General features: G+C 41.2%; 4 protein-coding genes across 7 annotated transcripts; 2 read left to right on the top strand and 2 right to left on the bottom strand.

Moving 5' to 3' along the window:
• Positions 1-13983: 13983 nt before the first annotated feature.
• Positions 13984-28949, bottom strand: CNDP2 (carnosine dipeptidase 2). Of its 3 annotated transcripts, none has more exons than XM_071554923.1 (12): positions 28876-28949; positions 26344-26432; positions 25231-25374; positions 22601-22763; positions 20980-21068; positions 19858-20058; positions 19267-19351; positions 18546-18706; positions 16489-16653; positions 15851-15992; positions 15114-15261; positions 13984-14680 (listed from the first exon to the last, which is right to left on the bottom strand). In XM_071554923.1, the coding sequence occupies exons 2-12, from the start codon at positions 26401-26403 to the stop codon at positions 14611-14613; spliced, it is 1428 nt and encodes a 475-aa protein (XP_071411024.1). In that variant the 5' UTR covers positions 26404-26432; positions 28876-28949; the 3' UTR covers positions 13984-14610. The 3 variants fall into 3 exon arrangements, with proteins under 3 accessions (XP_071411024.1, XP_071411025.1, XP_071411026.1); XM_071554924.1 differs by having other exon boundaries at positions 26344-26456; positions 28876-28903; XM_071554925.1 differs by lacking the exon at positions 28876-28949 and adding an exon at positions 28726-28744.
• A 20138-nt stretch (positions 28950-49087) lies between these two features.
• Positions 49088-61891, top strand: DIPK1C (divergent protein kinase domain 1C). Its single transcript, XM_071554921.1, has 4 exons — positions 49088-49482; positions 54340-55017; positions 58792-58956; positions 60762-61891. Exons 1-4 carry the CDS (start codon positions 49300-49302, stop codon positions 60975-60977), a joined length of 1242 nt encoding a protein of 413 aa, XP_071411022.1. The 5' UTR covers positions 49088-49299; the 3' UTR covers positions 60978-61891.
• A 25172-nt stretch (positions 61892-87063) lies between these two features.
• Positions 87064-110615, bottom strand: C4H18orf63 (chromosome 4 C18orf63 homolog). Of its 2 annotated transcripts, XM_071554920.1 has the most exons (15): positions 110412-110615; positions 105526-105695; positions 104798-104876; positions 103351-103407; positions 100843-100954; positions 99559-99600; positions 98536-98612; positions 97036-97145; positions 96302-96398; positions 96124-96209; positions 94699-94732; positions 92987-94063; positions 91882-91998; positions 90226-90293; positions 87561-87661 (listed from the first exon to the last, which is right to left on the bottom strand). In XM_071554920.1, exons 1-15 carry the CDS (start codon positions 110538-110540, stop codon positions 87643-87645), a joined length of 2274 nt encoding a protein of 757 aa, XP_071411021.1. In that variant the 5' UTR covers positions 110541-110615; the 3' UTR covers positions 87561-87642. The 2 variants fall into 2 exon arrangements, with proteins under 2 accessions (XP_071411020.1, XP_071411021.1); XM_071554919.1 differs by lacking the exon at positions 90226-90293 and having other exon boundaries at positions 87064-87661.
• CYB5A (cytochrome b5 type A) lies at positions 109546-125564 on the top strand. Its single transcript, XM_071554922.1, has 5 exons — positions 109546-109808; positions 119084-119212; positions 120844-120873; positions 123589-123623; positions 124480-125564. Exons 1-5 carry the CDS (start codon positions 109665-109667, stop codon positions 124556-124558), a joined length of 417 nt encoding a protein of 138 aa, XP_071411023.1. The 5' UTR covers positions 109546-109664; the 3' UTR covers positions 124559-125564.
• Positions 125565-144179: the final 18615 nt, after the last annotated feature.

The following is a 144179-nucleotide window of genomic DNA, read 5'->3' as shown; positions in this document are numbered from 1 at the left end:
CTTAATTGAACACCTGCACATGGGCACTGAGCCTGCTAACAGCTAAGGTGGATCCACAACTAATGGATCAGTCTCTTTAATTGAGTTGCTAGAAACTTAATTGAAACTTCTTTGGAAAACAGTTCTCCGCTCATTCCACAAGGGTTTAGAATAAAATACTGTCCCCACAGACAAGTATTTTTGCTCTCTTTTCTACAGTCTTTTCAAACAGAGCAGTTTCTCTTGTATTCAAAGGTCTTTCAATGAAACTGTAGCATGTGCCTTGACATGGCTCAAACGGCAATCGTGGCTTTTCATTTTTATTATTATAGAAAACCAAACATTTAGAACTAATTTTTTTTCATAGCTTTTAACTTCTAAGAAAATGACAGTTCTGCAAATCACTGGTTTGGATATAAGCCATTAATCCCACACTCCAAGTGTCTAAATCCTTATTTAAATTAGGAAATTTTCGATTAAATATTTGAGATAATTCATGAAGTTTGTATCCCTTCACTCACTGCACTTCAGAAGGAATTAAGAATTAAGAAACAGGGGAAGTCCTATGATAGCATTTAAAAATGCATTAAGGTTACCAGCTATGAAAAATCAAAAGCACCAACAGCTCTTAGTCAAACGGTTCCACCACATGCCCCTGTCCTCATGCCTAAAAGCCAATCTTTAAGGGGAGCTTGCAATAATGTAGGCACCTTCTCCTACAAGATGGGAAATCAAAAGGCTGGGGAAGGAACTGCAGCTTGGATACACCTTGCCAGGATGCATGCTTGAGCCACAAAACTCTTTGTGCTCCACATGAGCAATACTATCACTGGCTTTAATTTCATCTATTGTTATTAAGGGTTTCCTGATCAGGCCGCTCAATACATGGTTATCATCACCCACCTTTGAGAGAAAGTGTTGGGCTTTGCATACCATGCAAGCTGAGCATTAGGGCAGCCCTCAGCTTGCTGCCTTGGCTTGCAGAGCCAGCTGATAACATAGATTCGTATCTGATGCATTGCTACAGGCACTGATCCCCACTGCAGGGCTTCAAGCTCCCCTCCAAGGCTCATTCCAAACTGATCATCATCCAAAGCCCTCCCTAGTAGCAGAGTGCTACCAAGCAGCCTAACCAAACCACTCCAGGTTTTCAAAATCTGACTCTTAGCTGCAATCCACACCAGTCTGACAAAATGGTTGCTTTTGTTTCTCCTTTATCTCGCACCACATTGTATTCTTTGTCTGTTTTCTAAATACTGGAAAGACATAGTCAATGGTAAAGCTGCATATCCTTTAATCACAGAATCATTTAAGTCAAAGAAGATCTTTAAGATCCAATTCAACTGTAAATCTCAATTTATGCCATGCAATTACATAGAAACTGCCCATAAAGAAACAATGAAAATTTAGACAGTTTTTTTTTCACTTCTTCTCTATCCATATGGAAAACCCACAATGCCTATGTCTTTTGCTGTGCCTCCTTATTAGAATACAAACTTTTTATTTAGCTTTTAAAATTTATTTATTATGCCAGAAGCCAATATCTTTGATTATGGAACAGCACATAGGAACCAAAAACCAAATTCTGATGCCCCCTCCCCTTGCTTTCCTATGATTCCTTCCCTCATTAAGGCTATAGAATTTAGGACAGTTTTTTTCATGTTGATAGCTGCAGGGAAACTGGCTGGGCAAGTAGATGGCCACAACAAAAAGCTACCTGAGGAGCATAAACAACCACACAGGGAGGTAATTTAGCACAAGGAAACGGGGACCAAAGATAATAAATGGACCCAGTTTTTGTGTCATATTTAGAGAAGTACAAATATGTTTATAATGTCAGCCTTAGTTTCTCCACTTGCAGCAAGTCTGCTTCCACCTATCTGATCAGTCACTACTGGAGTAAAGGAAAAGTTATGATTGAAAATACTGCCAGAGGCAGCGCATACATCCATTTCTAGAGCAGTAATTACATGAAGAACTCCTATAGAAAACTTTAACTCTGGAACATGATAGATTTAAGGAGTCCAAACCATCCATTTAGTATCTTGTGAGTGATCTCAGCTGAACACAAAGGTGTCAGAGATGTCAGATCCTTCATCTGTGTGCAGCTTTCCCAGCCTCAAGTAAACGGGTCTTTTATCTACCTACACTTGCTCTGTTTTGCCTAGGAGGGCAGAAAATGTTCTGTGGAGCTATTAGAAATATAATGCAACTCACACAGTTGGGGTTTTAAGTGAACTCTGCAAGAAAAAGGGGGGGGGAAAGGGTGTTTGTCTCATAAATAGTCAGTTTTCAAAGAGCAAGATTTCACGGGAAAGAAAAAAAAAAGCATCAGCCTGAAGTAGTGTGACTGATTCCTTTTGAATTATCTCAGCATGGTGTCATCTTATCTGGAGTTTTCATTTGTTCCAGAGACTAGTAATTGCCCCCTAAACCGACTAAGAGATTTAGCAGGATCAAGCTCTCAAATTCAGAGCACTGTGAAAATTTAAAGAGAATTTTTGATCTTTAAACTGAAAGACAAATGAATGTTATCCAGGTGACACATGCCATTTCAAGTACTGAAATAAGGAGTTTAGGGAGCAGGCTTTTTGGTATTTGGTGTCTTCCTTTGCTAATAGGAAGATGTAAGGCACTCTTTGCTCCTGCCATCTTGAAACTCTCTGTATATTAATACACCTGCGAAAAATGAGTAACAGACCAAGCTTATACATGTGTACATCATTTGCCAATATACCTGTCTTTCCTGGAGTAACCAATTCCCCCTAATCACAGACTACAAAAGAGGCCTGTATACCATTTTGCTGTTTGTTACTTTCGAGTTGTAGATTAACTTGATAGATTTAAAGGACTCAGGATGGCATATTAATTTCTATCAACACAAGTAAAATTATATTTGGAACAGACTAATTGCAATCCATATTTTTGCATTACAATCTTACGCAAAGTCTGTGATGTTAAAATGTACCATCTTGCTCTCTGATAAAGCAAACAAATTTCTGCATATTTCACAATTGGAATTCACCATATCCTCTACTTTTGATTTTGATCCAAACTTAAAGCAGCCTCTCAGATTTATAGACCATTTTGTTATTTTATCAGCCCAAATGCTTACATTCAGCAATGGAAAAAAGACTAATAAATAGTGTGCCAGAATGATAATTACTTTTGGTGGGCATAGACCCTAGTCATTCAAATTCAAAGGCAAACAGGTGCATCTATCTAAGTTTATGAACAGATTACCAAGCACTTCTGGATACATTAGCCTTGCTTCTGTATTGATGCCTATGTATATAAGTGGGTGAAAAGAATGATGTATTATGGACTGTGTGCTATTGAAAAAAAGTATTTTCCTGTTCAAGCCCCCTTTTTAATTTTAGTGCTAAGTCTAATTATTTTCAGAATCTTCTACATCCTTCAGGACTGCTGGCCTATTAGTGGCAGGGATTGTCATTAAAACTTTCTTCCATATAAATCAAATTATTGGAAGAAGCTAGAGGAACATTTATAACTGAGGCACTCTCAGTTCCATCTAATGAGGTCAAAGAAGCTGAACTTATTTTACATTTGGAACAGATAATGCTAATCAGCTGTTACTGAGCACAGCTTCAAGGTGATTGCTGTGTCCCAGTAAATCTGTGTCATAGTTCCAAGTAGATAGACGTGAAGCTACAACATATTAAGAAATGGAATGCATCATCTTAATTATTAATATTTTATGTTGATGACTCAATTACCTGTCATATCCTATAGGAACACTTTCACAGAGTGGGAAATGTAATGCAGTGCAGTTTTCTATTAATTTAATACTCAGTAAATTTCCATGGGGGAAAAAATCACCTCAGATGTGTTTGCTACTTTTTAGTGCATTTCTATTTTAAACCAGGCAATGCATGCACTTATCTCCAGTTAAAAACAACATTTTATTATCCAGTTCTCAAATACCACCCTCGAAACTCTTATGAACTTAAAAAATTATTTCCAACTGGTCTTAAGGTATTTAAATTTCACCAGTGAGTGTCAGACAACTCCAAGTTAAACTTCCAAAAATTATATGCAGCTCTACAAACTTTAAATTCATACCCAGCCCAATTCCACTAAATATCATTTCCAGATCAGTGCAAAGGAACATTAGCAGACTGAAGCCTAGAAGCTAATGAATTCTGGTGCTCCATACTCTAGGAACATCTCTTTATACCTTCATCTCTACCTCTCTTGTAAAACCCTTTACTTAATTTCTGAGACCTGCTCTCTACCTGTGTTTTTCCCAAGTCTCTCCACATTCAAGTTATCTTTATTCCCATCTTTATACTGAAATTTTATTGCCAGACAGCAGAATTGGTAACCCCTGTATGACTGAGCTCCTAATGCATCTGATCCTGAATCCATCTGGTCAGAATTAAAACTGCCTTAAAGTAATCACAAGCAACACTGTATCTCCCCGTACCAAAGTTGGCAACGCATTACAGGGTATTAGGGAAAATACTAACAAGATTCAAAGCTGTGCAGAAATAAATATTTTCCTTTCCTTTTATTAATTCTCTGTTTGACAACCAATCCCTGAAAATGACATGCAGACTATACTGTGTTCTGAATTTATATTGTATTCTTGCAGCTTTTAACTAGATCCTCCAGCTAAGTGTTCAACACAATAAGAAAACCTACAGAGCTATGCCTGGAATCATTTCCAAATGCCTTTTGTCTGATGCCTGTAACTTCTGGCATTTCCACACATTAAAAAGTAGTATGTTCCAGTGGATTTGTAGATACAGCTGCTCTTTGCCCAAATCTTCCTTGGTTGCTGTTCACTTAAATAGTAAAGAGGTCAATGGAGAGGAATTTGAAAACGAAAAGTTGCCTTCTCCTACTCCATTTAATGTTATTATGCTGTCATGCCAAATTCCAAAAACTGAAAACAATTAACAATCACACTATAAAGTGAAATCCTGGTAATATTCCTAGGCAACTCCATGGGTCCCCCTTGCAGGATTACTTCTCTCCATGTGAATCATTGGGAAAAATAAGTGTGGGGGCGCAGAGACAGCAATAATAGTAGAGAACATGTCAGGCAGCAAAAAGCAGGTATTCTGTACTTTGCATGCACTGTTGGAAGTCCAGCAAAAGAAACATAATTTCTGCATTTAAAAAGTTTCTAATGATGTACCAATAAACAGTTGATAATAGAAGAGACAAAGATATCAATCCATTACTAATACAGCAAGATAGTTTAAACCAACACCTTATCAAAGGCATATTTATAAACACTTTACAGCTTTTAAGTTTTCAAAAGCCTTTTGCAGCCATTGTATGACTTTAACACTTTAGTTAGTTTAGTCATAATGTTGGTTTCTGCAAGTCTAAGGAAGAGTTTAATAAATACTCTTGAAATTTAGTGCCAGCATCTCAGAATTCTCCCTATTAGCATTTAAAACAGTTCAAGGCAATACAGCATTTATTCTCAAGTCTAACCTTGACTCCACTATTCACTACATCCACATTAGATCCATTAAGTACTTCAGAAATGTCATATTTAATTTCATCATGTATCTTAGCAGCTGTCTTGGAATTCAAGAATTGGCTACAGTTTTGCATATATTAACTGCTTATATTTGCAATTCCTTTTACTTACTCTGTCCAAAATAGCAAGGAAACAGTTCTCTAAAGACTCACCTTTACATGAATGCATTTGGCATTCTTATGCATATTTTTATTTATATGCATATCGGCAGTAACAGCAGCCTTCAAAGGATCCTTCCTTAAATACTATTCATACATATTGCTTATGAATACTTACATTTCATTAAGGCTCTTTCTGTACAGACCACTGGACTGTGATTGACAACTGTAGGGCACACAGATTCATAAGCAACAGCTAACACAGAAGAAATGTCTCTATTAGAAGATTTTCTTGAGCATCCAATAACTGAACATATTTCAGTGTCAAATGTTTCGGCATTTTGTGCTGTGGGTCACATTTGTTGCAATAGTGTGGAGGGTTGACCCTGGCTGGACTACAGATGCTCAGCAAAGCTGCTCTATCACTCTGATCCTCACCTGGACAGGGGAGAGAAAATATGAAAGCTCATAGTTTGAGATAAGGATCAGTGACCAGGTACCATCATGGGGAAAACAGACTTGACTTGGAGAAATTACTTTAATTTGTTACCAATCAAATCAGAGTAGGATAATAAGAAAAGCCCCAAATCTATAAAACAGCTTCCCCCCCCCCACAACACTCCTTCCCAGGCTTAAGTTTATTTCCAGTTCTCTACATCTTTTACCCCAGAGGCACAGGGAGACAGGGAATGGGGGTTACAGTCAGTTCATCACATGTTGTTTCTGCCCTTGCTTCCTCCTGAGGGAGAGGAGTCCTTTGCCTGCTCCAGCATGAGGTCCCTCCCACAGGAGACAGTCCTCCATGAACTTCTCCCATGTGATTCCAACCTCCACAGGCTGCAGTTCTGCATGAATGTGCATGAGCTCAGCTCCCTCTCACAGAATGCAGTCTCTGAGGAATGGACTGCTCCAGCATGGTCCCCTGTCTGGTCATGAGTCCTGCCAGCAAACTGCACCAGCATGGGCTCCCCCTCCATGGGTCCAGGAGTCCTTCCAGGAGTCTGCTCCAGCATTGCCTTCTTATGGGGTCACTGTCTTAATTTAGAAGAAACGAAGATATTTATATGGACCAGGAAAAGAAGAGCTTCCCTCAAAGAATCACCACCGCTTTGAAATTTAGGAGTTCTAATCAGAAAAATTTATAAAAATAGAGGATAACAGTTTTTACCTACAAATATATATATATATATATATAACCAAAACCTAGGATAGAACAAACACCTACACTGTACCCCCAAGCAGAAGAACAACCCCTTTAAATGAAACGGAATTTTTTTTTGCCCTTTGATGCAATTATATATACAGACAACAGGGGTCGCCGCCGCGCCTCGGCTGGCAGTGAAGTCCTCCAGTAAGACAAAGATGGAAGGGGTATTGACTCCTCTGAATGACTCAGGTGGTAACAGCAGTCACACAGGGCAGGATGGAACTGTTCTCAGGCAGAGTAGGCGCTCTCTCTCTCTCTCCTTGCCTCTTTGTCCGAAGAAGGAGGCGCTGGAAGATGAGGGCAAGTGGGGTGGTGGTTCTCAGCAACCCCTTGCAGCTGAAATCGGTCCTCAGGAACTCCACAGCAAATCCAAAAGGCTCCCTCTCCCTCTGAAGCCTAAGGGTGCACAGAGTAGTTCGAAGAGGAAAGCAGGAAGAACCAAGCTAGGAAAAGGAGTGCTCACCAGCTCGGCAAATGCTCCTTTGGACATCCAGCTGTTCCAGTGTGGGGTCCTTCAATGTGCTGCATGTGGATTTCTGCTCCACTGTGGTCCACCATGGGCTGCAGAGGAGTCTCAGTTCTGGCACCTGGAGCACCTCCTCGTTCTTCACTGACTTTGGCATCTGCAGGGCTTTCTCTCACATATTCTCACTTTGCTCTTCTCTGGCCACAGTTACTTCTGCTCAATAACTCTTTTGACCTCATAACTGTGTTGTCCCAGAGGCATCACTGATGAGCTTAGCCTTGGCTAGCAGCAAGTCTGTCTTGAAGCTGCCTGGCATTGACTCTGTCGGACATCAGGGAAGCTTCCAGCAGCTTCTCAGAGAAGCCATCTCTTTAGCCCCCCTCCACTACCACAGCGTTTCCACACAAACACTGTACATACAAACAACCACTCCTCGGGTTCACAGAATCACAGAGTATGCCAAATTGGAAGGGACCCTCAAGGATCCCCAAGTCCAACTTCTGGCCCTGCACAGGACCACTCCCAAGTGTTGCACCCTGTGCCTGAGAGCATTGTCCAAATGCTTCTTGCACTTTGTCAGGCTTGGTGCTGTGATCACTTCCCTGGGGAGCCTGTTCCAGTGCCCAACCACCCTCTGGGTGAAGAGCCTTTTTCTGATATCCAGGCTAAATCTCCACACAACTCCAGGTCGTTCCCTTGGGTTCTGTAACTGGTCATCACAGAGAAGAGATCAGTGCCTGCCCCTGCTCTTCCTCTCACAAGGAAGTTGTAACTGCAGTGAGATCTCCCCTCAGTCTCCTCCAGGCTGATCAGACCAAGTACCCTCAGCCGCTCCTCATACGGCTTCCCCTCCAGGCCCTTCCCCATCTTTGTTGCCCTCCTTTGGACACTATAAGAGCTTAATATCTTTCTCATATTGCAGTGCCCACAACTGCACACAATATTCCAGGTGAGGCCGCCCCAGTGCAGAACAGAGCAGGACAATCCCCTCCCTTCACCAACTGGTGATGCTTTGCCTGATCCCCCCCAGGACATGGCTGGCCCTCCTGGCTGCCAGGGCACTGCGGACTCACATTCAGCTTACCATCGACCAGGATCCCCCATGGCACTGCTTTCCAGCATCTCATTCCCTAGTGTGTACAAACATCTGGGATTGCCCTATCCAGATGCAGAATCCAGCACTTTCCCCTGTTGAACTTCATACAGTTAGTGATTCCCCAGCTCTCTGATTTGTTGAGGTCTCTCTGCAGAGCCTCCCTGCCTTTGAGGGAGTCAACAGCTCCTTCCAGTTTTGTGTCCTCTGTAAACTTGCTTAGTATCCCCTCCACTCCTGCATCCAAGTCATTTATGAAGATGTTGAAGAGCACAAGGCCCAGGATGGAGCCTTGTAGAACCCTTCTAGTCACCAGTCTGACGTCACCCCATTCACTATTACCCGCTGTGCTTGACCCATGAGCCCATTGCTCACCCACTGCATGATGTGCTTACCCAGCTGTGCTGGACATGTTGTCCAGAAGGATCCTGTGAGACAGTATTGAAAGCTTTACTGAAATCCAAAAAGATTCCATCAGCTGGCTTCCCTTGATCACCTACGTGGGTTATCTTGTCATAGAAGGAAATCAGGTTTGATAAGGAATACTTTCCTCTCATAAAGCTGTGCTGACTGTGACCAATGACAGCATTGTCTTTCAGGTGTTTTTCAATACCTCCCAGAATAATCTTCTCCATGACTTTACCAGACACTGAAGTGAGACTGATAGACCTGTAGTTTCCCAGGTCCTCCTTCTTCCCCTTCTTGAAAATCAAGACAACATTTGCCAGCTTCCAGTCAGCTGGGACCTCTCTGGATTCCTAAGACCTCTCAAAAATCAAGAGGTTTTGCAATGACATCAGCCAACTCTTTGAGGATTCTGGGAGGAATCCTCTCAGGCCTCATAGACTTGTAGCGATCCAACTGGAGCAGCAGATCCTGCACAATTCAGAGTCAACAGCTGGGAGTCGATCATTGTCACAGTCATGGTCCTCCAGTTGAAGATACTAAGCCCCCCTTTGTCCATCATCCAGGTTGAACACAGAGGCAAAGCAAGTGTTAAACACCTCTGCCTTGTCTCTGTCCCTGTTTGTGAGGTAAACATCCGCATTCTGTAACTGGTCAGTTATTTCTATACTGCCTATTGCTATTAATGTATTTGAGAAAACTCATTTTATTGTCTCCCAAATTTCTGGCCAGCTGCAACTTCAGCTGAGCCTTGGCCACATGAATTTTCTCCCTACAATGGCAAGCAGCATCTCTGTATTCTTCCCCTGTCACTTGACCTTGCTTCCATTGGACTTACACCTTCCTTTTTTGCCTTATTTCCAAGGGAATATCCCTGCTCAGCCAAGCTGGCCTTCTGCCTCACCTGCTTGACTTCCGAATTTGGGAATTGCCTGCTCCTGTGCCCTTAGGAGGTGATGTTTGAAAAGCAACCAGCACTGATATTAGCCTACAGGACAGGTGCTTTACCAAAGGAGAGCACACACAGTAACTATGACCAAAAAAGCTGCTCAGTTGTATTCTGTTATCGGATTTTTCAGTCTAATGGGCAGAAATAGAAGAGGTCCATGAGCTGTCCCCATGATTGACAAGAACATAAGCCTGCACAGACAGAACATTGCATACCCAAGTTTTAGCACCAGCAGGCCTATTTCATTGGCATGCATCTTAAGCAATCCTCAAGAAATCTCAAAATCACTAAGGATATGCAAAATTAATAGAAAGACAAATATTTCAAAATACTAGAAAAACATGTCTTAGCATTCAGTGCTTGTCATAATCTAACATCATGATATAAAATTATATGATCAAACTAACAAGAGATTAGAATCAAAATTATCTCCCACACTTCCCAATGTAGCCTAAATAGATTCTCTGAAGAGTGATTTAAATCCCCTGCATAACTTTGATTATCAAGAAGGCAATTTATTCAGATTGACTCCCCATAATGTAAATGCATATTTAACACATGAATCTATTATATTTTAATTGAATAAGTTCAGATAACACTGAAAAAAATTGTAATGTTTTTGAGCAAGCAGTTTGACAGAAAGAACTGACTGGAATGCTTTATCTAGATTAGCTCTATGTTATTCCACTCCTCACATTGCTTCAAGGTGAAGATCACAAAGCTGAAGCTCTTCAAGTTTTGATTTAGTTAGTACATCCAAACTCATTATGCTAAACAAGTGTCTGTTTCACAACTTAAAAAGTTTCAAATTAGGAAGCATTTTCATGAGAAGCCTAAAATGGATTGTATCATAGTAGAAAATCAGGGCTGTTTTTAATGTGCATGCCTCTGTTTCCAAGGACACACACACACAAAAAATTACATTTTAAATGGCTTATTCATTTTGAGGTAATAGCTTGTAGTAACTCCAGCTGCTCTTTTAAGTGCATACTCCATATCAAGATGCACCGCCATGGAATTTGCTAAGACACAAGAAATCCAGTGAGCAGTGAGGTACTACAAGCCAGAGGTCTGTTTCCTCAATTTTGCAGAACTTTAACTGTGAGAACAAGTGGTTGTAAAACTCATGTTGCAGATTTCTCTCCATTCTTTGAGTGGAAGAACTGGAAATACAAGCCATCTATACTTGCTGAAAGCCACATGCATCTGATCAAGAGGCATCCCATTTTCCTACCAGGAATTAAGCTATCATTCCATATCAGGAAAAAGGATGGAAGAAGGTGTTTTGCTTTTTTTTCGCAACTGCCTATTCATGAAGTCATCTTTATTTCTGCAAGTAATTCTCCCAGATCCCAGAATTGCTTTCCAGGAACTGCTGCTGCTGACTAAAGTTACTTGAGGAAGAGGAAATAAAAGATAGCATAGCAAGGATGTACAAACCTTCTCATTACTTTTAATAAAACTCAGCTTTCAAATAGTCTTATGCAGTTCCTTCAAGTTGGACTGGAAGGGAATCTGGACAAGAAAAGCAAAATTATCTTGGCATTCAGGGCAGAGACAGGGTACAAAGGTGATCAACTACTTAAGTATTTTTATGCAACTTAGCTAAACAGAAGCTTTCAGGAAAAACCTCTGATTTACAGCCACATGCTCTTTGGGTCAACCGGCAGTAAGTTGGGCCCCTACCTTGTTACCCTCTAAGAGGCAAGTGGCAGGCAAGTAAAACCTGACTGTGAAAAAAACCAAAACCATCTTGAAGCAATACTTGCTTATTGCTTAGACTAAGCTTAAGCAGGCATGTTGGTATGCCTTTTATAGGTCCAGCCACAATTCAGGTGCTTATCAGATTAACAAAGTTCATAACCACGTCCCTTTTGAGAGTTTTGCTTATGCTGGCTTTGTAAACCGAGCTGGTACATTTCTTCTCTACTCATGAAAATGGGAGACTGTAGCTGTTCACATTTCTAAAGTTGCTGCAGGGATAACTCCACCCGACAGACTATGGTGACTGTGACAAAGGCTGTAAGGAACAAACCAGCAGGAAGATTTTTCCAGTCCTTACCATTGTGCAGGAGTTCCCTAGGACAACAAAGATAGATTGCAGCTACCCAGGCTAACCCAAACCACCTGAAACAGCTGCAGTCCTGCCCTCCTCCTGGGGGTACTATCCTCTAGCTAGACTGGTCTGGCAGCTAAGTCAGCTCAACTTTGCAATTTAGAAGTCGTTTAATGAGCATCTATTGAGGGATATTAATTATACAAGCTTTCATGCTGTATTTTAACTGGAGCTGGCCAAGCATTTCAGCAAACTGTAACAGGCAATGCTGTGAAGTTCTGTGTTGGAAATGCCAAGTGGCCTTTGCACACCGAGCAGACAGGGCTGTGAGGATTTGTGCTTCACTGATGCATTTTGGTCTTCATTATCAGCTCACACATTCTCTTGTGTCAGATACTCCTGTGTTGGACAGCAGTGCTGTTATTCAAACAACTTGGGCTAAGCAAACTCTTCATACTATGCACAAGCATTCAGTGATGCAAGCCAGATCTCTGCAACTAGAAGTCTTCAAGGAGACAAGTCTGAAGCAGGCAGACTACAGAAAAAAGGAAGTTCTGTTGCAGTAAAGTAACAGATATTGTTGATCTCCAGCTTTAAAATTATACATCTAAACAAATCTGAAGTCCCATTAAATCTCATAAAGTACTCATTACATTAGCAACTTAATAATGTGTGTGCTTAAATAGACTCCTGCATTTGCTCTGGCCAAAGTCCCATTTTAATCTCTTTCACAAGGTTCTGGCACTCACCTGATGCCAAAATGTTTCTGCTTTATATTCAACAGTATCTGCTTCTCAGCCTTTTCTACAGACTCCTTAAGACACTTTCTTATGTTTTGGGCCTCCTTCACAACTCAGCCATGGTGTATTCATCCAGGAAATGTGGAATCCAATGCAGTGTCTTCAGTGCCAATTAACTAATTCTCAGGAAATTTGTTACAAATGCAATAGGACAACTATATATACTTTCTGAACAGAGTTCAGAACATAATTCATCAACATTTAACAGCTTTTCTCCTGGCCAAATAGTTTTATCTTTACATCATAAGAAACTAGCAATAGCTCAGTTCAGAATATAGATTTTTTAATGCCTTTCAAATTGGTAAATAGAAAGCAAGAAATATACACCCACCAATAGCCATGGAATTGTCTTTCCCTGTAACACTTATTCCATTTAGAGAATTCCAAGGGAAGATACATTGACTGCTAGGACTAGTTACCCTGTATAACTAATTGATCTCAGGATACAGATGGCCTTCAAATATTCTGGTACGGCAGTCTTGTCCTGTGTGCATCCTGCAAGTTGTAGCAGAGTAGTTCCACTGTCACTGAAAGGTATGAACCTACCAGCCAACTCCCCAGTGTTTGTGCAAGTGCTGGGTGCTTGCAGCTACTGATGCCCATGTATGATGTGGGTCTGACTGTAACCAAGCTCCAAGTGCAGAGTTTAATAGTACCAACCAGATTATCTGCAGCCATCAACTTCAATGACAAACTAAAAAGAACAAAACAAGGCAGAGAATCTACAGAAGCTTCAGTGAGACCAGAAGACTCCCTGCCCCAAGAGCTTTTCACTATTAAGTCTCCAGATCAAGAAACAGTGAAAAACAGAAAAAAAAGGCATTCCTCCCTTCTGGCCCTTAAGGGAGAAAGCATCATATGCTGCTCACTTCAGTCAGGATACAGGACTGCACCATGCTCTCAGAGCAAAGCATCATCACTTGAAATACCTACTTGCTTTAGGCTGCTGGTGCTGATCAGGTAATTTAGAATCAGGGATCTCAATCTAGTTCGCATTAACACACATGTAAGAGGCGAGGGGGGGATTGACATAATAACAGAAGTGTTGGAGTTTAAAAGTATGCAGAAGACAGCTTGAAGTTGAACATCAGTCAGTAGTTGCAATGAGTAGGCATAAGCAGGGAGAGATCACAAATTCCACCCACTCTTCATCACTTGTGCTACACTGTGATGACCTGGTTTACAGAACCAAAATGAAACATTTTCTCTCAGGACAATGGGATTTTGCAACAGCTACTACAAGCCAACAAACTGTAATGCAGCCAGAGCCTAGGAACAAGTATTTGGATCCCCAGATCTGCGTAGCCATGTTGCTCATCTGCCTCTATAGCAAGAGAAGTGTTCCTCCCATGTTCCCTAAGTTGCTTTCCCTCTCAAGTAATTGTTTAATCTTTAGAGAGCAAGAGCCAAACTATAGCATGATTGTTTATTATCCTTTTTTTGGTAGTACAAAGGCAGCTTTACAAAAATGACCAGTAGTCATTACCACAGTGAAATTTGTCATACCCTGATTCACTGTAAATTGAAACCTGCAGGCAGGCATAAACCACAAGAGACAAACTGCTCTTCCAAATCACTCAGTGAGCAAAGACAGATGTCTCACTATACCTGAACACATTCCAGTGTAGCCCCATAATCTGTCACTGATTACTTACTTCAAGGACATACCCAGGTATAAGAACCTTAGACTTGGCTGACAGTTCAGCAACTGCTGTGGCTGCTTAAACTGTTGAGAGCAAACCATTCCTCTTGCTTTACAGGAACAGTAGATGAGTACAGCAAACTGAAGTGATACAGAGGAGACTAAGATGCAGTTCAGGACTGCTGACCAGGTAAGGAATAGCCTTGTAATTTAAAGTATGCATTTAAAGTAGTATTTTTGGTATATCATCTTTGTCAAATGGAATTGCCTGCTTCCCTCTCCCCCACCAAAGCAGTAGTGGTGGAGTGTTGGGGGAAGAGGGGAGCCATGTAATTCATGACATTTTGTAAGAAAATTCAGACTTCTGATCCATAAACCAGAAGGTGAGGTGTCTAACTTAGTCCTTCAGCTGGGAAACTTCATAGAGATAAGCACCAAGCATCTTCACTCCCTGGATGTAGTTGTACCTGGAAAGAAGACAGCTTACATTAGCCTTAGTTGAGCTGTATTTCCAGGAGGTATGCTTTTTGCAAAGCCCACACATCAGTCCTGTGCGCATGACAACTACAGGCATTGCTGCTGCAGGCAACAGGCACTACTCCCAAGTTTCCCACGTGGGGGAAGCTTCCCAAGCTTCTCCCTGGCAAGACAAACACCACTCTTGGGTAGGGGGTACCCAAGCTTAGAGATCAAAGTATAAAACCTGCTTCTGGTTTCAAGTCTATAAAGCCCAAAGCAGTAAAGAATCCAGCTATCCAACCAATCATTCTCTACTAGAGAGAAATGGCAATGCCTTCCAGAGAATTTAAAAAAGCACGAGTTCATTTCTTAGTGTTTTTCACAATATATGCCAAGGCCCACAGTAAAATCACCCTGCCACAGGGATAAATACTCTCTTACCTATTTAGCTTCTCATTTTGAGAGTGGGCACCATCATCTGCAGCTCCAACAGGAAGCAGCATGACATTCTTGCCTGTTGCTTCTTGAAAAGTAAGGGTAACAGGAATGCTTCCTCCCTCCCTCGTGAGGTCTGGTTCAACTCCAAAAACTAGACAAGTGATACTCTAGTCAGTTTGGAGTTATATTTGTTTTTCCAACAAATCCTTACTTAAACCATCAAGTACTAATCATGTCTGTACCAGGTGCTGGCCAAATCAGCCAAACTGCACAGGCCATACAATGAGGAGCTTCCCCCCAGCAGATATAACACTTTGAGAGTTCAGTTCAAACAGTTACACACCAGCACTTCATCTGAAAGCCTGTTTATACACCAACACAAGTCAGATTTGCTCTAGCTGCCCATTAAAATCAATTAAGAAGGGTGATAGGATGACTAAGCTTCAAAGAATTTGGCTGAGCAGGTGATCTGAACTAACAGTCTCAACCTTGTGCAAAAGCAACACCACACCAACGGACTTGTTCCAGAACTGTGTGAATGAATTGGATATTCAGTTTCTTTTCTTCCTCTACCTCAGACTTCAATTTAAGGATTGCACACGACATGCTTCATTACTTAGTGAGCCAAAGTTATTTAGGTAAGCTCAGATGTTCAGCAAACATGGCCTCCTCAATGTTTCTTGATGTGCTGGAACAGAAGCTTTTTAATATCACTAATGCCAAATGAAAGAACCACTGACCTGTCTTCATCGCCCTCCTACCAGCCATGTAGTGGGGATGGTTGAAGTCTGACACCCAAGGTTTTCCACCGTGGCCTAAGTACACTCTGAATTTGTTGGGACTCTGCAGCTCTGCAAACTTTTTGTTCAAGTAGTCTTCAACCTGTAAAAAAGATTGGACAATCTTATGTACTGTTAGCACTCGTAGGAACACTGGTAAAGTCCATCTTAGGGACTTCCAGGTCACTATAACTGTGCAGCAATACTTTTCCTATTGCTATTTTTCATATTATTCCCATGATTCTCAGCTCTGAAGTCAGAATATCTCCTTCAGGCAAATTAACAGTATACCACAGAACAGTTAATCAATACATCAAATTATGGGTTTGAATATGCATTTCTGGTTATCCAAGTGCCTACAATTAAATTAGCATATAATACTAAACTCTTTCTTTGAGTTCAGAGAAATTGCATAGTCAGATCCCAACAGTCCAGTGTGGTACCAGCACTCATGTTGAGGTGCAGAACAGGGAAGACAGTAGCAAAGTAACTGGACAGAACTGCTTTAAAAAACAGAAAAACTCTTCCCCCAGGCACGGGGAACAGGAGAAGTTTAGAGACAGTAGTTGTTTTGATACCAGCAATCCATCTCAACATACGTGCTTTGTAACTTCTTCAGGAGTCATGTTTGGCACAAGCCTGATAGAGAACTTGCCAATCACTTTCCTAGGAATAACAGTCTTGGCTCCAGAGGCTGAGAAGGCTCCTTCAATTCCATGGAGAGACAAGGAAGGGTATCTCCACCTATGCATAAGGATATCTCTCTGCAGAAGCAAAGAGAAAGATGCAAGGTTACATGAAGTTTGAAGAAATCTGTACTGTAGGGAACTGTCAATCTAATAAAGAATTTGCCAGAAACAATGCTTTCTCCCATGGAGAAATGCAGCTCACTGAAGTCCACTCAGAAGCTGTTACTCCCACTAGGCACTCATTTTGATACAACAGCTGGGTTTTCAGCACCTTCATGGATTCAATAGCTCTAGTTTGGCTTTCTCCTAGTGTTATGGAGCTTACAGGATGTGACCAGTCTGCTTCTGCCAGGCCACAAGCACCATTTATAAGGTGTTCAAGCACAGTGTGCAGTGAGTGTACAGGAAACTAGTTGCCACTGCCTCTAGACAGGCAGATGGCTTCATCACCAAGACGCATGCTGAAGTTCACACACTTTCTAAAAGCCTCACCACTGCTCAGGCTGAGGCATACAAGCGTGGCTTTCTTTACATCATTAGCTATATTAAAATGCCTTATCTCCAGGTTGATTAAATCTCCATTTCCTCCGTGTTGCCTTGGACACAGCTGTTGAGTACACTGGACCCTGAACTCAATACAGCTGTTGAGTTGCCCTATACACACAGCTACAGTGTCTCAAGCCTGAACCTCACTGCAGAAATTCAGGAGGCTTAGAAATTTGGTGGCCTTTATGTGAACAGTTTGGTTTGTTCCAGGTACAACCTGCCTCTAATCTTCTTTCAAAGCAAATGTAACTGTCACAGTTCAAATCTCTCAAGCATATTGTTTCTCACCTGGAAGTTACACCTTTCTCACCTCTCTTCCATATCTCTCCTTAGCCCTAAAACTCTTCTGGCATGCATGCAGCCTACAACTCCCGTAGCTAGGATTTCAGTTTAGCCAAGACTGGAGAGGTTCGGTTCTGTATCACAAAGAGCATCTTGCCAGCTCCTCTTTATATACAAGCTATAATTCATCCATTACTTTACAGGACAAGGCTAAACAAGGAAGTCTGTGTGCTCCCAGTTGATATAAACCTGAGCACATGAAGACAAGGTTGAGGATCCAAATTGTTACTTATACCTATTTGAGCTCAGTTTGAAGTCGTCTTCTGACAGTACTAGGACAGAAGACAGACCTGCATATGTAAACTTGCCTTTTACAACATCTGTGTCTGCTTTTTATGACAGGAGATGTATTTACATCTACAGTTTTAAAATTAGTATGTAATACCTGTACCTTGTAAGATTTAATGCTGTTAAAAGTATTCATTTGGAGAGCTCCCAGGATGAACATTTTACTTCAGATATGAGTTTACTGAACTTGAGCCTGTTCAAAGATTTGGGCAGCTGCCTAGTTCATGACTACAAAACAGTCCTTGCTTGCCAGTCTGGGAGGATGTTCAGAATGTCAACCTTAAATTCATCATAACTAGATTTCAAGCTTTTTTTTTCACCTAATGAGCTATCCTCTCTAAGAAACTGCTTTATTTCTGATAACTCATTGAACTTTCTACAGATGTAGGAAATGAGACGTTTTGTATAAATGTGCTATGTGACCTCTGGAAATCTGTTAACATTCTTATCTAGGATTAAGAGAATAGCACTAGATGAAGAAAATTCTGTACAAGTTTAACATGCTACTATACAAAGACTAAGGAGGAAATTTCAAGTTGTCTAGACTGCTTGTCTTAAAAATGGAATAACCTAACACTAGCAGCTCTTCAGCAAGAGTAAAGTATGCAGTCAACCATACAGAAGGCAAAAATATCCTCAAGGCATTCTCACAATTTTAAAGATACCAGATAAATCCTCTGCCTACTAAATTACTTGGTAACTATACATGTATCCACAGAAGCTTGTTTCTGTCTTCTACTAAAATAGATAACTTAATCTAAGCAGGGTAGAGAGGGAGGAGTGCAGCACACCTTTACATCATGCAGGAGTCTTGTTGCTCCTACATCTTTTGCATATTCTGTCAGGTCAAAATCAATCTTCTCATATAATGCCAGCTCCTCATCAGTGACAGGTGCCACTGCTTCATTAACACCTGGGATGAGGATTTTCCCTTTCTTGTCTACAAGACAACCTGTAAACAAGAAACACCTAATATCAGTATTCAACCAAAATATACAACATATCATTGCAGGGAACACTTTCCTTGGGAAACAGAGGTCTTGGCTTTCTGAAAACTCTGTAAATGTTATGCAATTCAGACCTTTACCTCCCAGATCATGCACCACTGTGCATGGAAGGCACTTACAGAATTTGTAGCTATCCAAAATGTGCACTTGCGTGCTACTGTATTTCATTCTACTGTTGCATTTGGCTGGCTGAAGACAGGATTACAAAGGAGTTCAATATCGCATCCATAGCAGAGTTTAAGGAGGCAGCTGGTTTAATTAACATGCAAATCTGCAGCAAGATTTTAGGGGAAGCTCGAGTAGACAGACAACTTCTTGGGAAGACCTTCACAATATTTCTGTATCTAAGGCATTAGCCTTGCGTACCCGGCAAGCTCCATTTCATTGGTCATTGCTTTGCTAGTGTAAGTAGCCCTTACCAACCTCCCACACTGCAAATTTACTCATGCTTTAATGGTTCTTACTCCCATTTTAAATGCATTTAGTGAAACCCACATTTTCTTACCCATCAGAGCAATGAGATCTGTCATGGCCTCATGTACTGAGCCACCATAAACTCCAGAGTGAAGGTCTTTATCACAACATTCCACCTGATTTAAATGAATTAAGACTCAAGTTAATCATGAAGATACAGTCAAATGCACCAAAGACCTTTACCCTAGCTTTTTCCTGCATGTATTTTGAGAATGCATCTGGTTTTGAAACCAGACCCCTCAGCTGTAGTGCACTGAAGTAAATCTGCTTTTTATTGCTCTATAGAGTACATGCCCTTACTACTGACTGTCCCAGCCTTGGGGACTTCAGTGGTGACATCTCTTCCTGCACTCAAGGATCTATCTGGATGAAGATATCTATACTATGCAACAATCCTCCAGAGAAAGTGCTAGCTTATCTTGCTTCATCCACACAAGGATGAAGATAGGGTAATAAAATAAAGTTAATTTAGAAAATTAGGAGAAACCATTCTACTTAAGGAGTCAGTTTGACATTTTCTGAAGAAAAGCTATTGATATGAAAAAGTCTGAGCTACAACTCTCTTCTCCAGTAGAAAACGCAGTTTAGTAAAACCAGTTTTGCAGTGTATCTCAGTATTTACCTCTATGAAGTAGTAGCAGATGCCCCTCAAACCATAAGTTATACAAGGCTTCTTCTTGCCTAGCCAGTAGTTGTCAGAAATGCAAACGTAATCCACATCTTTGAAGAAAGTCTCTCGCTGAGCAAAAATCAGTTCATCAAGGCCTTCAGATCCTGATTCTTCCATACCCTCTAGGCAGAACTTAATATTTACTGGAAACTCCTTTGAAATGAAAAACAAGAACAGATGAAGAATGAACATACTGGACTACTTCAGCAAATTGTAATTTTCATTTGTTGTTCTCAAAGCACAAAAATGGACATGGGTAAATTAGTTCCATGACAGTGGAATTTGTTAAATATACACCAACTATTATAAAGTTTGGACTGCACTAATGTTGAGGTGTTGAGGGCACTTATACCACCCTTCATTTGATGGAATTCAAACTCTTCAAAGAAGTTTAACTGAGCTCTAGAACAGCTTGTTCCCCAGCCCCTTAACTGTGGGAACACAGCAGAAGTCTACTGCCAAAGCTAAGTCACCAGGCTACGAAAACTAATACTAACCACAGAAATTGCAGGCCACAGGAGGAGCATCAGAGCTACCCTGTCTATCCAGTGTATCACATTCTATATACCTTGACAGGAACTGAGAACTGGTCATTCTTCTCACAAGTAATAGAAACTTGTCTGCCAAGATCAAGCAGACACACTGAGCTATTTCTGACTGCACATTTTGTTGCACAGAAACAAAACTTGCAGGTCAGTGTTACTAAGTAGACCTCTTAGAGCTCTGTGGCAGTGAGACATTAAGTTTGATAAAGGTCAAGATAATTCAGCATGGCTACATGATATTGATCACATTTGATTACTAATCCTGCTCCACATCCTTGCATATGTATCTTCCTTCCTACACATTTCATTAAAGGAAAATTGTTTAAAGTGCAAACCAAGCATCTACAAGATTGACTTGTCAGCAAGTCAACTGAACCCTACTAGGACATAAGGGAATTTGCAGGACTATTGCATCATTCCTCTAATTGGCTGAATCAGCAGGCTTCCCTCACAAGGGCTGGTGGCTTGGATAACATTTATTGCTAGACTCAGTATATGTAAAAAAGCAGAATATGTTTTGGGCACATACCTGGTTAGTTTGTTGATAAGCCTCCAAGGCATTCAGCCAGGCAAGCACTGGACCTTTGTCATCTGTTGATCCTCTACCATATAACTTCCCTGTAGAAACAAGATACAAATTAAGCAGCGTGGAAAAAAATACCAGGATGAAGCTTCATCTCTTGCCTACAGAAGAAAACATCTTTTTGGATAATCTCTTAGCCCTGCTTATATAAAATTTCATTTCTGATTCTTCTAAAGCAGCAATTTTGCATGCTGCTTCATACACTCTTGCAAGTGGGATAGGTACAGGACTGCAACAGTTCTCCCACTTAGAGAGCTACCCCATCTTTTTCCCCAGCTGCTCCCTGGATAGGAGTTGAATCAAAGCCTGGAAAAGATGTAACAACCTTATCATTCACAATAATGTAATTTTCTACAAACACAGTATAAGTGTATAGAAACAAGCTCACTCCTTTTGACAGAAACCTATCCACTATTAGCTTCAATTCAATAAATTCTTTGTTTGAAGAGTAAGAATTCAGTAGTTAGTGACAAATCAGTTCAGTGGATTATACAGATAAGAGTGGATCTCCCTAGAAAGGACTTAGTCAAAGATGAGTTTTTACAGGCTACAGGGAATTCCCAGAAAACACAGCATGTAGGATCACAGAGGCAGATATCGTTGCAACTCAGAGCTGTGGCTACAACTTCTAAGCACCAGGTGTAATCACAGTGACAGAACACAACAGACAGCTTGCCATTTAAAAAGCCATTGGTGAATGTCTCTTGCACTGCCAGGCTGCACAGAGACAAGCCACAGCCCAAGACAAGTCTAGGTCTTGCTATCAAATGAGATAATCCAGTTTAGTAACTTGGACTCTGCCACCTGTGACCAAGGCCCCAGGTAGAAATACTAGTTACCACAGATACTCCTTTTCCTGGCAATCATTAACACTTATGCAACACAGGTGGTTAATGTCCTTCTATTCATTTGACCTTTGACGCAGACAATGAGAAAGTGGAACAAGGAAGAGGCTGTTGGTAGCACCAGCTTTAAATAAAAAAGTTTTAGTCTTATTGGCTACTGGCAATGTGTTGTTTCAACAAGAGTTACTGCACCATTTCTTCATCCCCATTTATGGGAGAGTGACACTTGTCTGAGCACCAGTTCTGCAAAATGCAGCTGCTACAGCGCTCATGGTAGCACAGTTTGCAAACACAAGGCAACCCAGGGACACTGCTGCACCACTTCTGTTTCCAGGCATAAAGAAGTTGTGGTGAGTTGTTTTTCTGAGTAATGGTTCAAAATCCCTGTAGCCTGACATTATCTTACAGGCAGCAAGTTGTGAACAGCACAAGAATCCAGTTCTAAAAAGCTTTCTGGTAACAAGCTGTTCCCATGGAAAGCAGCGGTTAAGACTGGGCTGTAGCTACAAGGAAACAAGCCCTGAGAGCAGCTGGGATTTTGCAGTTCTATTTCTTTACCATTTCCCCTCCTGCATATTTTTACCTCAACAGTATTAAATAAACACTCATACTTGTTCTTACTCTCCTTCCCCCTTTCAATCAACAGCATAACTTTAGAACAATTGAGGAATTCACACTTGTTAAAGAAGTGTTCATCAGTTTATGAAACCCACTGCTCTTACCATCTCTTTCTACCAGTGTGAAGGGCTCGCTATCCCAGCCATCCTCTAGTGCTGCTGGCTGAACATCCAGGTGACCATATACACACACTGTCTTTTTGCGTGGATCTGTGCCAAGTGTTCCCAGAACAATTGGTGGTAGAGGGATCTCTGATCCATCAGGCAGCTAAAAATAGGCAGGAAGAAGTTTTATTCAAAAGTGGAATGTCAGAGGGGCATGTCTTTATCAGATAAATAAATTATTTTAATACTGTGGAGGTTACGACATCAGGGAAACACAGAGCAGAGCTAAATAAAACTGAGCTACTCAAAGTGATTGCCAGAAGCAAGGTGCCAATGAAGGGATGATGGCATCATGCCAATTACCTTCCTGACACGTCCCAGTAACAGTCAAAATCTTCCAACCCACTCTGAACTGTAGCTTTAAACTACCAATCCTACATCAGATTTTAGAAGAGCAAGCTGACAGCACACCAAACTGCCACATCTAATGCTGACCTAAGCATAAGTGATAAACTCCAGTCAATACTGCATTTTGTGTTGCTTATCACTGCACTTTCATCCTGTTCACAGTACAGCTCCCTAAACAAAAATTTCCTGACAGTGGTATCTCTGAGTATAACACATGCCTACAACCAAATAAGATCAGCAAAACAGCTGTATTTGTCTACATCAGTCTACACTGTTAAGCTAAGGGCAGAGTAGTGCTGATGAACTCAGTTCAAGAGCTGAACTTGGCTTAGCCCTTTGGAATACCCCAGAAGCAACTATCACATGCTGTTCTCAGTCAGCATGTATTTCCCTCCCGGTGAACACAATTACACACTGTTCAGCAGATCAAGATCAGCTTTGACTTTTTGCTCATATGGGCTCCAAACTCCAGTTTCTTTATCACCAGGTTACATGGTCCTTAACCAGCTGCAGCTCTACATGATTAAAGCAATACTGCAAGAATTTACAGTAATCAGTACACAGAACAATCTGCTGTGCAGCAGTAAGGTAAGTTTGATCAGGGGAGCTGACCAGTTGCTTTACATTGTCCTTCATAGATATAACAACAATGTACATAATATGCTGACTAGTTCTGTCTATACCTAATATAAAACTAAATACTGAACTTAACTTTTGCAACTGGATTAAAGTTCCTAAATAAAAATGTTACATATAAAACTCTAAAAATCAGTTCTTGCTACCAAAGACTTAGTGATGAAAGGAACAACTTTGTCTCTGAAATAACTGAAACACTTTTGATGGGATTTTAGGCTGTATGTAGTAGCAGACCTAGAATTATCCCACAGATTCCCTCCCAAGAGGACACAGGTCAGCTGTTTTCCTGCTGGGACCTGTAGTGCTACAAACAAATGTAATCCAGTTGCCAAAGGCAAGAACTCATCAGAAGATCCCAACAGATGTAGATTTCACTCAGCAGCCTTTCCCACCAATCACAATAATCATCTTCTAAAACTAGCAAACACACTAGTACAAGACAATTTTTAATGCCACCATCCAAATGCTAGTCTAGCAGTTTTGGCATGGGTCTTATTCTGTGGCATCTAGTGAGTAGGCACTTCAAAGGATGAGCACATCAAGTGGATGGTTCCCAAGGATGAGATTATCATTATTTTTCTACTAAGAATATACATTTCTCAGGGGTAAAAAAGCAGTCTGGATAGCTAAAAATAAGGAGGGAACTCATTTATTTAATGATACTTTTGTATCACATAAGGGAACAATGGTATTCCTTGACTAACACTTCTGAAAGAGCCCAAAGGTCTTTTGGAAGATTTATCAAAAGGTCAGTCAGAATCCTTACACTCTGTGGGTCCAAGGACCAACACCAGCCTATTGTTAAAAAGGTCTAACACTTTTGTTTGCAGGTGTTCTGCTCACATGCCATTAGAAAAGTATTTAAAACACATTTAATACAGTCCAATATTTAACACAACATGCTTAACTGATCTGGATCCCAAAGTTCACTATAAAGAAAGGTTTTTAACAGAAAGTTCAGACTGTGTAGCAGGCAAGACTTATGCTACACCCCAACAGGTTGTGCCTTTCTAGACCACTACCCACAAGACCCTTGTGTGGTGACCCTGACCAGAGACTATCAGACATGAATGAATTAGTGATGCACAGTTAACCCCAGTACCCCAAAGCCTCTACTATCCTATGCTGCATGCACAGCTTCACCTTCCTGCCTGCATGTGCTCTGCCTGTCCCTGGACTGTAGGATAAACTGAGGCATTGACTGTAACCCAACGGCAGTTCCCATGTGACAGTGGTGATTGCACTGCCTGCATGTCCTTGATTTTAGGTAAAAGTGCAATAAGAAGTTCTCACGTGAATATCTGTTTTGTTTGGCAGTGGAGTCAAAGAGCATGAATAAATGGAATGGTATCACATTCTCATGAATGCTGGTTGGATTCCTGCTAGATGGTGCAGGGACAAGTATCTATACTATCCTCTTTCATTATAGTGGTAACTCTAATAAACAGCATTTTTAATTACACTTTCTGGAGTCTTAAGCGCCTTCCTTACTGGGAACATAAGAAACCAGCACCTTCTTGTGCAAAACACCTTGTCTTCTAGAGACATTTTCTGCTAAGCTGACATGGAGATAAAGGCTCACATACCTTTTGTTTCCCAATATCCATAAGTTGGGTTGTGCCTCCCAGTCGCTCAATATCCTTCGCAGCAACCTCCATCATGCGTCTGATCTCGCCCCTCTTCTCTGGCCATGCTGACACACTCTGGATTGCCACCCACTCAGCCAGGCGCTACAGAGAAATGGAAGAGCTGCAGCTTTTACTACACAACAGGCACTACACAAATACAATACCCTGTAATTCAACAAACACTGTTTTGAGTCAAGCTTAAATTGAGGTAAATCAGTTCTGTTCTCTGCTCACAGAAGTACTCTAATCACTACTATTACACTCAAAAGCACTCTAAAACCTCACTCTCCTACAGCCACCTTTGCAGTGCAGCACAAAGTCTACAGATACATAAGGTAAGCTTAAGAGTATGACAGCTTGTGCATAGTGTGCCTTTTTGGTTGCTGTTCTTCAACTATCCAGAACCAGCTAATGTCTTTCAGGCTTCTCAGAAAGGCTACTTGAGCTTTTTCTCCCTGTGAAATCAGCAAGAGCAACTGACAGAAATCAAGTTGAACACTTGGCATAGTTCATGCCCAAGTACACACTGGTGTACCACTGATTCCTTCACAGGTGAAAGGGACTGCAGTACAAGCTGCAAGGAAATAGCAGGTCAGACAGCGAAAACTCTCTCTTTGGAAAGGGTAACCTCTCCCTCTGTACCCCAACATAAATGGTTTCAAACAAGAAAGGTTCATTCCAGCCTCATTTAGATCTTTCATCTCCTCCCATCTCAAAAGAGAAGAGACTAGAAACCTAGTTCTGCATTCAGGAGCCAGTGTCAAAATTCTTATACCTTTAAAGAAGTTCACTGGTTGCACTATACGGTAATAGATCATTTCCTAATAAATCTAACAGAGAGATCTAGGCATTTAAACAGAACTATGCCTAAACTTAAGGAACACTTTTCTAGCTGGACTCAAATCACTTACATCTGTCTGCTGCTTCCTCTCCCCTCTCTCCAATTACTTGACATTACTCTCTCTTATTGGACATATTATACAGGTGCAACAACAAGTGTGAATCTGATGACTTAACTTTTAATATCCCAAAGCTGCCTGTGCTGCAGGACAAAACTCAAAGAAAACTTACCTGAACATAGAGGTCCTGGTGTTCATCAATGTATTTAAAGAGGGTTTCAAGAGCAGACATTTTCTGACTAGAATGGTGTTGCTGAAGATCTTGTGACAGAAAAATAATTTAGTCTTCACAGGTTTAAGAAGCAACAGTCAGTAATCAAGCAGCTACAGAAGACTTTCACCTTTCAATTGCTAATCCCACAAGCCAAGCTGTTCTAATATAAAACTTGAGGCCCCTCCCTTTCACTCAAGTGAAATGCAACTTCAAAGAGTAGATTTCATTATGAGTTCAACTAACAGCATGCCATAGGCTTGAATCCTCATAGCTAGGTCCAAGCACCACCCTTAATGCTCTGCAAGGGAGGTTAAAAGCAGGCAGCTTAAGAACTGTGCTTTCTTTCTCTTTAAAGTCCAACGTGCCACTCAGACTTTCCAAAAAGGGTCAGAGAAACCATGGGACCAGAAGCCAGCTCCACCAGGCCATGAGCAAGTGGTCAGTGACTACTTCAATGCTACCACTTCCTTCTTTTGGTTTAGTTTCAACCAAAGTTCACATGAGAAAACCTAAGACCTCTCCCCTTCTCAGTTTTCTGTCTTTCTTATCAGTTTGAAAACAATATTGAAAAGACATACTGTCCCCTCAAGCAAGAAAAAACAAGTCTAAACTTAGTTCTCAAGTTACAACTAAAGATACAGCACCTCCTCTAAGCTAGGAAAATAATGAGCTTTACAAATCAGAGACTGGGTAAAGTTGGAAGGGACTGCTGGAAGTCATCTGATCTAAGCTTCCTGCTCCAGCAGGATCCCCTGCAGCATATGATCCAGGATTGTGCCCAGGAGGCTTTCGAATACCTCCAGAGAAGGAGGGTCCCTGAAATATGCATGTGAAACCCAAGTGCCTGGACCAGGAGAAAAATTTCAGTGCTCGTGTAATACACTGAACAAGCATGTTCAGCAGCACCAGCCACTGTGATTCAGTATGTTGTTGAGTCAGCTTTATGCCAGATTCTTTAAGCCTTTCTTCTACTTCTGCACAGTGGTCACAAGACAAGCATGGTAGTTGTTAAAAGCATATGTTTGTCTTAGGATTTTCTGAACAGCTGACTACTCTACATAGCTGAAACAAATACTTTGAAGCTGCAGGTTGTCCCACACAATATACTGCAACACAAGCACCATCCCAAATTTAAGAGACTCATGTATTTTCTTTCAAGTAGGTTTGTACTTAAACAGATACTGGTGTTTAACACAGAGAAATCCTTTCCCTCATCAAAAATAGCTTCAATTTAATTTAAAGCATCCATTAAGTTTCAATTCGGATAACAAGCTTTAAACACCAATAGAACAACTTCAAGCCACCTGACAGCCAGGTCAAGCCTCCTCTTCAATTCTCTGAAGGTGAAAACACCTTCAGAAGGACTATATGAACATAGTCAAGTTTAAAGGAATGCTTCTCACTGAGGCTGGGCTTCCCTAATGAAACCACCCTCCTCATGTGCAGTGAGAGCTCAGGTAGAATTCACCTGGAGCTTTTCAGAGACATCAGCACACAGGCTGACTCAGTGCATCTGACCCTCCCCTTCAGTCAGCCAGTTCCTATGGTAACAGCAGGACTCTCGCTTCACAGCACAGACACAAAATACAACCTATTACACGGACGCTGATATTCTGTCCAACACAAACAAAATCTGAACTATTTTCTTAGGCAGGAACTGCTTTAAATATCACCTTAAACATAGTTCAGTAGTCTTAAAAATCAGAGGGGCCCTGAATCTCTCAAGTCACACTGCAGAAAGCCTGTCCCACAATGCTTCAAACTTGAAAAAGCAAACACTGCTCAGTGCACAACAGAAGGCTGGATGTTACTTTCCCCTCCCTCTTCAAAACCAGGGCCAGAACTTCCTGAAAGTCCTCCAGAGTGGAGTACTGAACCCTTCCTACCAATGCAGAAGAAACTCCACTGTTTCACCTTTTCACAGGACTGGAGAACAGTTGCACTTTGAAATAAGAAAATCCAAGGGACTATCAGTGCACCAAGACAACCTGGCGCTCCCTATCCACAAGCATCATTAGTGCCCCGAGGAGAACAGGGCACCAAGTTAGGAGCGCTCGCCGCCTTCCCAAGGCGCTGCCCGGAGCGGCACACGCTGCAGGCTTTGCTCTTCGGGACGAGGTTGACTTAGAAGCTAAATCTGTGACTTTACAGGGTTTTGCAGCACAAGGGCCCGGAGCGGGAGGGAGGGAAGCGCGCCGCGGGCTTCCCAGGGACAGCGCGGGGGAGGCTCACGGAGGGGGACAGCAAGCGTGGGGAAAGGGACCAAGGGGCAGCGGCACCATCCCCGCCAGGGGCAGCCCCGGCGCCGCCGCGCCCCGAGGCCGAGTAGACGTTTCCTACCGCGGGACACAAGGCAAGGCCCGGCACGCCGGGGACGTCGTGTACCGGCACTCCCCTCTCGGCGCCTCCCCGCCAGGCCAGGCCGCCCCGCCCGCCGGTGCCGCCGCGCCACCAGGGAAAGGGACAGCGGCCCCCCCGCCCGCCACTCACCGCGCCCGCAGCACCGCGGCCTCCCTCGCCACAGGACCGGCTGCTCCGCCCACCGCGCCTTAAATATCCTAGCGCTGGCCCCGCCCCACGCCGCGCGCCGCGGGGCCAATCCGCGGGCAGGGAGGTGCCGGGGGGCGGGGCCTTGGTACGGCCGTACTGCCTGCGGGCGGGGTGAGAGACATGAGAAACACAATAGCGGGGATAACCAGGGCGAGTTGTGATGGCTAAGGGCATGTAGTAGGTGAGAAATCGGGAGGGGGTCTTGGGCAGAGCCATTCTGGATTAGTGAATTACCCCAGTCGAGGAAGGGAGTATCCTTATGATCTTCCTACAGTTGTTGTTTAGATAGATTAAATAGATTTAGGTGGATTTAGATGAGGTTTAGAAAGGTTCATAGAATCATAGAATTAGTTATAGAATATCCTGGGTTGGAAGGGATGCACTGGAAACTCCGAGTCCAGTTCCTGGCCCTGTGCAGGACTATCCCAACAGTCACACTGGAGAGCATTGTCCAAACGCTGCTTGAGCTCTGTCAGGCTTCGTGCTGTGACCACTTCCCTGGAGAGCCTGTTCAATGCCCAACCACCCTCGGTGAAGAACCTTGTCCTGATATCCAGCCTAAACCTCCCCTGACTTGGCTTCATGCCATTCCCTTTGATCCTATCACTGATCACCAGGCAGAAGAGATCAATGCCTGCCCTTCCTCTCCCCTCATGAGGAGGTTGTGCAATGAGGTCTCCTCTCAGTCTCCTCCAGGCTGATCAGACCAAGAGCCCTCAGCTGCTTCTTACAGGCTTCAAGTGCACCCTATGGGTGGGGGAGATGCACCACCACACCTCTAGATCCTTGGCCATCTTCACTGCCCTCCTTTGGACGCTCTCTAATGGCTTAGTATCTTTCCTATATTGTGGTACCCAAAACTGCGCACAATATTCAAGGTGAGGCCACCCCAGTGCAGAGCAGAGCAGGACAATCCCCTACCTCGACCAACTGGTGATGCTTTGCCTGATGCCGCCCAGGATACGGTTGTTCCTCCTGGCTGCCAGGGCACTGCTGACTCATATTCAACTTGCTTTTGACCAGGACCACCATAGCCCTTTCCATGGCATTGGTTTCCAGCATTTCATTCTGTTGCCCCATCCAGGTGTGTTGGTGGTTGGTGCTTCTCCATCCCTCTTGTCAAGGTCTCTCTGCAGGGCCTTTCTGCCGTCAAGGAAGTCAACAGCTCCTCACAATTTAGTATCCTCAGATGGGTAAGGGAAGTGTAGTATGAACAGTAAGATGTGAAAGTGAAGGAAGGTCACCTAATGAAAAGTTCTCTGAGCTCCCAACTGTAGCAGACAGTAATAGTCATTCTACATGCAAGTTATAAAACAATCAGGTAAGGCTTGCTGTTAGCTTGTGCCTGCCCTAAATTAAGCCCTTTTAAGATGGGAACTGCTGAAGCTGCTGCTGTTCATGAGTAAAGGTATAGCTCTGATACATAGAGCTGTTAACCATCCATGGATGTAATAATTTGGTATCTCATACTGGTTTATAGACACTCTTAAAATAAATGTAAAAATAGTGGTTGGCCCTTGGCTGTAGTAAAAGTATTTGTTACCTGAATTACTGAGGGAGGTTCATTACTCAGTCAAACCTCTTGGGTGATGTCCTTCCTAGTGCCACAAATATTAGGAAATACACTGATGAAATTTGCTGAGGCCATAAAGCTGGGAGATGGAGTCAGGACAGGGAAGGAACTCTGAGTATCACAGAAATAAAACCAGGACAAAATTAGGTATCTGGGAGCTCATGAGCTGGACATGAGTAAGAAAGAGGAGGACATACCAGCTGGTCAACAACAGGTCTGTGAGCTGCCCTGGGAGAGAACTGTGTAATTTGGGAACTCAGCTGTTGGTGCCTTAGGGGGTGCACCTTGCATGAGTCTGTAGTGAGTGTTGTCCCATGTCCCTGGCCCAGTTCCGGTCACACAGGAATGATGAGCTGAAACTACCACAGCAGGACTCTAGGGGGCTGCTCAGATGGTCAGGGAAAATAAGGGTCTCTGAGCATATGAATTTGGTTTAAGTAACCTACTTAAAGGACTGAGAAAAGCCATGGTTGCAAGCACGCTTTATAGAATCACAGAATGGTTTGGGCTGGAAGAGACCTTTAAAGGTCATCTAGTCCAATGCCCCTGCAAAGAGCAGAGACATCTTCAGTTAGATCAGGTTGCTCAGAGCCCCATTCAACCTGATCTTGAATGTTTCCTGACTGGTGTTAAGGCTTGGGTTAATGCACAAAAAGGAGGAGAACAGTTATCCATAGTGGTTCTAAGGGCCTGAGGGCATCCCCTCCCCTGCATGTTTGGCTACCTGGGCTATGGGCCAGCCAGGGATGAAGCAGCAAGGGCTGTCCTGTCCTACTGGTGACAGTGGGGAGAGGCTCACAGGCAGCCAGTGGGGGGGCAGCAGTCAAGGGCTTCCCCAGCCGAGTGCTTTTGGCTGGACTGCCAGCACTCAGCCTCTCCTGAGCTACGGCTGCAGTCCTGCCACAGCCCTGCCTGGTCTGGCCCTGGGCCATGTTGAACTGGAGATGCACAGACTGAAACGAGCCTTGACCTGTACCCAGGGAGGTGCCAGGGGATGGAGCTGCCCCACTGCCCCCCAGATACCTGGCTCCTGGCTGGGAGTGGGATGGGCCCTGCTTGCCAGCCTCAGCCCTGACAGACCCCCATGGGGAGCTCTTGCCATTCCTGGCATCCCAGACTACAAGGAGACTCTGACACCAGGACTGCCCTGTGTTGGTGGAAGAGCAGATGGCAAAATGTACTGCAAATGGACCAGTGGAACTTAGAAACTGGAATAAAGTTTCTATCACATTTAATTAAGAAAAATATTGCCCAGTTACAATAGAAAAGAAAAAGTTAAAAAAAGGGGGCAGAGAGAAGAACCTGCCTCTAAAAAGCAGTTTGTTGCATTTAGGAAAGGTATTAAGTGACATGACAAAGGATGATTTCTGGTGTCCTATTTTCATTCTCATGTTCCTACATGGAAGCAGTTTTTAGTATATTTTTCCCACATCCTACAAAACACTCTCAAACAAAAATAAGAATCAAGGACATGAGCTGCCAAATAAAAGCATTGGGGAAGCATAGAGTGAAAATATTGTGTTTTCTGCAAGCCTGCATTAATCTAAATCCTCAACATGGAAACCATACAGTAACCTACCCCAGGGAAAACAACAACTTTTTTTGAAGGATAACAGGCCCAATTATCAGCTTTGAGGACCTTGTAATGGAAACACAGTTTTGTTTTACAAGACTGTTAATTTGGAGGTTAAAAGAATATACGAACACATATAGAGAAAGGAAGGGTAGGAAAAGACACGTTTATCAGAAGTGGTTTAGGGACAGGGGATGACAAAGCAAGGTACTTTATAAAGAAAATGTGAGGATGCCTAGCCTTCTCTGGTCCACACAGAAACATCTAAACTTCTGAGCTGCTCTATTACTTTTTAAATATATTGTCTTTGAAACAGAACTGTGTGAATCAGCTTTTTGGATGACTGCTGACTGAGAGCCACGGGGCTGTGGGAGGCCACCCTTTCTGAAAAATTCTATGCAAAATAATGAAACAGGAAGAAAGTTGCCATGGATGCTACAGTAAATGTGCTAAATCTCACCCTCAGTTCTTTTGAAATTAATGTCAAGTGGTGGTTGTGTTCCTATATGCAGGTGTATGGCATCTACAAGTTTCCCATTGCTCATTTTTTTGGCTTTTCTGCTAAGTGAGATAAATACACAACAGTTACTTTACTGTACTTGTGAGGGGAAAAAGAAAAAAAACATAAAAAGCTGAAATTAGTTGTCTTCTGCCTCCTTATTGTATCTTGCTACTTCCTGCTCCAACTTCCCTTTTCTTCTTTATTGTGCATGTTTTTGCTTAGATGAGTCACAAGCTGAACTTTCTATACACTGGGCATTCACACTGCATTGAGCAGACTGCTAGACTGAAAGGATCAGATATGCAGAACAGTGCAGCTTTGTTGGATTTATTTGTTTTCCTGTGAACAATACTTTTTGGACTGATGACAGTAAATTTAAAGCAATAGCATAGCCAGGTTGTAACTGATGTTTAAGGAATTCCTCACTGGTTGCTTTAATCCCTTTTAAACTTAAGTGTGTCCAATTAATACCACAGCCATGTACACATCTATGTGGTTATCTTAACTCCATTAACATTGTTAACCTTAAATACACCCACTTCTCCTGGGTTTGATTTTGTTGACTAAAGGTGAACAGACCTGCATGTACCTGGAAATTGCCTTGCCATTGACATTCCAGCAATGAAAGACTCACCTATTACCTGTGGCTTTTCAAAACCAAGTGGCCTCGAAGTCCAAACTCATTTAGAGTAAGAACATTATCTTCAGAAAGTACCAAAATATCCTGGGTTACTCTAAACTTTCAGCAGTCTCTAGTTGCTTAACTAAGCCAGTTCAGGACACCATAGGTTGTGAAGTCTCCCATCTCAGGCACTAGATTTATCTGCAAACCATGACAGGGAAAAGCAGAATACAAAGGTCTCGCTGTGCACTGCTGGAGAGTCTTTGCTCCTTTTTTCTCCTGGCTTTACGTAAGGTGGTTTTGCCCTTCCCCATAAGTGATATTTTGCTGAGTCTGTACACTGCATTGCAACCTGTGTTTTCCCTGTCCTCTTCTCAGGATGCAGCAGTGACATGTTGGCAATGTCACTGTCAGGAACCTCAAAATAAACCTGAAGACTGGCAAACCTGTCTAGAGGGCTGGAGAGACTGCCTCAAATTAGAGAGAGAGTCACAGTGCCAGCACAAAAAAGAAAAAGAAAAGAAATCTTTCTTCTAAATTCAATGTGAAAATTGCCCAAATGTCAATGTGCTTTTGGCAGCATTCTCCCAGTTCCACTAACATTGCCCAGGAACAGGCAGTCTTTCTGTTTTGGGGATCTTGTGCTCAGAGAGGGCAGGTACTGTTCCCATTTCTGATTCTGAGACACAGATGAAAGAATGATGTGACAGGCTGTTAGTAAATTGTTCTTTCCCAGTACCTTGGAGGAGACTGGCTTGCAAACTGCAGAGCCAACATATCTTAGAAAGTCATTGAATGAGCATGCCAAATGATTCCTTGTTTGCTGAAGTATTAGTCCAGTTGTGCCAGTGAAAAATGGGAGGAGTGAAAAATGTACCTACATCCCTTTGTTCATTGTCTGTTCCTCTGCCTGAGTCACTAAAGCACTCTGCTTCTGCCTGCTTGTCCTGGAACTCTGCATTAATATAACAAGTCTGTGCCTCAAATGTGAATGGTGGGATGTGTGTCATGTAATGGACAGGCCACGTGTAATGGACAGGCAAGAAAAGGGTCAATAGCTCAGCTAGATGTGGTCTGACTGCAAATGAGAACCACAACCCTTGGAGACTCCTTCAGTCCAGGACTTTTCTTTGGAATGACCACAGAGCCCAACTGCCAAAACATTTACCCTTTTTCTTAATCTCAGTTACACTGTATTTCATCCCAGTGTTTCATCGCAACACTATGCCCAGTTTATCCATGCTGAAAGCACCTGGAGCATGCCATATGTGTGAGTGGATGTCATTTTCAATTCTCCTTGAATATATTTTGGAGTGTTGGGAGACTTTATTTTGGTCTTTTATAGGTTGTTGATTTGCCAAAGTGAAAGAGAAATATTAAAGTGACTTGGCCAGCACTGTGTGCTCTCCTCAATGAAATGGAGTCTAAGTGCTTCCCCACCTGGAATTTTACTCCAGAGATGCAGCTCTGCAGGGCTGCTTTTTGATGTGTTTTTTGGTTTCACTGTGCTTCCATTCCCCCTCCCTTTGTGGATCTCCTCTCTTGCCAGACTGAGGACCACATCCAGAATAGTGCAATCGTTTTTAATTTTTGGAGACTTGCTATGAGTTCTTTTGCTAAGAACATATGTGTGTGCATCTGTACAGCATGGACTGAGAGCACAATTTAGTTACATGCAGGAAACAGGGAGTTGCAAAACCAGGGAATATTAAATGTTGTCTAATAATGGCATCTCTCTGTATTCATCCTTTTATGTACCTTAGTATAAATAAAAAGCAATTCCACTGACACTTGGTCAGAATTAAGAACCTTTTTTTTTTTTTCAGAAGAAGCCTTTTGGTAAGGGTGTGGGAGAGGGACTCCTTCTACAACACACAAAGTCTTCCAAGGAGGGAGGCTGCTTGTGGTAGATAACTAAGGACTATGAAGAATATAAAAGGTAAATCATTGAAGACTAAGGAGAGCTGAAAAAATGTAAGTAGAAAATAAAAATTACAGTGAACAGAAGACAGGAAAACGATGACAACATATCACTTCAGGAAAAAAAAAGAGAAGAGTAATGCCAAATTAATTATAAGAAGTTCTGAAGCAAAAGCTTCATTACAAAAAGATATTTTGAAGCTTGTATGAAGTTCTGCTTTTAAGAAAAAGGACAAAATTTTGATTATCCCTTGCACCAGTGTAGATAGGGACAACTGGCTAGTTAACTTCAGTGGGGATTTTTGTAATCACACATCCTTAGAGCTGAAAGCCAACTAAAAACTCTGGGATAGCTCCCCTGAACAGCAGTGAGCACTGGCTCCCACCCATAACAAATAAAGTTTGTTCAAAAGATACGTTTGTGTCTTATAAAGCATTCAAATTAGTTTCTCATCAAAAGACAACTCACAAAACCCAAAAAGGCGTGGCAGGAAGAGCTGCCTCAATGCCAGATTTAAAAATGGCATGGGAAGAGACAGAAAGGAATGTTGTATTTCCTGAAAGACCCATCTACACACGCATCACCTTGGCTTTGGTGACAAGGAAAGTCTCCTCTCTGCTCTTTTTCTATGAGGAAGTGTACAAGCAAGTAGTGTACAAAGACTGAGCTGGCAGAAGAAGCTATGGAAATCCATAGCCACCAACAACTCTGTTCAAAGCAGGAGGCAGCACCATGGCACTCCTTGATTATTATATTGGTTATTGATGCTTGTGTAGCAGTGGCTCCTCAGAAAGAGGCCTGGCCACCAGAACCACTCAGGTTCCTGGAGGATGCTTGCATGTAACAGGAGGAACATCACAGAGCAGTGGTACTGCTGCTGCTCAGGCAGCTGAGCAGGATCCCACACACAGATTTCTTGTTCAGGAGTAACGCAGGGAAGTCACTCACACTAATGGATGTTTAACCTTGGTATGATTATGAGCTGTTCACTGTAAGTGGCAAAGAAACTTGAGTAGTCTACTCTTTCCTGAACAAATGTCAGACAATATTGGATGCATGCAAACTCACAATACATTGCCTAAAGAAGAGCTAATTACATGCAAAGTCTGATAGAAAATTGAATTTCACTAATGGGTCATTTTGCAGCTTGTTCCATAACCAGCCATTCATCATTTGAAAAGAAACTGCAGAGAACAACTTCAAGAAAAAACTGAAAGTAATTTTTACAGAACAGATACTGAAAGTCATCCGTGATCTTCCTAAATTCCCATTTTTTTCTACTTTAAATTTGGATTTTCAGAAGAGAAATCAAGAAATGGACATACCCATGTGTAAATGCACTGTGATCTGTTGTAAGTGATGGCTGCATTTAATTTGATTTTAAACATAGATTACTCTAGTATGTAGCCCTTGAACTAAAAGAATAAAGAAAAACAATCAGAAAAATGCTATAAATTTAGATTTGCTTCTGTGAGTGGAGAAAAGCAGCACAGGTTCTCCCTGGAAAGTCAGTTTAGTTTACAAAACCTTTTATGTGCAATATCCTAAGAATCCACTTGGTGGTTACTTGTGCCTACAACAGAGATGCCTTTTTCTATCTCTGAGACTCAGTTACCTCCTTTCCATTTCTCTTCTAATAACAGAGAGTGCACAGACCTCTGGGAGCAGCTGGGCTGCCTTTTGAAATCTATGGCATTACAGGAACCGAGCAGGTGGACTTTGGATATCCTGGGTCATTCTTGCCAGTAGAAACAAATTTAAAATCAGACTGGTGCAAATTCCTTACATAAACTTATTTCAAAGAGTCTGCAGTCATAGAGCTGGTCTGATTTTAATTCATATGACAATATGGTAACTTTTGTGGCAATATCAGCTGTAGAAATAATTTCTTAATGCGCTGCAATATATGACAGAACTTCTCTTCTTTTGCGGTACCATATATCTAAATGATCACAGCCCTGTGAATGCCATCTGTATATTATGTAAAATATTCTGCCCATTTAAATTACTTTGAATCATTCATGTAAATAACAGCACAATGACATAGGGAATTAGCTTATTACATGCTTATTACATTGTGGGTTTTTTCTTTCTACATAACTTTAGTGCAACTTCTAAGTATTTCTGGAATTGCTTCAGACACTCATAAAGGGAGGCTACAAAGAGCCAGATTCAGCATTGGCACAATGAAATCACTTGGCCTGGACTTGGTGCAAAGACTAGAAACTGCATATAGAAAGTCCGGAAAAGAATGTCAGCATTTTTACTTCTTTGTTCTCCCTTTCACACTCCATGGACAGACATACAACATGGCACAGAGCAGCAAATTCCTTTGGAGAGTACCCTCTTAGTCTAGAAAAATTGTTCTCAAGTCACTGACTCCAGCTTCATCTCACAGAATTTTCCTTTCGGTGACTAGTAACAGAAATATGCAAAGAATGTAGCAGAGAAACAATAGGCAATACTGTGTCAGGCATCATTTGTGATATGTGTACAAAAATTCCACAATATATTTTGCTTCTTAATTGTTCCACCTCATTCAAAGAATCACAAGTAAACGACAATCTGCCACAGTCATTGCCAAGGTCTCTTACTGGGTTCTTCAGGCAATACTGCTTCCAAATGAGAGGGAAAAGTTGGCATGAGGTTAATAAAGAGATTAATTGAAAGAAGATATATGAGAAGAGCAGGATTATTAAAACCTGCCATGTGGAATCTAGAAAGTGGTAAAAGGGAAGGAGAAAATAAATACCTTTGACTCCAGACAACTCTGCCTAAGAAATACTAGACAAAAGTAAAAAGCAAACAATACAAAACATACTAAAAATTCTTTATCCTCTATATACTTGGGAAAGCCTTTTCTGTCCAAACACTTGCCCTTGTTTAAATCAGTGAATTACCCTAGGCTTTTCCCTTGTCCACAAAGCTATACTCTGCATTTTATGTTGTGCCATTTTTCTCCTGGTTCACAATATGACCCAATAAACTCACTGCTCTCTGATGCCATAAAACTTCTGTGAGTAGTTTGCAACATATTCTTTTTGATTAATGGCATAAATGAGAAAATACATTTGGATTCCTCCAGTAGACTCAGTACTCTGCAGGGGAATTCACTGCCTAAAGGACATAGACTCATGTTCAAACCCATGCCCACCCAACCTTGTGATATTTTTCAGTTACTCAGCTTGGCCAAAGGAAATCAGAAAGAAATATTTGTATCTCAAAACAGGAGGATCTGAACAGCCCTTGAAAGATTCTTAAGCTCCTTGCAGGAAAATCGTAGGTTCATATGTGCCATGTGAAGGATTAGCAGGCAGGTACCCTATTTCCATAGGCAACCTAGTACTAATGGCAGCAGGTGATAAAATCAGTCAAACAGAACAATAATTCCTAATGAACCAGTTTTACATTTCATTAACTTGAGTGCCAAGGTAGTTCTTAATGACTGATTTACTTTCTTTCTTTTAAACTCTCACGAATAATTAAGTAATTAGGAAAATAAGGTCTAGCAGCCTAATACAATTTGAGCCTGCAATGCAGTCTGTGCCTGAAGGTGTTGAGAAACCTGTGGGCTCAGCAGCTCCTTGGACTGAGGACTCATGGCTCTTGTCTGAGGATCTGCTGAGCCCACACACAGACAGTACAGGTAGAAACCATGCCAGGCCCTTCACCTGACTCCTCCAAGGCATCTCACTCCTGACCACTGAAGCATGTGGTTGTTCCTTCTCGGAACTGTCACCAGTGATGTGCAATTTTGTGATGTGCCCAACATAATAAAGAAGAAGAGATCAACTTGATGTTGACATCATGCTCTAATCAGTAATTCAAAGATTAATTGGCTAGGAACTAATACAGTTAGTCCTGATTATTTTTACTCTCCTTTATATTGCTTGCCTTATTTCAACTTCCACTAATTTATTTCCATCAACTTTAATTCTCAGTTAAAATAAGAATAGGAACACAGGAATGCAACATAAATCTGTCACATTTTAACATACACAGGAAGCAAAGGTCTCTGATGCAGAGGGCCTTTTTCAAAGGAAAATTTTTATACAAAGAGATACATGTTGCACAGACTATGGACTACAATCAACTCTGTTAGTCTTAAGAACCTTGAAGTTTAGGGAAATCTAAAACTAGACTTGAATTTTGCAGCTAGCAACAGATGGTTAATAAAGGCTAAACCACCTGATCCTAAGGCACCTAAGCTTTTACCTTTTACTAAATCCAAGCTTTCTGGGTCAATTCCTGATTTGTTCTGAAGAACTCTGCATGTATGTGAGCACATACATACATATTTACCAGACTTGTCCAACTCTTCACTCCCACTGAAGTCAGTAAGATATTTGAAAGTTCAGAGACTGAACAACTAGATACAGCCCTTTCTCCAGCCTGACTGCCGTATCGAAATCTTTCAGGAAGACAGGGCTTTATTGTCTGCAAATGCCTCCTGGGGGATTTACCATAAAATGAAGCTAGTATACTATCTAGTATGAGCATCATGCAACTTGCATTTGCTTCATTAAGTTCCCTTCATCTTATACTTTTAGCTTTTATTAAAAACATTATTAAAACTATATTAAAGCCTATGATTAGTTTCTTAGTCTTTTTTTAATATTCTGTGATTTCAAAGCAGCAGACACCTGTATGTCAAAGGCAGAATTGCTCTTGTTATGTGTAGCAGCCATTCCCAAACCAAAGAGTAGGATGTGGGCTCCTTACAGACTCCCAAACTGAGTCAGTTTTAGCTGGTATCTTGGGAGGAATTGACAAGTGAAGTCAAAAACATATTGATGCTGCCTGCTGATCCCTGATCCAACTGCTGAGGGAGCAGTGGCAGCATATGGCTGGGGTTAAAATAGGGACAGGACTGCTTCTTTCTGCAACCATGTCCATTTAGATAACCTTACCTGTAATATGTCATTGCATCCTTAAGGTGCAAACATTTGATACAGCTGAGGCAGTGGGACAGTTCTTCTTCCAGCATCCCAGAGTGCCTGGCCCTGCAATGTTCCTCTCTGTACCAGTTCTGCCAGCATGGCTGGGAGCATTCCCCAGGGCCTGCTGACTGGAGCTTCTCACTGGGCAGCAAGGAGTCTCTTTCTCTGAGGGAAGGGGCTGGACTAGGTAAGCAAGACAAGGAAGAAAATAAGGATGTGGTGGTGGAGAAGGAGGAAGGAACATGCTTGGTTTTTCAGCAGCCATTAGAGCAGCTAAGTTATGACACCTAACCAGGGGCCTGAATTCTCTGTATTTTCTTACTAGCTTAAAGTCAGAGCTATTGTTGAAACACAAATAACACACATACAGAATTTCACAGACATGAAATTAAAATATGTAATATCCTTTGGGGAATGCTGACACACAGAGAAGTCAAGATCCACACTTCCAAATAAATGTGGGTTTGGTAGTGCCTAAACTATTACCCAGACAGCTTAGGACAAAGCAATAGGGAGATACTCCGATGCTTGAGTTTCCCACACCATCCACAACCTGTGGGACACATCTCAGGGTTGTTCCAGATATCAGTGGCAGATGGCAGATCTGCAAATTCCCCAGCAGTCATAGTGAAGGTTGGCTGTATTCAAGCCTAGCTGGTATCCCTACAGAGGAATGGCTAAACAAATCTCCCTCTTGCCCTTCCCCACTTATTGTCCAAGGAGTTTCCAAATGAATACCACAAACTGGTCAGAGATAGCTCCTGAAAGCATTTTGTTTTAGACTGAGAAACAGGATTAAAAGTTTTCAGTTCCTAGCTGCCTAAATATTTCTTAGCTTGCCACATTCTCAAGAAACAGACTGTGTTGCCAGTGCCTCAAAAGAAAACCTCTCAGTAAAAGGATCTGGGGGGAAAGAAGAAAAGTTGAAAAGGATGGCCAAAGGCAGCCTCTGCAGGTGAAAAAAGAAGAGAGAGAGAAGAGATGGAGCAAAATGCACTAATGACAGAAGATGTGGCTTGTGATAATGATTCTCCTTCCAATTCTCTTTGGAGATGAAAATAGTTTTACTTTCCTTGCGTTTCCCTCCCCATTACCAGTCTCTAGAAAGCTGTGGTATTTTCAGAAATACTTTTATCTTTTCATTTTCTTTTCTGCCACAGTCTGCCATCTACTTAGAAGTTGTATTTCAAGCCCTGCTCTGCAAGGTAGAGGAGAACTGCACTGACCTTGTAAAAGGTGTGAGTAATAGCAAGTCTGATGCACCTGTGCTCTTCCCTTTGCTGTTCTGAGAAGTAAAATTAGACCATGTCAATAGATGTTTCTTTCTTTTCAATGACTTGCAGGGAGATATTCTCATGAAACTTGACATCATGGCACAGAACATACACCCCGAACCTAGCTCTCCAAAAGTGAACCTAGCTCTCCAAAACTTTCCCTTTTTAACAATAGCTTACTAACAAAATACGAACTAGAGCAACTTACTGACTAAATGTCTCGGTTTGAGGGGAAAAACCAAAATGTTTTACCCACAAGCAGGGGAGGGGCCTCCTCCACAATAATCACACCACTCTTTATCAAATTTAAGAAAAGGAATTTTAATACAAGAAGGATAACTGCTATATATATATATATATATATGTAAACAGACTAGTGCAACCCACTTCCCCAACACCATAAGAGAAAAAAAAACCAACAACAAAACCCAGCAGGTTTTCCTCCGGGAGAAAAGGTTATACTTAAGTGTCCTTGTCACAGCCCGCTGGCTGCAGAGTGAGTTTCAGTCCCTCTCCAGCGAAACAGACGAGCAGTGGGCTTTCAGATGGACTCAGTCTCTTCCCCCTGTGTTCCCCGTCCAAGAAGCAGAAAAGTACGAGCAACCAGCAGCAAATCCAAGGCAGGCAGCAGCACGGCAGGAAAAGGTGGTCCGAAGTAGGCAGCGGCAAGACAGCCAGGGAAAACCCCCAGCAGTAACCAGCAGGGCAGCCTGCCTCCTTGGAGTCCCCACTCCCCCCTTCCGCCGAGCCAAGACTGAGGAGAATATCCAAAAAAAAAACCAAAAGAGACAAACCTGCCCCCACCCCAGCGATCACAGTTAACTGCTTCTTTTGTTAACCGCTGGCCTGGGCAGTTAAGTGGCAGGGGAGAGAATTTACATAATAATCCCAAACTACAACATTATCCACCCCTAAATTCTCTTCCATGTCGATACTCTACATTAAACTTAAATTTTCTTTCAAATAATTAAGTGTTTACAAATACAGTAATATGAGTCGTTTACCCAGAGATAAGTTCCCCTTGAGGTATACATCGTGTCTCTCCATCTTCCTGCATCACCCACCAGGTGGAACCAGATCCTTGAGCAAAGACAACCCCACGAATGGGTTTGCCTTTGCCTGAGGCAGGGTTGATCCAGACTGTTTTCCCTAGCATACCTCTCAGGTGTATTACAGGGACTTTGTCTCCATCTACAGTGTGAAGGGGTTCTGATTGGGCAGGGCCGGCTCGATTGACAGAGCCTCTAGTGTTGACTAGCCATGTAGCCTTTGCTAAGTGTTGATCCCAGTGTTTGAAAGTCCCTCCACCCAACGCCTTCAAAGTGGTTTTCAACAGTCCATTACACCGCTCAACTTTCCCGGCAGCTGGTGCATGGTAGGGGATATGATACACCCACTCAATGCCATGTTCTCTCGCCCAGGTAGCAACTAAGCTGTTTTTGAAATGAGTTCCATTATCTGACTCAATTCGTTCTGGGGTGCCATGTCGCCACAGCACTTGTTTTTCCAGGCCTAGGATGGTGTTCCGAGCAGTGGCGTGAGGCACTGGGTGTGTCTCCAGCCACCCTGTGGTTGCTTCCACCATGGTGAGCACATAGCGCTTGCCTTGGCGGGTCTGTGGCAGTGTGATGTAGTCAACCTGCCAGGCCTCCCCATACTTATACTTATCCCAGCGCCCAGCATACCACAGGGGCTTCACTCTCTTAGCCTGCTTAATGGCAGCACATGTCTCGCAGTCGTGGATAACCTGAGAGATAATGTCCATGGTTAAATCCACCCCTCGGTCTCGTGCCCATTTATAAGTGGCATCTCTGCCCTGATGGCCCGAGGCATCATGGGCCCATCGAGCCAAGAACAGCTCTCCCTTGTGCTGCCAGTCCAGATCTGTCTGTGATACTTTCACTTGCGCAGCTCGGTCTGCCTGTTGGTTGTTGAGATGTTCCTCATTGGCCCGATTTTTGGGCACGTGTGCGTCTACGTGGCGGACTCTCACAATCAGCTTCTCTACTCGGGTGGCAATATCTTGCCATATATCGGCAGCCCAGATGGGTTTCCCTCTGCGTTTCCAATTGGTTTTCTTCCATCGGTCTAACCATCCCCAGAGAGCATTGGCCACCATCCATGAGTCGGTGTAGAGGTAAAGCTTTGGCCATTTCTCTCGTTCAGCAATGTCCAGGGCCAACTGCACGGCTTTAAGCTCTGCAAACTGACTCGACCCACCTTCTCCTTCAGTAGCTTCTGCAACTTGTCGTGTGGGACTCCATACAGCTGCTTTCCATTTGCGATTAGTCCCTACAATGCGACAGGAGCCATCGGTGAAGAGGGCGTAGCGTATTTCCTCTTTTGGCAATTGATTGTATGGTGGAGCTTCTTCCGCACGTGTCACCTGCTCTTCCTCTTCATCTGCTAGACCAAAATTTTCACCTTCAGGCCAGTTTGTGATGATTTCCAGGATCCCAGGGCGATTTGATTTTCCTATACGGGCGCGCTGCGTAATCAGGGCAATCCACTTGCTCCAGGTAGCATCAGTGGCGTGATGTGTAGAGGCAGCCTGTCCTGACAACATCCACTTCAGCACTGGTAGTCGAGGTGCCAGAAACAGCTGTGCTTCTGTGCCAATCACCTCTGAGGCGGCTTGAACTCCTTCATAGGCGGCTAGGATCTCTTTCTCTGTGGGGGTATAGTTGGCTTCAGATCCTCTGTAGCCTCGGCTCCAGAATCCAAGTGGTCGGCCTCGAGTCTCACCAGGCACCTTCTGCCAAAGGCTCCAAGACAGGCCATTATTCCCGGCAGCGGAGTAGAGCATGTTCTGTATGTCTGGTCCTGTCCTGACTGGTCCAAGGGCTACAGCCTGAGCAATCTCATGCTTAATCTGGTCAAAGGCTTGTTGCTGCTCAGGGCCCCAGTGGAAATCATTCTTCTTACGGGTTACCAAGTAGAGAGGGCTTACGATCTGACTGTATGCTGGGATATGCATCCTCCAGAACCCTATGGCACCCAGGAAGGCTTGTGTTTCCTTTTTGCTGGTGGGTGGAGACATTGCTGTGATCTTATTGATGACTTCTGTTGGAATCTGACGGCGTCCATCCTGCCACTTCACTCCCAGGAACTGGATCTCTTGGGCTGGTCCCTTAACCTTACTCCGTTTGATGGCAAAGCCAGCTCCCAAAAGGATCTGGATGATTTTCTCTCCTTTCTGAAAAACCTCTTCTGCTGTGTCCCCCCACACAATGATGTCATCAATGTATTGCAGGTGTTCGGGAGCCTCACCCTTCTCCAGTGCAGTCTGGATCAGTCCATGACAGATGGTGGGACTGTGTTTCCACCCCTGGGGTAGTCGGTTCCAGGTGTACTGCACGCCCCTCCAGGTAAAAGCAAACTGTGGCCTGCACTCTGGTGCCAGAGGAATGGAGAAGAACGCATTAGCAATGTCAATAGTGGCATACCACTTTGCTGCCCTGGACTCCAGTTCATACTGGAGCTCCAGCATGTCCGGCACAGCGGCACTCAGCGGTGGGGTAACTTCATTCAAGCCACGATAGTCCACAGTCAATCTCCATTCTCCATCAGACTTATGCACAGGCCAGATGGGGCTGTTGAAGGGTGAGTGGGTTTTGCTGACCACCCCTTGGCTCTCCAGTTCACGGATCATCTTATGGATGGGGATCACAGCATCACGGTTCGTTCGGTATTGCCGACGGTGCACTGTCGTGGTGGCAATTGGCACTTGCTGTTCCTCAACTTTCAACAGTCCAACAGCAGAAGGACTTTCTGAGAGACCTGGCAATGAGTTCAATTGTTCAATCCCTTCTGTCTGTACAGTGGCTATTCCAAAAGCCCATCTATGCCCCTTTGGGTCCTTAAAATATCCATTCCTGAGGTAGTCAATGCCCAGGATACATGGGGCGGCTGGACCAGTCACAATGGGGTGTTTCTGCCAATCTCTCCCTGTCAAGCTCACTTCAGCTTCTAGCACAGTCAACTCTTGAGATCCCCCTGTCACCCCAGAAATAGAAATAGTTTCTGAGCCCACATGTCCTGATGGCATTAATGTGCATTGAGCGCCAGTATCAACCAAAGCCTTATACTTTTGTGGGTCTGATGTACCAGGCCATCGAATCCACATAGTCCAATAGACACGGTTGTCCCGTGCCTCTACCTGGCTAGAGGCAGGGCCCCTCTAACACTGATCCTGGTCATAGCGGTCAGAACCTTTTCTCGATGAGTACACCTGGGAGGTGCCCTCCTGTGGGTCAGATTCTTGCCCGTGGGAAACTGGGACTGCACTTACTCTCACTGACCTTCTTCCATTCTCCTTCAGTTCTTGTACTCGGGCTGCAAGGGCACGGGTGGGTTTCCCATCCCACCGTCCCATGTCTTCTCCATGTTTGGCCAGGAAGTACCACATCTCAGTTCGTGAGGTCTGTCCACTTCCTCTGGCTGGGGGGCGTCTGGCTCTGACTTCAGAGGTTCTCATTCGCACTGGTGCCACTTGGAGACTTTCCCTAATTTCCTCTCTGATCGCTTTTACCTCTGCAGGCAGCGTCTTGAGACTCTCAACCAATGTCTCTACAGCAGAAATACGGGCCTGCATTGGGCTGTGGGTCATGCTTTCATATATCCGGAGCTTATTTGCTACTGCGCCCACTGTTTCATGGTTCTCTTCCCTATACATGGATGCCAGGAAATCGGTGTATTCAGCTGGCCCCGAGCGTGAAAGGTCCCACCACATATGTGGTGTGCATCTGACCTTGTCAGGGTCATTATTGGCTTGCCCACCTCTTCCAAAAAGCACGTCCATCATTGCCATCTCCCTCAGACGTAAAATTCCTTCTTCCATCGTCTTCCAAGTCTTCCTAATATGATGTTCCTGCAGGATTTCTCTATAAACAAACTTCTCTCTTACACTCGTTAGAAGTCGTGCCCAGAGTGAAAGGGGCTTTGATTCCCTCACGAACACCTGTTCAATAGCCACGTCCTGGGCCAGAGCCCCCAAAAACCTGGCTTCAGCACCATCCAGTTGTAAGGTTTCACCCATAAGGTCCCAAACTCGGATCAACCAAGTCAGGATGGGCTCACCCGGGTGTCGAGCAATGTCTTTCCGCAAACTACGGAGATTATCAAATGACAATGACTCAGTGATGATCTCAGGCTCTGGGTCTGCTTGCTGTGGAGGTGCAGCAGCCCCCTCATCGTCTGCTGGATGGTCTAATTTGGTCTTATATTTCCTTTTCTGAATAGGGGCAACTTCCATAGGCTTGGCCTGTCCTCCTGGTTTAGCCTCATCCTTTTCTCCCTTCACTGTGGCATCAGGGGTTTTATTCTCTCGCTTTTCCCCCTTCACTGGGCTAGGTTTCTGAATGCATTCTGGAAAAACCCTGGCCCTACCTTCAAACATTCTGTAAGCTGCAGGGATACAACCCTGCAGAAAAACCATAAAGAGCAAGATATCTCTGGCATCCAGGGAGAATTTAAACATCTCAAAAGCTGTTGTAGCAGACTTGAATGGGGAATGGACAAAGGGTTGGGAGAAGAGATTCCCCTTTGTTCCTTCCCAAGGGTCCGTACTATTATCACTGAATCCCCAGAGGTAGCAGCTTAGGTTGTGGCAGGAAAACAGCCTGGAGAGCACCACCCACATGACATCCAAAGGCATCGAATTCATGGCACCATAAATCCAGAGTAAGAACTCAATAATAATTGCGGCTATTTGAGTTTTGCTCATTGATTTGTTGATAAGACTTAAACCTGCCGCTCCTTTTGGCATGAATTTGTACCAACAAAAAGCCAATATATTATACAGGATGGTCCTGATGAACCCTAAGCTCAAGACCCACATGGTGCCACAAAATAGCAGTTATCCTTCTTTGTTTACAAGCCCCACACGTTGGGCGCCAAGAAATGTCTCGGTTTGAGGGGAAAAACCAAAATGTTTTACCCACAAGCAGGGGAGGGGCCTCCTCCACAATAATCACACCACTCTTTATCAAATTTAAGAAAAGGAATTTTAATACAAGAAGGATAACTGATATATATATATATATATATATATATATATATATGTAAACAGACTAGTGCAACCCACTTCCCCAACACCATAAGAGAAAAAAAAACCAACAACAAAACCCAGCAGGTTTTCCTCCGGGAGAAAAGGTTATACTTAAGTGTCCTTGTCACAGCCCGGCTGGCTGCAGAGTGAGTTTCAGTCCCTCTCCAGCGAAACAGACGAGCAGTGGGCTTTCAGATGGACTCAGTCTCTTCCCCCTGTGTTCCCCGTCCAAGAAGCAGAAAGGTACGAGCAACCAGCAGCAAATCCAAGGCAGGCAGCAGCACGGCAGGAAAAGGTGGTCCGAAGTAGGCAGCGGCAAGACAGCCAGGGAAAAACCCCAGCAGTAACCAGCAGGGCAGCCTGCCTCCTTGGAGTCCCCCACTCCCCCCTTCCGCCGAGCCAAGACTGAGGAGAATATCCAAAAAAAAAACCAAAAGAGACAAACCTGCCCCCACCCCAGCGATCACAGTTAACTGCTTCTTTTGTTAACCGCTGGCCTGGGCAGTTAAGTGGCAGGGGAGAGAATTTACATAATAATCCCAAACTACAACACTAAAATAAGACCATTTAATTATTATGCATTAGTCCATTCATGGGACATATTTTGCTATTCTTACTAATTTTGGGTAAATAATTTACCCTCAGAGTGTTGTCATTAACTGCAATTCATCTTCAGCTGTCAGATTGCAAGTAGCCTGAGGTAACCACCCATAAAGGGAAAGAAAAAATGAAGCTGGTCCTTTTTCATTATATCTGGCAGTAAACCTGAAACAGATACCCTATTACTTTAGGCCATACTTTAATATATTAATTTTCATGGTGAAAACAGTGATGGTGAGATGCCATCAAGTGGGAGTCAATGGAGAAAAAAACTTAATGTGGTGGTCTAAACAGAGACAGTGAATAACATCTGCACCTGAAGTGAGGAAAGGATGCAAGGATATTGCTCGCTGCACAGGAATAAACATCTGGGTACTTGAACCCATGGAACCTTTATTAAAGTCAAATATATTAGAGGCTGTCGCATGTAGCTGTCTCCTCCTTAAACAGGGACACAGTCACAGGTAATCTCTCTGCCGGATGGTAGGGAGACCATCTATCGTCACCAGCACCCTTGGACCAAGTACACCCTACTCTCTTTTGGCGAAGCATTCACCAGGGCCCCTCTAGGGGCGTTCTCCGCCGGCCGCCCAGGGGGCCGGGGTACGGGGGTGCCTCGCTGGGGCCAGTCCGCACCCCGCGCCGGGACACTGGGCAGCAGGGGAGGCTTCTGGGGAATCCAGGGGTGACCTGTTGTGAAGGAACGGAGCGCTGCGTTAGTGAATGAGCACCTCAATCCCTTTTCTCTCTCCCTCCATTAGCTCCGGGGCGATAAAACCGGAGAAGCTGCTTTAGAATAAACAACTTTCCTCCCCCCCGCCCCATTTGTCGGGAGGCGAAGCTTTTACAAGAGGGACCCGTCCATCTCCAGGCTGGCTCTTTCAAAGTGTCGGGCAGCCGCCTGGATGTGAACGCGTTCCCACAGCAGCATCCATCACCCTTCAACCCCCTTTTATTCTCGGGTGAGAAACTCGGAGCGGAGAGGCGGGGGGCGCGGGCAGCAGCCGCCAAGTGGCTGCAGGGGCCGCTTGGCACAGAGGAGCGCAGACAAAAGCCGGCGGAACTACGTGGCTTAAATTCAAAAGGGGCGCTCCGGGCTCCGCCAGGGCAGCCCCGGCCCGGAGAGGGGCGGGAGCGGGGCCGGGGCGGCGGCGGCGGCGGCGGCGCATCCCGGCGGTGCGGGGGGAGATGGGCGCCGGCGGGGAGCGGGACAGGCGGGCGGGGGGCGCAGCGCGGAGCCCTCGGCCTCCGCCGTTCGCTCGGGACCGCTGCAGCTGAAGCGGCCGCCCCAGCCCAGCCCCGGCACTACGATGAGGGGCATCCCGGGCTTAAAGCGGCTGCGGCTCAAAATCTGGAGGCGATGCGCCCTGCTGCTGCTGCTCCTCTGGGCTGCCTGCTGGGTGGTGGTGAGCGCCGCGCTGTTCCTCCTCCACAGGAGCGTCTTCTCCGAGCGCTGCACGGACGAGAAAAGCCAGCGGATCTTGGCCAGGCTGGTACGTGCCCCGGCGGGACGCGGGGCATCCCCCGGGGCTGCCCGGCAGGACGAGGCTCCGAGCAGAGGGCTGCGTCGAGGCCGTCGGGGCTGCTGGCCGTGCCGCCCCTGCCCCGCTCCGGCCGCCGGAGGTGCCGCATCACCGGCGCCCCCGGTGCGCACGGGCGGGCAGCTGCCTCCTTGCCTCCTTTCCTCCCTCTCTCTTTTCCTCCCTCCCAACCTCCCTCCCTCCCTCCCCGGGGCAAGGTCAGGTGCAGGCGGCGGGCCAGCTCCCGGGAGTGGGATGCGGGTGCGCTGCCCAAGCACTTTGGAAAGGGCGGCTCGGCGTGCCGCACTCTGGAGCTCGGGGAAACCTTTCTGCGGGCTTTGGTTTTTTGATGTTTGTTTTTAGCCAAAAAGATGTTCGAACAAAAGTGGATTTTCAGAAATGCTAAGCAGCTTGGGTCGCCTCTTTATGTCTGGCGGGGGTTGGCATGTAAGATGCGATTATTCAAAATTCAAGAAAGAATAGTCATTAATATTTCCCTTAAAATTAATAATAAACAGATTTAGAATTGTATAGGAAACACTTTTGAGAACGGGAGCAGCTTGGGTTAATACTTTGAGTTTAATTTTGTTTCTTAATTTGAATATCTGTAGGGCCAATGTTAGGTAGGAAGGGAGGAATCCTAATGGGAATTAAAAATCTATTACTGCAAGCAAGGGAAAAAACTGATCATAGGTTTTCCTTAATTCTGTATAATAAAGGAAGAGCAAGTATAGGCAGTGGTCCTGATAGAGTGTTTTTAACGGCAGTGAGTTTCAGTTCCTTTACCCCAGCAGCCAGCTTTGAAGTACGACTGAGCTCAGATTTGCAGCTGAAGGAATGATTCCTGCCTCCTCTTCCGTGGTTGGAAAGAACACAGGTATGGAGGAGCACGGAGTCGCCAGGCTTAGGGAGGTCCAGGTCCTTGCCATTACACTAGCCAGATGGACAGAGACTTGTTGCTGTTCTTCAGTTTGGAGATTGTTAGGCATGCCTTCAAAAGCCCAGGCAGGGATCAGATTTCAGCCGCAAACTTGGAAAGTTGTCTCTATTCACTGAGTGATAGCTCAGTTTCAGACCCTCCTTCCAGAGGAAGAATAGCTGAGATTGCTGTCCTCATCTCTTTCTGTAGGTAAATCTTCAGTAGTGTCGTTAAGGTTTGTAAAGCAAGTTTTCCAAGATGATGTTAGAAAGGAATCGTCCTTTTAGTGGAATACTTAGAAAATGAGCTTGTCTTCATCAGCCCCCAAATAAGTATTTCTACATCTTCTCAGCATGGCAGGAGTTTTGCAGTTTGAGAAAATGCAATTATCTGTGAAACTAATCATGTCATAACTTCAGTCTCACACCTTTTATTAAGCAAAAATCAGCCTCGAAGAAAAACTGTCTTACTAGTCATCTGTCATATTTTCAGTAGGATATAGGATGAGCTATTTTAAGCAAGTAGGTGAGAATACCCTTTCAAGTGGCATTTTCGAAGGGTTTATTTCCTTATTCTGAGTAAGACGTACATCTGTGCAGATATGTACTGCACTGAGAAGGCTGAAATAGCAGTGGGCATTTTGCAACGACCAACTTGAACTCTCAGAAAAATCAGTCTTTCCTAATGCCAGTCTCATCTTCATTTGCACTGAACACACTAAATCATAGCAATCAATTTTTGTTTCCTCTGGAGAAATCAATTAACTTTGATGCCTTCCAAACTTTGATGGCTCAGTATTGCATTTACACAGAAGTACTGGCTAATAAGGCAGAACATCAGTCTCAGGCCACTGATGGTGGTACAGTGAGTTATTTAAACTTATATAAAACCTTAGTAGGGTTTATATTAATTTAAGCTTTTACATTGATTTAAACCCAGCTTTTTTTGAACTTATCTTGATAAGTACAGTAAGGACATCAAAAATTATGTAGCTCATTTTAATCAGAAACATATGAGCAAGTCCAAACTGTGCTTATGTTTGCACTTTTCTGTAGTACAGCTGTTTCTCTATAAGGATTTTGGCTTAGTATCACTTTCATATTTTAGTTTTAAAAATCTGGCACTTAGTGGTGTTCAAAGGACAATCACTAGGTAGATTTAAAACTGCCTCATCAACAGATCTCAAAATGCAGTCATTAAGACAGGGATGGCAGTGTGGAGGACCATTTCTGAAAGATTTCTTTGGGGATTTGATTCTTTTTATCAGCAATCACTGTGATAATATACAATCTTGTATAGTGAAGTTTGCAGTTAGAGCAAAGGTTCCTGGGTTGGCAAATAATAAACACCATGGCGAGGTAATCTATATCACCTGGCTGAATATTTTCAGTCCTCCAAAATGTGTTTTAATACTGTAAAATGCAAACTAGTACACTGGGGAGCACAACAGTGCAAGCCATGCCAATATGATGGAAGATTGTCTTGTAAAACTGTTTGTCTTTGGAAAGGATGTAAGGGTCAAGTAATTGCTTCAAGATGAACTACTAGTGCAGACTATGCCTAAAAGGCTGATAGAAAATTGTTCAAACCTCTTGATTGCTTACTTGAGGGAGCCTTTTTGAAATCCTTGCTTGCTTTGGTGATCAGCAGAGAATGTTACTTATGGAAGGTTAATCTGTGTCTCATCACTGTGAGACCATGAACTTGGTCTCTTCCACATATCCCAGTTTGCAAAACACTGCACACTGTCATTGTAAGAAGAATATGATTCAGAGGCTCTTTGTCAGATCCTAGGTTAATAATCAAAGATTTAGAGGTGAAATTAAAAAAAACATCAGACAAGTCCTTAACAGCAACCAGGTTCAAAAACCAACTTGTCTCCTATGTCTATGAAATGTGAGACTGCTTTCTCCACAACCAGTTTTTCTCATTAATGCTATTAAGAATGACATGATGTCAATGCAAGAAAATAAGTTGCGCATTTACATGTTTGATTACAGGTCATGGGTGTGTGTTCTAGATGCAAGAGGTTCATGTATGTGGACCCTCTAAGAGTGAATTTGATGGACCACAGGAAAATTGTTCACAGGGACATGTGTTCACCCATGTGAACCCAATCACATGACCTCTATTTTGTTACTGTAGCAGAAGACTTGTGGTCTCTCAATAGTTTTAAATGTGCTTATACTTACAATCCAAAAAAACCCCAAAAATTCCTTCTGTTTGCAATTTTCTTTCTAAAATTGTTTAGAGTTCCAGATGGTAAGAACTGCTAAACTACTTCTGTTAAGAAAACTATATTTCCAACTTAAAAAGGTAAAATTGTATTATATTCTTCGGAGTAGATTTTTCAAAAGCAGGAGCATTGATCTGCATACTCTGAAGTCTGCAGACAGCCCAGTGAGTCTGCTTGGCCATCTTGATGTGGATGTGGATACAGATGTGTGTGTGTGTTTCACACATGCATGGACTCAGGGTTGGAACGTTCATGCAAGATTTTGCCTACCTGGCTCTTCTTACTAGATTTGAATGTTCTCATTTGGGCTGGGATAATATCAAAATATAAATAAATTTTATGCCTGTCTGAACTGCCCACAGTGAGCTGTTTCAGTCAATTCGTCACTATTCTTGGATTTTAGACTTAATCCTCCACCCATTCTCCAGTGAGTTATTTAAGGATGGACTCTAAATGTTACTTGGCATTAGAACATAGTCCTCTGGTGTACTCACCTCGGAAACTGTCCTAAGAAAATAATTTACTTGAATGTTATGATCACATTCCTTGTGTGTGCAACAGCAAGTCACAAATGTGTTGGGGTTCAGGCAGCCATTGCAAGTTCTCCTCAAGCAGGAGGACCTGCCAATTTGTTTAAATGAAGGTTCAAATGCCAGAAAGCAATGAAGGCAACTGACACTGTCAAGCTGCCTCCCAGATGTTTGGCTTTCTACACCACCTCATCTATTCCCCTTTCACCAGAGACCTCTGTATCTCCTCTACTGATTCACCCAAAGCAGTCCCTACAGCTGCACTTCTGAATGTCCACAGGAATATACTGACTGCCTCCACTTTTGGAAATGATATTATGGATACAATTACGGGTTGAGGGAAGGACTGTTGAGGGAATCCTTGCAGTTCTTGTACTAATTTGCATTTACCACTTAACTATCAAGCAGCTTCCATAGGCTTATTTCTTTAAAATTACAAAAAAACCCAGAAACAAACAAACAAAAAATTAAGTATTCAAGTAATTAATATTAAAGTGTCACTTCTGATAATTGCATATGAAACCTGAAAAGTCAGTTTGTTCTGTGGCATTTATATATTTTAAAATTCTGAAAGTTCTTGGTCCAAAATGCATTGAGCACAACCTCTGTGTTTCCTGGTGGTGCAGGAGGTTATGACAGCTTCATTCAGTGCATGTTGAGCTCCAAGGCTGAAACACACAGGGCTGTGGAAGGTCCCAGAAATCCAGCTACCTGTGGATTTTCCTGTAATTCAAGTGGGAGTGTCTGAGTTCTGCTTCTCTGAACCTTCCAGAGAAGTCTTGCATTACTCTGGAAGGAACCTACTGTGCCTTAAAGGGTTACAGAAGCCATGCGTGTTTAAAGTTTATCTCACTGTAGCCATGTGTGTAAAAAATTTCAGAGTAACAGGTCACATAGTTCGTTTCCTTGCCCCTGAAATCCTGTTCTTTACCATCCCACGAATCCCTGTTTTGAAGCAAGATTCCTCTAGTGAAAAGTCTTTAGAGACTTCTGAAAAACCACAGAATGACCCAACAGTTGTAGAAGGTGTGTGTTTGCAGTTCCATGACCTCTCAAGCATAGGACTGTTGCTCATTATTTGTCTTTTTTCTACGTGGTCCATGGGCACGTGGTTCTGCTATGAATATTCTGCTCTTTCACTCCAGTGTCTTGACTACAGCAGTGGAGCGCTGACTGGTGACCTCTGTGAAGACCTGTGTGTGGCACAGAAGCTGGTGTACAAACACTGCCTTTACTATGACAGAGGTAAAAAGGTCATTCAGGCTGATTGGAGAGGCCAGCCCATCATATTGAAGTCCAAAAAAGAAGTCTTTTCCAGCTACCAGCACCTCAGTATTCTAGAAGAGGTGGAAACACAGGATATACCTGAAACAGAGCTTCTGCTGATGGTGGCTTTGGAGGTCAAAAATGCCCTGGGGCTAGAGCTGTCTAATAATACTATGGGGCCCCTGTGGACAAGGGAAAAAGGACCACGTTGGAAAGCACAGGTGGCCAGCATGTGGTCCTTGCTCCAGCAGGAAGAATATATCTACTTCAGTTTGCTGCAGGACTTCAGCAAACACGTGCTACGAATTATTGGCTCTTGTGGACACTTTTATGCTGTGGAGTATCTCACAGCTGGACATGCCTGGCACAAAACTCTTTTTCCCTTGGAAAACATGATTAGTCCCTCCCTTACTGGACACAGAAGCAGGGTGAGAGCCATCATTGGCATTGCACTCAGCTTTCTGGACATGGTGCAGCATTTTGATAATGATTTCTCTCACCGACTTCACCTGTGTGACATCAAACCAGAAAACTTTGCTATCAGGCATGATCTTACGGTAAGTTAGGTCCTTGGGATGGTGTTGCAACAATGTGAGGTCAAATTCTAGTCTGAAGATGGCTGTGTAAAAATGATGCTTTCCTCCTCGTACAGCTTTTGGCCAAGTTTTTGCAAAAATAATGCATTTACAAGTGTCAGGGGAGAGTCTCTACTGCTTTTCCTCTTTGTAATGTGCATAGCCACATTTCAGAGCACTAAATCCTGCTGCTTGTTTTGAGAACTGCTTTCTCACTTCTGTTTTGTTTCTCCTCCTCAAAGGCATCAGTACCGGTGGGGTCCCTTGGATGTGGTGAGAGATGCCTCCTGAAGGCAAGGGGATCTCAAAAGCTGTCAATGAAGCTGTAATTTGAGTCATGGTAACCATGTCTGGTAGTGATGCTGAAAGGAAAAAACTGTGAATTTGAAAGCTAAGACTGAATTCACTGCTCTGATACAAGGGGAACTCCCCACATTCAAGCACACATTTGTGCGTCAGTGTTCAGCCTATCTGGTCTGGAAACTCTCCAAGGACAGTGACATGGAACGCCCTGCTAACTGTTACTCTTTGACTTTTTGTTGTACAGCTGTAACTCAGACCTGAATAGCTATGCATATTTTCCAAGTAGTGACATAGCTCAGCAGGACACTGCTGCATGTATCTTGCATTCACTTTGTGGACAGAAATTCCTTTGGTTTTGGTTGGGATTGTGTCTACAGACTGGAGGCACTGTGCAGTAAGTGTTTGAACTAGGCTCCAAATTTGCAGTGACATCAGTGGAGTTTCTGCACTCTGAGTGAATATAAAGCATTTTCAGGGACTTGAATACTATTTTTAGTACTCACTGAGTGTCAGTATAACACTTGTATCTTCAGAGTACTAGACAAACGCTGCCTAAACATAGAACCATTAAGGGCTATTAAAGTGCTTCCCCTTCACCCTTCTCTTGCCCCCCATTGTTTATTCAGGTGCAATACAGCAGCTGAATAGGGAATGGGTGAGCAGCTACAGCAACAAACTGAAACAAGCTGTACCAGTATTTAGGCAAAGTGAGGTACAGCAGGGATTCCTGGCAGTGGGCTTTGCCCAGCTCTCTCAGTTCCACAGGGCTGTGCCTGTGGCTGAGCACACACCAGAGCATCTGTTTTGCAGCCTACTTACAGGAAAAGAGATTTCATATAGGAAAAGAGGTTTCATTTAGGAAAAGAGGTTTCATTTAGGAAAAGGGGAAGAATACTGGATGTATCTTCACTTATGAGTCCTTTGAGTGAGCCTTGCTTTGCCAGGATCCTCCAGTGACTTCTGGGCTCCAAAGAGACAATAGTCATGTTCTGGTATAGACAAATACTCTAGTATTTTCTAGAAGAATTAATTGTAAAGAAGTGCATTGCTGCTCACACATGGCTCTCCCAGTTGTACATTGCTTATTGCTTGGTGGTATTGCCTCGGTGGGCTGAGAGACAGGAGAATGAACAGTCAGAAAACTGAGGGTGAGGGGATGGACAGGGCGTGGGGGACAGGACAGAGAGAGTTGCTAATCAGTGATGGAGGAAGCAGAGTAAGAAACAAAAAATTCTACATAGTTTTACCAACCAGTTCCAGAATGGGAACACAGTAAGGCAGCCTCTTTTTTGTCCCTTATGTTTGCTTTAAGCAATTTTATCACTTCCTGATTTCTTGTGCTCTGTATAGGATAATAATAAAACCCATAATAGTACCACTATTCCTCATTGGAGTAATGAGACTCTAAAGCCCAAAGAAATGTGCCTGGAGTGCAATAGTTTTACTCTGAGGATTATTTTCAAATAGTGGGGATAAGCCTCCAGCTCTCACTCAGCCTTCTTTTGCTCTCCTGCAGCACAAAGAGCAGACATCACTGCCTGGTAGATCATCCAGGAGAATTTTAAGCTGCAGAGTTGGAAGGAGGTGTGGGTGAATGCACAGTGCTCTGGGAGAGCTTCCTCTTTTAGCGGCCCCTCAGAGAGAACTGGAAAGATTACAGCACCTTAAACATGACTTTAAATCAGATCAGGAGACAAGTTGAGTCCTTTCTGCATTTCCTGAGGTACCATCATCAACTACAATCATAACAAACCCCACCAAAATGTACAGTTTGTAGGTAGAGTGTCTCCCAAATCTATTTTCATGGGGACTGGCTGGATACCCACAGGTTTCTGTAACAGATGAACTTCAGTGAAGATACTGAGCCCTTTGGCAGCTGTGTCTTTGGGAACTAGGGCTGGTTTCCCTAACAGAGCAATGGATCAAATTGTCAAATGTGCTCAGTGCTGGCAAAGACCCCACCTGGGACCTGATGCAGCAATCCTAAGACTGCACTTCTTTCACTGTTTCTTCTCCAAAGAACTGAACAGCAAAACTGCAGAAAACTCAAGGAAGTAAAGAAAAAAAGAAAAAAAGATTTGCCTGTTCAAACGTGTGAAATTCCTTGTGCTATATCAACATCAGAAAGCTCCAAAAAGCCAAAACAATGTTGAGTTTTTAAGCCATGCCTCATTTCTTTAAGATTTTTCCCTGAGGGAAAAGGACTAGAATAAAATTCAGATTAGGCCATGTTCTTTTTTTGCCTGTGAAAGGTTTATTTGGCTTTCTACCAAATGAGAAATCTTTAGTTCCTGGGGTTGCTGCAGTTGCTGTTCTAGGTGCACAGTTCAGCTTCCCCCATTATTTGGGTGATTGAATCTTAAAAATTAGACTATCATATAGGCCCAAGTAACTCTGCTTTGCCCAGGTCCCAGACATTTTCCTCCATGAAAACGTGTGTTGGATGCTGCAAGGGAGCATCCCTGATCCTGACTGCCAAGTGTGAAAAGCAGCTGTGAACAATTGCTGGTTGTGAATCCAGGATGACTCTGAAGCAGCTGCCATCCCCTCACTGAATTTGTTTATTTCTGTCTTTATTGCTGTTTTTTTAAAGTGAAGTGCTCATGGATGGAGTGACACTGGCAGAAACTGGGACTACAGCCTTTTTCTCCCAGAGCAGTCTCACCCCCACCACAGACAGCAGTTCTGCAAACCACTTTGTTCTGCATACTCACTGCTTTGTGAGCCCTGTGCCAGGATGAGAAAAGTGATTGACCCCTTCAGTCATGTTTTTTCTGCTGTGACCAACTTCTGACTGGATTCTGCTACGGGACATATTTCTGGACAATCAGAACAAGAACCATGCACAATAAATGTGTCAAACTATAGCAAACAGGACTGGGCAAAGCCAGAACCAGCTTTCAGTGAAGTCAGAGATCTCTTTTTTCAGCTGAGCACACTCAAAGCCACTGAATGCATGGGCAGGGTTGCAGGAGCAGTACCAGGTACAGCTGTCTCTGCACATGCCACTGCTCAGGGGTTTAATCTGAATGCTGAGTTGTGAAATGATACTATCTGGCCTGTGGATAATTGTGCACCATCGTGTAATTAAAAAATTAAGGTGTCATCTGCATATACTACACTAGCAAGTAAATCAGTCTTCATGTGGGATAGTTCCAGTTTAGTTACAGTTTAGGGCAAATCAATCCCCTTGACCCCAGAGGTGCATATTGTCCACAAATAATTTTCCCATTTCTGGTGTCATAGACAATGACTGGTTTTGTTTAAAAAGTAGTATTTATAAGGCTAGTGCAGCTCCATTAAGTGAATAAAGCCCTTTCATTGTGTCCCCATTTCCCCACTGGCAGATAATCTCAGCGCAGCATTTCCAGAAGCAAGCAGCAAAGAATGCCTGCTCAGCCCTGTCCCACAGGCTGTGCTGTGCCAGATCTGATGGGTTGTTTTGATCCACAGGTGGTGGCCATTGATGTGGATATGGCTTTTTTTGAACCCAAAATGAGGGACATCCTTGAACAGAACTGCACAGGAGATGAAGATTGTAATTTTTTTGATTGCTTTTCAAAATGCAATCTGAAAATCAGCAAATGTGGAGCACAGAGAGCCAATAACAACTTGCAAGTGAGTAGACACAGCTGTTTTATGCATCCATTTCTTTTAAAATCACATTGACAATAAAATGCATGGTATGTACTAGAAGACCGTGAGATGAAGACAGTCAGGTTTTTAAATGTGTCTACAAAAATGCCTGTCCTGTTCAGAAATCTCATCTTGGGGCACACAAGCAGATCTTTCTATTCACTAGTGCCATGGTTTTGTGTAGCTGTTAGCCCAATGCCTTAGATAGGAGAGCAAAGTAGGGGCAGGGGATTAGCATTGCCATCTCCACAGATAGTAAAGACACATCCTCGAGTTGCAACTCACATGCTGTGTCCAGTTCTGGGCCCCTCACTTCAAGGAAGACATTGAGGTGCTGGAGTAAGTCCAAAGAAAAGCAACAGAGTTGGTGAAGGGTCTGGAGCACAACTCTAATGAGGAGCAGCTGAGGGAGCCGGGGATGTTTAACTTCGAGAAAAGAAGGGTCAAGGACATTTATTGCTTTTTACAACTATTTGAAAGGAGGTTGTAGTGAGTTGAGGTTCATCTTCTTCTTCCAGGTAACAAGTGATAGGACAAGGTGAAATATTAGTAAGTTGAACCAGGGGAGGTTTAGGTTGGATATTGGGAAAAATTCCTTTACTGAAAGGGTGGCCAGACATTGCAGTAGCCATCCAGAGAAGTGGAGGAGTTGCTGTCTCTGGAATTGTTCAAAAAACTTGTAGATACAGCACTTACCATTATGGTTTAGTGGTGGACTTGGCAGTGCTGCATTGACAGGTGGACTTGATGATCTTAGAAGTCTTTTCCAGCCTTATGATTCTGGGAAAGTCAGGTCTGTCCAGCAGTAAGAAGCAGCTGTGATTCTCCACTCTTCAGATGTAGAATGTGGATATAGTGGAAAATGGTGTCCATGGGATTCTTGACCCTGGGATGAAGCGTCTTGCAGCTCACCCAGCTGGTGCTGGGGGGAGGCACTAGCACAACAGAGAGGGTGAGGGAGTGTGGCTTTTTGGCCTTTTGACTCCTTCCTCCACCCACTCACCCTTACTACTTGTTATATGGAATCACAGAATAATTAGTTTGGATAAGACCTTTAAGACCTTTAAGATTCACCATCCCTAGAGATTTGTAAACACAGATTGGACGTGGCGCTGGGTGCCATGATCTAGTAAATGGACTAGAGTTGGACCAAGGGTTGGACTCGATGATCTTGGAGGTCTTTTCCAACCCAATCGATTCTATGATTCTATGATTGTCCAGTCCAACTATCAATCCGGCCACTACCAAGTCCATCACTAAATGATGTCTCAAAGTGCCACATCTACCCATTTTTTAAATAATTCCTGGGATGGTGAGTCATCCAGTTCTCTGGGCAGCCTGTTCTAATGTTTGACAGCCATTTTGGTAAAGAAATTTTTTCCTAATATCCAGCTTAAACCTTTCTTGGCACACCTTGAGGCCATTTCCCCTTGTCATGTTGCTTGTCACTCAGGAGTAGAGACCAGCCCACACCTCACTACAGCCTCCTTTCAGGTAGTTGTAGAGAGTGATAAGGTATTCCCTCAGAATCCTTTTCTCCAGGTGAATCAACCCCAGCTCCCTCAGTCATTCATAAGGTCTATGAAGTGCAGGAGCAGTTTGAGAAGGAGGAGCATTTCTCAGCTAGAGAGGGTAGCCTTTGCAGATGTTCCTTTTCTATACCTTCCTCTTTGAATGGCTAGAGGCATTTTGCATTCAGATGACATTTTGCTACAGTCACAGGGAAGCAGCAGGGAATTAGTTGTAGCTTCTGAAAGGCAACAATCTGCTTTTTTTCCTTTTCTCAGGTAATTTGTGACAAAATATTCCGTCACTGGTTCTCCCCGACTCTCAGAGGACCGTTGGTTTCCCTCCCCTTGCAGCTGCAGCTGCAGAAAGCTGTGCAGGAGTGTGCTCAGCCAGGGCACATGGACACCACTGGGCACCAGAGGACTCTTAAATCTCTCTCAGAGTTATACCACCTGCTGCAGGTCACTCAGCGAGAACTGCAAAGGGCAGAGTAGACACAAAAGTCAAGACTGCAAAGGCCACATGCCAGTCTCTCTGCCATCCCTCCTACCCATTGTACATTCACAGCACAGAGATTTCTTTTCTGCTATGCAAATTAAATTCATGGCTGCAGGTGCAGCACATCCTCTTAATATCCTATCAAGTGTGAAATTGTTTTACACTACCTGGATTCTGTTCTTGCTTATTTTCCTGAGCTAGCGCTATCCCTCTCCATCAGCATTCAGCACACCCTTCACTGACCAAGAGCTGCAGACACTGCTCAGATTGCATCTGTCTAAGTGTGGTGCTCAGAGTGAGGATGCATTTACAGAAGGAAACTGTAAGTAAGTGCAGCAAAACTACTATCGATAACTAAAAGAGTGGGTGGGTGTGCATAAGTACATGCATGGTGCTTGTTTTAATTTCTCTGTAGAATGAGGGGGTTTTTAAAGTAGGGATAGAATGCTCTGTATGGAAAAAGAATAAATAGGAAATGGGATGTTACATGAGCAAAGAGTTGCTTTTGTATAGAGCAGTCCTTTCTGATGTCCCCAAATGCATTTTCTCTTATATAAAGGTACTTCAGGCTTTTCTAGAGCAAAATAATGATACCCTTGCTGAGTTCCCATGTGGGTACTCATATTCTGCAGTGGAGAGGTATGAATAATGCCACTGCATTTTCCCATGTGAACAAGCCCTCAGGCACCTGCACATCAGAGCACTTGATAAGAAGCACTCCTTTGCCAGAGAGCAGAATTACCCAGGAATGTCAGCAATCTGTCTTTTGCAATGAGCAGAACAATATCCAGACCCAGAGTATTCCTCCACAGTATTTTTTTAATGAACAAAAGGAAAATTTTTGTATGAATTCATTATCTTGCAATGAGTTGCATAAATAAAGATCCCTAGATTAACTTAAAATCATAAACTTTGCCTTTCAAATATGCGTATCTGTGGGTGGAGAATGTAACACACAAGTTCAGAAGACACTGTGTGTGTTTAGGCTCAATACTGGGCAGTGTTGTGCCCATGAGCTGGTTTCAGTACAAGGACATTAAAAACCCCCCAAACAGAAAACCCAGCAGCCTCTGACAGCTTGCAGCTCAGAAGGACTCTTCAACGTTAAGACTGACAATACAGATTTGTGGGTGTGAGACACGTAACAACACTGAATTTGTTTCATCTTTATATCCCTCAGCCTTATGACAGCTGTGAAGCCTGTGAGAACTAATTATACATAAACTTTCAATTTCTGGAGTGATTTTTTAAAGTTATGTTGAAGACTGCCTGTGACCAGAAAAATGGGAGCTGCTTAGGAGACCTTGACCCGTTAAAAACTAGCGCACATTTTCAGACTCGTGCTAGGTTTATTTTGTATTTCTTGCAATAAACAACGATATTTTTTAAAATCATGCAAGCCCTCAAGAAACTCATAGCCAGAGCAAGGTCAGCTGCCTTGCCCAGGTCTGGACAAACTGGTGTTAAGCCAGAGTTACAGCTTCGGAGCTCTTCATAGAATCATAGAATTGATTGGGTTGGAAAAGACCTCCAAGATCATCGAGTCCAACCTCTTGACTGGTAAAGTCCCAGTCGGTCCATGTTTCTCCACCCAGGAACGCAGACAATGTTTCAAGACTTTAAGATCACCCTTTGCAAAAGTGGGAAGGCAAAGCAGAATAAGAAGAAACATGAATTTCAGAACTAGCCCTGTTACAAAGTGATGAAATTGATAGAGAAAATAATTAAAGTGAATTAAATAAATTATGGTAAAGGGTTGGGGACAGATAAAACATCAGGTAGAGAGAAGACAAAAAGAGATGAAGAAATAGAAAAAAAAGGGTAAAAAATGTGCCCCCCTTTGTGAAAACAGGATTTATGATGCAAGATTGAATTGTGGCATTCCATCTGAGGAAGAAGAGACTGAAGATACACATGGTAACTCTGCTCACGGAGAGAGAGAGGCTGATAAAAAGAGAATAGGAGAGAACTGTCCTGTCCAGATTTCCTTTGTGGATATGACTAGCAGTGAGCTTAAAGTGTAGCAAGAAAAAAATCATGTTAGACATTTGTTAACAGGCTTTCTGATAGAAAGGAGGAATGAGGATATGGCGCAGACCATCTGGGAAAACTTCAGACTTCAGAAACTGATTTCTAACTACAGGCAAGAATAAGTGCCTGTCAGGAATTATGTCCTTGCAGTTATGTCAATGATGCTGCTGTTACTTGAGGTAACCTTTTATCTCCAAGTCCTGTGATTATGTTATTACCCCAGTTTTTATTTGTACTCTTATGACTCCCTTCCAACAAAATCCTCCCTTCTGAAACACAAGGATACATAACTCTCCTTTATCTCACATATGCAAGCCCGTGTGGTCCTCTGGGAAGGGAAGGCACAGAGATCTGAAACTGCAAATGATGCTTCTGATCCTGCTGGTGTGATCAAGGTCCATGTGTTCCCTATACAACCTCCCTGCTGAGAGCACTGAACCTTCTTAGCTCTGCAGTGATTCAGTCTATCACCCACACCCTGCTGAGGAACCTGAAAATCTTATACACCACTGTCCTCCTGCTTCCCTGGTCCTGTTATTCCCTCCTTCCCAAGCTCAGGGGGTACCTTCAGGGAAAAACAAGCATCACACAGACACTGGGTGTTTTGCAGTGTTATGCTTCACCATCACCGGGCTTCCCCTTCCTATTTTCATGTCTACATTTGAGACAGCCTAAATTTCTGTTGGATAGGATGTTCCACTTTTAAAATGCAGTGAAATGAAAACTGGCGGCAGCCAAGTGCTGGTGGAATGTCACTCTCCTCAGAAGGTCCTTCTCCTTGGCATGATTTAGGAGGGGAAGCTGCTTTTGACTGATTTCTCCAACCCCCTCAGGGCCTGGCTGCAGCCACCTACACCTGAGAGCGACCTCCTTCCCCCACACCAGATTTTCCCAGGACATTAGGTTTCATTTCTTTTCAGTATACAGAGAATAATCCTCAGAAACCTCCCAAGAGTGACACAAATGGGTTATTTGTACTTGGCTGGGCTGTGAGATTGCATATCACTGATGCAGCCAGCTCTGGCTGGCTCTGCTACACACCTTCACCAGTGAGCAGAAAGACAAGGAGAACCTGACAGGCTTGATTCTTCACAGCCCCTCGTGTACTTTGTAAAGTCACTAAATCCTGGGAAAAGGAGGAGAGAAATACTACCAGTGAAGCAAATGAAATATTACAATTTAATTAGCACAGGTACTGGTGACCAAAACAGAAATAAAACAGTAGTTGTGTGTTTATCTCCCTGGGACAGAAAGCAAGGAAAATCAAGACACTTGTTTAGTTGCAATTTACCTTAAGGAGGCATATACAAACTGTATGGTTTTACAGCCAGTTTTTTTGGTGGAAAAGTCTGTCTTTAATGGAAAAATCTATACAGGTCTCTGACAAGAAGAACCAGTACTGGTGCTCCCTTCTGAGGAGGCCCCTTTCATACTGCCCTGGCAGCACTGCCCACTAAAAATAGCCCTGGCATGAAGAGATACCCAGCTGGCTTGTACTGCGTGGGGAACAGCCAGGTCAGAGACCGGTTCTGAGCAAGAGCCCCGTGTGCTGCTGAACCAGGGCTGCCAACACCATTTGTTGCAATACAACAGCAAGGAGTGGGAGCTGGGAAGTTCTGCAGTGAAGCATTCCTGGGCTGTGGTCAGAAAAAAGAAAAGTTGCCCAAAATGGTATTTTGCATTACAAGAATAATTTTTTTTAACACCAAAACTCTCAAAATGCTTTTAGGCCAATTTTGAAAATGTATAACATAGTTTTGTTACTTTCTATTTGGAAAAATTGCAAGTTATTTCCTCAGTTTTTTTTTACTTCATACTGAAAAAGTTTGCAAAGCAAAAAGACAAAGATTGAAATTATGCACAGTTTATAAAACAGTGTTTTGTCTGGTCTACACAGTGAAGCTTGCTTGTGTCTTCAGCATTTTCTCATGTTTGCTTTTCATCCCAATTAAGATGAGAAAATTTATGAAAGCTGTTGCAGAGACTTTTTTACCTAGCCCCATTAGTCAGATCCAGAAAAGAGAAGGTCCACATGCAGACTTTGGAGGCACCTTTGCTGCCTACTTAATTTCTGCATACTGGTCATGCTGTTAACTTGGGCTACAATACTTTGTGTTTGCTTTTCTCTCCTTCAGGTGTGTCCAAAGCACAATGCCTGCTCCCATCCCTCTTTCTATTTAGTTCACCACAGGTTTGTGAAGTCACAGACCTCCTAAGATTCTTCCCACTGTTGACCCTATCCATATAAAAGATGACTTGTAAATGTTCGCTGATAGGATTTGGCTGCAATGGGAATGACCATTTTAGTCCAAGATGTCTGTTCCCATTTGGTTGATCTCAGCCCCATCGCTTTGCTCAGTCTGTTACCAAATCCTTTTTGCCCTATAAAAGTGGCATTACCCCGTGATTAATTTCTACCACTTGCTGCAGTAGTGCCTTACTCAGCAGCTTCCCCCACATATTTATGGCTCTCTGTGAAATGAGAATGGCATTAAGTGATTGTTTATTCCTTCTTTGCATCTCGGTTAGCAGCATGTGCTTCAACTCTGCAATAATCATTGTCTGTTCTCACATTTTACAAGAGGTGAATCCAGTCAGAGGTCTAGTTCATATTAAAGAAATCTTTAGGAAATATAAATTCAACCCATTGCTCAAGATTTTCACAGAACTACTTCTTGATTTTCTTCAATTGGCATTTTATGCTCTGCCAAAAAAAAAAATCTGCAAACAATAGTCCTGCACCAGGGTGATGTAAAACAGAGGAGCAAAACTTCTTGCCCCAAAGAACTGACATGGGTCCCCTTGTGTTTTGAGGTTGACTTAATGGTAACTAACCCAGCAAAGCAGGTCATTGCTATAGCCAGAGTTTTTCTTAATGAGATTACTGCCCCGTAGTGTGAATTCCCAGATGCCCCTTCACTGAGAGCATTCAGATACTTTGCTGAAGGCACCACTAGAGATTACAACAGATACTTGGGGCTGGAAGAGAAGAGAGGGAAGGATTTGGTTTCTTTTGATTAGAAACATCGACAGAACAAAACACTTCCTAAAGTTGAAAAATGGGATCCCAAACTTGAAAGAGGGACTCCTCTCTGATTTTTTGTTTCCTTTGTTATAAAGTGTAGGCCAAGCTGCTCCACTTATTTTTATGTAGTTAAAAACCAAAAAGTTCAAGAAGCCACATACCAGGTTGCCTGTCTTTCAGAGAGCAGATTGTATTGTTTTATGCAATGGGCAGGAAGGTGATAAATTGCAGCTTTTAATGAGTATCAGGCTGTAACATGGGAGCCTTGCGGTTGTAATGTAAGTTTATGCATCTGGACAAACAACTGTAAAATAAACCCATAACTAGTACCAGTGGAAGCAAACAATCAGATTAGCTATCTTGGCAGATGCTCTTGCAAGCCTGGAACAGATGAACAATGAAATCCCTCTGTTGGGATTCCTCTGTAGTGAGTACAAGCAGTAAGCAGAGTCACTCTGCAGGAGCCTCAGCCTCTGCCACTTTCCTGCTCCCCAGTGAAATCAGGAGAAAGGCTACTGGGCTTTCAGCAGCAGGGAAAAGGCAACAGCAGATAGAGAGGGGGAAGAATAAGTTGTTTGGAAGAGTGAAAATCCAGGACAACAGAACTCAGAACCAAATCTAATAAGAGAACTTGTACTGGAAAAACAGAGAATGTCAATAAAATGATTGGAAAGAAAAATCCCAAACGTTTCTCTTGTAGTTCCTTAAGATAAAAAAGAACAGTAGTGCAGTGGATACAGTGCAGGCACCTCGAAAGCCATTAGCTGTATGTGTCTAAGGATCTGTTAGGTAGAGTGCAGAGCTGTATAATGACATTTGCAGCCTAAAGGCTACACAGAATACAATAACCTAGCAAAAGCTTTTAGAAGTGCTATTTACATACATGCAGAAAACTGCCTTAATTAGTAACAGCCTATGTCAGCCAAAAAAAGACAGAAAAGAGTCCTCTTCTCACTAAAAGTGTTACTATGCCTATAAATAAGATATGTCAAAATGCTGAAATCCCCGAAAGGCTACACTCCATAATCCTATGGTTTACTTAAAGTTTTGATCCTGCAGGCTTGGACCCCAGAGCAGCAGAGTGATTGTTGAGCTCCTTTAAATGCCATGATTCTTGGTGCCTTCTGCAGTATACTTTGAGCTCCCTTGCCTGTAAACTGGAGGGGCTTTTTCCTACACTACAAAATGTGCCTAAGTGATGTTGGCAGCCAGAAGGATGTGCATATGATCCAGCACATAATCACTTCCACAAGCATCTGCTGCTGGTGCTTTTAAGGTATATGTAATCCAAGCTGGAGACTATTGTGAATACCTCTCGTTTTCCCTTGCTAGTTCCTTAGCAGTTTGCTTTGAGCTAGTTAGAAACAGAAATCTCCCGTCCTGCTGAAATTGGTTATAATCTTTCCAAGATTAATGCTACAGCAGGAAAAGAGCAAACTGCACTGAGTTCAGGATGGGTTCATTCTCTTAAAGGTAACGACATGCAAAGCTGCAGGAAAGAACAGATGTCAATTTTTCTCTCTAAAGAGGAGGTTCTCTGGCTAACTGTAAGTAGCTGAAAAAATAGGTGTTTCAACCAACATCCCATGTACATTTATGAATTAACATTTGTTTGTATCTGAATAATTCAGTCCTCTGCTTCTTTCCCCTTCAAAAGAAAATTATAAAAGCACTATGGTTTACTACAAATTTCACAGGTATGCCAATTACTTCTTTCTCATTTCTGTTACACATTTCAGTTTGTATCTTTGTCCTTAGAAAATTGATTTTTTTCCATTATCCCAAGGAAGTAAATAGCTGGGAAAAGACATTTTTTAATTTTGTTCAAGGGTTATTAAGCACCATTCTAATTTTGCAGGGAGTTATCAGTGGCTAAATATTTATTACATGAACCAGGACCCATTTAATGGCCTCAAATGTTTAACAATAACTAAATAAATATCCAAATAATTACTCCAGTGTTGAGTTTCTCTTTTAAAGTAATGATACTAGTATTAGCATATCTGATTCTGGATGACATATGCACAAGTAAGTGCTTTACTAAACTTGTGTTCAGATGTGCATTCACATGGTGTCTGCCTGCATCTGACTCCTGGCAAAACTGGAACAGATCATAGAGGAACACAAACCAACCCTTCAAATTTATATCCATGGTCTTTCTTTTAGTCATCCTATCCTATTGTTTGTGGAGTAAAGGCAGCATAAGTGCACACAGATATTTGTGCATCAGTTTGTTGAACTGTAACTTCATGTAACAAGAGCTCAGTGGATAGACCACAAATGCCTGGCGGTTTATTTTTCATGTTATAGTCTATGTAAATTGGAGAAATGCAAGAGTAATTAGAAATATGAACAAGCATCACACAGTGTACAGAAATAATGAAAAAACAGCAGAATTTTTAATCAATTTCTTCATTTTTACCCTTTGATTTCACTGAGCTTTCTTAAGTGATTAAAGAGATTTTTTTGGTTCAGATTCTAGTCTCCAACTCTTAGAAAATATTGGATAAACAGTATTATATTAGTCAAACCAATATCACTGAAGAGGCATTCGATAATGCAAGTATACTGCATGAATTTCCATTGCCATTTTAGTACATATCTTTCAAAAGTGAAGAAATGAAGCCAAGAACTAGAAAAGACAGTGATAAGCTCTACCGAAAAGCCTGCAAATGGACTCTGCAGAGACAGATCTTCAGTCTCACCTCATTCATTTTGTATTCATTTTCCCTTGAATATGAAGTCAAATGTGATACTAGCATGTTTTAAGGCTTGAGCTGAATTTACACCAACATAATTCACTGGCATTTTAGTGTGTGCTCTTGATTCATGTCAGCAGGAGGGCAGGGGCTCCTTCCATTTTAAATGGGCAGATGTAGGAGTAATATGAGCAATAAACTCATTTAATAAAAGAGAGAATACAGACATTTCACCATAGCCCAGTGGTTTTTTCCTTCCCCTAGCTTTCTCTGTGGAAAGGACAACACATGGCTGCACCCACTCAGATGTGAACCTGGGAGATACAGGACCATGGCACAGCCCATTGCTATCCCTCCATACATGCTGGCTCAGCAATGATGCCTGGCATGCTGGAAACAAAGCTGGGCTCTGCTCGTGCCTCAGGAACCTCCTCTTGACTCAGGGGCAGGGCAGGGAGCTCAGGGACTCTGTGCAAGGAGCATTCACTCTCCCAGTTCTCAAGTGCAAGCTCACTGGGAAATAAAAGCTACTTCTTTAATGGATCTTCATTGAGTGCTGGAGGATCAGTCACTAGCACTGTTCCCAGTGCTGAAATGTCTCCTTCAGAAAAGTCTTGTCACTGAAGCCTTTCCCAGTCCCTGCACAATGGTGGGGACCTCACCCCACCACCTGCCATCCTGCTGTTCTGGCTGCAAAACAGTCTTTTCCATGCTGAGACTGGTGCCTCAGAGGAACACCACACTCATGCCAAGAAGGGCAGTAAAAGAACATAAACCAAATGTGGCACCTGTTGTTTTCACCCCATCCCACAGCTCCAGGATTTTCACAGCCTTCACACAAACTTTGCTGAGAAAGACCTACTCTCATAATGAAGACTGCTGCAAAAAGGAATGAGTTGAATACTGTCTGCTTTTCCACATGGGAGGAGGATGAGAATTGTCTGAATAATCCATATGAAATAAAGCAGTCTTCTTGGAAAGTGTAAAGGAAGGGGACCTCCATCCTTTCATATTGCAGACAGCAAAGCACACTGAGACAGTGTCTAATTTATAGTGCAGGAGTTCTCAAAGTTGTCAGCCAGGTCAGATGCCTTCTCTGTAAGCAACAGGGATTTAAATGCAGGCACACACACCTGCCTGAGTGTTTGAATAAAAGTCTGGTAGCTGGAGTGTGCGACTTCACAGCTATAAATATTTAAACTGGCTCTTCTGAGTGCATGTTCTCAAGCTGCAAAGATGCTGGAGTGCAGAGCAGAGCTGGAGCAATGCCAAATCGGTAGGTATGGGCTTTTAAAGGGTGCTTCTATGGATCTTGGCGGACACTTCTGGTAATAAGAAGGGCTTGCTATTAAAAGCAGAAGATAACAGTGTCTTTTCATTAGAGGAAACAAGCCTTAGAATCATAGGCTTGCAGAGGAACAGGGAAGATTACTGAGAAGAGGATGAGAGGACTGGGCTTATTTAGACTTAAGCAGTGACTGCTATGTTCAGCTACTGGGAGCATGTACAGAAGGTGGGGCAAACTCTCCTTGGAAATGCCCAATGACAGGACAAGAGACAACAGGCTCAAGCCGGAACTCAGAAAATTCCAACTCAGTATTAAGAAAAAGTTTTATACTGTGAAAAGGGTCAAACACTGGAACAGAGTTCCAGAATGGTTGTGAAGTCTGTCCCTGAAGATATTCAAGCTTGACAGAAGACAACTCTAAGAAATCTGGTCTAATTGGACCACCCTAGAGCAAGAAGTGGCCTCCATGTCTCAGTGCCAGCATGAAGCCTTTCAGAAATATCAACCATAGTTTTAAAATAAGAAAAGCATAATGACATTTTTAAACAATTAGTATCCCAAATACCCAAATGTTTCTTTTAACTGTGCCTGTTATTTATATGAAGAAGCCAAAAGCGTCTGTTTTGTTGCCATCTGACAAGTACCCCATCCCGTTGTTTCCAGGAATCTTCTACTCTAAGCTAAAGCACAGATTTCACACTCTGATTTAGCCAAAGCCAACTCAGACTCTGAAGAAGCTGAGGAATGGGGAGAACAAGAGTTTTGTGAATGCCAAGGAATGGCAGAGTTGCACTGCCAACTGTGTGAATTGTCTACAAAATTCTTGGATCGCAAAACTTAATCTCCATGTGAACTTTGAGGACAATATGACCATGGTTTAAACATTTTGCTGTCTTTACCAGGCTAAGTGAAAAAGGCCTCACTGTGCCAGATGCTGGGCAGGACCAGGGTAATATACAATGCCTGAGTTTTCATTCATGTTAGGCCTGTTCTGTAAAAGACCTTCAGGGGCAAGAGTGGGTATCAGTATAATCTGTCTCCTACAAGGCCTCAACATGAGAAAAAATCAGAATCAAACTGAACAGTTTGGTGTACTTTTGTGTGTGACTTAAATTCTCCTTCCCAAACAGAACCTTAGAGCTGAGAAAACCCCGCTACTCCTCCTTTATCTTCGGCATGACTGTAAGATTAAGAACAAAAAGAAACCAGCCAAGCACTAGAGTACAAAGATTTTAAAAAGTAGCTGTCATGTATCTAGCAGAGAATTATAAAATAGATTCTGCAGAAATAAAAAAATAGATGTCTTTTAGTTGTTTAGATGAATAAGACATAGCACAATTCTAAATAATATATCACTATTGTTAGAAACTTGAATATTATTGCTTCTTTCCCCAAACAAGCAGTATATGTGGCAGATACAAAAGGGTTGTTGGTTTGTGTATAGTGATATTTTTTAAAAAAACATTATGCCAAGTTGCTGTTTTCAAACACATGTCAATGTTGGGAAGAAATAGGCATGTATCCATCTTGCCTTCAGGCCAAACCATTTAACCAGAACTGGGAATACTGACAAACTTTCTTAATCCTTCTGTCTTTTTAGTGCAATTGTATGAAGCAGCCCTTTGCAGAGCTCTCTATGAAAATAACCAGCAAAATTACCACACTGCATGCTTCCCTTTGTCAAGTGGAAAATTATTTTTAATGTACTTCTAGAGAAAGGTAACAGATAAGTAGCAAACATTCTCACAGTTGTTATAAAGGGGTATGTGTCAGTCTATAAATCAATAGCTGGCTCGATGCCACTCGCTTCTGAATGGAAACCGGCTATTTTTGCAGAGTTCTGCTCACAGCAGCTGAGCATCAATACTAACTAATGTGTAGCTATTAGGGAAAAACTGAGCATGACAACACAAATCATCGAGACCCTGATGAAGATCTCTGCACATGGCTGCTTCTTCTAATCACCAGCAGAATTTAATGAGACACCTGCAGTTTATAGATACTCTTGTTCCAACATAAATTACCCTGAGAGCACAAAGTCTTCTTTTAAAAAATATTCTTCAGAAAACCATATACCACAAAGAGTTCATTGTCGCTAATAACATACTCCTCATTAATTTATAATGGTATGAAACCATAGTCCCTCATACGTAACCTACAATGGATCTGAAGATTAAGTCAAAAGCTGTTAAGATCTCCTAATTAGTGGTTTTCCACCATTTAGGCTTTCATTAATAAAACAGTGCTGGAGACCTTGAAATTGACCCCTTGCAATGCTGCAAAAATACTAATTGTTCATAAATCTGACCTATATCAGGCGAATGAGAGGACTGAATGCATCCCATGGGTCTCTGTGTAGGAACAAGCTCAAGCCGGCTGGGATTCCTTGTCTGCTTGAAGCTGCAATATCATCCAGCTGACTGTAGCTACAGATTCTTCTGCCTTGCCTTCCCCTTCCATTGCAGTGAGAGGTCAGTTTGGACTGCCAAAAAACATAGAGGGAGTTCATTAAAAGGTCAGAAAGGATAAAGGTTAACAATACCTGGTCATACCTTATAATATTTGAAGAGATGAGACAATAAAGCCCTTTGTTTTCTAATCAGCAGCATGTGCTTTGCTGCATGGCAGAGGAAACAAAGAATTGCATCTTCTAATAAAGAAAACAAAACCAGCTCCTCTGAATCAGAGGACTCAGAGAGTGAGAAAAGTCTTGTTGCTGAGAATTAGGGCTGTTGTCATCCACCAAGTCAGCAGCTGGAAATCACTGGCATGAACTGCTGTATCTGTGGGGCACCCTGGGGCTTTATTGTCTTGAACCAGAACGTGGTGTGGCCATAGCACAGAAGCCTGTGAAACCCTCTTCAGCAGGTGCACAGGCTTCCCAGGAATTCTGCTGTTTTGTTACCACTGACAGCAGCATTTTAACTTTTTAACATCTGAGTTGGGTACTTGAGGATCTTTGGTGGAATTTTGTTTCAACTTGCAAGTATCTGAGAGTTACCTTAAGACTTTTTTTACAAGGGTCCTCAGAAATTGTTAGCACATTATAAATTATGACCTGTGCTGAGACAAGCCTGCTGCTTGTAGGAGGAAAAAAATTTGTGACATTAGTTAGTGAACCAGCATTTAGTAGAAGCATTGAAAAAAGTAATGGAGATTTCATTCTGCTCCTCTTCTGTTGTCAAATTTAATCTATTTGTCAGTGGCTCCCTCTCTGACATTTCATATCCTTTTCCCTTCATGGACAATAGCTGCATTTCACACCGTGCCAGCTGGTGTAAATAGACACATCTCCAGTGAAGTTAATGGAGCCAGGGATTTTTACAGTCTGAGGATGTGGCGCTGAACATTTTAAACTGGCTGTGCAGTTTCATCAGTTATCAAATGGGACATGTCAGAGAGCAACTCTGAGTCAGATGGAATAGTTGTCTAAAAGCTCAGCTATCAGAAAAGCCACAAATGCTCTCAGAAAAACAGCTCTGCTGGAACTGATAAGTATCTTTAACAATATGTTCCTTATGGAAAAGTAGGGCAGCACATTTTTATTCCTCACATTATTCAGAGATTTTTCTCATCATCAGAACAAGAACAGAATTAGTTTATCTGAAAAATTATTTTTTAATAAAGTAAATGGAATCTTCTTATCTAATAGGAGTGAAAGAGAATAATGTTAATGGAATTTTCATAAAAGAAAACTTCTTTGAAAAATAGTACAGACCATTGGGAGAGAAAAATTAGCAGTCAGATCCTCACTGGCTGCAATCTGGCATCATTCTAGTGACAGACTTACATTTTGTCTAGTGTCACAAGTGAAATTACACAGTCAAGTGCTGTGCTCTGAGATTAGGCATTACCTCGTATTTGTTATTTGTTTCCTCGGAGCAGAGAACTAAATTAATTTTTATTAATGAGAAATATTCAGGTGACATCTAACGGTGAACTTTGAGGGTTTGGCCCTCCTTAAAAATCAAAACAAAAAGCCTAAAACCCCACACATTTCAGGCATTAATCAATTCTTAGTGTTTCAAAGCCTCATTCCTATGGACTATGTGAGTTTTTATGTGCTTAGTTCTTATAACACCGGGTCATTTCTGCATCACCTACACCCCAGGGGCCAACCCAGTGGACCCCCTTCACCACTACAGCTGGGTCTGTAGCTGTATAAGAGGTTATCTTGTGTTACAGCCTGGGCCCCCTTGGAAAACAGGTTTCTAGTCAATTCTAAAACGTGCAACAAAAATTCTAGTTCTAAATTACATGAGAGTAACATAATGATTTTGATTTTTTCCCCCACATTTTAGTATTTCCCCATGCTAAAATTGCCTGTTGCTGTTACATCCCCCGTGACACAGAGAACCCCACAGACAAGAATGCATTTATCCTTGAGCAGTACTGCTACAAAGCAGAGCTTTTGTGCTATTAATTTTTTCCAGGTATTTCAAACAGCTCTAATTCATAGCAATATTAAAAAGACTACTCAGTTACACAGTTATTTGTATTATTAACAGTAATGGGGAGCTGTCCATTGCAAGTGGATACTCCAGCTAAGTACTTATAACTTCCAGAGAAGTATTTTGTAACCTTGGCCTGAACTGCCATGCTGAAGGACACAAGATGCTTGGATGAAAGGTCAGAACAAAACCTTGAGCTTTGGGATAGCATTTTCATCCCAAAGCTTTTAGCATTACCATGCTTTGCATTGCCATCCTGCTTGTCCAGCAAAGCACACAGAAATCCAAACTAGTGCTGGTGTTGACAGCTCTAAAGCACCAACCCTCCCCGTGCTCTGCAGCACTGGAAAGAAATCAAGTGCTGGGCACCTCCATGTAAATCTCTGTGCCTCTCTCCTTCACTCCTTTCAGAAGAGGGGAAGAGGAGTTACCGCAAAGCCCCCACTAGAACTGCAGAGACTGGAGGTCACTATGCTGCATAAAAAAACCCTCTCAATTTTAGTGTCACTCTTTAAGGTATTTACAAATATGTGCATTCCCTCCATTAACAGAGAGTTTAATAGATTTAAAGTATTTTTTAATAAACAAAATCTTCACATTTTTCATTACCGAAATCAAAGCATAAGCAATTCCTATAAACATTTTATTTGAACCAGTATTAGAAATCAAATTGGCATTTGTTTTATCATTTGTCCCATTCTTATGCAAAAGCCCCCTATTCCATTTTGTATATAATTTTATTTTGATTGCTGTAATTTTGGTTGCAACTAATCACACACATTAAAAATCAGCTAGCTTTGAATAAGCTTTTGTAAAAATCTTGACACTCTGCTGCTCATTCTTGATATCTGATGCATTAATGCACACCTGATTTAAAATGCATAGTACAAATACGAAGTGCTAATTACAGCAAACCAAACTGCAATCAAGGTTTTCATGGCTCTGCAGTATGTGGTGTGGCACTCACCAGCTGTAGCCCAGGCTACATAGAAGCCCTTGTTCCTTAATTTACTCCCAGCAACCATCTTCCTTGGGAGCAGGAGAGGAGGCTTACTATGTTCCCTGGGAGCAAATGGCACTGCAAGACCATATGAACTCAAAACATGATGTCTAGTTTTCCACCAACCTGATTCTGAAATGACTTCTCAGGGCAAGTACATCCTCCTCTCCAAAAACCCATCGAGCCTTTATATTGTTAAAGGATATTAAATTTTTCTAAAAAGTAACATTTTCTTTTTAGAGCTACAATTTTATATGGGCCATATTTGCAGATTCAGAAGCTTTTCATTCCTCTGAGATGGCTGATCCCCATCATACCAGGAAAGAGCACTGCAGGCTTTGAATTGAGCCTGTTATTTCCCCAGCAGTGCCAGCACAGGCTACGCTCAGAAGCAATTGGTAGATCAGATCCTTAATTTGTACTTGACAATGTTCAACTCATACGCACAGTAGGTGCTGGGAGAATCTGATGCTTTCAAATAGTGTGGGGGAAAAGAAGAAATAGATTTTGTATTTGGTGTGAAAATGATTAATCTCTTGTATATTCTTTTAAGTTACAGCATGGATGTGGAGCGAGAGACTTAGATTTTAATCTTTTTACTGAAGTAAAATAATTAAAAAGGTTTCACAAACTCATTTATTTCCACATGAAATATTCTATTTCAAGAACACTTGAAAAAGTGTTTCAGAAGTTGGTGATTTAAAGCAAGCAGCTGTATACTGATAACAGGCACTTTAGATCATAGGAGTCCACTCAGCAAAGGAACCAATTTTTCTTTCAAATTTTGAAAAAACCCAAAAAACAACCCATGGGCTAGAGCGCTAGCCTGAAATTAAAGCATGGATCTGCTTATTTTGCAAGAGAAGTAGTACAAAAATGGGTTGAAAGAGCTCTTTTAGTATCTCATAAACGAGAATTTACTGCGAAGGGAAAAGCTACTGAATTCTTCCTCCTCTAATCACTATTAATTTGTTACGTACTGACACAAAATGTGCCACTGTTCATGTGGGTATTTGAAATATTGACTTTATGCTTGCTATCAAAGGTATTGTCATGGAGGGGTGATTGCAGTGGGTCCCAGTCGCTCCCCCCGCTCGCTGCAGCCCACACTGAGCAGTCCTGAGTGGTCTGTCTGCCAGTCTCAGAGTGGAGACTTCACCACCCCCAACATGGAATGCAATAAATGCTTATAATGACTTGTTTCCCATGTAATAACCTGTTCTTGTACCTTAACCCCTGAAAGCTCAGGTTTACCAAATTATAAAAGGCTTTACCACGTGAGTCCATCAGAATAAAAACAGCTTCTCTCTGCTGTGAGAATTTTTCACCCACAGATGTCTACTGTAGCATGTGGGACCATGATTTTCTTGGCAACTTTTCAGAACTGGACTTCCCAAAATTATTTCCACACTTACTCACTAGTTGGTTGTTTGGAGTTTTGCAGACTTGGAGAAAAAGATCTGCAAGGGAATGCAGAGTTCAGAAAGTCCCATTCATGTTATCAGTATTTTAATTTGCCCCGAACTCAGACTTAAACCCAGAAGGAATCATTAAATATTGTAATCTTCTGTAGATCACAGGCTTTCATACAGTTACTCTTTGTTGAGGCCCCAAAAATATTTGTTTGATTACTCATTTCTTCCATGTGAGATTTGATTGTTGAGTTGAAGACATCCAGACATGGAAAGCCCTCCACTTCTCTTCCTGGTTTGTTCCAGTGGCTAATCACTCTCACTTGTTTCTCAATTAAGTCTGCCTGATGCTGGCTTCCAGCCATCTATTCTTCCAATGTTTTTCTCATGAAGTAAGACAGCGACAAGTAAGTCAAGGTCAGGCCCTGGCATGCTACATGTTCTCAAGCAAAATGCTGTGCAAGAATGATCGTTGGCTTTTTTAATTAAAAACTCTGTTTGCATATTTATCAAAATGAATTGAAATTGAAAAATCTATAATGAATTAGTGTTTTATATAGTATTTTAAGAGGCATTGAGCACTATATAAGTGTATGGTTTTATTTTAATGTTTCTCTAGGCAGGTGTTATTGAGAATTGGCAAAATGTGTATTTGTCCTTGTTTTACATAATGAACATCTGCATTCTTGTCTACCTCAAGTGTCTGTTTATGAAGTCAGAGAAATGCACCACTAAGGAGTAGGCCAGAACAGTACTGAAAACCCCTTTAAAAATTCCAGATGACAGTGTGGCTGACTAAAGAGAATGAAGTAAAACTCAGAGCTTCACCCATCTCTAACAAAACTCATAAGAAAAAAATCTTAAAGACTCAGCTATAGTATTCAATAGCTATATTTTCATTAGAAAGCTGCTTCTTCCCTGCCAACTGTACTTTGAAATCAGGATCAGAGAAGAAGGCCTCAGACACCCAGAAGATGTAGGAATTACTCAAAAATGCTAAACATCATCCAGCAGAGAGAAGAAAAAAATGTGGGTCTGTATCCGTTGAAACCAATGAAAGTTTTGCCCTCAATGCTAATGCTTTACTGCCATGATTGGAATATTTCTGATACACAGTCCCTTCAGACTCAAGAACTGTTAATGTCACCCCCTCTGCCAATATCACTGTGCTGGGCTGGGTGCATCGGTCTTCTGTTTATAGGCTGGGTTTGGAAGGAAGGCAGCGTAAGGACATCCTGAAAACCCAAGACAAGCCACCAAACTCAAAGCCCACAGGGATGTAAAATCAGGCTGAAAGCCCAGGGGCAAGGGCAAGAAAAATAAAAATATTTTTTAGAACTCCCAAGCAATCTGCAAAGAACTACTCTCAAAAGTTTCTATCGTCTTTCAAATCCAAGTTTCAAAGACCCCCTAGAAAACAAACAAGCCAAGATTTATTTTAATAATTGAGACAGTGGTCTAACTTGTTGTCTACCATGAAAGGACAACACTGCACTGAACAAATTATTGTGAATGAATCAATTACACAATTGCCATTAATGTAGTTGTCCAATTATGCTTTTTCATAGAGCTAAAGGAAATCAAAGACAATCCACATACACTAATGTGTTGCACCTTTTTTTGCAGGATGATCTGGCATTGCATTAAGTGCTATTTCTAAAGACTGCCTGTAGCAGATTAAAATTCTGCTTGCATTGAATAAAGGAAAGATAATGTTACTCCAGACTCTTTGAGTCATCTGGGTTTTGTTTTGATCATATTTCAGAAATATTTGCATGCTTCCCATACATACTGTATGAGTACTTTTGTAACATAAAGTTCTCCGTTCTAAGGTCATTTATTTTAGTTTTGACTCAGCCATGCTGCTGAATAGGAGACAAAGGGGCATGAGAACTTAATTCCCCATATAATCACAAACTGTAAGCAATAAAATATTCCAAGTCCTAAGAATAGTTTGGGGTCAAATCCTACATATAGAAAACTAGTAGTTTCAAGGCTTTCGGTCAGTGTCAGTCATGGCTCTGTGTTTTCTTAGCCTCTGTGCCCTCAATGCACCTACTCACTGTTCAGTTCTGGCAGTGCCTAATGGGAACCAAGCTGTGTGGTCAGCACAGCCACCACAAACATTCTTGTTAAATGGCAGAAGTGGGGAGGTTTTGCTGGTATGTCACTGTGTCTTGGGATGCTAGAGGATCAGTTTCCAGATATTCACATAAACAACTGGAGGAACATACTTTTTGGCAGTGATCACAGATATAAAATGATGTTGAAGCTGGAAGAAAGACAGTGGTGCAATCGGGGGAGGAACATCATCCATCTGAAATCAACGGCACATTCTCTCAACTTCACACACTGGAAAAGGCACTGCTCTAAAAGACAAGTCTCAAGTTACCTCTTTCAAAGGTCCCTTCAATGCAAATCTTGTAAAAGTAAACTGGAAATCTTTTTGGTACTCCCTGAATTTTGCTTGGGCTGCTACAAGCGTGGAAGCCAAGGCAGGGGTAAGAAAACACTGAGTAGTGACAGAGATTTCTGTCTGGGAAACTAAGTAAACATTAGACTGGAGTAAGGCTATGGGAGAGAGTGAGACTTGTGGGAGAAGTTGGCACTGTCTGATTTTCTGGGACACACTGGGCTGCTCTCAAATAGATTTCTGGCATGAACTCACAGACAGAATTAGCTGGTCCCTGTCCCAGAAGGGAATCATTTTCATGCAACTCAGGTAGCACCATCAACCAAACTACATAAACACTTCGAGCACAGGATGGGATGGAGCAATAGATGTCAGAGCATCACAGGAGGCATCCAGCTGGCCAGGTCCTGGGTACCAAGCAGGATCAGTACCTTAGAGCAATGAGTTTACATTCAAACAAAGACTACTCCTGTTAAGATCTTTACTGACATTATATAAAGGGCTTGTGGGAAGCACTGGCTGGCCCAAAAATGACATAGGGCTGAGTCTGAGGATGGGACCACAGCAGGCTTTCTTCCTGAGAGCCCTGCCATTCCAGGGACACCTGGCCACAAACGATGATGGGCCTGGTACTGCTCAGCTGGGCTGACAGTCCTGCCAGGCAAATTCTGGCAGGGACAGAGAGACGCTGGAGCAAGGACACACCAAGGGACTGGCAGCCATGGGTGACCCACCCACTTGGGAACAGAGCAGGAGGAAAAAGCAGCAAACAGCAAAGAGCAGCAAACCATCATCATAAATGGGAGTTTGCAGCTTTGTGAGACAGCGCACTGTAAGCACAACCAAGAAAGCAATAGAAGCTGGTGCAGAACGGATGAAGATGAAACAGACTTGAGCGAGTATATGAGCAGAATACCTATGCTCACAGTTTTAAGGCAAAATATTTTTTTACCCCAAGAACAAATGTTAGAAAAAAGGTAAAAGAAATCTAATTGGTATGGCTCTGAATGAAATACCTCAATCTCAAAAGACCAAAAATGGGAAAAATAAAGCTTATTTCAAGTCTTGCTAAATTTCCTTTTCAAAAGACAGCTGGACTGGACACTCTGAATGCATTTAATCACAATCTCTCCTACTAAGCAAGAATGAGCACCTAAACCTTATGAAAAATTGTTACTGGCCCAAATGTGACTCACTAGGAATGAAAGCCAGTCCCATTAATTACTTTCCATGGACCATTCCCAAAATTGCATTATTCACACTGTAGTTCTAAGCATGTTGCAGTTCAAGAGGCAGAGGTGGGAAGACACCCCTTTGGATGGAGGCAGAGGGCTACACTTTTGGACTGAGCAAGGATGAACTCATGGGAAAGGGGAGTGACAAAAATTATATAGAATTCAATATTGATTAATTACATTTAATAGAAGTACCATCATAATCATAAAAGGAGACATAACTAAATATGCATAGAACTCAATGGGAACTGTGACACAGAATCAGTTGTAAATTTTGATACTTAACAGCTCTTTGCTCTGTTCATGTCTGTAGCCTGTGGCTCCAAACATGTCCTGGCTATTTAAGTTTCTCAAAAGAGCAAGTGCCACATATAGTGATGCTATGTGACCTCTAAATTGTTACAAACCTTCTGAGCTTATGTGACTGTTGTATCTGAAAGTGATAATGCAACATATGTATCTTCATGAAATAGTGAGTTACTGATTAAATATCCTAAGTTCACAAAAATGTAAAAAAAAAATCTGGTACACTCTATGCAAAATACTTTTTTTAAGTAACATGTTAAAAGGCTGCTGTGTTATTATTTTGAATTATTCTGAAAATACTTGCCCTGATTATGCAGTAGCAGGCATGTGCAGTTGATTTGAAGGAACTAAACTTTGCATCAAATTTCCCATGGATATTGTGTGAAACTGTACAATAAATGAGTGTTGCTGTAAGTTAAACAGATACTGACTCTTCAGAGACATGAATATAAAAATGTTGTTGTGTTAAAATGTGGCCCTGACAGGTCTATTACACTCTTCACAAAGTCTGATAGTTTTCTTCTAACAGTAGCTCTCTTAAAAATTAATTATGCATACTTTCGATGCTATCTCATTACCAATGCACAACTCAGTGGGTATAGATGAGATTCCAGCTAGATAGCTATGCCCTTGGAGTATGGGGGATTTGGCTTAGTTCACCAGAAAGCTTTCCTTCTGCTTATCTTTTTCTACTTCATCTACAGAGACTCTCTGGGAGATCTTCCACTCTGTGTTCTCCTTTCCAGTTGTCAATATGACTGCCTTAGATCTCCACCTTGGGTTAAAAATACCATATGAGAGCATAAAAATAAGGATTTTTTAACTGAAGTTTGGAAAACACATCAAATATTTGCATCTGTGAAACAGAAAAAAACCCCTTCTTCTATAGCACCTGTTAAAATTTCCATTAATACTTGAAAAGATCCCAGCGGATGAGAACTTTTCTCCATAAAGTTGCAAAAGTTGCAGTATTCAGAATATGGAAGCTCCCAGCAAAATTGTTAGAATAAATTCCCCTGGGTTTAATATCACTGACTGACAATGCAGCAAGTAAGTAGCTTTTAGCCTTTTAATTTAACTCATTTAAAATCAGTTAAACTCCATAGTCATATGCCAAACATGCAAGCCAGCTTTCTAAAAAAGTGTCTCTGTGATTTAACACAACTTCTTGCTGCCTCCCATCTGGCTGGCTCCCTCCAGCCCAGAGAAAGCCTTGGAAAGGAGGAAAAATCAGCATTCTGAGCCAAAGGATGGGAGATTTGGCTCTGCCAGGGGTGTGCAGGACACAAGGGAGTATAGCTCAGCATCCCTCACCCAACTGCAGCCTTAGATTTCTGTAGATGCATGCATGCCAGTGGCCAACTGATATGTGCATATCCAGTATTCCCTGTATGGATGAAATCCCAAAACTGGTGTTGTTTTCCCTTTACATCTGAATGATGGCTAACACTATGTGTGCATATGCTGCTAACACCAATTGATTCACCTCTAAATGAGAATTAATGAATATGTATGCTCAAGACCAAGCTGGGCTGGCTGCCCAGCTATTGGGAGATATGAGTTTTCCATTACTGGAATGCGCATTTTCTCACTAATGTGCAGAATTTGGATTTCATTGTTATTCTTTCTAAATTAAAAAAAAAAACCTGCAGAGGCAGAATATCCAATTAGTTCTATGAGACTGAAAAATAATAACCCAAGTTTGGTCAATAGGACAATGCGCTCACTTTGTCTGGGCATTCCAACAGAAGCTGCGACATCTGATATAAAATGAAAAGCTTCTTTCAGCTTCAAAGCGTCTTAATTCCCAAAATACATGAACTTATGGAACTCTGTCTTACCTACGTCTCTCTTGCAATACAAAGGGCACTACAGAAATTTCCTGGTTAACAAATGCTTGAATTTACACACATTTTAATACTTTACAGTGCTGGTCACATACACTAAAAGCTGCACAGTAGCCGCAGAATGTTATCTGCTTTACAAAGGGTCCATTTTAATTCTTCCCATACTATTTTCCATTGTATGAATGGAAAATAAATTCATTTTCTGATTTTGTTTTTTTTTTTGAAGACTGAGAACTATATGGTATCATTTTGTGTTATGATCTGCCATCCTATTTTCTCTCTTCAGCAGAGGTTTAATTTAGTTTCATTTACCTCATGTGCTTTGAAATATTCCAGAGCTGTGAGACTCCGGTTGCAATAGAAATAGTTCTGCAGCATAATGTAATAAAAAATTCAACATAAAAAATTAAATAGGTATCTGCGTCTTTTTTGGATGTGTAGGCATAGGGGTTTCTTGCTAGCACCTCCCAGTGGAATAACCCTTCTTATTTTTATTCTGGAAAAAACTTCAGCACTGAGCAAGTTTAGCTGATTTCTTGGAATCATAGAATGTTTTGAATGGGGTCATAAAGATCATTTAGTTCCAACTCTCCTGCCATGGGCAGGGACACCTTCCACTAGACCAGGTTGCTCAGAGTCCCATCAAACCCATCCTTGAACTCTTCCACAGATGGGGCATCCACAGCTTCTCTAGGCAAGCAGTTCCAGTGCCTCACCACTCTCACAGTGAAGAATTTCCTCCTAATATCCAACCTGAACACACCCTCTGCCAGTTTAAAGCCATTACTCCTTGTTCTATCACTACACACCCTTGTAAACAGTCCCTCTCCGTCCTTCTCATAGTCCCTCTTCGGGTACTGGAAGTTGCTCTGAGGTCTCCCTAGAGCCTTTTCTTCTCCAGGCTGAACAGCCTCAACTATCTTAGCCTGCCTTCACGGAAGAGATGCTCCAGCCCTACTCTTGGACTTGTTCCAACTGGTCCATGTCCTTCTTACACTGGTAGGACCAAAACTCCAGGAGAGGTCTCATGAGAGCAGAATAGAAGGGGAGAACCCCCTTCCTCAACCTGCTGGTCCCCATTCTCCAGTAATACTCACTGGCTGATCTGAGCCAGCTGCCAGCTGGTTTGGAAGACAAATGTTTATTCTCCCTAAAATGTGTGCTGCAATACCATGCATAAATAAGGGAAATGCACTTTACTGGACTGTGGAAGTTGAGAAGCACATAACCTTGTGCTTTGTGTATATTTATGTTAAAGTCCAACTTTGGATCATCAACCCAGGTTACCAACTCCCAGGCACACCTGCAGTGCACAGAGTGATGTGTTGGAATAGTCTGGAATGTCCCTGGCACGTAGAAAAGAGTGAAGGTTTTACCTTCATTACTGAGTTGGCATCACCCAAGATTTCGTACCATCGTCACCGTGCAAGCTGCAAGTATCAGCACACTTCACCAGCTGTTCATTTATTTACATAGTAGTTGATGGTTTAATAGTATTTAATTAAGCTCAGCACAGTTGAGACCACCTAGGCTTTGGCAGCCTGTTCTTGTCAATATAAATTGAATTTTGTGTCGTGGACAAGGGAATCACCTTGTGCACCACCCCTTCGTACTTGGCAACATTAAACTACCAAATGCTGCTGCCCAATCTGAACTGTCTGTATTGAAAAGATCCCAGTGGATGAGAACTTTTCTCCAAAGAATTTTCACATTACACACCCTCAGCATATTTTTAAACATCTGTTATGAAGCATAGCTATATGTATGGATGTGCCTGTTCACACACACCTGTTCTCATACATATAAGTAGGTGTGTCCATATATATATGTGTGTGTGTGTGTGTGTGTGTGTAAACTTACACAGATTTTTGGCCCTTCTCACATGGTTTCTGAAAGTGATTATGTAATCCTAGACAAAGAGCTTCCTGCAGGAAGATCAGACACATTAGCTTTCAGTACTTTTGAACTGCTCTTGCTGGAACAAGCTTTAACCCCTTTTACATATTGGGTTAAATAAGAAATTTGTTGTCACTGTTTTGTACAATAAAAAATTTGTTGCAAGAAGCTATCTGTGTTCCTGGTGGATCTATAAGTGCTTTGGGAACAATTTTCACATATTTTCCAGCAAAGCTGGTCTGCCTTGTTCCAGAATCTAATTCTACCCTGGGGGGATTAAGCTGTTCAGAGTTTGCATCAAGTTCTGCACAGATCCCAGGGAAAACATACTTGCTCATCCTTGATGCAAATTTTTAGGTGAGAGGTTGAGCTGCTGCTCTGTGCTGTCCATGGGCCAGCAGAACCACATAGTTTTGCAAAGAGACAGAACACCGTATCATGTTCAGGGCTGGGAGAAGATATTTTCCTGAACTAGTACAGGAGATGCCACAATTCTTCAATTCACAGTTCTCCGTGAAGATAGGATGAGCATATTGATGCACAAAATCATGCAGCCCGAAGTCCGTAGATTGCTGTATTTACTAACTTACTTTGTCATATAATGACATAGTACTTTCAGAGGTCTTAATCAGACTATTTTTAAACCATCTGGTTTGAACCACAAGCTGGTATGAAGCTGGCAACAAAGGAACAAAACAGCAAACTTCCCTGCAGTTGCAAGCACCTATAAGACAATTTGTAAGCTTCCAAGTTCAGATTTGACAGAGCGTTGTGCATATGCCAATTTAAAGTACACAAAAGGTCCCTCCAGCTTACATCTGTGAAGATGAGGGAGGATAAGAACACTGTCAACTTACAACAATATGTGAGAAAAGATCACTCTCTGGAAATGCATATTTGCTACATATTGTGAACTCATTACAAATACTTCATCTTGACAAACACTTGCTGAATGCTCAAGACTGTGGCCAAAGAAAGCTCTCTCAAATGTTAATCTGAATTGACTTGGACATAGAATCAGATTATTTGAAAACTGATGGAAAACCTGTAAAACACTGTAAAATCCAGCAGATGTCAAAGGGCTGGTGATAGCTTCTGCCAGTTGATCTCTTCACCAGCATCTCTCACTGGGGATTGTTTCAGCCTTTTAAATTTTCACTTGTTTCTGATCTATATTTATATATTTTGGGGCAGATGGAGGAGTCTGTTTATTTAATCTTGAGAAATCAAGCCAGCAGATATCACATGTGGAGGCTCCAGGTGGTCCTAGATGTTGAGTTCCTGTGCTTTGACAGGTTTGTGTATCAGCCAGAAGTGAGGGTATTGTGCCCAGTTAGTAAGAACTGATTAAAAGCAGAAACTGGAATGGGCTCTTACAACCCCTCCATATAAAAAGAGAAGGGCAAGGTGGCAGCAAAGGTCCCTTCAGCATCACCAAATCCTCCCAAGGCAGTCTGAGCACTAATCCTTCCTCCCTATTTAGTGGCATTTGCATCAGCACCATTCCTGTACCCAGCACAGTGCCACCCACGATCAACACCTTCCCATACGTTTACAAGGAGGGGATGGGTGGAATAACAGGGCTCTCCCCTACAGGTAGACTAGGAAGTAGCTGGCAATTTAGCATGGATGAGTAATTTAATAGTTTATTTTAAATGGAAAACATTGGATCTGCAGTAATCAAATTTTATGTATTTTGAGTATTACAACAGATAACACAAAGCAATGGAAACATTTGAAAATGCAGAAATAGTGCAAAATTACTTCTATGACAATACAAGGCAACTGGCAGCATTTTCAAAGCAACAATAGGAAACAGATCAGATAAAGCACTAACATATAGCATAGTAGAAATGCAACTGCTCTACAGACTTTTACATATTGTAGGACAAGAAAATTATCAATAACATATAGTTAAACCTATAAAAGAGTAAGTAATCCACAGCATTTGAAAATTAGCCTTAAATACCAATTTCCAGACAGAATGTAAGTATAATTTGATTTCTTGCTGAGCATATTGCTCAAAGTTTTCTGATATTTGTCTTGGCTTGTATTTTTTTTGCATTATGTATGAGAAAATGATATGTTATTGAAGTGCCCACTGTCTTTTAAGCACTTGCACCATGAAATTAGAGTCAACAGTTACCGTTCAAGAAATAAATGAAACGAAAACTGTAGTAGGGCAAAATCCTGCTTTGAAAAATGAGGTAAATAAAACCACAGATATGGCAATATAGACATTTTAAAAATTTCATAAAGCACATAAAGTGCTACTGCATCAATTCCATCAGGAAAAAATATTTGCAAATGTATATCCAAAACAAGTGTTAAACTTCAGTTCTATAATGCTTGAGTTTAGGAGCTGGGGTGATGATTGATTTTTATATTCCAGGTAACACAATAATGTTCACTTTAAAACAGTGATTATGCAGCAACAATCATATATATGTGTATATATATTTGTAACTGCACCTTCAAGTAAGTTATTTGAAGATACACTTATGGTGATAAAATCACTTGAAGAGCAACTACTGCATAAACTTCTGAGGAATGGCTTGTCAATTAACTTAAATCCTTTACAGAGCAGTTTCATTTCTGAAAAATTCATCCAAAATTACAACAAGAACTAGGACGCTGGAATAAAATCCAGTCTTCAGGTTGTTCCCTTAAGAATAAAACTATTGTTTAATTTCTAAGCATTTGACTTGACAAGGAAAACTTATTTAGAAAAGCTTTACTAATGAAACAAATTGGCTCAGAGATTATAGTAAAGAATTAAATATTATATGTTTTAAAACCAGCCTTGAAACATCAAAATAACTTGGAAGAATGATTAACTGTGTAAGCAAGTACTAGGGCAGATATAATTGATTCAAAAACTAAACAGTTTAACTGATTTTTTTTTTATTTTATTAGACTTTTATTAACCTGAACTGTGTGGAGAAGCTGATGATACAAGGATTAATTTGACTGCATTTAATCCTGAGGTGTTCATCAAGAAACAGGTACAAACGACATATGGAGCAAAATACACAAAGCTCAGAGATCCTCAGGTATGTTACTGCCCTCTTGGGAACCTGAATGGAGGAAAACACAGAAAAAGTTTAGATCGTAGAAGTAACCAAAAGACAACTCAGAACTGTATGGTTAATATACAGGGGAAAAAAAAATTTCTGCAGTTCCCCATTTGTATTTGCATTCTCTTTACAAAGTCTGGATTTAGAGCACTCAAATTAAATGTCCACATTTTTTATACAGAACAAGAGAGAATTCTCTTCTTGATAAAATCTACGGTACCATGCCGAGCTTTACCCTTCCTCTTAGGTCTGGGGGTTTAAATTTAAGGCTTTCAAAATATTACAATCAGTTATGGTGCTGGAAGAAGGAACTTCAATTGCAGAACTCTGTTCACACCTCCTTGACCAGCTGAGGTCAGGTAGCCAAACCACATTCTTAACTCCACAAGAATGGAAGAGACAAAGTCTTAAGAAACTATTCTTTAGCATTCACAAATGGTCAACCATGAAGTAAATGAGAATACCCCTCACCTGGAAGAATCCTGCAGCCATGAAAAATGGAAATAATGTTATGATAGCATCTATTTTTTGCAGTATGTCTCAAATACTTAGGTACCAACAACCTACTAATGGGCACAGTCCAAATACTATTTCTGCTACTAGATTTGATTAGGAAATCTTTCACCATCATAAAAGAAATTGCTTTTTCATCAAAAAACTAAATGTTTTCAGAATCTTTTTTCAAGGAAGTCCCAAATATTTTCACAACATACTAAACCTATTATTTTAGCCTACTTGTTCACATTAAGAATACATTTAAAAGACGGTTTTGTTGAAATTTCTGTATAATACCCTTCAAAATATAAGATTAATTAATAAATGTCACCTTAAGGAATAGACTTGTAGAACAAACAGTCCAAGAGACCTCAGCCCAAAGCTGCTGACAATTTTTAAATAATTCCAGTTTTGTGTATCTCCTGCCTTCATCTTGTATTCATACAACATTCTTACAGTAATGGCAGCAAACAGTTTCAGGTGAAATAGTCCTATTATTAGTATATGCAATGAATTTGTATCTTCTCATTTGCTAAATGAAGTTTGGCAACTAAAACCAAAGATCAGTATCTCAACAAAGAAGCAGAACAACAGGAAGAGTTTTGCAGATTAGTGGAAAAGGCTTGGGACCTGCAGTGCTGCTATTTTAACGTTTGTTCTTGCACCAACATTTGCAATGATGCAAATCCTTCTTCTAAAATGTCCTTCTGTACTCGTATATACTGTCCCTTAGAAGATCTGCTCTTAATAATTGGTTTTAGAAGCCAAACTTCCCTTCCACAGTAGTTTTCAACCTGGAAAATGATAGGATAACTTTCATGAATAAAGGAGTAAGCATGGAGACTGTTTAAAAAATTTGACTCCAATATAAAACATCTTGGAAAGAACCTCTAAACCTTTTCTGCAAACTCTGTTATCATGCAGGTCTTTATCTACACTGCATAACTATTCAAGTTGCATGCCTGGGGTGGGTTTGAGCTCCAGATTTAGACCACCTACATCTACCTGTCTACATATGTGTTAAATGCCAAAACTCCTATTCAGTTCAGTGGAAATCCAGACAGTTTACTCAACAGACTATACAGAACTCACTCAGCAGCAGATACTCTCCCCCCACTCGCAGCCTGGACACCTCAACATCCTTAGATGTTCCAATGGCTCAGTCTGCATGGCCTTGAAAAAGGACATTGTACCCAGCATAGTGCAGGCCTCTAAATATGGGGGCAGGGGAGAGGTATCTCAAACTCATGCTTAATATCCAGCAACTCCTTTTATGCCAAAGAAAAGCATGAGTCTGTCCCTGGAGAGTGGGGGATTGTCTACATATGGGTAAAACCAGAATGAATGAGAATGATTTAGTATTAGAATTAAATGTTCAGCTTCTTAAAATGTTAAATACTTCTCTCACATTGCTTTATTAACACACACCCGCAAAATAAAAAAGGCAAATTAGGATTATGCTGTGATTTCCTGGACAAGCCATGAGTTTGTGTAACCTGGCACATGAGTCATAAAAACTCACCCTTTCTGCAAGATAATAGTAAAAAATGTTTTTATTGTCATGAATTATAGAACCAAGTCATTTATGCTGACTCTAGCATTGAATTCCATTGTAAGGCCTTCTCACCCATAAATCTTAGTACACACTAAATTTGAAAACTTACAAGTAATTCTCAAGTGTTCAAATGAAAACATGCACTCTGAGTGCATATGCAGTAATACATAATAGAGGAATTTAAAGCAAAGCTTTTCAGAATGAAAATTATAGTCACCCATCCAACAGCAGAAATTATTTTAGCTCTAGTTTTCCTTTTAAATCAACATCAATGAAGAACCCCTATCAGATGGATTCTTAGAAATCACATTTTAAACCCTTTATGGAAGACAGTTTCCTCTCCAGAGTTTAAGCATCACCTACTATGATCACCTTCATCCTGCACCATTTCTTTAGTAAAGTGATTCCTTTGTAGACAGCTGATATCATCATGATGATCCAAAAGAGTAGAACTATTACAGATGTGATATTATTTTAATAAAATAAAAATATTTAAAATTTTAAATAAGCATACCCAGAGTTTTCTTTCAATACTCCAGAACTTCTTTTGACTTTCTTTAACTTTGAATAACCTTCTTCTTTCTGCTCACAACAACCAACCAAACAAAAAAATGGGCAAAAACCAGTAAAGATTAGTAATACTATGCCAACAGTTCAGCTAAAAAAGTTGTTTCTGAGTGAAATGCTTAGTTTAATGCAAAGTAATTAATAAAAGTTTCTGGATTCCAACATAAATATGATTTTAAGTATGTTTATATGTACAGTGGGGAAGTAATTAAGACCAGAGCGCCTTTGAAAATACCCTTTAACATTCTGGGAACTATGACTTTCAAAACAACTGAACATTTTTGATGTTCAAACTTGAGATAATGACTAAGGCTTGCTCTTCAGAGAAGTGTTTAGTAGTGTCCCCAGTTAGTCCCATTGCATTTTAATCTGGAGAGAGGAGGAATCTGACTAATGAGCACCAGAGAGTCCAACCCTACACAAGTTAACAGATGAATCCTTCTCCTATTCCTGAGACTCCAGCTGAAATTTCCCTAGAGCTGTGCATCCACCGCGCTAGAGTACAGCCATGGCAGTGCTGCACTGGCAGTGTGCCAGGCAGGCAGGCAGAACTCGCTGTCTCCTGACACTTCCCAAAATCACCTTGCAGGGCTCAGGCAGGTGCCTGTGCTACTCACAGCCTGCCTGGAGAGTGAGGAGTGCATGAGGCACTTGTGACTCTTGACTAGAACAGCACTCCTTCTGCATTCCAGCACTACTGCCAGGCCAACTGTAAGTTCTCTGCTTGTCTGGTCTGCCCAAGTTGTAGTGTGTCTGCATCATTCCCAGTGGCAGGCAAAGGACTTCAGCACCTTAATTTGTATTGTGGTGGAAGTTTTCCTTCAGTACTCAGAATTCTGGGGTTGTTATTCTTATAACCACAGTTATATTTAGTTGGTGATTTTCTTCTCTTTGTGAGACTGATTCTATTGCTGTAGCATTGCAGTGCTGGGCCTGTAACTACTGACTCAGTTGTAGCCCTGTGGAAGGGCCTTTCCCAGCTGCAGTTGGATCAGGCCAGCTCAGAGCAGCTGGGCTGGCCCTTCCCACACCAGCTCCTCTCTTCCCCGCTGCAGCCTGAGCTCCAGGGTATGAGTGTGTTCCTGCAGTGGGCCCCTGGGATTGCTGTACTGGCCTTTTCTGAACTACACTGAAAGCACAGACTGTGTTCTTTTAATTACAGCTAAAACTTCCAGAATTGTCTTGTATTTGGCTTTAAAAGCATGACAAAACAAAAAGTAATTTCCACAGAACAGTGCTGAATTCAAGCGTTTTAAATGAGACACAGAAACATTGAGAATGCCCACAGTTATACTGGGCAGGATAAAACCGTTTTTTGTAGAATCAGAAAATCTGCTTCAGAAATAGTAACATCATTAAACATTTAGTAGTATCTTTTTCTGGAAATAAACATTTTCAATGAACACCTGAAGTAACTGTACCATAACAAATGGTTTTGTCCTGGTTACGGTTAATTTTATCCAGAGCAGGCTCAAAAAGATTTCTTAGTGTGCCCATTTTAAATGGAACATGCTAAGATGCAAAAAAATTAGATTTCCTTTTATCTCTTAATTTAGGTCCTTCTGGACTAGATTAAGGGGTGTTTGTGTGTGGGGAGGTTTACCTGTCTTCTTCTGGCACAGCCTTTCTTTACAGATGCTTCCATATTGCTCTCCTTGACTGACAAAGTCAGTTTTGAGGTCAGTGTTTCACATGGCAGATATTTGTTCTCTGTAATCATCTGAAAGGATAGAATTTCATTAGCAAAAAAAAAAAAACCCACAAAATTTTGGGCAAGTTTTCTAATTGTTAAAATTACCTACTTTTCAAAAGGTGCCCTCATAACACAAAGTTGAGATAACCTACCAAATTACATGTTATGGATGCAAAAATGGATAAACAAGACATTTCATCCATGTGCCCAATATATGGGATACCATCCTCCTAAAAAATGCACTAAAATCAACTCAGCTATTTATTTTATTGAACTGTGGAAAGAATAATAGAAAAATTAGGTGTACAGTACCTCCAACAGTCATGGAATCATAACTTTTACACAACAGAGATTTAACTTCGAAGATAGATCACCTATCTTTGGACTCTTTTGGTCAAGCTATGAGAATTTGAAAGACTAACCACTCCAAAAACCTCTCTTGTTCTAGTACTTGACCATTCTTACTCTGAAGATTTTTTTCCTTATGTCCAGCAGGATTTTTTCCTGTTGTAATTTGTGCGTTTTTTGAAACTGTAATTAAACTTGTATTTGCAAAACTTTCATGTTTGTCTAAGAGCACAACGCCTTACACACAAATGCTGACATCACTGCACAATTGATCAGGTCTGAGGTTCCTTCCAGAGGAAGGAATCAGTCCATTAATAGGATTTCATATGAAGACGGACTGAACACCAAAAAATTTTACCATGTTAACCTCACACAGATCTTGGCAAACTGTTAAACTCTCTTAAATAAAGGAAAATTAATTATCCCACTTTACAAGTCCAAAATAAGTGTGTATCTCACATAACTCAGTATATCATCTTCCCTTTCAGAAAAAAAAACCCAAAACAGCAGTGGCTGAAAACATTAAGTTATACTGTAGAATTCTGGAAAACTATATTGAGAATGATGGTAAAACATGATGAAAGCCATGCTTTTATTGCTTAATGTTGTTTTTGAATATACCAAATTTGTGAGAACCAATGAGAATGAGCCCTGTTATTTACTGTACCTGTTCAAAGTTAGATTTGGAATGATGACTAGTTATCTTAGCAATATAGTCCGTAGAATGGCATGATGCTTTATTTTCTTCCCTTTTGGCAATACAAACTATATCTTTGAAGAGAGATTCATGAATATTTAATCCCACTCCTTTATTTGATCTCTTTGTTTGTTGCAGTGATAAACTGGAATCTGTCATTTTATTGTCTAATTTACAAATCTGAGAATGCACTTCCTTTGACTGGTGTTGTTTCTCAAGAACTTGCACGGTATTTTGACTTGCAAACTTTTTTCCCCTTCTTGCACTGGAATTGGGAGATTCATATGTATTCAGGCTCAGATTGGGGCTTGATTTCTGAAGCACCGGCCCAACATTCTTAAGAAAGAAGAGAGAATTTGCCTTTTTGTGATTGACTTCACTTGAATTTCCACCTGAAGCTGAGTTTTCAGAAAAATCAGAATTATTAATTTGTCCACCAGACTCTGTTTTCCATTGAAATATGGATGTACCATGTTTTGTGTGTGTCTGCGTCTTCATTACCTGAAATATGCTGCTCTCAGTAGGATTTTTGACTGGCAAACTTTGAACGTGTTTGAAAACTTGTGTAATGCTGGACTTGTGCACAGTCAGTGTAGAAGATGAAACACCCATAACTTTTATTGGTGAGTGTCTTTCAGCATTTTCCCTTTTCTTCCCATCCGTTTTATTTGTTGTCTTTCCATTCATTTGAATCAACTTTCCTTTGAAAATTGGTATAATTTTGCTGACTTTTGGGGGAGGGAGTTCAAGGGCTGAATTTACTGGTATTTCTAAAGATTTCGCAGCTGGTAACTCCGGTATTCCTGGTATTTGCTTCTTACGCATTGATTTATGTGTTGCTTCAGTGCTAACCTCTCTTGTGCATTCCCTGCTACTCGAAAAACCGCGTGTTCCTGTCTCTTTGATCAAACGCTCCATCCAGTGGCTGTTTTCCGTACTACATGGTGAAGGAATTCTAGGCAAGGTTGGTTTCCTTGGAGTAGACTGCGTTAGAGATACTACACAAACCATCTCACTATCCAATTTCATATGCTTAGATTTTATTTCCTGAAATACAACAAGAATTGATAAACTGAATTAACTGGATTTAAAAGTCTGATAGTGTCATCTAATGCATCACTATATGACATCAACCTAACACACATCACAATATATAAGCACATATTTTTCTATTTTGAATTAGAATGACTATATTTTTAAACAACATTTAGTTGTCACTAAAAATTAAGTCGTTATTTTTCATCTCCTCCAGTGCTTTGTTTATATGCTGGAATATCATATTTCTCAGAAGAAAAGACAAATTTAAATTACACTCATTATCTTGGTTTAGTGCTTTCCAACAGGATAATGTCTACCCCTTTTGAGATGGTCTGCAGAGGGTTTGACTGACAGGGCTCCTTGTCTCTTAAGACTTCTAAGAGCATCTGTATTCTGAGAAAAGGACAGTTTGGATGTCTATAAAAACTGCACATGACACAGAGGAGCCATTTTAGCTTTGATCACTGAAAAGACAAACAGGAACTGCTTTCTGTAAGAGGATTATAGTATTTTAGAATCTCTGCAACTTCTGTCGCTATTCTTTGTTCAGAATTAATTACTTCATTTCTTCTTTCACGACTACCAAAGAAATTTGAGTCTCAGCCTTTGTCACAACCTCAAATTAAAGGAGATTTTTTACTTACCTCTTCATCACCAGACATGGAGTAAATCTTACAGCTTGACTGTTTTTAAGTTCATAGAACTTTCTTTCTTTATTATTATTATTATTATTATTATTATTATTATTATTATTATTATTATTATTATTAAGATCATCTAGTTCCAGCCCCACTGCCATGGGCAGGGACATCTTGCACTAGACCAGGTTGGTCAAATGCCCATCTGGCCTGGCCTTGAACACCTCCAGGGATGGCACATCCCCAGCTTCTCTGAGCAACCTGTTCTAGTGTCTCACCACCCTCATAGTAAATATTTCTTTCTAATATCTAATCTAACCTACCTTCTGTTAGTTTAAAGCCATTCCTCCTTGTTCTGTCACTGCATGCCTTTGTAATAGTAATAATAGTAATAATAACTACTACGACTACTAATGTTATTGTTATTATTGCTATGGAAGATACTTGAAAAAGTTCTGGGTATCCAACTGTTAAAAAGCATCTATAGAATTGCAAATACTGATAGCAACTAATTAACACTAAGTCAATTTTTTTTTGTATTTGTGATATGAATAATAACATAACAATGGCAAATAATGTAATTTTTACTTACACATTTAATTAAACGTTACAGGATTGATTGTTGTGAAAAGCACAGTTATATCCTTTAACTCTGCTCTGAATATGATAAAGACCTCTTTATACCATGACAAAGTACACGCCATTAATTGTTTATGAAAAAACCTCACACGCACCGGAGCCCTGGAGAGTTCCTGTGTAGCATAAAGTGCTTTATTTGTCATCTTTACTGGGAATCCACATAGTTGTGAAAGATTGCTCTTCATGTCAGAAAGAAAAGAGTTCACTACACTGTCTGCATCTGTCCTAGGGAAATACTGCACTGGCTGACTTCGAATGCAATTTAATGGGTACCTGAATAAGTGTTAAAGGATACATATGTTCCTACAACAATTTCTAATCATCTTTGTTGAGAAGCAAGCATGAACACGTTCTAAAGGTTTTTTAAAAAGATGAACAAAAGCACTTAGTTTCTTAAGGGACTGAACCTTGTAAAGCTACAGGACTTTGGCATGATTATACCATACAAGTAGAAAAGATTGCTCAATATAAGCAATCCTTAGTCTAGTCTTTTCTTGCAAGAAAATTCCCTTTAAAGCAAATTTTGTTGACCATCTTTTTACAGGAATTTAACTCTTCCTTTTACATCCTTTTACATCACCATGTAGAGTGGCATTATCATGTTTACGGAGGCTGTGAAGCAAATTGTTCTATTTGACTTAGTATTATTCAATATCAGGAGAGAGAATTTAGAGAGAAACAATTCTGTAATGGCTTCTATAAAATTATCAAAGAAGAAAATGTGGTGCATTCAAAAATGAAAAGCAGGAAATGCAGTAGAAGAAATGTAACAAATATCTTCTGAAAGGATACGTGAAGAACCTTTCCCCTATTGGTCTGAAGTAAATACTCAAGTATATTTTTGTCTCTTCAAGATCCTCAGGAAGAATATATCCATACTTTAAAAAAAACAAACACAAAAGTGTATTACAAATACAGACTCAATAGGCATAAAAAAGAAGGGAAAATGAAAATTGCATATGGTTCTTACCAGACTCTTCCAGTGCATCTGAAAATCTTTATATGAACGGAAAGGAGATTCTGGAGGAATTATATGGCTGATACTTATGATCTGACCCATTTTCATGCTGTGCACAGGTAAAGAAAGGATGCTTAGAAAGAATGTCAAAAATCCAGCTAAAAATATCCTTGTCTTTTGGAAAAAAAAGTTGTCATTCAAAGTACTTACAGATTATTTTTATGTTTTGAGGACTAATACTGTCAGCTCATAAGTTTATGACATAACAATAGCAATATCTCCTGAAGTGTGGAAAAGAACTTGGCACTTACAAAGTCTAATTTCTCTTGTCTGTAATACTCAGTACAAATGAATGTAAAACAAAAGCATATATATCATTACTTGTCATATTTTATGATGAAAACTCATCGTTTAAAATAGAGATAGTTTATGGCAGAGATGGAAATATTTTTTCTTTAAATAGACACTTTCTGCTAAAATTATATTTGAGAAAAATTTTTGCTTATGCATACCATGTGAGTAGTACAAAATTGAAATAATATTTAAATCTGCAATGTATGAATCTTTGGTTATTTTTTTCTCATTTTCCATAACACTGAGATAGTAAAAGCCAAAAATAAAAGATTCCTGAATGTAAAACAGACTGCAAAACAGAAGTGTTCTTATCACTAGTATCAAATTCACAATTTGTAGGGCAAACATTCCAAGAAATGTTTATTTCTGCTGAAATGCAAACAGATTCCTACCTTGGCAAAACATAGCACCAGTTACGTAATATGGAATGTTGGTGAATAACTGTATTTTCATTCCTGTCAAACAGCTTTATAGTATTTGCTGCAATATCAAAATCTCCCAGCTTAAAACAGAAAAAAAAAGTTATTTGCAAATATTTCTACAGCAGTCCCAAACTAAAATTTTCAAAAATAATTGTGTATTGCAATATGCTGAAACTCTATTATTTTTCTATCAGCTCTCATAGACTTGTTATTTCAGAAGATATTCCCATTATCCTGTTATCAAATAGCACATTAGCTCATGTTACAGCCTACACTTCCACAAACTATACAAGGGTTAAAGTTTATTTAAACCAGTGAGATTTAAACTTTCTTTGAAACAGTACAGGAGTTTGTCAAACTGAGAGCTGTCTCACTTCCATGCACATTTTTTAAAATTCAAATCAGAAACCTATGTTTGACATTCCAGTAACTATGTATATCACTTTGCCTAACCAAGTGCAAATATCCAAGCAACAGAATTAGTGGGACGTACAGTTTCATCCTCTGAGATGCCTAAAAACACCACACATTTTCACAAGGTCAAAACTTGACCATAGGGCACAATCAAAGACAGAGATTTGAGAAACATTTTATCTTTCTATGGTCTACCAGGGTTTGCATTTATTCACTGACAGGGAAATCCAGACATTTCTGTCTTAGAAAGGTATTGAAAGCATCAAACTGATAATTAAGCCACATCATAATCGTTTCCATCACGGGCCTCTGTCATTTGGGAACTGGATTCCTACAGATAGCTTTAATGTTTATGCTGTCCCAGGCAGGTCTCAGGAGAAATCCTATTCTCTTATTCTAATAAAGAAGAGCTTGAACTAGAAATACTAATTTTAGAAGAAACCAACAAGCCTAACAAATACACCTCTGCATGTATGGATCATATTCACCAAAGGTGAGATGGCTGTCACAAAGGATGGTAAGTTTCAGACTCAACCTTGATTTCTTAAACAATTTATTTATTATGCCTATAAGCATCATAGTCCTGTCTGTTCCAGTATTTTGGAAGCTGCATAAAAAATGAAGCAGATTCCATGATAATCATGTACAGGGACTTTGAACATGGTGCTGACAAATCACCTGTAGCTTCACTGTTGTTACTCAAAACTGTCTGTGCATTACAGTGAGACTGAGTGCCTTCTAGAAAACATTGCTAGAAGGAAATCTAGAATCACAGAGACACTTCACTACTATATTCTGTAAGCATTTTTGAATGGTCTCTTAGCATAGAATCTCGATTGTATAATGTTTGCTAGAATGTATCAATATAGATACAATACGGATGTCATGCTCTTGTAACAGGTGCAGATAGTCAATGAATATGATTAATGTTTTGATGCAATCAGGAGTAAGCATTCCTATTCCCATCATGCCAATTGGAAGTCACCAAACAGAATAGAAGATGAGATTAATAAAACAGAGTCATAGAAAATATAACTAAATATAACTGGCTTATACCTCAGGGGGTGGCAACCGAATGGAACAAGCCTCCACACTGATGCAAAGTTGTCTCTCTGACACATTGAGGTCTACAACTAAATCAAAAAAAGGTACAGAGGTCTGTTTTGAATTACAGTTCATCTGTTAGGCAGAAAGCTAACTCAATGTTTATTTAAGGTAATTGTTAGTCAAAATGCTGCATTGAAAAATCAAAAGGCTAGACTTTCTCAGCACAGAAATTAAAATCAAGTTCATTTTAACTATGAAAAATAAAAGAATAATGAAATACCACCATAGAGTACACCTTCCTAGAAACTCAAGGCTGGCTGTGCAACTGGATGCTTGATACTTATATCCTTGATGTTCAAACACCCATTTTCAAAGCAAATTTAGTTCTTACAACCATTTGCTACACTGTGTCAATCAGGCCAGTACTATGCATCCAGAAGTTGTCAATAGGAAAGACTATACAAGCAAGGCAAGCATTCATGGACACACCTCCAGAACTTTCAGTTAGCTCTGAGTTCCTCAACGTATGTCCCTATTACAAATTTAGGCTCCAATATCCCCAAATGTAAGCTTTAACTTTGAGACTGGAATAAAAATATTACTTTGCAGCTTTTGCAATAGTTAAACAGCATGCTCTGTGACTTCGATTTTGTGAAAGGCAAATGTGGTACATGCTGGACAGTCATTATAGCTCATCTGTTACTACGGAATTATTTTACATCACTTGCAAGACTCATCATTTGAGGGAAGTGCATTTAATTGAAATAATCATAACTTTAAACTGGCAAATTTCAACCTATGGCTGTAGATTAATAGCATTAAAATTACCTTTTTTGTGGGTAATTTTTCAAAGGATCAGTTGAGCTGACAATTATTACAGAGCATCACCTGCCATCAAGTGTATTTTGACAGAAGTTATTTCCAAATGAAAACCAAAGACACTGTGTTGGTAATACCAAGATCATGGAAATGTGAAAGTACTTAATTACATCTTTCTGTCTCAAGTGTACCATTAATAAAACTTGTACTCACCCACAGCATTTTGCCTTCCTGAATGAGACAAAAAGTCTTTTCCTTAACAAATAAAATAGATAGGCATTATTTTCTAAACCACATGTCTAACAGTATTTATGCAAAAACCCCCAAACAAAAAATGAGAAATCACACAATTTTGTTTGTGTGTGTCAGGAATGCTGAAAGGTGTGCTTCTTTTAAGGAGTAAAAACCCCCTCTTATCAAGTAACTTTTCACTGGTTCATGAATATCTTCTGTAAAAAAGAAAGACGTGTAAAAGTATATTAGTGGACAACAATTTGCACATTGCTTTTTCCTCCCAGTAAGGAGGTACTACTTATAATCAACACAGGAACACAGAACTTTTTAAACTGGCTAAAAAGTTAATACATGTCTCACGATTGAAAGTGAATCTGTATAGTATTGCTGGTATTACTACACATTTTACAAAACATTATCAGTATTGCCCAGCTTTGGCAACATAAAGAATTAGACAAGCTGCCTGGTGTATCAGGGTCACATTGCTGTTGGTCAATGTCTCTGTTGAAATCAGCTTTGTATCAGCTACCATCTAGCCCTCTACTTCTACCAGCTACTCCTGAACAAGTTGATTTCATTCTCAGATCCATATATTTTGAAGATACTGAGAACAGACTACCATGGCTGGAAATAAGAAAACAACATAAACACTTTCCTCAGAGTCTATCAGAAATGTTTGTATACAATTGCTCTACTTTTTACATGCACACTACAATATCTGAAGAACATCTGGTTTTCCATACTTTGGCAATTCAAATTTATCTTACACAGGACCTAGTAGAGAGATGTCAAGGAGAGGAACTATCATCTAAAAAGTCAAAGCTTGGTAGAAGCAGAGCATCTGACAGAAAAACACTTCTGTACTAGAAAAGCCTGCAAACCACATGCAGAAGTGCCACTGCTGAAAGCATGAATGTGAAAAATAGGCCTAATTTTTAGAAGATATTCACTGTCCAACAATTTTTGGTTTGGAAATTATTAATCTGGTACATTGCATTCAGTTGAATTATTTGATCTGTTAAAAAGAAAGAAGATGAAACAGTGAGTGGTATGTCCATTCATATCCAGTTTATTAACTTGAATCATTGAACTTAGATAAAGGAACAATGAAGATACAATTAAAGAAAAAAATAATAGGAAAAAGGAATGAAACAATATATTATAATGAATGAAATAATTTGGAAATTAAATTATGGAAAATAATTGCAACAATAAAGAACTGAAAGCTAAATGCTTGATCCCTAACCCAGGTAAGTCAAATACCTTGCACCAAAAGATGACCAGCCTTGTTCCATTTGGGTGCAAGTCTGGCTGTAAGTGTGTAGGAGAGACAGGTTTGGAGAATGGCTGGAGTAACTGTTTGTGGTGCTTCCAGCTAATAACAACAGTGAAAAAAAGAAACATACATTATTAATAATTTAACAGATCTTTTTCAAAGGCCTCAGTCAAAATTTAATCAAATATACTGCTGCTGCATCTTGGAGCCAAATCCTAGTGTCTGTCACACATCTTTACTTTTCATCTACTTTGCTACAAGAGGAAGCTAGTGTAATATTCAGTGTAGGTGTTGGTACAGTAAAATCAAAAGTGAGCAATTCAGATCTACAGAAGACCCTGTGAGACTGAAGGCAGCTAAGAATAAACAAGTCACAGCTGTTCGGAGGAGTTAGTTTCTCATGGGAGCTCCTCAGGTTTCTCCCAGCACACCGGAAAGGTTCTTGGAAACATCTAGGATAAGTTACTATAAACATTGGACTTGTGAGATAATGGGTTCTAACCAATTGAAGTTTCTAGTGTGGTGTTGTGTAACTCTTTTTAGCCAATAAGCTGTAGTTCTAACCATATATAAACTGTGTGCTCTGTGTAATAAATGTCTTCACTATGAATCTCCTAGATTTGTGTGAAGTCCAGTTCCTCCGCTGTTTATTTTTTGTTTACTTTATGTAGGCAATTCCATTTCATGCATCATCAAAGTAAGGCACACTACATCTCCTAAAATGTTTTCACAGGGCTGATAACAGACTTGGGGAAAATATTAATGGAATTATCTGGAGTAATTTAATAGATATGCAACTCTTTCCAGACAATAGACACAACATCCAAAACTGACATTACCTCTGCTGTCAAACTCAAGAACAGAGACATTTTCTTGCAATTGCAATAGATGAGTGTATCTCACCTAGCAGTACCACTTGCCTGACTGCCTGTCCTGCAGAGCTTTCTCTGGACCATTAGCACTGGTCAAGAAACTAATTATAATGGCTTAAAAAGAATTAACTAATACATCTCCAGAGGGATGTTTCTAATGAGTTCTGCAAGGAACTGCTTGCAGCTCATAGTTATTAAATACACTTCATACTTCTTAACTGCTGGTATTGGAAAACCTAACGATGACAGGTAAGCTACACATATCAACATAAAGCAGTTTTGCAGGGTGTCCTAGTTCAGCAGGAGGGACCAGCTAACCCTGTGTGGGGGTGATCAAAGCTGTGTATTCTACCCCCTCTATTCATTCCCCAAGGTCAATGGGCCATTAGCAGCAGCTGCCCAGGGAGCCATTATCACCTTCACACCCAGCCTGAGGGGGGCGGAGCTGCCAATGGGCCATCAACAGCTCAACACCCCCTGGCTCCCAGAGTTAATCGCCCATTGTGTGAGTCCCAGCCCAGGGGGAGGGACTGAGTGCTCCCTGAGGGTACATAAGGGGTGGGTAAGAAGACCTTGAAAACCTCTCGTCGGATCCAGAGCAGCAGCAGGACCTTGACAGGAGGAGATCCCCGCTCTTGCCCAGACCACAGCCCTCGCCTGCACCAACAGGTTTTTCTTTTCCTTTTGCACTGGACTCGGGGGAACCACAGGGGTCTCAGCACAAGGGCAAACAAACCCCCTTGGGTTTGTGCCCCAGGACACTGGGTTATACTGCTGGGGTTTTGTGAGTTGAAAGCAATTTCCCTTGTGTGTCAGTGTTGTTATTGTAATATTATTATTAAATTTTAGGTCTGACTTATAATCTCTCTCGTGGTGAGTTCATTTCCGCTGCTGGTTCACCTTTAAACCAGCACACAGGGTAAGCATTTCTGAACAGTATGTGCTTTACTAATCTGGATATGCATTTGCACTCTGGGAACAAAGCAAAATACACCCAACTGGCTGTGCAAATGCATTATGAGAGCTACAGGCTTTGATTACAGTCTTTTGACTCAGAAATTCTAATGCATCCACACATACATTCATAAACCCCACAGATGTTGCATACTAGAAGACAGTAAATCATACAGTTTATGGTCTAAAAATATATCAGCTGTTAAGATCAGGGGTTCTAATTCTTCTCTGAGTTTCTGCTTTGTTTCCCTGAGACCATCCTGTACAGCTTGGTAAATGCAAAGGTAAATGGGGAGCAGTTCAGCTGTCTCAACACTCCCCTCTGGAATCTACAGGGCACTGGTGGAGGGGGTGACACCAGCATGAGAGCTGCAAGTCTTTGGCCAAAGGGCAGGTTGCCGATGCCCCTATGCAGGATCAGGATCCCACTGCAATTGAGAAATCTAGAAAACTTGTCCAGGAACTTCTAAAAACTTTTGACTCTGACAAAGTACATTCACTATACCCAAATTCATAAGACACATTTTGTCTATGGGCCAGAGTTTTTCACCCTGAAACTTGGCTTCTGTAGTTCAAATTGCATGGCCTATGAAAAAGACTCATCACTAGCAACAGCAATTGCAGACGAATGTAACAGTCTCAAGAACTGTGTCATATTTCAGCACTTACAGTAGCTCCTTGTCTCTCTACATAGGCTTGACATATTCCTGATTTGTAATATGGTATCTAAAAATAACAATAAAAATAAATTAAGTGTCTGGAATGAAGAGGTGTTTCAGCAAATTTAACTAAATTCTGGTACAACAGTGACTTTGCCTTTGAAAAACATGCTACAGAATAGTTAAGCAAACATTTCATCCTGTATTTTAAAGGAGAAGACTAAAATTAGTTCAGATATTTGTCACAATGTAATCTCATTTCTAGCTATAAATACACTAAGAAGCAAGCAAAAGTCTGCCCAAAAGAAAATGGCAGAACTCTGCTTCTCTCATTGAGAACTGGATGGCATCTTACCAACTGAGTCCACTCCATTCCACAAAAAGGTTCACAATCTGAAAAGGCCATTTCAGTCAAAAGGGTAGAGAACTTATGGTGTCCTCTATATCACTAATGCACAGTGCTTTAAATGAAATATTTTTATTTATCCCTGATCCTCAAACAAAACACTTAGAGAAACACACATGTACATATAACAAATACAGTTGACCCCCAGCCTTAGTTTGGTTCAGACTGATCTAGAAGCAGCAGGTCTCACATATTTGGGATAAGCTTGAATGATGGAAAATCCTTGGCTCATGTACAAGGGAGTGAAGATGTCTTGAAAAGTATTTCAAGAAGTGTTTTTGAAACCCAGAAGTACAAGATAACCAAAGTACTGAATAGGATATCAGCACTAAATCAAAGCCATCTGTCTTGTCTATACTATTGACTAAGAGCCAACTACTTCACCCTTTCAATAATAAAGTCAGGAGGGGCCCAGTTTGAGCTCTCCCTGAATGTCAGCCTGTAAAACAGCTGGCCTGCATGGCAGGTGACTCCCTGAGCAGAGACCCCTCTCAAGGTTAGAGATTCCATACCTGAAACCAAGAGATCCTTCCTTACCCAAGGCCAGGAGATCTCTCATCTATGATCTGCAATAAGTGACTGATAGCATACTGAATGAATACCAGGAAGCATTACTAATCCTTGCAGCTACTCAGATACTTAAACATTGTGTGAATAATTCCACTGAATGGCTAATCAAATCTGAGACTAAGATGGGATCCAACTTAGGCTCCAAAAAGGAATTCAGAAAGCAAAGGGGTTTACTCCGAAGCTATGACTAAACAGGAGAACTCTTTACTCCTCACACCTCTAGTCTCTCTATGAATCATTCTAACTCAACTTTCCTTTTTATGTTTCTTCCATGTAATAATTATTAAGGCAAATCTTGCCATCAAACTTAGTGAGCCTTGTCAAACCACTGTTAAAATATTGTTAAATTCCATCAAACTCATCAAACTCTGTCAAATTGTGTTTTACCTCAATAAAACATACTGCTGCTTCTCTCTTTTGTGCATTCTGCACATCTGCAGCAGTGTGCAATACAGATACTTATTTACACAATGATACTGACCGCCATCACAACTGAAATTTGATTCAGTGTTCCAATAATAGGTGCAGAAAGGATCTCTTGATACAGGAATAATAACTGTCTATAAAAAAGGGGAGAAAAAAGTTAAAAATAGTTTTACCCACCTGATTTTTTCAGCTTAAATTTACTTTCCTCAGCTTCTGCAAACATTATACTTTCCACTTTTAATCAGTTTCCAGTGGTTCATTACAATAAACTGGATTAGTCCACATTACTTGCTCTAGAAGACGCGCAGTGGTTTAAGACAAAGACTACAGGCCTTTGGCACAGGAACAGAACTGTCCAAAAGCATTACTTTTGTCAGAATTTCTCATTTCTCCCCTTTTCTATGAAAGGGAATGACATAATGCTCGGTGAATGCTAAGGAGCATACATTTGCTTTTCAAATATTCTTTTCACCAAGTCTCAACCCACATAAAGCATTCCAGCTTCGCAGGAGAACACAGATTAATTTTAACTATTAATTGGTTTGAAGTATGTGGCCTTGTTAGTTTGAGCTGATGAAATTTAAAACAATAGAAATTTGTTTTTTCTCCCCAATAGCCAGTAAGTCCCCTGCCCAAGAAAAAAAATATTTTAAATAATTTTGTACAGTTTGCCACTGATAAGAATTTCCCTGATTTTATTATCTAATTTTAGTACTGCTAATAAAATATTTGAATAGCAACCACAAAGAGCATCTGAAACTAGTGGCCCACAAAATTCTTTACCTGCACAACTTTATCTGTGTACTCCTTATCTCAGTTTCTGGTATCTGAGAACTCAGTATTACTGTAGCAGCACAGAGTTTTTGGAGCTCTGGCAGGTTGACGAAGAACAGAGATTGCTGCCTGGTCTTATTCATGGTATGTTGTTGATTGCCCCAAGTCAGCACCTGGGTCTTAAAACAAAAAAATTTAATTCATTTTTATAAGACAGATATTTGTTTACAGAACTTTATAAACATATGGTATTAGATAAATTAATAATTGATTATCTTCTGTTTAAGTAGGACATGTAGCAATTTAGTCAACTAAAACAGCTCCGTATCCTTTTGTTATATGCAATGCATTATACTTGAAAAAGCAATTATCTACAAAAGCAAAAATATTCAGACTAAAGATAAGGACAAAAGAATACTGAGCACATGTATGTACATGTATACACCTCTGTCATTTTTGGAATTTCCTAAAAGCAGCAAAAAGAACCAGAATTTCAGACTGAGAATGTGATCCTTTGATGCAGTACTAACAAACTTCACGTCAGTGGGAATAATATGAAGTCATGGCTGTGACCTGTCTTGTTGAACACCTGTTGTGTGCTTCTATGTATTGCAGCACAGGCCAGGCTTAGTGTAATGTAATATTTATGACAAAAAATATAATGTAATATTTCATTATTTGCATAAAAGGACACCTTTTAACCAGAACACCTTTCTCAATCAAAGTGTTTCAAAGGAAGACAGGCAGGTAGAAAGTCTGCTTGTTATGAAAAGCCAGGAACAAACACTGCACACTAGAAAAAGCTGTTTTAATAGCTCTTCCCCCTCCAAACTGTTTAACACTTTTGAAAAATGGTCTGTCCAGCGCAGTGAAGACAGCACTAAATATTTTGATTTCAAATTTTATGAAGTCACCAGGTACTCATCTGAAAAGTGATTTTGTAAAGTGTGATAAAACAATTACTAACTGGAAATACATTTTGAGTAACAATGACAGGGAAAACTTTGCTGTTCTGATTTTGCTTTGCTGTGCCTTACAGTGTAACACATTAAACCGATTACTCTCAGTCATATCCTAGAGAAATCACAAGGTCAGTGTTTTATAACTGTAATTTAAAAGAAAAGAACATATTTTCTTTTTCCTTACTCCTAAAGAAAAACACATTTCAAGTTTTTTCAGCAAGCATGAAAAGTAGTTTTAAGATGCCACTCAAGACCACCACTTCCTCAGAAAATTGTGAGGGCTACAGCTCAAGGGAAAGGCCCATTTTAAACAAATGAGAAAAAAATAATATCCTTTTGCAAACTCGGAAAAGAAAGCCTGAGTCCCCTGCCTTCATAATGTTTATGGGGCATTTTTGTGGCAGAGATGTTGTGAAACACTTTCTGCAACATTCCAGTGCCCTGCTTGCTGTTCAAGGCTGACTCCCCTCCTGTGGGAACCACACACTGTAGTATGTGTAAGTTAAATCTTCCCAGGCATTTTAAGAGCTAATAGGACAGAGTGCTTGCAAAAGGCTTCCACCCTCAGGGGAGAGGATAAAGAGAAAAGTACCAGTTAACTGGTACAGAGCTACCTGTTAAGAAAGAACTACTAGTTACAAATCATAGGAAATAAACCCAACTGTCTCCTGTGCAAGCAAGAGAACCTTATGTGTGTGGGAGAAATCACACCTTTAGATGTCAATAATCACAACACGTGAACTTGAAACCATCACTGAGTTCCTGCTAAGCTGAACAGAACATCAGTCAGAGAATGGCTATCACTGTTTTTCTGTCAGAACAGTCAGGTGAGTCACAGAGTGTGGCAGCGATATTGTCCATTTTCAGTAAAAACCAGGAAGACTGAATGAAGAGCTTTCTTATTAAAGCTGAGAACACCACCAGTCTGAGGGACATAGCTGCTCTTACTGTCAGGCTGGCAGGATCTGACGGTGGTGGTGGCACATTCAGTGAACAAGTCTGAAGCCATCCTGCACACATGCACAGGATGCAGAACATTCACCTATAAGCACCAGCTTTGAGGACAGGCGACAGGTTGCACTGGGTAAATTGTATGCCACAAAAAACCCCAGACCGAACCCAATCCAGCCTGTAATCACACCGGAGCGTGTCCATGGGGCTATTGCTTTTGAGAGACCCCAGCATGTATGGACGTGACGTGGGGATGGGGGCACCCGTATTGCACCGATATGTATGTATGTATGGCCTGACTTTGCAAACGAAAATTTGGGAAGGGCTTTCCCCATGTGGGTGTGCCCTTCCAGCCTGAGCAGTGGATTTTTTTTATTATTATTTTCAGGTGAGGCACAGCGTGTGCAGAACTGGCCCCACCGTTTAAGTCCTAAGGGTGCATTTGCTACGGCCGAGCGCACTTGGACATTGATACAAATTGGTCAAACACATCTGAGACCAGACCTAAGGAAAATATGTTTTATCTCTCAGAAAACTGAAGAGAAATAGGTGCTGTGCGGGTGACAGCGCCGCACCGAGAGGAGGGGAAGGCACTGCTCCCTGTGCCCTCAGCCCGCCCGGCCCAAGGTAGGGCCATGTCCCAGGAAATCACAGAATCGATTGGGTTGGAAAAGACCTTCGATATCATCAAGTCCAACCTTTGGTCCATCTCCAGTCCATTTACCAGATCATGGCACTCAGTGCCACGTCCAATCTCAGTTTAAAACTTCAGGGATGGTGAATCCACCCCCTCTCTGGGCAGCCCATTCCAATGCCTGATTACTCTCTCTGTAAAGAATTTTTTTCCGATATCCAACTTAAATTTCCCCTGGCAGCGCTTAAGCCCGTTCCCCCTTGTCCTATTGCTGAGTGCCTGGGAGAAGAGACCAACCCCCACCTGGCTATAACTTCGCTTCAGGAAGCCTCCCTCGAAGGCCCGCGGGAGAGCTGCCCAAGGCAAGGCGAGGGGCTCCTGCCACAGCGCGGAGCTTTGGAGAAACCGTGAGGAAGCACCCAGGGCGGGGACACTCCCGGAGCCGCCTCTGCCGGGATCCCCTCACGGCGCTGCGCGGGAAAAGCGGCAGCTCCGCACGGGCGGCTCGGGGCGCTCCGCCTGCCGCGGGCACAGTGCGGAGGAGCCACCGCCCGGGCAGCCCCGGGGCACACCGGGCAGGACAGGGAAGGGTGCTCGATGCAGGCACGGCAGGCGCCGCCAGCAGCACCCGTGGAGCCCGCACCGGCAGCAGACGCGGCAGTGCCCGCAGCCCGCGCCCGGCCGTGTGTGCGCTGCCCGTGCCAGTGATTACTTGAGAGTGCTCAGGCATTGGAATGGCCTGCCCAGAGAGGGGGTGGATTCACCATCCCTGGAGGTTTTAAACTGAGATTGGACGTGGCACTGAGTGCCATGATCTAGTAAATGGACTGGAGTTGGACCAAGGGTTGGACATGATGATCTCGGAGGTCTTTTCCAACCCAATCGATTCCATAATTCTATGACCTGCGGGGCACGGGCAGCGCTCCGCGGTGCCAGGCGGCCTCACTGCAGCGGCACGAAGGGAACTTAGGTTAGAGGTCAGGAAAAAGTCCTTTGCGGCGAGGGTGGTGCGGCACGACTGGGGCAGGCTGGCCAGGGAAGGTGCGGGTGCGCAGCACCTCAGAACTGTGCGGGCAGTGAGACAGCTCAGCAGATCACCCAGTCCAGCCCCACTGCCAAGGCAGGGGCACCTGGAGCACGTGACACAGGAATGCGCCCAGGTGGGTTTGGAACGTCTTCCAGAGAGCGAGACTCCACGACTTCCCTGGGCAGCCTGTTCCAGTGCTCTGCCACCCTCAGCGCAAAGAACCTCTTCCTTCTGTTAAGGTGAAACCCGACACTGTCTCAGCCCACGCCCATCGGCAGCAGTGCCGGCACCCCGCCCTGCGGGCGCTGCCCCCGCCCCGCCCCGCGCCGGGAGCGTCACCGCCGGCGGTCACGTGGGATCGCGGGCCCGAGTGCCCTCCTTGAGGGGCGGCCCGCTCCACCAATCAGAGCACGGTGCGCGGGGAGGGGCGGGGCGGCGGCGGGCGGTGATAGGCCTGCGGTGCGGGGCTTGCGCCGGCGTGTGCGGGGCTGGTGCGGGACGGGACGGGACAGCGCGGCTGGTGCGGGACAGCACAGCACTGCACAGAACAGCACAGCACAGCACAGCACGGGACATGGTGGGCTCCAGCGAGGCCGGGGGCGAGTCGTGGCGGGGTCGCTACTACCGTCTGGAGGAGGTGCAGAAGCATAACAACAGCCAGAGCACCTGGATCATCCTGCACAACCGCATCTACGATGTCACCAAGTTCCTGGACGAGGTGGGTGCCCGCGCTGCCGGCACTGGCGCCGTGCCCCGGTCTAGGGGGCTGTCCCGGTCCCCTCCCGGCCCGGCGGGAGCCGCGTCCGGGCCCGCGATGGCGCCCTCGGGAAACAGCCCCGGGCGGATCCCCCTCCGGGCGTCTGTCAGGCAGCACTGACCCGCCGGTGCCGAGCGTCGTCCTCTCTCTGCCTTAAACTTTCGGCCTTCGAATTTCAAGGTGAATTTGCAGGAAAGGAGGGCGAGGAGAAAAAAAACCCCTGGAGTCAGTGTTAAGGGCTGAGACAAGCAGGCGGTCTATGTCTGTCTTGGGTGCAAGAGTGGGACAGTATCCTTGCTCTAGTGTGCCGGCTGAGACCAGCATTGAAAGTGAAGACTCAGCTGGGACCCAGAACCATACTATCTTGTGAACTAAAAGGTCAGCAACTCCTCTCTTCCCACTATTACAGTGTGTGCTATGTTATGAAACAGGAGGGGAACTTCACAAAATGGAAGCAAAGTATTACAGCATCCAGAATATCACAGATTTTAGTCTAATAGTCACTAGTCACAGGGCTTTTGATTGGGAGAGACCTTAAAGCTCATCTCATTCCAACCCACCTACCATGGGCAGAGACATCTTCCACTGGACCAGGTTCCTTCCAGCTTCATCCAACCTAGCCTTGAACATCTCCAAGGATGGGGCATTCACAGCTTCTCTGGGCACCTTGTGCCAATGCCTCACTACTGTCATTGTGAAGAAAATTCTTCCTTCGTCCAGTTCTCGGTAAAGTCACTTGGTCACAGTGGGTTGCATCCATATCTGTGGAATCAGTATATCATGGGTGACCTTTGTCCTGTCTTTCTGGCAGGGCACGGCAGATGTGGCATTACATACAGGCTGCCAGGTTCAGGAAATTAACTCGAGCTTCGTCCAGGGTCTGCGCTCTCACTGCTGCCCTAATTCACTCAGTGCCAACTGGCAAACGAGTGCTGCAAAGCTGTGTAAATTCAAATTCTAGTGTAGAGTACTAGAGTCAGGTTGAACTCCTTTGGTTGTGTTTTGTTGGGTTTTTCTTTTCCCCAGTTAGCTGTTGATGTTTTCAATGTCTTAGTAGTCAGGGTTAATAAAGAAGCATTTTAGTTATTGGACTAAAACATTCTTCTTTGGAGATGCAGAAATACATCATACAGAGAATTATTTTTCAGTATTAGATGAAGCTAGGATTTAGATATTTAGAGTTTTCTCCCTTGCTCTCATTATTCCCGATCTGCAAAGACAAAATCACAGAATCAGTTAGGTTGGAAAAGACCTCTGAGATTACTGAGTCCAACCTATGACTGGACACCACCACGTCAGCTACACCAGGGCACTACTGCCACATCCAGACTTTACTTAAGCACCTCCAGGGATGGTGACTTCACCACCTCTTTGGGCAGTCCATCCAATGTGTAATCACTCATTCTGTGAAGAAATTCTTCCTAAAGACCTATCATCCAATTAAAAAGTATATGGTAGACTTACATTAATTTGTTCAAAAATACAGTTGAGATGAGTAGAGACATGACAGATTTCAAGTCTCAGTAGTTCTGTAGCCTTGTCTTTATTTTTGTACTGTAAACACTTGCAATTCAAAGTAGAAATTGAGCATTTTGCAAAGAGTTGACAAGCAATTTTTCAAAGGCAGTGTTGACACAGGTACTATTTCATTCTTAAGCTGCATGTCAGTGTGAATTGTTTGGCTTTTCAATAAGGTGGATTGTGAAACTGATTTACTGACTCCTCCTTGATTATTTTTCATGTAGCTCTGCCCCATTCTTCTTCATCCTTTAGTTATGGAAATCTCTGGTTATGCAGGCAGGGCCAATTTAACTACAGAAATCTGCAAAACTGAAGTAGCTGTTCTTGGAAACTTGATTGGTTTTGATTGATACATAATTGTATATTGTCCATATGTGGCACTCTAGTACACAAGGGTCAGACTTTAATCTCACACTAACAGCTTGCAATAGAATATGGCTGGTTTTGGAGCCAAAATTTCAAAGTCATTCTGGGATAATAAATTAATGAGATTGCTGAAAATAGTTACCTGAAGTATCTCAGTGAAGCTACACTCCTAGGGAAAGCTCTTAGGTATTTTAGTGTTCATTATGTTGGTGATTTTTGTAATATGGAACCCTTGATTAAGGTATTTCATAGGGTACTTTTTTAAAACCTTTTTTTGAATGCTTTTGATAATTGGTTAACTTATTAAGTGTTAGGCTAATTCTTTTGACACTGTCAGACACCCTGAGGCATTTACATGTGACAGCTGAGGATAAATTGGAGCTGGCCTCTTGCTGGTTCATTGCAGAGTGCAGTAAACCCTTCTCCAACTGGGAATTATGTTACTTGTTTCAATAGCATTATTGGTTAAACTCGGGTGTATTTATTTCTTGCAGCTTCTTGGCAGGAGTAGAAAAGCTTAACACATTTAAGAATTAAATGCAGGCCACTAAAATTTAAGTCCAGTACTACTCAAAAAGGATGCACTGCTAAAGCATCACCTCACTCCTGGTCTTCCCAAGTAGTAAATAAGTAAAAGTATCAGTTTACCAGGGAGTAAAGAATGGGAACAGAAGCTGACCTCACCAGTCCTACTTCTTAAATCAATAAGCAATCTTTTCAGCTACTGGATTAACCTATGGAAATATTTTCTTATTAATAATGGAGTTAAAAGCTTTACTGTGCTTCAGTCCTGAAGACACCTTGCATGTTATCATGCTTACTAAGTGAAAGTGTGCTGCTGGTTTTCACTTTATTACAGTACTTAAAGGGTATTTTTCCTCTGTTGAGCTGTTGTCATCACAGAGCTTACATATATTTAGTGGAACTTCTTTAGTTTTTGAGAACCATCAGCCTCTGTAAACACTTGATTGAAGTTAGACAGTAAGTAGATTGGGGGTGGTGATGTGGATGTGTTGGAAGTGGTGAGGCTGAGTAGGAGTGGAAGCAGCACATGGTGTGACCTATGTGAGCTTGCCAAGGCTTAAAAAGGATAATTCGAAATGTAGACAAAGTGCTGAAGGATGAAACAGTTGTGTACTTTGACACCTTATCCTTGGGGTTGCTGAAGATTCCAACAACTGCTTTTTTAATCTCTTTTTTTTTTAGTGGCAGATATTGGGGAAACTTTATAACTTGAATATTCATTTCTGAATTTTCTTTGACTATCAAAGTGTAGGAGAGGAAGTCAAGAGACCTTAGCTTTTGGAGAGCAGTATTTAAAAGGTCTTGGCATGAAAGACTATTCTTAAACCAGAAACTTGTGTGTTATCTCTGTTGTTCAAAGGCTGTTGGACCGGTATTACAGCGAATTTGGGAATTCTCATGGTTTCATGTCCTGTGGTTTAACCACAGGGAGACCCAAGCACCACACAGCAGCTCACTCTTCCTCCTGCCCTGTGTATCAGGGGGAGAATCAGAAAAAGGTGAGACTTATGGGTCGATACAGGAACAGTTTAGTAATTGAAATAAAGTAAAATATAATGACTGTAATGATCAGGAGAGAGAGAGAGGAATAAAACCCAAGAGAAACAAATGATGTGCAGTACTGTTGTTCACCACCCACTGACCGATGTCCAGCCTGTTCCTTAGCAGTGGTTGGTGGCTCACTGCCAGCTCCACTCAATGTAAGGATGGAGTGTGATGTTCTGTGGTGTGGAATATCCCTTTGGCCAGTTCGGATCACCTGTCCTGGCTGTGCCCGTTCCCAGCTTCTTGTGCACCTCCTTACTGGCAGAGCTTGGGACACTGAAAAGTCCTTGACTCGGGTAAGCACTGCTTGGCCACAACCAACACATCAGTGTGTTATTAACATTATTCTCTTGCTAAATCCAAAGCACTGCACTGTACCAGCTACTAAGAAGAAAATGAACTCTATTCCCAGCTGAAACCAGGATAAGGTCCTATGTCACTTAAAAGAAAATAGCTACTAGAAGGGCACGTGTGCTCCCAGCAGGACCTCCCAGCAGGGCTGTATCTGTATGGCAGATAATGACATATATACGAATAATGTTACATGTCAATTAATGGACAAAGTATGTTGGCAATGCCCTGTAATATTGCCCCATAATTTTAATAAAGTAATCCCTCTAGTCAGGCTTTGACATCAATCTAATGAGTTAAGCAAGAGTAGCCAGGTCTCTAAGAATGAATGATCGGTGTCTTGATCTGCTTGCTGTTGTGATGAGGCTTTTGTGGGAACTTCATTGGATTTCTTAAGCTAGGCAAAAAAGCTGATGTATAGGAACATCTCTATCAAAGAGAACTTTTTTGTTCAGGAAACCAGCTAGGGTATGCATTTAGTATTAGTCTAATACAGGCTTTGTTTAGAGTGCTTCAACTGGTGGTGGTCTCGGAATTCAGCAAAAACATTATTGGTAATTTTTTTTTTTTCATAAGATACGAATTTTTGCTTTCACAGCACTTTTTCTGGACAGCTCCCACTTAATATGTTTTGTAATGCTGATCAAATAAAGTGCAAAAATCAAGCATTGTTTTACTGTGTTAGGATGGAAAATGTTCTCTCCGCTGTGTGGCAATAAGTTGCGTTCATTTGGAATGATGGTATTGTGGAAGAGTAGCATAATGCCTTCCATGGTGAAAGTCATGAGCAGCTTACACTGAAAGGTGCCAGTATTAGCACATTTGGGATCTGCCAGTGTCGTATGGGAACTGCTCTTGCAGAACCTTGCAGTTTGAGGATTAAACCTCATGTTATCACTTCCTTAAGCTCTGATGAAGCTTCCAGGAGGATTTGAAAATGTTTTGAGAAATAACACTTCTTAACAATTTTTGCAAAATGCAGCAATCTGTAACTTTTTTTGTAAGTGGGGAAATGGGCACTGTTACGGTTTAGCCCTGGTACCTGGCAGCCTCTTGCTCACTGTTGTCCCCAACCTCCAGTAGGATGGGGAAGGGAACTGGGGGGAGGGGGGGGGAAGGTAAGGCAAGGCATGTGGTTTGAGGTAAGAATGGTTTAGTAACTGAAATAAAATATAATAATTGTTATAAAAAAGGGAGACCAAAAGACTGATGCTGACTCATGCCTGGCCTATTCCCAAGCAGTGATCTGCAGCTCCCCCCAGTTTATGTACTGAGTGTGATGTTTAGTGGCATGGAATACCCCTTTGGCCAGTTTGGATTAGGTGTCCTGGCTGTGCTCGTTCCCAGTTTCTTGTGCGCCTGCTTGCTGGCAGATCATGGGGTACTGAAAAGTCCTTCACTTGGGTAAGCACCTCTTAGCAGCAATGACAGCATCACTGTGTTATCAAGATTATTCTCATACTGAATCCAAAGCACAGCACTATACCAGTCTCTAAGAAGAAAATGGAATTCTATCCAACATGAGACCAGGACAGACCCCCAGCTACGGGGTATTTCTTTTGCACTTCATCAAAGACCCTAATGAGGGTTTTTAAAAATGCAACCTCAGAGAGAGGTCATCTCTACTAGGCTCCTAACATTTTACATGAACAGACAATTTCTGTCCTGTAACGTAAATAGGTGATGGAAATAATTTAGAGGACTCTTCTCAAACTATGTGAACGTGCCCTGGGAACAAATAGGCATGTCTATCTGTCTTGCATAATAAAGCTGAGATTCTCTGCATGTTTCTGTCTCTGTTGCTGCCCCTTTTCTGGTTCTCATCCCTGTAGTGCAGAAAATGAAATGTGAATTTATGACTGCCACTGATGGAGACCTTTGCTAATCTCCCCAAAAGTTAAATTGGACCACAGATTTTATTCCCCAGTATGGGAAGGGAGAGAGGGCAGAAATTGCAAATTAAGGTAGTTATGCTTTAACAGTCTTGAACTATGGCACTGTGAAATCTGCATGACTGTAGTGAGGGGGAGAAGAGCTGGCATTCAGGACAAAGTATCTCAGACTTTTGACCCAGATGAGAGCAGCAAGATTAACTCCTTGCTTGCTTTATCTAAAACTTGGTAATGTGCTGCTGTTAGGAATTAGTCTATGCTATGTACTAGTGATGAATTTGTACAGACATCTGTTATGCGTGTAGTTTATTTATGTTAATACATTGGGAATGTCCTAGGAATGAGCTAGAATATCTTAATTTATCATCAAAAGCTGTTTATTTCCCTTGCACCCCAATTTTACCTGCAAGAGTCCTCCAATTATTTTTGTCACCAGGATTTTGGTTTAGGAGTCACTATCTGTATAGTCTTGTGGGCTTTCCAGTTCCAGAATCTATCCAGTGCATCTTAATTAAAGCAATAGTTTTGGTAGCAAACTTTGCTTACCAGGCAGAAGCATGACAAAGACCTTGTATAAACAAGCTTTGGGAAACTCATCCAACCATGGAAAATGCTCAGCTCTTGAAAGAAAAGCCAGTTCCTGCCCTTTGTGGGAGACATTACTGTTGCTCCCTTTTATTAGGGGAGGTGAAGTCTTTCATTAATTGCTTGCATTATATGTGAGTTGTTTGCAGTGTGTTTGAAAGTTTTTATCCATTAAGCAGATGGCATCTAAAAGCAAAGTGTTTTGTTTCCAAGTACACTTATATCTATGTCTAGTAGGTTACAGGTAACATCATCTGATAGATGGCTTAAGTTTGGAACTCTGTGTGATTCTCTGTACTTGTTTATGTCATGAAAAAAATATACCAGTTTACAGCTGTGGTGGCAGAGGTCTGGGTGAATTTGTGCCCTTCACCTGATACGTGATAGACACTCAGAGGGTTGATAGAAAGGGTTGGTTGCAGTCACTGTGTTGACTAATAATTTGTAGACAGAGGAGTCTATTACTAGTTAGACCAAAAACGAGTTCTACAGAGAAAAGCTGGAGTGCCTCAGTGATGCTGCCCAAAGCTACGTGATTGCTTTGTAGTGGCACAAGGGAGGGATTTGGGAACACAAGTTAGTACATGATTATTCTGCAGTTGGCAACCTGCAGCTAGTTTGATGAAGTACTCTGTGAAATAACTTTAATGTAGATGCACTTATATTGGTAGGTATCCACTTGTTTGGTAGGCTGGTGGGTTTTTGGGGGGGAACTAGTATAGACCATGTGATCTTGATTTGCTGGAGTAAGTAGTATTTTATGTGCTTGTGTGAGTAAGGTTTGGTTTCAATGCAGTGCATGAGTATGAGTTTACATGCTACTGGTGTTTTATAGGTAGTTTAACTTTGGTGCCTTTTGTTGCTAGTTGATACCTTGTTTGCAAAGCATGTTTTTCAAGGAGTTGTGCTACCTTTTCTGCTGAAGTTGCTACATATATTTTTCTATTTGGGGGACCACAATTCTTTATCATGGTATAAAAACCCTAACCTAAACAACATCCCCCCCAAACTCATGCTGCTGAAGGAATTCTTTGAAAACTTAGTTGTGGCAATATCTGGGACAGCCTGTTAGACCCAAGTTCAACTTCTTAAGTGCCATTTCAAAGCACTGAACTTGAGTGATCCCTCAACTTTGTCCAGTACTTTTACTGAATACTTATCAGAATGGATTCAAGGGCAGGATTTTGGTGAGCCTCCCATGTTTGCACATCTGCTTACATAATCTTTACTCTGTGTGCACACTTTTCACCTTTTTTGGCTCGATTGCTATGTCTAATCTCTCAATCGATTGCTTAACCTTGCTTTTGCTTAGTCATGGTAGGAGTTCCTTACTCTAATAGCTATGGTATCTTGGCTCTTTAAAAAGTGTTGTGTTGTGGGTTTGGTGGGGTTTAGTATATTGTGAAGGTTTTTTTCTCCTCAATTTTTTTGTGTATTAAAATAAAGGTCTGCCTTTAATGCAGAGATTCAAGTTTGGAAGTTCTGGTACTGCTGGAAACTGGTAGTAGTAGTGGTTTCTTCATCTGTATAAACAAATCTTATTTTTGTTGCAACAGAAGGCTTGAGAGGAGATTAATATGGTTAATTTAAAGTAAAAGGTTTGATAGGAGTTGATTCGAAGTAAATGCTAACCTGAATTTCCTAGACTAGCAGGATTGTTTATGCTGCTTATTTTAATCTACTGACTGAGCCTTTCTGGTCAGCTGTGCTCCAGGCAAGATGACTGTAAATAGTAGAAATTTTGCCTAATTTTCATCACTTCAGATCCTGTAGTCAGAAGCATTAAGAACTGAATTGAGGCTCCAAAGCCTTTGATTTCCTCTGATGCTGGTAAAGTGCTAATATCTATTCTGTGGTTGCCTTAATCCAAGGCAGTACTAGTAAGTGTTTTCAACTTGCTTACCTAATCGTTCCCAGTGTTTATGCAGTAGTTTCCTACTTGAAAGTTGAGTGGTGAATTTTTGTCATGTTACTTACCTGTTTTATGAATGAGTAATTTGAAGCTAAGGAAATTCACTAAACTAGGGCATATGATACATCTTGTAGCATATACAGACAGAATTATTTGATGGATTGAAATGTGGAACTTAATAAAGCCCCAAAAGTGCATCCTGTGGAAGAACAAAAATTAATGGAGAAAAAGGATTTAGGTTAAGGCAATGGGGATGGGTTGAGGTATTAGAAGATAGTGGGAGATGATTCTCTGTTTCAAGGGTCTTATCAGCAATGTGGGTTTGGGATTCCATAGTTTTATGAAAACCAAATTGCTATTCTAGTGTCTCTCATGAGCTTTCAGTTGGGCTTAAGCAGTTCCAAAGTAGCTGGCTTCCTCAACATTTGTACAATAATTTCTTTTGGAATGGGCTCTTGAAAGTTATCTGGCTCAATCCCCAGTGTAAACCAGGAATAATTTGAAGGTCAGGCTCTTTAGTGTCTTGTGAGACAGCCTCAAAGGATGGAGATTCTTTGTGCTACCTTGCCAGCTTGTTTTGCCAGTGCTTGGTTGTGCTTCTTGGGAACAGACTTTTTTGTTGTATCTTCCTGGAATGTTCTTGCTGCAGCTTACACCTTTTAGCTTTTATCCTTTTGCTATATAAAGCATTGCTTGGATAAAAATACACATTTTCTGCATAAGTGATAACACAGAATGTAAGTTCAGATAGTAGTTGGTCTTTTACAATACAAACTGATCCACACATAAGAGTCTAAATGCTTTAGTTGCAAGGGATAATGCCTCTTACTATTTGAGTCTTGGGTTCCTTGCTCTGGACATCAGAGAACAGATAAAGCTCTCTAGTTATTCATAAAGTCTTATATTTGCTCTAGAAAGTCTAGCAGCTGATTTTGCTTTTGTTTTTTTTTTTAATTTTAGAAATGTAAAAATAGAGAATTTCCATTTCTAGTATGTGCAGTGTATTTCGATAATAAATTCAAACTCATTAAAAATTGCAGCACCCAGGAGGTGAAGAGGTCCTCAGGGAGCAAGCTGGAGGAGATGCAACTGAAAACTTTGAAGATGTTGGCCATTCCACAGACGCAAGGACATTGGCAGAATCCTTTATTGTTGGAGAGCTTCATCCGGTGAGTGTGTGAGAGTGTCATTACATTTTGTCTACTGTAATGTTTGTGGATCTAGTTGTTTATCTGGTAAATTACTTAAAAATCAAGAAGAACTGCTAGTTTGCTTGGATACCAGTCCCTGCAGCTGTTTGTGGGTGAACCTGGGCTGGGAATAGGTTCCCGTAATGTGAAGAGATTTGATTAATGTAGCATAAAGATGGTCACATCTTTTGCTGACTTAAATTATCTTACAGCCTAGTTCTTAAATAAACTGAATTCTGCCAGTAAAAATCCATGTTTGCTCATGTAGAAAAAATTACTGTATTTCATTAAAATGTTGCTTTCATCATGTAAATATGTATCTGCCAGGCTTAAATCTTAAATATAGGCTTAAAAATACAGTCCTGACTCGTCCTATCTATGTATGTATAGAAAATGGCTATTATAAGCATTGTACTTCTACTTTGATGCTCTGTCTTCCTGCTCTCTGGCTCCCCTGCTTTTAAGCTGTATCAGAGTTCCCTACTTGTGGTTGTCAGGCTGTTTACAATCAGTTCAGTTCCCACTGGATCATCTGTCACTTCCTCTTTTTGATACTATGCATACCCTTTCCTGTACTTTCAACAAGCACCTTTTTGTGGTCTCAAGTTTTGAAGGATTCATTTCTAGCTACAGAGCTGCTGCCTTGGCTTGCTTCAGCTTGGGTGTAGTTGAACTCTCCTATATCTTCATAGTTGAAAACCACTGGCTGGACATTTAGGCTGCTGGTGTGCCTGTGTGCTCTGCTGTACTGCCCATTCCTGTTTCTTTCTTTTCCTCTTCTGTTTTGTGTATGTTTTGTAGTGCATTCTGGGTAGATATCACTGTCTTGAGTGGTCTATTTCACAGTAAAATTCCTGATCTTGTTTCAGTCTTAGGTCCTCACTGGATAAATGTTACTAGTGTAGCTTCTCCCTCTAAGAACAACTCAGCTCTGATGCACATTTGTGTCCTGGCAGGCTTGCCAGATGGCAGGCAGTGCCAGTAGTGTTGTTCTTAACCTGGCTATCAGTCCAATTCTTCCTCTTTGGCAAGTGCCTGTTTTCATTTGATAAGAAATGAACAGCTTGCTAGTTTGATGTACAAATACAGCACTGACAAGATTTTGTACTGTTGCGGGTTTTTTTAAATAAATGGACTATGCCAAGTAAAACTTCATGAGTTTGTGAAAGATCCGTAGAATTTGGGACCTTTGGTCCAGTGGACATTGGACCAAAACTAGTTAGTTGATTTTGCCCAATGATACCAGTAGACTGAGTAGAAGTAAACTAATATGATTACAGTCAGTGTATAAGCTAAGGTTACGTGTACTCTCTAGAGACAAAGGAAGGGCAAAAACCTGAGCCCAAAGAACAATGAAATTTGTTGGAGGCTCAGGTTTTACTTGTTTTTTGCATGCTGGGAAGTATTACTTAAGGAAGTGATCTTGTTTATGGTCGCTCAAAATCATACACTGGCATCTACTCTCTTGCAAGTCTGTTTTTACCTACAGAAAAATACTTACATATTATCAGAATAAATTTCAAACTGAATTTGGTGATAAACGGTGTGGGTTTGGTTTTTTTAATGCTTTTGGATTTTGACTAAATGTTTCTTGCTTGTTTTCCCCTCAGGATGATAGACCGAAGCTTCAGAAACCAACAGTAAGTGTTTTTTGAAACACCACATAGTTTCTTTTAGGCATTAGAGACAGTGTCTGAGGGTCTGTGTAAAAATGATATACCCCCAGAAATAAAAATAGTTCAGCTTCATTTAGATGTGGTGTTTCAGGTTATAAATCTCTGTTGATACAGCTTCAAATTATTCTTCCTCTTAAATGTTATTTTCTTTAATTTGTGTGGCATCAAACTGTGAGTTTACTAAGTGTGATGACATTATACTATAGGAAAAAGGTGACTCTTGAACTGCTGCTGCTGTGTCTATAGTGGACATTTGCTCAGGGTTGGCTTACCAGTACAGCAGTGTGCTTAGGAAATAATTAAAGTTTATTTTAAAATGAAGCTTAATAAGAATAGGATCTTACTCTTGCTGTTTGAGATGTTTTCTTGAAAGTAATCACTTTTGTAATATCTACTAATAATATAAATCAGTTAAAGGAAAGAAAGTAAATTTATGTGTATATCCTCTCTGATCGCTGTAGCAGTTATGAATTTTATTATTAATTAAGAACTGGAACTAGTATGCTAATAAAATTAAGATATGGAGTATTTACTGGAATTCGGAGTTTCCTTCCACCAAGAATAACAGCTGGTATTCAGATTTCTTTAGAAATTCAGGGTAGTTTCCTCTTAAGCAGTAAGAGAAGAAATGATAAACACAACTGAGAGACAGACTGCAAGTGCAAGTTTTAGATAATCCTTTGAGTAAGCTCGCCAAGCAAGAACTTAGAATATCAATTTGGCCAATGCGTACTCAGCTGGGAGTTAGGATGTATCCAAATAGCTCCCTAAACTACACTCGTTTTCCCTCATTCCAGAAGGAAGTTGGAGTGCTTTTGTCCAGCAGGATGTGTGGCTGTAAAAAGCCAGTTTCATTTTGCATTTTGTTCTTGGTGGGTAATGTGACAGGTTAGGTGGGTTCTGGGCCCTGGCTCTCTCGGAACTGTCAGAAGCTTTGGGCTTTCATAGAATCATAGAATCAATTGGGTTGGAAAAGACCTCCGAGATCATCGAGTCCAACCCTTGGTCCAACTCCAGTCCATTTACTAGATCATGACACTCAGCGCCACGTCCAATCTCAGTTTAAAAACCTCCAGGGATGGTGAATCCACCCCCTCTCTGGGCAGCCCATTCCAATGCCTGATTACTCTCTCTGGAAAGAATTTTTTTCCGATACCCAACTTAAATTTCCTCTGGCAGAGCTTGAGCCCGTGCCCCCTTGTCCTATTGCTGAGTGTCTGGGAGAAGAGACCAGCCCCCACCTGGCTAGAACTTCCCTTCAGATAGTTATAGACAGTGATGAGGTCACCTCTAAGCCTCCTCCAGGCTAAACAACTCCAGCTCCCTCAGCCTCTCCCCATAGAACTTGTGCTCCAGTCCCTTCACCAGCCTTGTTGCTCTTCTGTGGACTCGCTCCAGCACCTCAATATCTTTCCTGAACTGAGGGGCCGAGAACTGAACGCAATACTCAAGGTGTGGCCTCACCAGTGCTGAGTACAGGGGAAGGATCACTGCCCTGGTCCTGCTGGTCACGCTATTTTTGATACAGGACAGGATCCCTTTGGCCTTCTTGGCCACCTGGGCACACTGTTGGCTCATGTTGAGCTTCAAACATCCTGCTTACCCTGCACTGTATTTAAAGCACTCTCCATGTTTGTGTCCAGTGTTGTAGAGTTTAAAGAGAGGTTTTTATGAGCTGGACCCTATTTCTATTTGTGTGAGGAGCTATGCATATATACATATATATATTATATCACTCCCTAGTCCTAGATGTGGCAAGTTGCTTGTAGAAAGTGTTAACCTTGACAGTGTGGGCACAAGCTCTTCCATGCTGTTTGTCTTTGGGATTAGTTTTTCACTGAGATATTTACAAAAGCAATATAGATGTAATCACCGAGTCATGCTTTTAAATATGGTATTTGTCCCATGTAAACCGAGGATGATTCGGGTGCTTGCAGAAGTAACCAGGTTGAACCTTTGAGAGGATGTTGGGAATCTTTCTTTAAATCAATTACAAATGTTCTGATACTGAAGCAATTAATTTTTCAATGATGGATCTTGTACCACCAAATTTAAGTAGAGTTTTAATGCTTGGATCTTCAAAATGCACTTGGAGCATGTGGGATTAGAATTATTCAAATTAATGTCTTCATATGAATTGTGCAGGCCTACCCAACTGGGGTTGATCTTTTCTCTATGGAAACTGAACAAGAAGTCCAAGTCAATATCAGAAACAGCTGAAGCAATTTGACTGATTCTTACACAATCTGAAACACCACATTAAGAAACCTGAGTTTAATAAGCCTTGTAGATGTAAATTAGTAGCTTTCTTCATGTAATTTCAATATAAACATATTTGTGAATTAATTTAGCGACTTTTCATTTAACTTAAGTAATGGATTTTCGTTGTTTAGGTAACTAAAACTTTTCAAATATAACCTGAGGTTGAAGTTAGTTTTATGGAAAACTTGCAGCAAAATTCTTAATATTGGTTTAGGAACTTGAACAAATGTTTGCTATAGAAACTGCTGCTAGCCAACTTTCAATACAGCAGAACTGTTTCAGGAGTTAGGAGAAGATGCTTTCCAAATGCATGCACCGAGTTGTTTCTGAATTAGTCCCACTTAATCAGTTTTGAGAAATGGAGATGGAGAGGGCTGTCTGCCTGCTGTAAATATCTTTTTATGCTTTGCTTTCCAGGAAACTCTTATTACCACTGTTCAGTCTACTTCCAGGTACAGTATGACACCTTATGTCAATCTTGAAGTTCCTTGTGACTGTGTTTCTAAAGCTTAGAAAGCTGAATAGCTTTTAACTGCTGGATGTCAGAGGATGGCGCATGGAAATTTATATTTTGTGTGAAGCCCAAGTTGGCATCTATGTACCACTTTACAAGTATGTCAGCTTACTAGGTAGATATTTTTCTCATGTTGACATGTCTCAGTATGCAGTAAATGGTTTGTTTTGCACACGCCGTTACTTCTGGAGTCTCCCACTTGAATGGAAGACACTTAGTAAAACAGTTGGCAGTGGCACTGACATGGATGCCTTGCTTTTAAAATTTGCTAGTGCTGTTGTGTCTCAGAGAAATAAGAGGATTCCATGTAAAAGATGAAAAATTTGTCATAATTGAGAGGTGGTTGGAAAACACTTTGGAACATCACTCAATCAAACTTTATAACTTTATATTGTGTTGACAGTTGCTTACTGCTAAAAACTCAGAGGACTGTTCCATATGGGCCCCTCTGGGTGGGGAGCTTGGATGCTTTTTAAGTGTCATGTGATGCTGTTACTTAAATAGCTTTTGAATGAATGATATTCTGGGCAGCAGGCCATGACTTTAAACATGTCTAGGGTTTTACTCTTCTCTAGTAAGCAAAGTTCTCGTAACCTCTGGTACAAAGCCTTAACTGTACAATCTTCTTCACTTGTCTAGAGTACTGTTGGTGAGCCCAGGTGTTCTGTTGCCCTGAATTTTTAGTCTTTGTTGGAGCGGGGAGGAAGAACTTCTTTAAGTGGTTACTTATTTTTGTCTTTTTTAACTTGCTGGTTGTCACTTCCTAAACTGCTGTTTCAAAAACTTCCTTCTAGTTCGTGGTCCAGCTGGGTGATCCCAGCAATCGCAGCAATTATCGCGGCCCTGATGTATCGTTGCTACATGTCAGAGTAAGCGCCTTACTGAGAACTAATGCCAGAAGAGAATACATTCTCTGGGAGAGAATATAAGCAATCCTAGCTCAATATGTTTCTGGACAAAGCCTCATGTCTGAAGAAAAATTCAACTTTTTCAGAAAACTGAAAAATTCTTTTCTGCTGTGCACTTTCCTTAATGTTGCCTTCTTATGTGCTGCTCTGAAGTGATAAAAAGGCAGCATTTCTCTTTTTGTATAACAATTTTATTCTCTAATGAATTACCTGATAACTGTATTGGTTTCTGTATTAGAATATTGTTTTGTATGTAACACTGATTCTGGTTATTTCTCCATAATCTGTAACAGGGTCCATAGGACTCTCTTTACACATACATTTTACAGCTTTAAATGACTACCAAAACCGTGTACATGTATTTGTCTATGTACACAACTTAACTTAAAGAATCATGTTGTCTTCTTAAATGTAGTATGTTTGAACGAAATGCAAATTAAATGTAACGAATAAAACTGAGTTGAGTAGTGGTTATAGGTGCCCCACTAGTCAGGCTATAATGAGCTGAATCTTTTCCGTTTCTTTTGACATCTACTTTTATAGATACTCCTACTGGCAAACTGTTCTGTTCGTGTCACATTGAAAAGTTCAGGTGAAATATGAAAGTCAATGTTTAGCCCAGTGATGTCTGTCTCACTTCTTTGAAAAATACTTATTTTTCTTTTAAAAAAGGCAGAAAAAAGTAACTGCTACTAAATAGTACTATTCCTGCCAAACACTCAGGTGACTGTAAAATTTGTTCTAGGACTTCTAGTTTTCGATAAAATCTTTAACTTTGTCATGTACATTGTGAGGGGGGAAAAATGATAAATGGAATCTATTTTTGACTTCTGTGATGTGCCCCTTGGTGCTTTACTACAAAGAGATGACCATTTTCACTGCTAAATACGAGATAACTGAAAGTTTGTGGTTTGTGATGAACATTTTTAGTCATATGTAAATGATTATGAATAAAACTTTAATTACTTACACCTGCTGTCTCAAACATGTTTATTTCAAATTTTTTGAAGGCCTTGAAAGGGAAGTTGTACTGGGACGCTATTCAGAAGCACCTGATGGTGTGTCCTGGAAGTCAAGATACATTCCTTTCAAAGGGAAGTCACATGGAAGAAGTGAAAAAGTGTATCATGGAGCAGTTGGCTTAGATAGGCATTTTCATCAGCATGACCTCAGCGCCAAGTAGTGACTTGGCAGTGGTTTGGCCCTGCAAGCTCTGCCTCCCTGACATTCATAAGAACTTGAAACACTATTCCAAGGGCTTCTGCTTGCAGCACCACAGAAGATACCTGCAGTTTAGGGTCAAGCCAAATCAAATTGAAAGACAACACACTGTAAACATGAGCTTTAGAAAATAGATAAATAAATAACTGGGGGAGGGAAAGTGTTATGACTTCAGGAAATTGTCTTGTGCGCATGTGTAGGAATATGTCAATACAGGAATCTGTCAAGAATTTCTTATTGTGGGTTTCCTTTTGTGAGAATTCCTTTACTGTTACAGCAAAAAAGGGATTATCAAATAGCTTCAACTATGAAAGCTTTAAGTATCTCTTGCACTGATATTCATGTGTCCTGTCAGATTTGTTTTACAGATGCAGATGTGCACTTAGACTAGATCCCATCAACTTCTTTACTTTACAAATTTTAACCTACAGTATAAATGGCAATGTTTGGGTTTATGTGTAGCACTAACTTATTTTGTCCTGGTTTTGCCCCAGCTTTTGCTCTGAATGGTATGAAAAAGAGTTTAAAAGTTCAGGCTGTATTGATGTTTTCATAGATAACCTTTAAAAATTATGTAGTAACTCAGAGGTGGTATTTAGAATCACAAATCAAGTACTGAGTACTGAATTCTCTGTGTTTTTAAAACATCATTTAAGTCCATATTTGTAGGTGAGGCAAAAAAAAAAAAAGACAACTAGAAAGCTTAACTTCACCCTGCCAAGAATTTCAGACTGGGATATGTATGTCCACATCAGCAGACAGGGTAGTGCAATCAAAGTGGATGCATAAGGCAAAACACTTGCTGTGAAAGGCTTTTTTTTCTATGCTGTGTATGTTTTTTGAGTTTTAATATGGTATAGCACTGTTTGGGTACCATATACTGGATGTTCTTTCATGCAGTCCCCTGGAGCAATTATGCAAGTTCATTCTCATCTAAACGTAGTCAGCTTGGCATGTGCAGGGAATTTCCACAACGTGAACCGAAAACACTGAGTGGAGATAAGTAGGTAATGCTTCAAAAACATACAAATTCAAATGTTAATGAAGATTGGCACTGCTTGTTTCCTCTTGTAGGTCTGTTCATATTCCCCTCTGCCAGTGTCGATATAAGTTGTTCTGCAGAGATAGACCTTTTCAGGTTTTTAAATGTAAACTGATTTTGTAAACTGATACAGATGTAAACTAAAAAACAATTTAAGACTTCTTTCCCTCTTAAGTACCCTGAGGTTAGAGTTGCTTTCCTTAGGGTTGTCATACAGGAGGTTTTATATGACTTCAGCTTTTGAGTATAAAAGGAGAGGAAGAGAAAAGGTATATGGGTATGTTCAGGAATGAATGACTGTGCTATTGAAAAAGGAACTAAATTAAGGGTAGTCAATATTTTTACAGTCTGACAGCAAAAAGAAAAGAATTGGCGTGTGCTTCTTAGAACAAAATCCTTTGTCCTTGGATCTATTTTGAAGGTATTTGCTCTAGTTGTCTAGTAACAAATACTAATTTTTTTTTGGAGAGGCTGGCTTTTGTGGTCAGTGCTTTAAATCAGATCTTACATTGTCAGCTTGTACAACCTCACAATGTTTATACCTCCTTAAATTATTTGATCATTGCATTTTTGTCCTTTTTTTGCCTGTCCTCTGTTGTTCCCAAGAACGCTTAGTGGCAGACAGCACCCCCTTAAATGGAGATGGCCTTGGCTGCTTCTCGGTGTCTGGGGAGTAAAGCCAGCACAACTTGTTCGCTTGCTCTCTCTGTGATGACAAAGGAAAAATGGTCTGCTGTCCCTTTCTCTGGCGTCCTTGCTCTGGCACGCTGGTGCAGTGCCTTTCCTTAGTCCTCAATGGTGCACTGCAGTCGGAATTTTGCAGAATGCTGGAGAGCAGCAAGTAAAACCTGGGCAAATGGAAGCTGATCACAAATTTTCTTCAGAGGCAGAAAAATGCAGAGGTTTTTATTTTCTGAATGTTTTGACTACAGAGGTTAAATGAATGGTTGCTTATAAATTCTTGGCCGTTTGGAGCAAAACTGTTCCTGTATATTCCGCAAGGCTGGCAGTGATTAGTAACCAAACTCAGGAAGAATGAACGGGCTGTATCTGTGGCACACAAAACATATAGGACATTAATATTATTACAGAATTTTCTCCTGAATATAGAAGAGGATTTCAGAAACAACATAGAAGGAAAAAGACAGAGGAGGAAGCTCGTACTCCTCTATGCTTAGCTCTAATGCCTGTCCACATCTGTAGTGAAGCTAGTAACTGTTGGATGACATATTCAAATTTTACTTTCATACTGCATTGCATTCCTTTCTTTGATTAATTCATTATGTGTTGAAATACTTTGAGGTTTTTAATGACCTGGCTTATAAGCAGGTGGGCAGACAAGCACATGAATTAATGAGAAATGTTGGAACATTGGATCTTGGTAGATGATTAATGCTGGATTTTCTGTTCTTTCTGAAAACTAGTTAGACTTGTTTTTAATCTTCTTATATGTAAGACTGTGCATAAAACAATCTTTGACATTTTCTTTGCAAGCTTTCTAAAAGTAGGGACATACAATGTGACTACTGGTCCATATTGATAACTGCTAAAACAAAGCTCAGAATAGACATGATTGCACTGCAGAGTCTTGTGTATTAGGAATGGATTTTTACTTTTATCCTGTGTAGTATAATTTCTGTGCCTGTACTTAAATGCTTTACTGGACTTAGGCACACAGCATTCTGCCCAGAGCTGTCAGGTCTGTTCACTGAGAGAAAAGTAGCACTGTCGGGCAAGGAGAGTTATGCAAGGAAAGCCTTAGGGAAGGTTTTTTGGTGTTTCTGGACAGAACACCAGAGAACTCATGCAGCCCCCAGAGTCCAAGAATGTACTCAGTAGCTGAATTACCACAGAAATTTTTACTTTTTCCACGGACTTTGGTCTGTGGAAAAAACTGATTGATCCTATTGCAGGGCTAGAGCGCTCTTGTCTCTGGAGTTCCACTTACTTAGGTCTTGGATAAATACAGCTTTTTATTGTTTGAAATTTAGAAATTTTTTGCATGTTAGTAGTGGAAAATGAGTTCTGGAAACTGCTTCAAGGTTTATGAGGGCATGGATAGAGAGAGAAAGGGAAGCCAAGCAAGGGGTGGGCTTTCCTAAATGACTTCTTGAGAAAAAGCAAAGAACACTCTCCTGTCACGTTCAGGTGTCACAGATTTCTGAAGCCAGTTGATGCTTTTACTGTCACTCATTCAGTCTTAACATTGATTGCAGAGATATCCATAAAAGGTGTGATTTCTCTGTAGGTGCTTGAGGGTAAACATGAAAGAAGAGCTTAGCCTGCTGCTTAGAAACCTGCAGGGTAGTGGGCTGGTAACTGGAAACAAACAAATACACCCTTTAATTTGTAAACTGAGCTTATTCCCAACTTGTATTTATTTGGATCCATTTTCAGAGTAGTGTTGCAGTTGATAACATTCTCTGACTCAGACTGAGAAGGATAAACAATTTAAAAATATTAAAGAGAAGTTTGTATTTGGGCAGTCAGGGCTTCTAAGATCAGAATGGGAAAACATTGTTTTATTTTTTAGGGGATTCTGTAGAATTACTTTTTGTCCCTATTGAAACAACATAGACATTTGAGAATGTGGGTTGTTATACACATTGTTGTCATGGTGAGATCTTCAGACATGAGGATATGGGTGAACAAGTTACTAGAATGCAAGCTAGGGTGTGCAGACTTGGAGCTAACTAGCTACTCAGACAGCTTCTGGTGGTGGGCTGCTCTTTGTCTTAGTTTCACGTAAGATAATTTATTGCACCTTTGCTGAAGGCAGAGAGAAGCTCAGCATCTAGTGATGTGCCAGTCTGAGCAAACAAGACTTTCCTGCCTCAAGGTCACGTGAGTCTTGATCCAGGATCATGTCTCATATCACATGCAACACACATGCACAGGATCAAGTTTGTTTTTCAAAACAAATGATACTTTTTCATTTAGTAAGCTGATATCTTCAAATAAATGTCAGCAGATGAGGAAAAGCAGGAACAGTCACTGAAGAAAAGAGAAACACCCTGTGAAATAAGGATTATTGTCCAGGATTTTCTTTCTGAGCTCTGTGCTCTAACTGCTAAATGCAGAGATTTTTACTGTCTAGTCTCTGCTACGAATCCGACATTGTTTTTACTATTGGAGCGGATGAACTGCTTGAATATTTATCCTGGTTCTTGGACAATGTTTTGCAGCCTGGGTGGACTCTGGCCTAGTTTAGAGTGAGCTTGGAAGTGCATCATTCCCGTAGGCGTAACCTTGCTGGATTCTGCTGGGCCTTGCATCTGGTTTGCATGAAGCACGAGAATGCAGCTCCAGACTTGCCGCACACTTTCATGTGGGAACCTTTCAGTTTCTTCTTGAAGTTGTCACAAGATCATTATGAATCCCTTAAAAATAGATGGCATTCCTACTTCCAACTGCTAATATACAGTTAAAATTTAAAAAGCAGAATAGGGTGAGCATTAATAACAAACCACCAAACTACATTCCTTTTGTACATTAAAAGTCCACCTATTTTAAATCCATTGATGCAGAGACTTCACTCTTGTGTGTAAAAAAACCCTGTGCAAACAGATTCTGACTTCGTTGGAGTGCTCAGGAGTTCTAATAACTGCTGAAAAGGGTGTCAGTAATGGGGTTTGCAGGCAAATGGATGAGTTTAAATTCCTGTACACATACAAATTTGTACATACCTGTGTTAGATTTTCTTTTGTTTACTATGCAAACTACCAGGATAATTGAAAGTCTGAACTATGGAATGAAGACTACAAATGTTGTCTTGAAACTAATCTCAAAATGAGACACCACAAGTGAATGTTATGATGCACTGTGGCTGTGTGCTGTGCCATGGAGTGTTATTTAAAAGTAGCAAGAGGAGTATGTATGTCGCCATCTTATTTTTTTCTAGTGTACTGCAATTTAGTATTTCTGGTTTTTGGGAAACCTTTCCTTAATAATCTCATTTTGAATCCACTCTACAATGCTATTAGAAGAAGACTAAATTTACTTTTGTACTTGTTTTATTAACATAATGAAAAAAGTCTTACAGATTTTGAATGTATCATATAAATGTTATGTATTCTATTATTCGTTGATCATATCCTGGCTGTGATGTGAACTTTGGAGATCAGTGACCAGGAATATCATGAAGGAAACAGTATTTCCACAGTAATTAGATGCTATATCATAAACATTTTTTAATTTAAAACTTTAACTAACCTTTAAACTCAGGCAGCAGTGGTCATTTTAGAGGGATCAACCCAGTCTATGAAAGTGCTGTCAAAATGCTCTGGAAGAAGAAGAGTCTTTTTCCAGAAACACGTTTGCTCAGATATAGATATTTTTTGGTGTCTTGTTGCATAAATCAGCTGTGTGTAGGCCACAAATCCTTTCAAGCAGCTGCTCAGCATATGACAATTTTGTCTCCTGTGAGTATAACAAAATAAGCATCCTCTTTATCAATGTGATACACTATAAACAGTGTAAACAAAAAGTAGTATCAAAACAAGTTTTAGTGGCTTTTTTTTAGGTTGCTAAGACATTAATGAAAGGTATGCCATATACCCTAGTTATCATCCTGCCCCCAGTTTCTCCATTTCATGAAATAGTATGAGTCTTGTTACTACAATTTTATGTGCTCAAGTCAGGATGCAGGCGTTTTGTATCTCTGCCCTAGTAATAAAAATTTCATAGGGTACATTCAATGACTTCACAAGAAGAGAACTTGATTTGATTTCCACTCTAAAATACAAAAGGAAGGTTTGCCAACATTCCAAATACTGAGGTTTGGAACCAAAAGTTCCACCAGATTTTAATGATATTGTGAGTTACAAAGTCATCAAACAGTTCAGCTATTAGAAGTATCATAGTAAAATAGAAATAGTGTGTGGAACTCATCAGGCCCTTTAAATTGCTGGCAACAGAAAGGAATAAGGAAGGTAAGTGCAATTTTAACAGGTTTTAATTGGTAAAATAAAAGTAGATTTTGTTCCAGGCAATGGCATCAAAGACAAAGCACATGGATTTGAAAACTCTCAGAAACTGTTCTCAGTAAGAGTTGCTTTGCTTATGTCACTTTCTGAGTGTCTTGCAACACTTCACCGGTGCTGATTTTCAAAAGCAAATGGTTTCTATACTTATCTCTGGGTAGTGACAGTGTTCTTGCATATTGCAGCTCCTGTACTCTGCTAAATCACCCCACTCTGGCTGATGAAGGCTCCTCAGGTGTCAAAGGGTATCCTTATTGCTGAGCATTTCAGTAGTGTTTGTTGCATTGACCTATCTGGTCCCTTTGAAATGGGCACCACTGGCTCAGTTTAAAGATGCTTTGTACCAATGAAGCTGTATTTGTGAAATGCCTTGTGCCTTTAAAACAAGATCACCTTCACCCACTTCTTCCATCTATACTCCAGGCCTCTTGCAACCTTGTGCCAAGGTAGCTGCCCTTCTCAGAGGCACAACCATGAAAGAGAGACAGTATTTATTAGAAACACTTGAGCAAAGTAAACAGATTTACTGAGCTGAAGTCAGTTTTAAGGTTGCTTAATGCCAAAAAGTAGTTGGATTATTGTTCTGTGCTGCTGAAAGGACCTAATATCTTCCTAGTTGTTTATTTAGCTGCATAGATATATAGATATATGTCAACAGCTGAAAAAGGGAAAGCTCTCATAATCAAATTCTCAGACTTGTCTGTGAATACTGAGCACTGAACAGTCCTTTTCGAAAACTTCTGTTCAAGAATTATTTGTTCTCTTTCACCTTCTCTCTTGAGTCCTTAAGGCCTCCTTCTATGGGACAAAACCTGTGTCTAGGTTTTGTAGGTGTGCCAAAATACTGCTGAGACAGAGGTTCTGGTCCAGACATAGAGTTACTCTGTTGCCAGGTAACATGAGCAGTAAGGAACAGGAGATTTTTTATTAGAGGCTGAGGTGAGGTGATCTATTAATTTGTAACCTATATATTAATCTCTACCATATGGGGTTGCACGGCTTTTGTAAACATTGCTGTAGTGTTTTCTTCTTTTTCAAAGCTCTTCGCATCCCAGCATGAGTGATGCAGAGCAAGCCATGGGCAGGGGCAGTTGGGGGATTGGTATAAACACCCCACTCAGTCCCACTCCCAGTTTTACTGTGCCTTTAAATTGAAAGGCAGAAGCAGAAGAAAACACTGCCTTTAGCAAATATTGGGCCAAATGCTGCTTGACCGTAAGTTCAGGCTAACTCCCACTGACCTTGCTGAAATAATGGGGCTCTGAGCCATGGAGGAGCTTGGTTTGTGCCCAGGAGAGTTTCTGGAAGATCCCCACATTCTTAGTGGATTTTACTGTTTTTAACACCCACCACACAAGAGGAGATTTCCTATTCATGTGTGTTCTCTCAGTTCTTGCCAGTGCTGGCTTGTTGGTTGAAGGCATTTGCTGACTCCCATCATGGCCAAGCATTTACAAGCTAGAGCTGGATTTTTTTAAACAAATGTCTGGCTGTAGCGGATCGGGTCATAAGGGTGATGGTTCAGGGCTGCATATTGTGTTTCCATAATTCTTCCTTTTCTGTTAGTATGACTTTACTTGCAAGACTCCTTTCACAGGCACGTCTGAAGACTGCTGGTCTCTCAGCACAAACACTTCCCTGAGGGTTTTGAGAGGCTGTTGAGGGGTTCCTTTGAAGGTGTGCCAGGATCAGCTGTGTCGCAAGTGGATGTTAATGAGGAGAAATTCAGTGACCTTAGAAGAAAGGCATCACAAAGTTGCACTGGGGCCAGATGCTGGGATCCTTGCAGGAATCTTTTTAAGTTGATTAACTGTCAAAAAGGTTTTCTACAGTGATGAGGAAAATAGTAATGTCAGGCTGTGGGCTTAACTGTAGAGACATAATGATGCTGACATCTTGAATGAGAGTAGTGTTGTCTTTTCTTCTATAAAATTAGCATTTACTAGAACATTTATAAAGGAAAGAAGGTGGAAAAACCCTTAAGTTCTATTTTTTCCAGAGTAATGATAGGTCAAAATACTTTTTATTCTTAGAAATTTTTTTATAAATATGGAGTGTAATAACAGAAAAGAAGATGAGGACATTGATTTTAAGTAAGCGTGGTCTTTACATTTGGTTTTGATTTCTTTTAAAAAAGAGGAGAAATTATATGAAACTTTTATCTCCTACTCATTCAGTAAGTTTTTAACTCAGTGTCTATGTGTAGAATAATTTTTATATAAATATAAGGGGAAAAGGCTTGTTCTTGATGTCTTTTCTATCTTTTGTCACTGCAGAACTTGAATAAACAAACCTCTTATCCTTTCTCTATTCTTGCCCTCCCCTAGTAATAACAATCAATCTTTTTATGATTATCCAGGCAGTTTAATTTATCTTTCCTCTCCTTCACAGTTGCCCAAGCAGACCAATAATCTTTTGTTTACTTGAACTTTGTGTCCTTCTCAACTATGTGAAGGCAACAGTCCCAGGACAGAGTCCAAGGCAAAAGAGTTAAATTGACCCTGTTGCATGATAACTCCATTCAGAGTTTTGCTGCTTAATTAACTCTTACTGTTGCCTAAGAGCCATTGTCATGGTCCAGTATCCAAACCAGAAGGGAAAATGTTCACAACAATGTATTTCCTGAGATCTAAGCCAAGTTTAGAGACACCAGAGAGCAGAAAGCCCATGGGAATACTGAGACTGTCTAGGGAACAGTGAACTGGATTGGGGTCTACATGGGCAGCCTCTCTCTGTTTCCCTGCCTATTGGCACGGCACAAGCCTTTACCAAGCCCCCAGATTTGGGCAGCAGCAGTGGAGCAGCTGGGAAGCTGCAGAAGTGCTGATGGTACCCGTTTTACTCATCTCCAGCCTACTGCCATTCACAGGTGTGTGTGAGCCTGAGCCACCATCCTCATAACCTGGCCACAGCTGGGATTTGGGATATACCAAGGCATCTGAGAAGTTAAAAGAGGTGTTGGAAGGTTAAGCTGTCAGCTGATGCCCGCATGGGTCACTAAGTTTTGCCTCTGTACAGGAGCACCAAACTCTTTTGTTAGAGTTAGGGATACCTGCAAAAATGAAGCTGTAGATGTGAAGGGATTGCAGGGAATGCCGTTGGTTTAGCTCAGCCACATGACAGCCCTTTCGGAACCTAAGCTCTGTGCTTTCTGGAAAAATCCTCTAAACCTGAGCTATGAATCCAACCTTAAACCAAATTCTGAATCTAGCTTTAGCCAGAGTCTAGCAACCTTAGCTGCCCTTTGCTGGAATACATGCTTGTACAAGCTTTGTACCATTCAAAATTTTATGGGCAGAGGATGCTGAGAATTTAGTGTTAATGTAACTGAAGTCTTATGAATCTAGTAAAAAGTTTCTAGTAAAAAGTTTCTATTCCACAGATCAATGATTTTGTTAATTTTTTTTTCAAAACAGGAAGAAGGAAGGGAAAAAATTAGGAATATTAATATTTACGGAAAGCCTCTGTAATAATTAATTATTATTATTATTATTAATAACAATAATAATAATGCAGTAAAAGCTGTTATGCATGCATTGTGCAAGATCTACCCTATTGCCCTGGTGTCCTGCTCACCCTTCCACTGCTCCTCTGGGCCAGTGACTGTAGCCTTGAGGGAGTGGGTATGGCCAGGCAACAGTATTCTGGGTCCTTCAAGGGATTCACTATGCTGGTGGTGGTTTCTTTCTCCTCCTCTTCTAGGATCCACTTGAAGTCATATTGGTATTTCCCAACACCTTCTGTGCTTTATTCTTTCTTCACTGATCTGCAATTCTGTGTAACATCAGAATTTACTATATATGGTGCATTTTACCTGTGTTAGAAACTTGTTCTTTATTGTTTTTTTTTTACTTTTTTTGTTACCCCTAAGATGGGTTTTGCTCAGCTTTCAGGTTCAGCACTTCTCTTGCTCGCCACTGGTGTACTGGTTATAGCCCTGCAGCCCTCAGCATCAGCCCACGCCCCATCCTATAACTTCTCTACAGCACTGCTTAAGAGCTCACCTTTAGAGTGTTTTCTCTCATACCAGGCCTGCGCTACATCATTCTGCTAAGGTTGTAAATGTTTCACACTACAAACAGGAGCTATGTGTTACTACTATGTGTATAAAAGCCATGGTTGTACTCCACAAAGGTAAGTGATGCAAGTTAGGTGTAGGCTCTGCAAAGCTGAAGCAAAGCCTGTGTCCTGTTAGCTGCAGGAGCTTTGCTGGATTCTTGAGGCTGCAACCTGCAGGTGTTCTGGACAACTCATTTTTTTAAATGTGGATACCCATGCTGTACTGAAAAGTTATCCCAAACCTAATCCTGTCCTAGGCGTCCCATGTAGCCTTAAGTGCTGAAATGTTTTGATGTCAATTATGGAGAGTAGCCCTCAGTTCAGCCCAGTGAACCCCGGTCATCTCAGTCACCTTTCTCCATTGGGGTTTGCAGGTTCTGAAATCCAGCCTTAAGCCCATGGCTCCACATGCACATGGCCTCAAAGTTCTTTCTGGATGTCCACCATATTCTTGGGATGAGCCCATGACCCAGCACAGCCATCCCTCATGGTCCAGTTGGTGTGGAAGTCCTCACAAGAAAGCAAGTTCAGGCTTATCCAGAGACCCGTGTAGCTGTTAGCCTGCTGACCAGCCCCTTATGCCTTTGCAACCCCCTTAAATCATGGTACTGTATTGTCACTGCCCTGTCCCTGGCACTGGGGCATTGGCCTCCCATGGTGGTGGAGATCCTGCCTGAAGCTCTATCTTCACCTTGGCCTGAGGTCCATACCTAAAGCCCCAGTGCTTTTGGCTCTCCTCTGTCAGGAGCCACCAACTCATGGTGTCATCAAACACAGGCAGAGAGGACTGGAAGTGTTTGGAAGAATGCTGGCCTCTGTCAGAGGTGACAAGATGAATTTTGGTTTGGCAATACTAGAATACCAGATGATGCTCTTTTCTCTCTTTTTTTGGCCTGGGTTCAACATGCATCATGTGCAGGGATCCTCTTGCTGTGTCAACTTTGTGAAAAGTACAGGACCCTTTATGAGTTTGGTAGGCAAGCTTTTGCAGACGCTAATTTTTAATGTTGTCGGCTAAGAGGGAAAGATTAATTAATTTCATAACAAACACATAACAATCTTGGCTATTGTTGTGGTAACTTGTATTCTTAACTTTATCTCCAGCATCATTACTTGATCAACTCAATTTCTAATTTTTCTATTTTGGTAAGATTATGACTGATGCTGCATTTGTGGTTTTAGCTTTTGGAGGCTGGAGACTGAGCACAGGACAAATGCTCTGGTGCATCGTGGCTGCCTTCTGATGTCCCAAGAGGAAAATATGGTACAGGCTGAACCAGGGCTTGGGTTAGGTTCAGATTAGGGGCTACCTTTACTCAGACAACGAGAAATTGGGCCTTATTAAAGGATGAGTTTAGGATCATCCTTCTGAGTCTACTGAAGGGTTGATGTCCTGGATACTTTGTTTGGAAGTGAAGACAAGAGGAGCTGGTCGCAATCCCGGTTCACAACAAACCCAGCCTAGCAGAGAGAATTTAGCTGGGGTTACAGCAGATGACTTCCCTGATTTTTGGCCATCTCTGTATGAAGCTGTCTCACTTGCCTATTGCTCTGTGGAGGAGAGGTGCCATGTCAGAAAGCACTGACCAACCTCCTTGGACACGCTCATCCTCTGCAGGCAGTCTGGCTGCTGCTGTGCATGTTTTGCCACCCATGACCCCTGCCATGTGTAGAGCTGCCTGGGCAAGGTCTATGCAGTAGGGACCAGGTCCTTGGTCCTATTTCATTTCCTGCTGATGATGCACTGTTGCTGAGGGTGTCAGAAGTCAGACAAAAATATTGCCCAAAGTCCAAAATGAAAGGTCCTATAAGCCATGCCTACATGTTGCTTGACTCTGGAGTTCCTTAGTATCCAGAAAAAAACCTTTCCATTTGACTTAAGTTTCCCACATGACTGCATTCGCCTCTGTACGTGTATCCAGAGAATCTTCAGGTATTAACCAGGCTGAGAAAATTGACACCTTGATTGTATGATCCATAAAATAGATGTCCTTCTGTGCAAAGTCCCTGAGGGCTTGATCTGTGAGGAATGGCTTTGGTATCTTCTGAGAACGTAGACAGGCTGAGGCTCAGCCTGCTACACAGGTGGGACTGAACTTTTCTTGTAAGAGATGAGAGGCAGGTAAAGGGCAAAGGAACCTGGAGTCTTCTCATTTTGGGAAAAATGCTCTAATGTGTGCTGCTGAGATCAATAGCTCTGAATGACAAGTACTGTCAGATTTAGCCCCATTCAGCTTTGGGCCAATGGCAGCTGGAATATAACCCAGTTTACAAATCAGCACATTAGTACAAACCCATCTTCATAAGTGAGAGTCTTGCAGTGGCCCATGACTGTGATGGATGAAGAATGGAGACAGGGCAAAATCTCCATGGGCTCAGCAACCTTTGGCAGTGAAGAGAGAGACCTTTAGCAAGGTCAAGAACATCTGAAATTACTTTGGCATAATGTACAGCAGTCCCGGTTTTCTAGTCTGGTCCTGTTTTTCACTTGGGTTCTATCTCTGAAAAATTTCATGTAGCTATTCAGTATTTTGTATGTTTTTTCTCAAAACAATTAATATTTTAAAATAATTATATTTTATTGCTCAAAATATAAACATTTTGCATAGCCTTCAAAAATAAATTGAAACACATCAAATGCCACATTTTGAAACTTATCTTGTAAAGAACCTGTATTTTCACCAATTCATTTTATTATTTTGCTTACTGACAACTCTGAGCTGATGAAAAAGATTTTTTCCCTCCAGCTAATTTATTAAAAAGCTTAACTAATTACTTTTACAGCTCTTTGTAAAGGTTCATCGTTGCTGAAGAGCAGAAGAGTTCAGTCCTGGCTGTAAAACTTTGGACTATTTGATTGCCAGAAGTCTATTAATCAGTAAAAGAAGTTTTTCAGAGTCTGTAGGTGAGAGAGAACCTAAGAGGAAATATCTGGATACAATTTTAATTTTAACCCTTGAATTGCCTACCTGTATATAATGTAATTAATTTTTCTTCCTAAGGGGAAAAATACCCATAATTTTTGTGATATTAAGGTGAGAGTAAAACACTGGAATTAGAAAAGCAAAATTAATCACAGAACAGTAGGTTATAATCCAAACCCAGATCTCGGTCTAGTGAATGGAACAAAGTATCTTTGCTTTTACATGATCCTTTCCATTAGTATTCTTAATTTATTTTGCAGATAAACCCCAAAAGGTCAAGTCCTTGAGCTGCCTGTCCTCTAGATCTAAGCCACTTGTTTATTATGAAAAGAGCATATATCTCCATCCTTGGAGATAATCAGAACTTGACTAGACATGACCCTGAGCAATCCGATCTAATTTTAACATTGCCTCTAACTTCAAGGCTGGTCCTGCTTTGAGCAGGGATCAGACTAGATGAGCTCAGGAGGATCCTTCCAACTGAGGTTTTTCTGCGAGTTTGTATATGTGTACATCTGTGAAAGAGGTTACTCCTTGGCTCCAGGCATCAGTATTAAATTTTTCATAGGACATTTTGGCTAAATCAGTGAGTAAAGAAAATGATTGTCATTTATCTTGCTATTCTAAAGCATTTGAATACAGAAAATCAGCTACAGAGCAGCCAGTCTATGTGAGTAAGGGACCACTATTTATAGATTTCTGAAAGTTAAATTTCTTTTTCCCTTCAGATTTGTTTCTTGAAGGGAAAACAATTCTGAACAGTCCCACATTTTTGGTGTTTTGGCATTTCTCTGTTCAAAACAGGCAAATCTAGAAGTCCTGCCTGCCTGGACAGCAGAAAGTGACCTGCAGCAACAGGGCAGAGGTGGTGGCCTAAGTGTGGAAACAGGTTGTTGGTGTCTCCACCAGCATGACTTGATCAATCTTTTCTGATAACCTGTCTGCAATTTTCCTAGTTTTTGCTTTTCATTCCTTTATTCCTGCTCTCCTTCATCTTCTTTTCTCTGCTAGCTGATGTTATCTAGGAATAGCACTTAAACCTCATCTAAGTCCTTTTTAAATGGCCATAATATGTGCATTAAAATATTTATGCATAGGAGATGAAATACTGTTAGGGAAAAAATTCCTCCTAGGACACATGATGTATTACTGTGTGTTGGTTTTTCAATAGGCAAACACAGAGCTACTCCAATCTTTGGAACAGAATAAGAAATTCTGAATGTTAGATGGATTTTGACAGTTGTTTGAAACTAGAGCTACAGCAAGTGTTTCTTCAGTCTGATCTCTGAGGGTTTTATGAGGCTTGGGTTCAGGCAGTCATCTGTGAAGCCTGAAAATTTCATAATCTAATGCTCGACTCCATTCAAAGAAAGTTGTGCAAGAAGATGAAAATCACTTTGAAAGGGGTTAAAGGAACAATATGATTGGGAAATTATATAGGAGCTTGTTCAGAGCTTAGGATGTTCCTGGTATATGTGAACATAACCCTCTGTAAGATTTCCTGTATCTTTCAGCACCTGTGAGTAGGACACCAGAGCAGCAAAGCAGTTATTACTATGTAGTACTGCAATGGAGAGGAAAACAAAACAAAAACTCAGAAAGCATGGATGGAAAAGTGAGGATTTGTCTATCAAGAAATCACTCAGAAATTTCTTCAGTATTTTTTCATTCATAGCATGAAGTTCAGGTTTGAAAATGTGCCAATATTTAGATGAAATATTTGAAGGGTAAGGAAGATAACACTATTTACAAAGGAAAAAAATGTTATAAGAATTGACTTGTGGCAACTCTCTTTCATTAAAAATGAGTTTTTGATTAAAGCATAATTAATGCCAGATATACATGCATTACCTATTTCTGTAGTGGTTCACTTCAGAAGGTAACTTTAAAAACAGCATTAAATGATGTTTCTGAAGACAAGCTCAAATTATTATCTTGAAATGGAAAGTTTAAACTAGAAATGGACAGACTGTCACGCAAAAGTGGCTTATGCAATTCTTTTCTATTCTTTCACTGACTTGCCTTGACTCCTACCAAATGAGGTCAAAGATAAACTGTATTGTAAAATCCCTGACAGCCAGTACTGAAAATCAGGTTTGCTCCTATCTAGCATTTCTCTTTCATTTCTTTCTCTCTCTTAGTGATGTAGATCACCTTCAGGGATGTGAGGGCTGGAGCTGGGTCAGGAGAAGGTGCTGGCTTTTGCATCCAAACTCAAAACTGTTGCTCATTTTGCAGCTCTAGAGAACATTGTGCCTACCAGCATTACTGAGAGAGCACTGTAATGGATTTCCCTCTAGTGATGAAATACGTAAACTACAGATTATTCTACATATCTAAAGTACTGGCACAGCAAGAGCAGTTGCTTCTCCCTTCCTTTCAAACAGCCACTTTGAGAGGGGAAGAAAAGAGAATCAGAAGTTTATTGTGTCTGGAATACTAGGAAGTCTAAGTACAAATAAAAGCACTTTCTACCATGAAAAATACCCCATAAAACAATCAACCAAACCAAAACCAAACCAAATAATCAAGCAAAAAACCCCCAACCAACTAAACAAACAAAAAACCCCAAACAAAACAAAAAAACCCCCCAAACATAAAAAAATCCCCAAACAAAAACCCCCACATCACCAAAAAATCCCACACCACCAAACCCCGCCAAAGAAACTTTTCAAAATGAGAAACAAAGTTTTTCACTAAATACACCTCCATATTTGGTTTGTTATTATGAGTGGAAAACCACTACCTCAAATCAAGATGAGTATCATAATGTATTTTCTGGTGGAACAAGTAATTCTTTTATCAGTTATTTTCTTAGTGTTTAGAAAACATATTCTTCAAGCCTAAGACACTATTTTAAGAGCTGACAGGGTTTTAAAATTACAGCAGAAATAGGTGCTCCAGGGCTGAAACCACTAGACTCAGGTGTGGATTCATCTAATGAAGAAATTAATTAATGTGGGAACAAACTTAACCAATCTTTTCCTCTTTTTTTGTGCTTTTTCTAGAGAGCTGTCCCTTTTGGCATCAGAAGTGTGTATTATTTCCCCTGAATAATTTTGAAATCATTGGCTATTGTCAAACAAATTTGGCAGTGGGAAGAAAGTTTTGGAGATATTAAGTTTGAAAATACTTATTTAAAAAAAAACAAAAAGCAACAAACCAAACAGATAGTTACAAAGGAAAGGTCCTTAATGTATGTTCTTAATGACAACAGTGTAGGAGCAGTCTGCGTGGACACAGAATACCTGTGGGAGGCTGACATGGAGAGAACCCAGCCACACCTTCACTAGTGTCTCATGTCAGATTAGAGAGCAGGTAATTTACAGCTCCAGGTGCCTCCTGTGTGGATTTTCTTGGTTACAAGAAAGTGTGGACAGAGGGGAGCTGGGTTAGAATAGAAAAATATTGAGAAATTTGGGATAGGCATGACTTCTGTCACAGTGATTAAAGAAAGGTGGTATAGGTGGGCAGGAGTCACTGAGCACTGTGACGGCACAGGAAAGGATCAGAGAACATTTGGGGACTGCAGGTCCAACACTGCTGCAGTAACATCCCCAGGATAGGAAAGAGTGGAAAAGGCTGCATGTGTGGTTGGGGAGCTGCAACAGCCAAAGGTCTTCAGTTTATTTTTAAGTGTAATTTTCCCTGTCCTTGAAGGAGGATCTAGACTCACTAAACCTCTTTTGTTCTTTTACTGCCTTATGGCTACTTGAATATTTCCTGTGGTTAAATCACAGAGTTTGCTGCCTGAAGATGAAGTGTTGGCATTGCGGTCCCAGAGTTTTCCGGTAAAGAGTCAATCAAAAATGAAGCATAAGAAAATGTGGCCCCTCTGTTCCTGGTTAATTTGACAAATGCAGGGAAGTGGGTGATCAAATGATGAAGTACCAAAATTTTTAATCAGTTAAACCTTAAGTCAGTCTCAAGTTACTAAATGTTGAAATGCTGGATAGGCAGCCTGATTTGCATAAATTGTTTGTATCCTGGTAAAAAAACACTTTCTTGTATATTATCCTTAGTTCTATGGGAAAGACTTGATGGAAAGTGCTAAACTGACGTGAGATGTGGAACATTTTTGAGCTAGTTTCTCTGAGAATTTTAATTATATTTAATTAACCAATTCTTCTTTTGCACACACCAACAAAAATGGTGTCTTCTGTGCCAGTAAATTTGCATCTAGGATATATGTGGTCAATTATGCATATTTTAGAAGTTAAAATAAATTATTTCAGTGTTTTAGAGTTGTTAGCATCAGAATACTGATGAAAAAAACCTCATCCATAATTAGATCTTTTACATTCCCTCTAATGTGATCACATCTCCAAATGTTAATTTTTGATATATTACCATACAAAACTTAAGGGCACTGCATATTTTTTTTTCAGCAGGACATTAACTGTATATCTTCCCAGCTTTACTTGCAGCCACTGGGGATTTTTGCTTAAAAAATTCCTAACATAGGCAAGACCTGTAAACTAAGTTCCCACAACAAATAATTTTTCTCCTGCAAGTGCACTTGGGGCAATACTTGTTATGTGCAATCAGCAAGCTAGGCAAAAACTCTCAAGTCACTTCACAGTTTTAAGTATAGTTTAAATAGCTTAATAAAGAGTAGGATACAATTGTTGCTGCTGCAACATGGAATCCTTCTGTCCTGTGAAAGCGTAATTAATGAAGATGAACAAAAAAAATCAAGAAAAAACCTAATTTGACAGCTCTTTGGCAAGCTTTGCAGAGTTGGCTCTGTAAGAACTGTTTGACCTTGTAAACTCAGCAGATTCAAAATGCATTAGAGACAGGGTAGGTACCAAGCCTCATTCTCACACTTGCTTAAAGCCTGTCTGTACAAAACAAACTGATACCTTCAAGTAAATATAAACCTGCATTAAAAAAATAAACTAGTATTTGGCCAAATTAATTTTTTTACAGAATGGTAGCCAAAATACCTATTTTGTGTCAGTACCCTTCTTTAACTACACCTATGCAACGTTGCATGATTTCTGTTTTTTTAAGGTAAGAATTGTTCTCTTATAACCATCTTGACTTTAGGCAGGCAACAGCCTTCCTTAAACCAGGAAAGCCGGATCAGCTCCTAAGTGCTTTCCAGCTTTACATTTTAGCAGCAAGATGCCAAAGCAGCTTTGCTTGGCATGTTGATTAACTCCTGTGTCAGGGAACAAGAACAGACCACAAAAGCTTTAGATAAATATATAGAGAAAAAAGCTGTCAATGCATTCCTGTGTCAGAGTACAATAAAGCAAAGTGTACAAAACAGTAAAAATAAGCAGCTCCCAGAGATGAGTGGAATGTCACTACATATCACAGAATCAAAGATGTTTTGGAGAGGGGTGAACA

This window comes from Pithys albifrons, chromosome 4 (assembly GCF_047495875.1).
Source record: "Pithys albifrons albifrons isolate INPA30051 chromosome 4, PitAlb_v1, whole genome shotgun sequence".
Taxonomy (NCBI): Eukaryota; Metazoa; Chordata; class Aves; order Passeriformes; family Thamnophilidae; genus Pithys; species Pithys albifrons.
The sequence above is the reverse complement of the archived record's forward strand: the minus strand, read 5'-3'. Positions and strand labels throughout refer to the sequence as shown.

Coding starts and splice junctions, on each gene's coding strand:
- CNDP2 (XM_071554923.1), bottom strand. CDS start 26,403: ATGTCTGCTCTTGAAACCCTCTTTAAATACATTGATGAACACCAGGAC. Junction 19,352..19,857: donor TCTGCTACTACTTCATAGAG/GTAAATACTGAG, acceptor CATTTAAATCAG/GTGGAATGTTGTGATAAAGA. Junction 15,262..15,850: donor TAGGAGGGCGATGAAGACAG/GTCAGTGGTTCT, acceptor TCACTTGTCTAG/TTTTTGGAGTTGAACCAGAC.
- DIPK1C (XM_071554921.1), top strand. CDS start 49,300: ATGAGGGGCATCCCGGGCTTAAAGCGGCTGCGGCTCAAAATCTGGAGG. Junction 49,483..54,339: donor AGCGGATCTTGGCCAGGCTG/GTACGTGCCCCG, acceptor CTTTCACTCCAG/TGTCTTGACTACAGCAGTGG. Junction 58,957..60,761: donor GAGCCAATAACAACTTGCAA/GTGAGTAGACAC, acceptor TCCTTTTCTCAG/GTAATTTGTGACAAAATATT.
- CYB5A (XM_071554922.1), top strand. CDS start 109,665: ATGGTGGGCTCCAGCGAGGCCGGGGGCGAGTCGTGGCGGGGTCGCTAC. Junction 119,213..120,843: donor TTGTTGGAGAGCTTCATCCG/GTGAGTGTGTGA, acceptor TTTTCCCCTCAG/GATGATAGACCGAAGCTTCA. Junction 123,624..124,479: donor ACTGTTCAGTCTACTTCCAG/GTACAGTATGAC, acceptor ACTTCCTTCTAG/TTCGTGGTCCAGCTGGGTGA.
- C4H18orf63 (XM_071554919.1), bottom strand. CDS start 110,540: ATGACAGTAGTGAGGCATTGGCACAAGGTGCCCAGAGAAGCTGTGAAT. Junction 105,696..110,411: donor GGAAGATGTCTCTGCCCATG/GTAGGTGGGTTG, acceptor TTTTGTTTTAAG/ACCCAGGTGCTGACTTGGGG. Junction 96,399..97,035: donor TGGTGCTATGTTTTGCCAAG/GTAGGAATCTGT, acceptor ACCTGTGCACAG/CATGAAAATGGGTCAGATCA.